This window comes from Nicotiana tomentosiformis, chromosome 5 (genome assembly GCF_000390325.3).
Source record: "Nicotiana tomentosiformis chromosome 5, ASM39032v3, whole genome shotgun sequence".
Lineage (NCBI taxonomy): Eukaryota > Viridiplantae > Streptophyta > Magnoliopsida > Solanales > Solanaceae > Nicotiana > Nicotiana tomentosiformis.
In genome coordinates this window covers 107,072,335-107,216,513 of record NC_090816.1, presented here as the reverse complement: position 1 = coordinate 107,216,513, position 144,179 = coordinate 107,072,335, and the positions used below count along the sequence as shown (strand labels likewise).

General features: G+C 38.2%; 5 protein-coding genes and 1 long non-coding RNA gene across 14 annotated transcripts; 4 read left to right on the top strand and 2 right to left on the bottom strand.

Annotated features, from left to right (window-relative positions):
* The first annotated feature begins 31,681 nt into the window (after positions 1 to 31,681).
* On the top strand, positions 31,682 to 84,340 carry LOC104098806 (uncharacterized). 5 transcript variants are annotated; one of them, XM_070175198.1, is made up of 6 exons: positions 31,682 to 32,073; positions 32,938 to 33,872; positions 34,320 to 34,625; positions 35,257 to 35,457; positions 35,543 to 35,694; positions 35,785 to 36,780. In XM_070175198.1, the coding sequence occupies exons 2-6, from the start codon at positions 32,978 to 32,980 to the stop codon at positions 36,199 to 36,201; spliced, it is 1,971 nt and encodes a 656-aa protein (XP_070031299.1). In that variant the 5' UTR covers positions 31,682 to 32,073; positions 32,938 to 32,977; the 3' UTR covers positions 36,202 to 36,780. The 5 variants fall into 5 exon arrangements, with proteins under 5 accessions (XP_070031299.1, XP_070031298.1, XP_009603923.1 ...); XM_070175197.1 differs by having other exon boundaries at positions 32,938 to 34,087; positions 34,238 to 34,625; XM_009605628.4 differs by having other exon boundaries at positions 32,938 to 34,625.
* On the top strand, positions 43,111 to 43,806 carry LOC138892955 (uncharacterized). The gene has a single exon (XM_070176716.1). It carries the CDS (start codon positions 43,111 to 43,113, stop codon positions 43,804 to 43,806), a length of 696 nt encoding a protein of 231 aa, XP_070032817.1.
* A 1,125-nt stretch (positions 84,341 to 85,465) lies between the features above and the next one.
* Positions 85,466 to 93,316, top strand: LOC104098807 (uncharacterized). Of its 3 annotated transcripts, none has more exons than XR_686835.4 (8): positions 85,466 to 86,070; positions 88,140 to 88,387; positions 88,575 to 88,730; positions 88,840 to 88,996; positions 89,584 to 89,726; positions 89,821 to 89,856; positions 90,183 to 91,006; positions 91,996 to 93,316. XR_686835.4 is itself a non-coding variant. In XM_009605634.4 (7 exons), exons 1-7 carry the CDS (start codon positions 85,995 to 85,997, stop codon positions 90,909 to 90,911), a joined length of 1,545 nt encoding a protein of 514 aa, XP_009603929.1. In that variant the 5' UTR covers positions 85,466 to 85,994; the 3' UTR covers positions 90,912 to 91,242. The 3 variants fall into 3 exon arrangements, 1 of the variants encoding a protein (XP_009603929.1); XR_686836.4 differs by lacking the exon at positions 91,996 to 93,316 and adding an exon at positions 91,146 to 91,242; XM_009605634.4 differs by lacking the exon at positions 91,996 to 93,316 and having other exon boundaries at positions 90,183 to 91,242.
* Positions 93,317 to 93,875: 559 nt separating this feature from the next.
* LOC104098808 (short-chain dehydrogenase ptmH-like) lies at positions 93,876 to 100,797 on the bottom strand. The gene is made up of 3 exons (XM_009605637.4): positions 100,345 to 100,797; positions 97,291 to 97,450; positions 93,876 to 94,388 (listed from the first exon to the last, which is right to left on the bottom strand). The coding sequence occupies exons 1-3, from the start codon at positions 100,676 to 100,678 to the stop codon at positions 94,052 to 94,054; spliced, it is 831 nt and encodes a 276-aa protein (XP_009603932.1). The 5' UTR covers positions 100,679 to 100,797; the 3' UTR covers positions 93,876 to 94,051.
* A 30,572-nt stretch (positions 100,798 to 131,369) lies between these two features.
* Positions 131,370 to 132,621, top strand: LOC138891605 (uncharacterized). Its single transcript, XR_011407978.1, has 2 exons — positions 131,370 to 131,938; positions 131,999 to 132,621. It is a non-coding gene; the product is annotated as an uncharacterized lncRNA (long non-coding RNA).
* LOC104098809 (uncharacterized) lies at positions 131,690 to 140,861 on the bottom strand. 3 transcript variants are annotated; one of them, XM_009605638.4, is made up of 4 exons: positions 140,648 to 140,861; positions 136,935 to 137,194; positions 132,908 to 133,153; positions 131,690 to 132,420 (listed from the first exon to the last, which is right to left on the bottom strand). In XM_009605638.4, exons 2-4 carry the CDS (start codon positions 137,163 to 137,165, stop codon positions 132,166 to 132,168), a joined length of 732 nt encoding a protein of 243 aa, XP_009603933.1. In that variant the 5' UTR covers positions 137,166 to 137,194; positions 140,648 to 140,861; the 3' UTR covers positions 131,690 to 132,165. The 3 variants fall into 3 exon arrangements, with proteins under 3 accessions (XP_009603933.1, XP_009603934.1, XP_009603935.1); XM_009605639.4 differs by lacking the exon at positions 140,648 to 140,861 and adding an exon at positions 137,485 to 137,624 and having other exon boundaries at positions 131,919 to 132,420; XM_009605640.4 differs by lacking the exon at positions 140,648 to 140,861 and adding an exon at positions 133,401 to 133,585 and having other exon boundaries at positions 131,919 to 132,420; positions 136,935 to 137,073.
* Between the last annotated feature and the right edge of the window lie 3,318 nt (positions 140,862 to 144,179).

Sequence of the window (144,179 nt, the reverse complement as noted above, 5' to 3'; positions counted from 1 at the left end):
GGAAGGACTATTATGAGGAGCTTATCAAGAAGGTGAAGGCTAAATTGCATTCATGGAAAGGAAAACTGCTATCATTTGGAGGAAAGGCAACCCTCATCTCTAGTGTGTTGCAAAGTATGCCAGTTCACATGTTATCAGTCCTTGATCTACCAAACAACATCCTGGGGCATCTATATAAGACTTTTGCTAGGTTCTTTTGGAGCACAAAGGAAGAAGGGAGAAGCAGACACTAGGCTTCATGGCAAAATCTTTGCCTTCCTAAAGAGGAAGGGGGAATAGGTTTTAGGTCCTTAAATGATGTCTCAAGGGCACTGTTTGCTAAACTATGGTGGAGGTTTAGGACCATAAAATCTTTGTGGTCTAATTTCATATGGAATAAGTATTGCAAGAAGGAGCCACCAACTGTGGTGCATTTTAGGAGAGGGTCTCATGTTTGGAGACAAATGTTGAATGCTAGGGAAGAAGTAGAACATGAGATCGTATGGGAATTGAAGAGTGGAACAACTAATATTTGGCATGAAAATTGGACTGGATTGGGTGCACTTTATCATGTATTGCCTGAAGACTTTCCAATCAATGAAGGTCTTCAGGAGGTGGCAGAACTGCGGTAAGGGGAAACATGGGATGATCAGCTGCTAGATCAAATTTTCAATGAGGAAATTGTAGAACATATAAGGCTAAATGTGCAGTATGAAGGTAGTGAAGGATATTGGGATAAGCCATACTGGATGCCAACTCCTTCAGGCAAGTTCAGTGTTAGCAGTGCTTGGCAAATATTAAGGCATAGGGCAGATCCTAATCAGGAATTCAAGTTAATGTGGATTAAAGGTTTGCCATTCAAGATATCCTTCTTCTTGTGGAGATTGTGGAGGCAGAAAATAGCCATCGATGACATATGGAGGAGGCAAGGGCAAATAGTGATGTCTAGGTGTTGGTGTTGTCAGCAGCCCCAAGAGGAATCCATTGAGCATATATTTGTCACAAGTCCTACTGCCTCTAAGGTATGGAACTTGTTCATGGGGGCTGCTGGAATTTCTGTGCAATTGATTCAATTGAAGCAGATTATAAGGCATTGGTGGTATGCTCAGTGTTGCCCGAAATTAAAGCCATTATTTCAAGCAGTACCAGTTATCATCACTTGGGAGCTATGGAAGAGAAGAAATGCAGGTAAACATGGTGGTTCAATGTCCACAAATAGGGTGATTCATGAGATAAATAGGACATTGCATCAACTGGGAAGGGTGAGGTATGCTTGGATCAATAATATTCCATTGATATGGACAGACATGATTCAATACTTTGAAGGATATAAACCTATATTGATCACTACAAGAGTAACATGGCAGCTTTCTTGTCATGGTTGGTACAAATGTAATACTGATGGAGCTTCAAAGGGCAATTCGGGACCTAGCTCCCTAGGCTTTTATGTGAGGGATGATGAAGGTGATGTGGTGTATGCTAGGGCAGTAGACCTGGGAGTTACAACTAATATGGTGGCTGAAGCTAAGGCTATTCTTCAATGGTTGGAATATTGTGTGGAGCATGATTTTCATCCTCTCATACTGGAGACTGATTCATTGGTGATGAAGAAGGCGATAGAAGGGGAATGGGATCCTCCTTGGGTAATTGCACAGGATGTGAAGAAAATTATAGAGATGAAGGACAACTTCAATGTGATCTTTCAGTATGTGTTCAGAGAAGGCAACTCAGTGGCAGATTTTATAGCTAACATTGTGTTCTCTTTTGCAGGTACATCTGAGTTTCATTCATTCTCTGAACTGCCTAGTGCATGGAGGAGGTTGATCAATCTAGACAAATATCAATCACCTAACCTTAGGATTAGGATAGCAAAGAGAAGAACCCCAGACTGATGGCTTTACAAGATTGGACTCTGAACAAACTAATATGGCCAAATGCTAAGGAAGATGATGAACCTATCATATGGTATTTTTGGAGATAGTTGAATCATTTTTCAGTTTTGAATGATGTCTACATTAAAGGTTCTAGTAGGGAAGGATCTGAGCTTACAAGATCACAAAAAGGAACATGCTGGCCTTTGCCTTGCAAAGTCTTCTTAAAGCCAGATCATTCCTGGCTTTTGCCTTGTAAAGCCAGCCTAAAGCCAGCTCATACCTGGCTTTTGCCTTGTAAAGCCTGGCTAAAGCCAGCTCATGCCTGGCTTTTGCCTTGTAAAGCCGGCCTAAAGCCAGCTCAAGCCTGGCTTTTGCCTTGCAAAGCCTGCCTAAAGCCAGGCTCCTCTTCTACACATTAATCTTGATGAATGAGCACATGATTAATACTTGAACAAAATCAGTCCACTGCATATGGAGATCATATAGTAGCGACACTTGGAGAACGATGCGGACTTCAACTCTGTGGTGGAGATGTTTGGAATTCATTTTAGCCTATGGACAATATACCCTGGCGCCTGGTGAGAGCTTGATAGGTGTTGCTTGGTATTTGCCAATGCCAATTGGATTCACATACACTAATAGGAGAAGGAAGCATTCAACTTATCATGTTGTAATAGTTAGTTCATTAGATTTTAGCTTTTCTATCTTTTTTAATAGCTAGTAGCTTCATGCAACTTCTACTTTGGTTTGGACATCTTGTAAGCATTGGACCCAATTTTGGGATTTTATTTATATATTAGCCATTAAAAAAAATTGTTTTGAAAGTTGTCCCACGTCATCAGTACCCTGCTCCATGGGGAAACCTTCCAACATATCAAATGCAACAGTTGGTAACATCTGCCATGTGTTGCTATTATTTATTGCTTTCATGGTGGTTGATGTATCTGTTGGTTCTATACTTGTGTTGGCTATTTGATCTTTAATTCTGAAGGCTGGATTTGCTTTTGGGTTGATCTCAGCTTGTTGTACTTCATCACTGCAGAGTTGTGTAGCACTTCCTGTGGATTTAAGTAATTCCCCAATATTCTGTGAAGGCACTTCCTGGCCAGAGTGATTTAGGGTAACATTTAGGTCTCGCTTTTGTGTTCCAAAGCTCCTTTGAACCCAGGTTGTTATGGTTTCCTTTGGGGATGTCCCTTTGAACCCAGGCTACTGTAAATTCTGCCTTGTTTCATTGTTGTTTACTTCAGCTGTGGCTTGTATTTTGTTGGCAGGCTCTATTATTATGTTGGAACTTGTATCTTCAAGGGGAGTAGCTCCAGAATCAATAACCTATTTTTTGGACTGTTTGTTTTTGTTTTGCAATTCTTGCTGAAGTTGGGGCTGATCTTGACCTTTGCTTATTTCTCTTACTTGTGAACTACTAAGTGCAGGAGATTGAATTTCAGCAACAAGAACAGTGGAATGAAATTATTTTATGGTATTATCTTCAGAGTTATCAATCTCAGTAGGAGAAGGATCCACCTCCTTCGGAATAACTACCTGAGTAACCTTAGTTGTATCCTTAGGACCCAATTTTCCACCATTAACTACTTGAGCATTGATTTTAGGGTTTGAAATGGGATCTTTTACCGGTTCCAGGGCAACTGGTTCATCTGTTTGAAGCTGTATAACTGGTGATTTTTCTGCTTTGGACACATGTTTATCTATCACTTGTTCTGCTGGTTGTTTGAATTTATGTTGCTTGCTCAATTGCTTCACACCCCTAAAATTTCTTTTCTTTTGAGTTTTCCACTGGTCTTTGGGATGGTTATCCCTGAGTTGTTGCCTTGTGGTTTAATCCTTGCTATTGTTCCTCTATTTGGTGTTGCCCTCCCTAATTCTCTTTAGAACTCTGATTGGTCTGGAGTTCAATGTGCTGATGTTGGTGATGTTGTGGGCCAGGAGTACGTGTAGCTCTGGTTGCAGTTTGACTGGCATTGTTGTGTAATGAATCTGCAGCAGATTTCCTTTTCCCTTCCTCATCTCTTTTCTTGATGGAACAGTAGTAATCTTCATGTCCCAAATGTCTGCAGTGACAACAGTAAGGGGTAAGGTCTTCATACACAACTTGCAACCATTGGCCATCCCCATTGACATCCTGATCATTATCAAAGTCAAGCCACACATGGTAAGGCCTTGTTTGTGTTAAGTCTACATGTATCCTTACTTTGGCTACACTTCCCCTGGTCTTTTGCATTGAAGCAAGGTCAGAGTGCAAAACCTCACCAATTGTGATAGTAAAACTGATAAAATCTCCCTGTAGTAGCAATGCCATGGCAGCTCTGGGATGACTATCCAAACAGGGACAATAGGAGTATCCTCATTAGATTGAAGTTGGGTGTCCAAGCCTGTAAATCCACTCTTAGTCCCTGAATATACATCAATTTTTTGTCCAGACAGTGATGTGATCATACTCGTTGTCAAGGTCAATGTAAATTATTCTAGCATTAAAATGAGTTATCTTAACTTTGTTTTAGTGGATTTTAACTTGCTGTCTCATTTTGTGCATTTTTCATCTGTAGAGAAAGCTATAGAAACTCGAAATATTATATACAACCTGCAAAGGCCTCTAAATTGGGGGAAGCTACTTGTTATTGAATTTGTTGATACCCAATAAGTGAAAGATAAGGTCGAGGCACCACCTCAATCTCCCTTAACTCATGCAACTTCTGTAAGCACACTCCCTACTTCTGCTGCCCCACCTTCTGTTAGGCTCCAACCATCACCAAGGCAACAGATGCAAAATAAGCAGCTTCAACCTCATCCATCTCTCCCACCTCTGCCACCATTGTCTAATCCGCTAATATCAAGGAAGCTCCCAACAACAAGGGAGCAACATCCTCTACCAGCACCACCTCCACTTCCTGAAAAACTTGACCCTCCAGTTGTCACTATGGATGATCTTTTTAGGAAGACAAAGGCAACACCTCATATTTAGTATTTGCCTTTGTCTGATGAACAAGTTGCAGAAAAGTTGAAGGCACAAGGGAAGAGTATCAAGCAATAGAATTTGGCTTTTTTATCCTAAGCTCCTCTTGGATTTCTCATGGATCAGTCTTACACTGTAAGATAATGGTAAGAGAGTATCATATTATTGCATCTTTGCAGGTCTGCAGGTCTTGTGCGTTGGAAGGTGTGGTTTGGTTGCTAGAGGAAACTGGTTCGATGACAGTTTTTTCTTTTCAAAGTGTTACCTTGGTCTAAATGATAAGTAACCGAGATAGCTTTCCCCCATGGCAAGGAAATTCTGCTAAAGCTCATTGCGTTTCTCCACCATATAAGATCCCCAATTTTGGGGAGCTTTGAATTTTGCATCTGTTATTTGGTGGAATGAAAAACCTTGTGGATTTGTCTCCATAACTGTAATCATGTGTAGTTTAGAGCAAAAGCTTGATTTTGGGGTGTACCTTTTGCGAGAATAAAATCCTTTAATCCAATATAGTTTGCTCTCATGTAATTATTTCAAGATAATTCTTTAAAGTAATGTGACACTGTAACGACCCGACCGGTTATTTTGCTTTCTAGATCCTCGTTCCCCTAATTAAGACTCCCCGTATGTGCTTGTATCTTAGTTTTCTAGCTTACTTTTTGTCATTGGGAAGCATGCCATCCTGCAAGTAGGTAATAATACAATTGCGCCAGTCCCAAGTTAAACTTACAGATTTTACCTTGATTTGGTCTAGTGACAAGTTGAGGAGATGGACTACGCTTTTATCCCCAGTCGTGATGCTTCTGGTGGCGGCGGCTAACTTGGCGAGGCCAATTGCTATGATGTTCTGAGCTCGCGGGATTTGGTCTAGCTGGTATTCGTCGAAATTGGGTAGCAACTTACAGATCTCGGCTTGATGTTTTTGAAACCTTTGTTCTTTGAATCCCTGTAACTTGGTTGACCACGAGTTGAGAATCACAGCGGAGTTTCAGCCACTTCGCCTCATATTTGAGGGCTAGCCTCAACCCAGCGATTACGGCCTCGTACTCGACCTCGTTGTTAGTCATGGGCATCTTATGGACTGGTAAATTATTTCACTGGTAGGGACCTCGAGTACGAGTCCCAGCCCGCGGTCGTCCAACAAATGTCATAGATTTTCGGTCAGGTCGACCCAGCGATTCCCTGATCAATCTATGACATTTGTTGGTCGACCAGTCAATCTTTGGACTTTCTTCTTAGTAGTCAACTGCTCAGGTATCCCATCAATAGCCTTGAATTGATCAGGGTTGACCTCAATTCCTTGTTGTGATACTAAAAACCCCAAAAACTTTCCCGAGGCTACGCCAAATACGCACTTCTCGAGGTTTAGTTTCATCTCGTACTGCCTTAGTATGTCAAAGGCTTCCTTCAGGTGGTCGATGTGGTCTTCTGACCTTATGGATTTAACCATCATGTCGTCGATATATACCTCCATGGTTTTGTCGAGTTGATCTTTGAACATATTTGTGACCAGCCTCTGATAAGTGACCCCTGTGTTCTTTGGCCCAAACGGCATGACTCTATAACAATATGTTCCCCTGTGAGTGATGGACGTGGTTTTCTCTTGGTCCTCTTTTTCCACGAGTATCTAGTTATAGCCCGAGTACACGTCTAGGAAACTTAGCAGCTCGTGCTCGTCCATTGCATTAATAAGCTGGTCGATATGTGGCAACGAGAATGAATCTTTCGGGCACGCTTTGTTTAGTTCTGTGAAGTCCACACACATCCTCCATTTCCTATTTTTCTTTTTGACCATTACCCCGTTGGCTATTCATTTAGGGTACTTCGACTCCCTGATGAAGCTGTTTGCTAATAACTTTTCAACCTCCTCATGGACTACTTCATTGATGGTGGGGTTGAACTTTCGTCTGACTTGCCTTATCGAGAATGAAAGGGGTTGATGTTCACTTTATGTGTGGCGTTCTCTTTGGGAATGCCTGGCATATCTGCATGGTTGAAAGCGAATAAATCTACGTTAATTATTAAGAATTAAATAAATTTACCTGGTTCTTGGAGTTTGCAGCCGATGCAGGACTTTTTGCCGGGGTCGCAGCGGTCTAATTGAATAGGGTCGAGGTCCTCTATAGTTTATTCTGCGGCTTCAATTGTTTCAGGGTCCATAATGACGTCCCTAACTACTTATTGTGGCGACCTTGACCCTGCTGATTGTTATGCATCTTTTTCCTTGTCTTTCTTTTATTGAGTTGTCGTGCTATCCATGGCGATGCGGTAGCATTCCAGGGATGTGCGTTGTTCTCCTTGTATGCTGAATATTCCCCAAGGTGTTGGGAACTTGAACACTTGGTATATGCTGGAGGGGACGGCTCTCATAGGAAGTATCCATAGTCGCCCTACTATGGCGTTGTATGCGGTGGCTTGGTCAATGATGTGGAACATTGTCTCCAGAGCTACCCCATCGTCGAGGACGGGGAGATTAATTTCTCCTGAAGTCCGTTCAACTGCATTGCTAAAACCGTTTAGTGTGATGCAACGTGGCACTATCTTATCCTCGAGTCTCATCTGGGCGAGGACTCAGGGATGGATGATGCACGCTCCACTTCTATCATCTACCATGATAAGTTTAATATCAGTATCTGAAATTTGTAAAGTAATGACAAGGGCATCATTGTGAGGGAAAGTCAAACTGTCGGCGTCTAACTCGTCGAAAATGATACTTTCTTTGAGTCCGTCATACCGTTCGTGGGTGAACAATCTTTAGATCTTATAGGTGGCAGTGAACTTAACACCATTGTTGGAGGCATTATAGATGTCACCAATAATCATATTGATGGTACGAGCTGGTGAGGGGGGCTTCGGCGGGCCTTGACATTCTCGACCCCTGCCGAAGGTGTTACTTCCTTTGTCGCTCAGCAGCTCTTTGAGGTGCCCTTGCTGCAACATGTTCACTATCTCTTGCCTTAGGGCGATGCAATCTTCTATTTTGTGTCCGCGTTCCTAGTGGAATTCGCAGAGGGCGTCGGATTTCCTAGTACTCGTCGGACCTCATCTTTGGCGGCCACTTGACCTTTGTTCCAAGCTTCTCTAGGGCGTAGACTATCTCTGTAGGTGAAACACAAAAATTGTGAGCAGATAACAAGGGGGGATACCTCTCTCGTTTATGTGAGTCCCCGTCCTCGGCCTAGACAGGCCAGTATCATCATAGCGAAAGGCAAGATGGGCAGGGGCCCTAACGTAAGGCTGATGTCGTTCCCTGTTTGGCTGTGAGATCGGGTGATCCCTCCTCGTGTTATCCCTTCACTCTTTCCTAGGTTCAGTTTGTACCAAGATGAGTCATCGAGTTAGTCTGTTGAGGTCGTCATCATCTGCTCGGACTTTGGCGCTATAAGCATTATGGATTTCATCCCAAGTGGTTGGAGGGTACTTCATCAATCGGCTCAGCAGCTTTCTGGTCGCTCTTGAACCCTCTCTGCTCAACCCATTCTGAAAGGTTGTGACTGTCATCCATTCGGACACATTTGGTAAGATCATCCTTGCCCTCTTTAATCGGGTGAGGAAGTCCCTCTCATAGGGATTGCTTGATGGCGAAGATGTCGTTTACTCTTGTTTCGGCTTTCTTGGCCCCGACATGTGCCGTCACGAACTTGTCGGCTATTTTTTGAACTTTTCTATGGAACGGGCTGGTAGCTGTGAATACCATGTTAGTGCCCCTCCAGTGAGGGTTTCGCCGAATTTCTTCAGCAAAATAGAGGACACATGTTCCTTGGTGAGGTTGTTGCCCTTTACAACGGTGACTTAATGAGTCATGTGGTCTTCGGGATCAGTTGTCCCGTCGTATATTCTGAGATACGGTGGCATTTTGAAAGTTTTTGGTATGGCATGTGGGGTCACCTTCTCGCTATATAGTTATTCTACGAATCTACCGGCGTCCCCTTTCGGTAGTAGCTTAGGGGCGTCTGGTATCTTGTCGACTCATTCTTGGTGTTCTTTCATTTGGTCTTTGAGCATTTTGTTCTCATTCTCCATTTCTTCCATTCTTTTCAAAATAGCGGCGAGGACGTCGTCACTTGCACTGTCAATAACACTGTAAGTTATACCTGGAGTTGGAATGTCTGGTTGGTCGCCCTGTTCATCTCCTCGTTATACCGTGTGGGCTCTCGTCGTTTCTATAATCATGGATGAAGATTGTTTGTTGTGCACGCTTACTAGGGTATCAGTTAGCCATGCTTCGAGGAGCTTTTTCATGGCAGGTGGCGTCCCTTCTCCTATAGACGTGGAATCCCCTTTCCCATTTGGTTTCGTGGTGCTACAATGAGGGGGAGGTGACCTTTCGCGCTTGGGGAAGGCAGTAGGTGTCACATCATCTCCCAGTGTTTCATAGCTCTCGTTGATAGCGTTCATGAGGTTACTGGGGTCATCACCTGTCGCCCTAGTTCCGTTTCTTTGGTTGCCTGCCATGAAAATGTCTACACGTGTGGAGAGTAGAAAAACGTTATGGCTCGTTAGGTTAGCAAATCGCGTGAGTTGTAGATCTAATGAAAACTAAAAGATTAGCTAAGAAAATCCCCACAGATGGAGCCAAACTGTTTGACCCAAAATTTAGACCTTTAAACAATTAGATTTTTCAATAGACTAGAGTTAATCTTAGCCAATATTAATATCCAAAAGATGTATTAATCATTTTTGGGAGAAGATAGTACGAGTATAATCTACGTAGCAATATCCGGTGACACTACTATTATATTCAATGATCCAAAAATGAAGGAGGTACCATTAAATAATAATAAATAGCAATTAATGATATTTAAGTAAAGAAAAGCATGTGAGTCACCCGGGTGAGATTCTTTAGTATTCTTTCTGATAATGATTGATGAACCTTTAAATATTCGGATTCCTCTTGGATCGTGGGGAAAAAGTTAGACAAGAATCTCAAGAAAAAGGTATATTTTGTATGTGTGTAATAAAGCAAAATTTTTCAGAGAGTGTCAATGTGTTGTCTTACAAATGAGTATTCAATGTCCCCTGTAACTATGTCTCTTTCTATTTATAAGGGAAAATGTACCAAAAAATTCTCATAGTACAGAGAATATCCACTGGAATATTCTCTTTAGAGTCTTATCCTAAAACTAGCTATTATTACTCTGTTTAAGATGAGTGCTCGTCCTTGACCTTGATCTATGTTGACTCTCCGACCCCGCCCTTCATCTCTTGTGAGACCACTTCGACCTTGAGCATGCCTTTTGTCGAAGTCATACTGGTGATACGTGGCAGTCCTTGAATGCCCTCTTAATGCTGATATGGTTTAATCATAACAAAGATAATTTTTGGCCCATACAATAGTTTTGAATTATTTCACTACTAGTATATCACGTCCGCGTTTCGCGCGTTTGAGAAAATAATAATAAAAATATTTTTAAATAATTTATGAAATAATTTTAATTAAAAAAATAGTAGATTTTTACTTTGAATAAAATGTCCTATTACATAAGATGGAGTAACAGTTTCTTTTTCCTCTTGACAAAAAGTTACTACCAATAATCAAACTTCTGCAACAAAAAATGCTTAAGAGCCATCTTCAAGATACAATCTGACCTTCAATCCAAGTCTAATCCCTTGTACTACTTGATAATGGCTCTTTCGCAATTTTTGTTCAAATTGCATCTCAAAGATTCTAAGCAAAAGTATAAGTTCCTAACAATAAAAAGCTACAAAAAAGTGAAGTTACTAAGACGTATGAAATAAAGCTATAACTTCCTATAAAGAAGATCGAAGTTATATCTAATCTTTGAACCTTCCCTCAGGGCCGGCTGAGGGGTGAAGCAACTAAAGCATTTGCTTTAGGCCTCACCCTTTTGGGGCCCCAAATTTTACCCATAGTAGACTTAGTTGAATTTGTATTAGGTATTTTATGTACAAAAGGGTACAATTCTTTATTTAAAAAATGATGTAACATTTTAATTGTGATTGTTTTTATCGTTTCAGCAAAAAACTGGCGATGTAAATCTTACCCTAAACCCTTTACGTGTAAATAAATTGAGGAATGGGTTTGCATGAGTATAATTATTTTCTCTTTACCTTTTCTCAATAGAAAATATGTTAGTACATTTTATAATCTCTTTCTTCGCTTTTCTAAATAGTCAATATCCTTTTATACCTTTCTCATCAGAACGTGTAATACATCATTTTTAATCAACTTCTTGAATCATATTTTATTATTTTAATTGTCTAGTTTTTCTCTATAGTTTGTGTTTTTGATATTTGTAATTCAGAAATATTTATTTCCCTTTTAATTAGTTATTGCAATTTAAATATATCGACTAAAAAATAATTGCATTCCTAGAAACATATATGATTTTAGCAATAAATGAATATTAGTACAAAATTAAGAGATCTATTAGTACAAGGAACGAATTCAACTGAGAAAGATTTTTCAAAGAATAAATTCTTCGTAACCTGGCTAATGAACTGATGATGATAAATGGATTGGCTATATTATCAATTAGAAAATTACTACAAGAAAAAGATTATAAAAAATTATTTACAACTTTACATCTCAAAATGCTAAAAACGTAGACTTCAAACAAAAATAAATAAATATTTTTTTAAAATAAGGCATCTCATTAAATTTCGGATTTAGGCCACCAAACCTATTGAGCCGCCGTGCCTTCCCTTCCATAGATGAATGGAATAAAACGGTAGAGAACAATGAGAAAAATAGAAGATCATGCAAATAAAGACTCAAAAAGATTCACGCTAGCAGGGAAGCGACTGGATACTCTAGCAAAGTGAAATCAACGCCAACTGAATTACGACTAAAATTTTCTATGAATTTATAAATAAAGTTTAATAGTACGAAAATGATTAGGTGGATAGTTAAAAATACCCCTATATAAATTTGTTAAATTTTAATCTGTTTTTGTCTCCTTGTAATTTTCTTTCTAAAAAGTTCAAAGATAATTCTCACAAAATAACCAAAGGTGAAATTCATGAAAATGATCAAGATGAACAAAATATATTAGAAAACAGAGAATAAACTAATGCAGCGCTATAATAGGTTACTGTAGAAAACTTCTAGAAGATGTAATAGACTCTTCTTATTTAATCTTACTGGATAATCTTTTGAATTGATCAGAGGATACAATAGTCTTCACGTAATTAAACACAATACTTTCACTGTCTAGACAATTTTGCTGCCATGAAAATTAAAACAAATTCACACGAAAAAATTTCATGATTTAATCATATTGAAAATTTTCATTTTTTTTTTTGTTTTAATAAAGGATACAGATGAAGATATTACGATAAAGAAATTACCCCAACCCTTCAAGCTGTCTTCGTTTCCCAACTCAAAAACAGAAACCAAAACTGGCCAACGTCATTTCTCGTCCCTTCCTTTTTTATTTTGGTAACAATTTCTCGTCATTTTCTTTACTCGCCTTCTGTTTATTATTTTTAACATCGAAGAGAGGAAATCTCCAATTCAAGTGCCTTAATTTAAACCTTCTTTATTTGCATTCAGTTTAATGCTCAAAACTGACCCTGAGAATTGGAACGGTTGAATTACAATTGAAGTGACTTTTGACTTTTATAAAATGGCACATAAATGGGAAAACGGTTGAATTGGAATTGAAGTGACGTATCGGTCTTTAAAAAAACAGCACATAAATAGTTAAAAGTAGGAAATACACCTAAATTTTGAGAAAAAAGATAAATAAATTTCTTGGCCAAAAGAGATGTCACATCACCTTCTCATGTGGCCTCCTTTTATACTCTCTCCGTTCACTTTTACTTGGCACATTTTGACTTTTCACACCCATTAAAAAATAATAAATGAAATATATAATTTACCATGATACTCATATTAATTGATGCATATTTTATTGGATTTGAGAAAATAATTTGAAATGAGTAATAAATATTGTAGGTATAACAGGAAAAAAAAATTGTCTCTCTTAATATGCGTAAAGTGACAAGTAAAAATAAAAAAATATTTTTAGTATACATGCTAAGTAAAAGTGAACGGAAGGAATATATAGATATAGATTTCTGGAGACTAATAACTCCATATTAAAGACAACAGTGTTATATTTATGGTTTGTAATGTTAAGGAGTTTAAAATCAACTTAGATTTTATCTCTAGAATATCAGGTTGGCTAAATTTATTGTTGGATCACATCTAAAACATTTCCGTGGATTATGTACCTGGCACTATTCAAATACACGTGTAAAATCCATTAATACATCCTTCATTACTTTACAATAGGGATCTAGATGGGAGCCACATGTCCACTAAAATATTTAAAGGCTAAGATTAATTAAAATATTCTTCTTCCTCCTATGCTGCAATTAAAAATAATAAAAAGAACTACATAGTATAGTTACTCCCAAAATTAATAATCCGTAATATATATATAACCAATGTATATTTTTGTATATTTGGGTAGCAAATGTGAGTAGTTTTGGCGGTCAAGCAAATATGTATTTGCCTAAAAATAATAGGTTGTCAGCATTGCGAATTGGTTACCATGAAATTTTTACGAAAGGCAAAAGTGCACGGATACCCAATATTAATACCATTGCTTAACCTACACCCAATTCTTAAAATTGTTTAACTTATACCAATTTTTAATAAGTAATTAACATTTAGACTAAAATACCTTTAAAGTGGGAATTTGGGTATAAACTTCCGACAAATCCATACAGTGAAACTCCATGGGAGCACAATTTTGACATTACCAATTCATAACAACATAAAATAAAACAAAAAATGTACAAGCGAAGAGAAGGAAATCTACATATATTAACAATAAAAGCAATGTGTGAGCTTCTTCGTTTTCAACTGAAAAAGCTGTCATGTTTTGAACCGATTCACTAATTTATCATGATCACACAAAAGCCATGGTTATTTGTGTACGTCCGCTGCTTTATTCAAACCAAAAAATTATGTGAAAAAATATGCATCTAATAGTGTGATTGCAGGTATGAACTTAAGATATACTAGTATGAACTTCAGAAATTTGAGCATGAACTTCAAACATTTGACTATGAACATCAGACATTTGGGTCTGAAGTTAGGCTTGACCAATGGCGTAGCCTCCCTATGCCCACGGTGGTCATCAAGCGCACACCCTTCGCCAAAAAAATATATTCTTTATTATATAGGGTAAAATCGGTTCATATTAAATACTCGTATAATAGAGCGACATGTAGAACCAGAGATAGGGGGAAAGTGAGACAAGTGGAAACCAAGACCGGGGGCAGTAGCTTCGGTTAACACCGGAAAAGCCGTCGAATGGAAGATTGCTAATGAAGACAAACGAGTGAATGCCACCCGGTAGAATTCAATGAAGAATATTCTGCAATATTAAATACACAGTCTCTTATAAAGAATTATTGCATTCATAGCCTGTTGTTATACATTCTTCAATGGCCTCTATAATTGTCATTTAAGAGGGGCTTGATCCTAGGACCATGTTCCTTAGGTGCAACTATAAATATTGATTTCAATAACCATTGTAAGGGTACGAATTTTCTGACAAACTTATGCTACACATTATTCTAAGCTCAATAACACTTTATTTCTTGTTTATTGGTATTACTATTGCTTATGGAAGCTCTGCTCCCGGAACCAAACTATCTGTTATCTTATCTCGATTTCAACGCTAAGTCTTGTATTTTTATTTAATTTATTTATTATTTTGGGATCAAATCGATTAACTTGTCTATAAACCACGTATAAATTCAATTGTACCGTTTTACGGGTAAATAGTTTGGCGCCCACCGTGGAGCTTAGACAATTGCGTAATTGGGTTGATCCTTGCATATATTACTAAATTGTTTAAATTCTTTATTTCTTAGCGAAAAATTATTTAAAAAAATGGCAGATAACGATGTCAACTTCACTCACAACGTTGAGGACCAAGGAAATCAGCCTAAATACGAAGATTCGATCGGCGATACCCGCAACAAGGAGGACATAGGCCACACCGATCCATGGCGGACAGTATCCACGGCACTTTCGAGGGGCAACTCCTGATGATACTGAAGATGAGCACGTTGTGGAAACAATGAGAATCTTAAGAGAGCAACAAAGGGTTATTATGGGTCATCTCTCACGACAAAATCAGGTCATGACGGAGTTGAAGCAAGTTTTGCCGGGTGCTTCCAACAACACTAATGGAAGAGGTCTAGTTCCTCCCGGTACTCCCGCAAACCAAATAGCACAAAGGATTGATAACAACACCATGAGGGGTGAGGTCGGCTTCGATAGGGCCGTGGGGAACAGTAACAGATCCAGTAATACAATGAGAATGATCCCTTTAAAACCGAACTCGTGCGATTTATGAGGGAAATAAACGCCCAAATGGATCAAACCCCGGGCGCACCGCCGATGTTGAAAGGACCGGACTCAAAGAAGTACACCCAGTTGCCGTTCAAACCAAGCGCGACACCAGAGATGATCTCGAAGCAGTTCAAAATGCCAGACGTGCCAAAATATGATGGGACTTCAGATCCTCAGGAGTACATCACCACCTATACAACGTCGGTGAAATAAAATGACTTGGCGCCGCACGAGATTGAATCAGTCTTGTTAAAGAAGTTCGAGGAGACCCTCACGAAAGGAGCCCTGACATGGTACTCACTTTTGCCTGAGCACTCAATAGATTCCTTTGAGATGCTCGCAGATTCTTTTATCAAGGCCCATGTCGGGGCCAAGAAGGTACATGCCTGAAAGGCCGACATATTCAGAATTACAAAAGGAGAATCCGAATTGCTGCGGGAGTTCGTGACCAGGTTTAAAAAGGAGAGTTTGTTGCTACCGGCTGTGCTGGACGAATGGGCAGCTGAGGCATTTACCAAAGGGCTGAATCCGAGGAGTTCTGACGCTTTCCAGAAATTGAAAGAAAGTTTTCTCGAGTTCCAAGTGACAATATGAGCAGACGTCCATAACCGCTACGAATCGAAGATAAGAATAGAAGATGACCAGGTCGGTTTCCCGGTATCAACCAAGTGTCGGGATCGAGGAAAGAATAAGGAAAAATTGAAGGATGATCTCGACGCAGATCGATGGTCTTCTAGAGGTCAGTTTTTACCGTACGAAAAGGCTGAAGGATGTGGCAGATGTTTCCGGTCGACGGATAGATTCGCTATTGATAGGAGAGTTGATCGCGACCGGAATAACAGATCATTGCAGGATAAAGAGGTATCGGCCTCCCGAGACTCCACCTACCCCAGGATGTCCGAATATAATTTCAACATCAACGTGGTGGAATTGTTATCGACAATGAGAAACATGAAAGAAGCTCGATTCCCGAGGTTGATAAGATCTAACCCCAGCCAGAGGGACACCAATCTATGGCGCGAGTATCACGGGACTAACAGCCATCGGACAGGGGACTGCCGTCATTTGTACGAGGAGGTAGCGATATCGCTGAAAAACAGCCATCTCAGAGAATTCCTAAGCGGCCGGGCTAAGAATAACTACATCTACAACCATGATAACGTGAAACCCTCAAAAGTAGGAGAAGATCCCCTTCGTCTAACAATCAACATGATTTTCGAGAGGAACGAGATTAATGGCGTAAAATTTTCGGCAGCGAAAAAGACAAAGGTATCGGTGACCCATAGCAAGAGACTCTAGGAAGTCGCCAAAGACGACATCACCTTCATGGAGGAAGACGCGGATGGACTCCTACTACGGCACAACGATGCCCTAGCAATTTCTCTTAATGTTTTAGATTTTAAAATTAAACGTGTTTTGGTGGGCCTAGGAAGTTCATCTAATATTATCCGATGGAGAGTGCTGGAACAAGCCAAGCTGACCGGAAGTATCGTTCCGGAACTAAAGCTCCTCGTCGGGTTCAATTTAGCAAGCGTGACAACCCGAGGGGAGATTCTGCTGTCTACGAATGCCGAAGGGGTAATGAAGACGACCCTTTTTGAAGTAGTAGATGGCGATATGGGCTACAATATTATTCTTCGGAGACCATGGCTACACGAGATGAAGGTTGTGCCGTCAACATACCATAAACCTTTGAAATTCCCAACTTTGGAGGGAATTAAACAGATAAGAGGAGATCAACCGACTGCAAGGAGAGGAACGTGATCTTAGTTTCCATTAGTAAAGGGAACGAGCATGCGGCATAGCAATTACAGGAATTGTCGCCTGCTCCCGAGCTGAACGAAGTCAACAAGGGGAGGAGTCATCGGGATCCTATCAAGTACCAGAAGAAACATACGCAACCAAATCCACAGTAGAAAAAGCTCGAGCAAGTCGCATTGTTCAAAAAGTTCTTGGAGAAGAAGTTCCACTTAGGGACAGGATTAAACCCCGAGCTCAGGTCAGGGTTTATAAAATTTCTTAAATTTAATGTTGACTATTTTGCATGGTCGCATGCGGATATGACAGGTATCCCACCAGAGGTGGCCGTGCATAAGTTAAGCCTGGATCATAACATCCCTCCGGTAAGGCAGAAGAAGCGCCATATTGCCGAGGTCAGAAACAAATTTGTCGAAGAAGAGGTAACTTGATTGCTTGATATCGGTACAATCAAGGAGGTAAAGTATCCTGATTGGCTAGCTAACGTAGTAGTAGTTCTAAAAAAGAATAATAAATTTCATATGTGTGTAGATTATAATGATCTGAATAAGGCGTGCCCAAAAGAGTTATTCCCACTGCCAAACATTGATCAAATGATTGATGCGATGGCTGGGCACGAGTTGATGAGTTTCCTCGATGCCTATTCCGGGTAAAACCAAATCAAAATGAACCCGGAGGATCAGGAAAAAACTTTGTTCATAACGAACTTTGGTACATATTGCTATAATGTGATGCCTTTCGGGCTTAAGAACGCCAGAACCACTTATCAGAGGCTCGTGAAAAAAATGTTTGAAAAGCAAATAGGGAAAACAATGGAAGTTTATATGGATGATATGCTGGTTAAGTCTTTGAATGCAGGTGATCATCTTAAACACCTCTAAGAAACCTTTGGCATCCTAAGAAAGCACAACATCAAGCTTAACCCCGAGAAATGTGCATTTAGAGTCAGCTCCGGTAAGTTCTTAGGGTTTGTGGTGTCACAAGGGGGATCGAAGTCAATCTCGATAAAATTAAAGCCGTCGAAGACATTTCCGACTAGTTGTCGAATGTGAAAGAGGTTTAGAGGTTAACAAGAAGACTGCTGCTTTGAGTAGGTTCATTTCCCAGTCTTTATAAAAGTGCCATCACTTTTTCTCACTTATGAAGAAGAAGAACAACTTCGGATGGATTCCGGAATGCCAGCATGCTCTAAAAGATTTGAAAAGGTATTTATCGCGCCCTCCATTATTATCGAAATTAGAGGAAGGCGAACAATTGCCAATTTACTAAGCGGTCTCGGAGGTAGCGTTAAGTGCCGTTTTAGTCCGTGAAGATGAAGGTATGAAATCTCCTATTTATTCTGTTAGTAAAATTTTAACGGAAGTGGAAACTCGCTACCCACACCTCCAAAAATTGGCCCTAGATCTTGTAGTCGCCGCTCGAAAGCATATGCCTTATTTCCAATGTCACCCGATAACCATGGTGACAACCTTTCCCCTGCGGAGTATCCTTCACAAACCTGAACTTTCAAGTCGACTGGCCAAGCGGGCAGTCAAAATGAGTGAATTTGACATAGAGTATAAAACTAGGATTGCGATCAAGTCATAAGTTTTGGGTGACTTTATGGCCGATTTCAGTCCTGGACTGCTGCTCTGGCCACCAAAGAAGCGGTGATGATGTCTAAATCGACATCGGGAGTCTGGACCTTATTCACGGACGGAGCTTCCAACGTGAAAGGGCCCGGTCTAGGTGTAGTATTAATCATGCCTTCGGGAGAAACCCTGAGGCAGGCCGTAAGAATTGTTCCCTTGACTAACAATAAAGCAGATTATGAGGCCTTGATTATAGGACTCGAGTTGACCGGGGGACTGGACTCCGAGGTCATAGAAATCAAATGTGATTCCCAACTGGTAGTAAATCAGGTACACGAAATCTTCGACGCCAAAGAGAAACGCATGCAACAATATGTAGTGAAAGTCCAGGCTCTGCTTGCACGGTTCAGGGAATAGTCAATAACCTATAATCCAAGGGAGGAAAACACGGAAGCAGAAGCACTGGCCAATCTGGGCTCATCCACGGAAATGAAAGAATCAGACTCTAAAACGGTTGTGCAGCTTATGCATTCGGTATTGGATGTGGACGGCTATTATGAAGTAAACACGACCAATTTGGTCTGGTACTGGGGTAATGAGATCATTGATTATCTCGAGCACGGAAAATTACCCGAAGATCCCAAGGCATCCCGAGCGCTGCGCACTAAAGCAGCTCGATACAGATTCAGGGGAGGTCAATTGTATAGAAAATCTTTCCAAGGCCCATTGGCCCGATGTTTAGGAGCCTCCGAAGCTAATTACGTCGTGAGAGAAGTTCACAAAGGAATATGTAGAAATCACTCGGCGCGGATTCCTTAGTATTAAAGCTAATTAAGGCAGGCTACTACTAGCCCCAGATGGAACAAGACGTTAAGACTTATGTTCAGAATTGCGATAAGCGTCAACACCACGCACAGTTGGTGCATCAAGCGGCAGAGATATTGCACTCGGTTTTGTCGCCCTGGTTATTCATGAAATGGGGGATGGACATAGCTGGTCCGCTGCCGCCGGCTCCCGGTAAGGTAAGATTTTGGTTAATTTTAACTAACTACTTTTCTAAGCGGGTTGAAGAAGGTTCTTACCAGAAAATAGGCGAGCGCAAAGTAGTCGATTTCCTGTGGGAGAACATAATTTGCAGGTTCGGGATACCAAAAGAGATAGCTTGCGACAACGGGTCACAATTTATAGGCGCAAAAGTCACAAAATTCCTTGAAGACTTGAAAATCAAAATAATCACATCATCGCCATACCACCTGAGCGCAAATGGTCAAGCGGAATCAACAAACAAGGTGATAATTCAAAATCTCAAAGAGAGATTAGAAGCAGCCAAAGGCAAATGGCCCGAAGAGCTACCGGGAGTGCTATAGGCATACCGAACAATGGCCAAATCAAGCACGGGGGAAACACATTTCTCTCTCGTATACGGAGTAAAAGCCCTGATCCCAGTAGAAGTGGGAGAACCTACCATGAGATATTTTCGGGCGAACAAAGAAGCAAACAACGAAGCATTATTGGTCGGATTAGAGTTGCTAGACGAACGTAGGGACTTGACGCATATAAGGATGACAACCCAAAAACAAAAGAATGGAAAGATATTACAATTGAAGAGCCAATCTCTGTTATTTCAAAGTGGGAGACTTGATTTTAAGGAAAGTGGCTCAAAATACCCGAGAGCTTAATGCAGGAAAGATGGGTCCAACGTGGGAAGGCCCCTACCGGGTTTCAGCTGTCACCGAAAAAGGATCATACAAATTGAAAAATCAAGACGGACTAAAATTTTCGAGCAACTGGAATGTGGAACACCTCAAAAGATACTATTGTTGATGAGCACCGCCTATATGGAAAGTATGTGTTGCACTCTTTTTCCCTTCGTCCAGTTTTTGTCCCAATTGGGTTTGTCTGGCAAGGTTTTTAACGAGGCAGTAACGGAAAGCATACTAGGGAAAAAGCATCGTTAGCACAAATAAGACCTTTAAACAATAAGGCATGGAAGCAATGAGCTACTACGGGACTGTTAAATAGTCTTTTGCTCGATAGCAAAGTTCCTACCAGGAAATAAAGCTTGCTATCGGGCCGAAGGTTACTCGACCGTTCATGGGTGCAAGTCATTGGGGGTGGTTAGGTAATCTTTGGCTCTATAGCAAAGTTCCTAACGGAAAGTGAATCTTGCTTTCAGGCCAAAGATTATCCAACCATTCACTGGTGGGATCCTCAAAGGAGCAAGACTTCTAGTGTTAAAATTCTCATTCTTCGCATTCGAACACTGAGGGGAATGATATAAGAATACGGCAATATGACTGCCACATAAACCGGTACTATGAAATCCGGGAACAAAGATACATCATCGGGACCAGGGACTGCGCGGCCAGCCCCGTAGAAACAAGTTGTACAAATTAGCCACAAGTAATGGCAATTTATTTTTCAGCACAACGAATGCTTATATATTTTTCAAAATGGAAGGAATAAAGTAAAGTCCTTTTATTTTTATCTTGTTTCTTGTCCGAATGATGAATTAATTTTATCATTTGAAAGTTAATCAAGTACTTCAAAATACTAGTGCCAGAATGAACAGGAGACGTCCTCTTCAAGAGCACCATAAATATAAGAGGGCCCTCTCTTATAAAACCCTCACAGTAAAGGGTTGGTTCCGGAAGAATTCATGTCTGGGATCCAAATACTATCGGGAATAACACACCTGAAACCTTGCATAACTCGACGCAAAGAGAAATATTTGCGTAATACTAAAATGAAAAAGCACTTTTATATAGCAACCGTGCCAAGTAGCACAAGTACAAAAGTATGAAGTGGAAAACAAAAAGGAAAGAAAGAAAAAAGCTAAACTACTGCATCCCCAGAACCCGGGGGAGGAGAAGCATCTGCGCCCCCGGGAGAAGTAGGTGGATCTGCCGCCAGCTCAAGATTTTAACCTTCATCATCATTCCCTTCAAGTTCCTCCTCAGTTCCCAAGAACTCGGAACCGGAAGAGTCAGTCGCATCAGGGTGGACCGAGAGACCCTTCGGGCAGTTGACTCCAGCTCACGGTGCTTGGCAATCTCGGCGTCAAAGTCAATGATGCCCGCTTTGGCCTCTTCCAAGGTTTTTCTCCTTATGTTATACACAGAATATATTTTTCAACAATGAGGGAAGCCGCTCGGTGCTGAAGCTCTTCCTTAAGATGGTCAACCTCGATCGAAAGTTATAGCGGCCTGAAGGCTGACGTCAAGGTCACGGATAGTGGAGTTATAAACTTTATTATGCTCCATGACCTTCCTACACTTCTATTCCATCCGGGAATGCTTCTCCTCAGCAGCAACAGTCTCTTCAACTTTGGAGTTCAAGGTTGCCTCCAAATTATTTTGTCTTTCAGTAGAGGTAGTCTCACGATCGGTAGCAACAAGAACAACATTTTGGACATTGGTCCACTTTGCCTTGGCCTCTTGAAATTGTACCCTTACCTTTGCGGCCTCTTGGCTGAGGGTCACCACCTTTTGCTCACTCTGCTGCAACCGAGCCTCCAACTCAACGGCCTCGACAACTTGTGCTTCTAGTGTAGGGAGGCCAGCGGTAATTTGATCCCGCTCATCCAACAGTTGATCCCGCTCGGAAGTGAGTTTCTTGTTATCGAGGATCAACTTTTGAAGGCCATCGGAAGCAAGAAAGTTAGTTGCAAAATCAAAAGTTCAAATCAAAAATCCTGTCATAACAAAGTTAGAAGAAACTGCATAGGGAACAAATATCATACCGATGTTGAGTTGTGCATGACATTGTTTTTTATATACTCCCCCCAAGAGAGAATGTATTTTATTCTTATCTTTCTCTGAAACAAGAGGCTTCAGGTAATTAGCAAGTTCCACCGGTCGGGATAGGAGATGGCACCCGGTAAAGACCGAGAGGGAAACTCCCCTCCTCCTATGGACTGGTGACTAGGGAAGAAGGACATCCTCCTCTCGGGTATCAGCGGCCGGTAGAGATGATGTAACAGTTGCTGGTGGAGAAGGCATAATTGGCGAAGAAGGAGACGGAGCTGATGGCATTATAGGTTGAGAAGCACCTGCGACAGAAGTAGTGCTAGTTATTGGTTGCTCGTCAACCGAAGACGGAAAAGGCCCGGTACGCAGTCTCACAACACCGGGAGCAGCGACCAGGGCCCGGAAGTGAGAGTTAGAATCTTCTACTGTATCACACTCTCCCAGAGCGCCTGGACATCATCCTCGGTTGGCGTAACTAGCTCAGTAGATTAAGCATTATGTTGAGCTGATGAAGGTCGTCGTCTTCTATGTATAGAAGCCCATCATCACTAGCTCCCCCATCATCATCGATCACCATGGTGTTTGCGGCTGACTCATCACCTTTTTATTTTTACCCTTGTCCGTAGAGGAACGTCACCTTTTTTGTTACTTGTTCTCCGGTCAGAAACTCCAAGAGGAAGCACCTAAACCGAAAGCAGGTCCGACGACACCCGTTTGGGTGAAGGCCTCCTACAGCAACCTCGTCGCATCTGCGAGATCAGCCAAAACGTCCTCCTTAGGGACGATAACAAAACCCTGTGGAAGACCTGAATTCAACAAAAGAAAAAGTTAGCTAGTTTTCTTATATATGAGATAAAAACAAGATAAGTTCAAGAATCAACTTACTATGATTTTGGGCCTTCCACCCGTATTTAAGGGGAAATTCTTTCCACCGGTGGGTCTCAAGCGTAGTAACATCCAAAATCTTCTAGACCCACTAGTCCAAGTCTTCAACCCTTGGTGGTGTCCACCGAGTTGCTGAAATAATATGAAGAGAAGGATCGATAATAACATGGAACAACTTTTAATCAGAAAAAAAAAGACAGACGTTGAACTTACATTTACGATTATGTGACTCAGGAAAAGATGTAGTTGTGGCCGGGATGATATCCATGTTGGCAACTACAACGAACCGCTCCATCCATCCATGGCCGTTGTCGTTATCCATGCTAGTGAGCAAAGCATGGTGACCATGTTTGCTAAAGTTTATCATTCCCTCACGGAAAATCTTGAGGGAATAAAGGTTCATCATTCAAACCAGGGAGAGCTCTTCCCCCGTCTCCTGGCATAGCCTCCAAATGTAAGCTACCGTCCGCCACACAAAAGGGCTCACCTGTGCCAAGCATACTTGATAACGGAAGCAAAGCTCCAAAATTACGGAGTCAAGGTGAAGGGGTACATGTAAACGTACGTAAAACCCTTCTTGGGGAAGGTTACCCGCTCCGCAAGATCGGGAGTGATGCTGTTCAAATCATGGAACCCACAATCTTCCTTCACAACAGGAATGCTAGGAGGACGGATGAAAGAAGGGAATACACCAACAACCCATATGGGGGAGTTAGTAGAAGGAAATTTCTCCTCAAAATCCTTGGTTTTATTGAGCTTTATGGGGATAATGGTGCTCACCGTAGGAGGTGCAGCATCATCAATGCTTTCCTTATTCTTTGAAGAGCTAGAGTTCTTGGAAGAAGAGGCCATATTTAATAGAAGAAAGCAAAGGTTTCTCTCAAAAAGAAGGTTAAAGATATTTGAAAGCAAGAGAGAGTTGAGTAAGAAAAGTTGAGAGAGTTCAAAAAATTATGAAGTGTAAAAGGAGAAGAATGAAGAGTATAAGTAAAGGAATAGACAGCTAAAATTGTGGCCATGATTACCTCGAGAACCGGCAAAAGTATTGCTAAACCATGGGATGACGCGTGTTCGGAGTATTAAATGTGGAGAGACGTGCGTCTAATCAAGCGTCAAAAACCTTTTCAGAGGGAGTCAGAAAATTTCTCGCCAAGAAAGGTATATTCACCAACTTCCCGATGACACAAGGATGTGCCATAGGAAGTAGGGGGACTATCTGTATAGGGTAAAATCGGTTCATATAAAATACTCGTATAATAGAGCGACACATGAAATCAGAGATAGGTGGAAAGCGAGACAGATGAAAACCAAGACTGGGGGCAGCAGCTTCGGTTAACACCGGAGTGCCCCCCAAGGGAAGACTGCTAATGAAGACAAACGAGTGCCTACCACCCTATAATGACTCGGCCAGTTGTTTTGCTTTTTAGATCCTCGTTCCCCTAATTAAGACTCCCCGTATGTGTTGTTACTGTTTTATGACTTACGGGGATGGTTAGTTCGGGTTTGGAAGGGTTCGGGTTAAAATCGGAACACTTAGTTCCTTAATATTGGCTTAAAATGGTTAAGTTTGACTTGAGTCAATATTTTGAGTAAACTACCTCGGAATCGGGATTTGATGGTCCCAATAGGTTCGTATGATGATTTTGGACTTGGGCGTATATTCGGATTGGGTTTTGGATGACCCGGGCGCATTTCGGCACTTAATATTAAAAGTTCACGCATTAAAGGTTTTCAAGTTCTTTAAATTTGGTTTGAGGTAGTATTTGGTGCTATCAAGGTTCGATTTAAATTTGTGACTTGCACGCAAAATTTGGCATCATTCCGAGTTGATTTGATAGGAATAGGACGCGCGGAAGTGTTTCTAGAAGTTTTTGAGTTTCATAATTTGATTCATGCGTTTTGGCGTCCGATTCATATTTCTAGATGTTATTTTGGTGTTTCGAGTGTGCGAGCGGGTCCGTATTATATTGCTGGATGTGTGAGTGTAATTGGACGGGGTCCCAGGGGGCCCTGATGCAAAACGGATAGGAATCAGACTCAAAATTTGACTTGGGGGAGCTGTTGGTGCTCTAGTTTTGGTGCGTTCGCACCTGCAAGGTTTTGGCCGCAGGTGCGACCATGCAGAAGCGGCCCATCGACCGTAGAAGCAGCCTAGAGCAGGATGTCCAGTGGATGCAGAAGCAGAGGCCTTATCGCACCTGCGAGCTCGCAGGTGCGAGGAAAATGGTCGCAGGTGTGGGCTAGGCCAATGAGGCCTGGATTCGCAGGTGCGGGCGACCTACCACAGGCGCGTGTGCGCAGATGCGGACCAACTCCTCAAAAGTGAAAGCGCAGGCGTGCATTCTTCTATGCAAAAGCAGACTTGGCCAAGCTGGGCGAGGACCGCACATGCGATGGAGTTTTTCGCAGGTGCGGCGTCGCAGGTGCGCCCCAGAATCCGCATAAGCGAAAATCGCTGGGGCAGTGAGGTTCATTTAATGTCGGGACTTAGGCTATTTTGGTTCATTTCTTTCACTTCTTGGACGATTTTAGAGATATTTGAAGAGGGGTTTTTACCTAGCACTTTGAGGTCAGTAATCTCTATATAAGATGAGTTTAATACATGCTTTTGGGGTAGAATCTTAACACATAAATTGTAGAATTTGTGCGTTTAGTTGAAAAATCTAGGTTTTGATAAAAATGGGATTTGACCACGAAAATGATTATAGAATTGGGTAAAAATTTTATATTTGAGTTTGTGAGGTTATGGATAACATTTATCTTTAAAAATTTTCGGAATCCGGGCACATGGGCCCGGGGGTGAATTTTAAGAATCTTCCAATTTAGGTCGAGTAATTACTCTAATAGCTAAATTATGAACTTGTAAGCGTGTATTGATTGATTTAAATTAAAATTTGGCTAGCTTCGGATTGTTCGGCACCAAGTTGAGACTTTAGAGTGAATTTGTGGGCCGAAAGGTGAGTTTTGAGATGAGGTAAGTCTCTTGTATAACCTTGTAAGAGGGAACTCATCCTCTTAGGTGTATCTTGTTGTGTATTACTTGTGTGGGGAGCTATATACGCACTACGTGACGAGAGTCCGTGCGTATCTATATTCCATGATATGTCCGGGTAGTCTTAGATCCACATCATGCCTTAATTGTACCATTGTGTTTATTATGCATATTGATTGTTTTGAATAGAGCTGAGGCTAGGGATTTTTAAGTTGCAAATTTTAAATTTAGATTTTTTTTTTGGAAGAATTGAGGAAATACATAATAACTCTAAGAAATCCATGTCCTCTCGCGTCGCAAGTACTTTTGCGAGCGAGGTAAACTTCTCTACTCTCATGGGAGTGGGTCGTTCGCCTTGCCAGTATAATAGATGCATCTATGGTTCGTGCCGTTCGACCCTCGGTAGTGCACACAATATTTGGATAGGGTCGTACGATCTCGGCATAAATCGTGCGTGATAATACTCGGAGCCCGATTACACTTGATATTATTTTATGGCTTGAGAGGTTATAATTTATTTAATGACCGAAATTGATTTGGAACTAGTAAGTGTTAGTTGGAGACTTTGGAATTTACTATCAGTTAAAGAATCATTTATTCACTGCTTGCTATTATGTTATTATTATTATTCACATATTCCATGCCTATTTAGAATTTCTGTATTTTATTTGCTGTCTCATAGTAAGTGTTGATATCGACCCCTCATTACTACTTCTTCGAGTTTAGACTGGATACTTACTGGATACATGTTGTTTATGTACTCATGCTACACTTATGTACTAATCGTGCAAGATCTGAGGCAGGTGCATCTGGTGTCCATTCAGGCACGCACCCCATTATCCTGAGGCTTAGTGGTGAGATGTTCTCTGAGTCTGTTCTGCAGCACTCACAGTCTCTCTCTTTTGTATTTACTTTTTGTCTATCTCACTTTCAGACAATAGCTTAGGTGTTTTGTATATTCTATTAGTTTCTCATACACTCGTGACACCGGGTCTTGAGAACATGTTAGTAGACACTTTATCACTTTTGAGTATTTATTTCATCATATTTGCTCTTTTATTAGTTTACGCTTTACTTTATTAAATTTTTCACTTTTTATTTACTTAATAAATAAAAATCAACTACTTTGAAATTATTAAAAGGAATAAATATATGGCTAGTTCACCGTTTGCTTGCCTAGCGACGACGTTGGCCGCCATCACGGCCTATAGAAGGAATTGGGTCGTGACACACCCGGTAGCATTCAATGAAGAATATTCTGCAATATTAAATACACAGTTTGTTATAGAGAATTATGGCATTCATAGCGTGATGTTACACATTATTTAATATCCCCCATAATTGTCATTTAAGAGGGGTTTGATCCTAGGACCATGTTCCCTAGGTGCAACTATAAATAGCGATTTCAACAACCATTGTAAGGACATGAATTTTCTCACAAATTTATGCTACACATTATTCTAAACTCAATAACACTTCATTTCTTGTTTATTGGTATTACTATTGCATACGGAAGCTCTGCTCCCCGAATCAAGTTATCTACTATCTTATCTCAATTTTAACGCTAAGTCTTGTATTTTTATTTAATTTATTTATCATTTTGGGATCAAATCGATTCGTTTGTCTATAAACTACCATAAATTCAACTGTACTGCTTTATGGGTAAATATTTATATAAGTTAAATACTACTTTATATGGTTATATATATATTACATTTTGAACATCCTTAACACAGTTGAATGAGTCAGTTAAATGATTCAGGGTGTTCAAAGTGATGTGTTGTTCACGCATTCAAAATTCTTCCCATTTTATTTGCCAAGAGTAAACGAAAACCACCATGTCTGGTCTATTTGGTTCTTTTTCAATCTAAAACGTTTTCAAATAAAATAACTCTTAAAACTTGTTAAATAACTAACCTTAAAAGTAAATTTTTTAACTATAAGTTATTTCTTACATAAAATTTATAATTTAAAAGTTAAACTCTATAAAAATTTCATCAACAAAAGCTCTCTACAAACTACAAATCCTCTCAACTCTCTCTTTCCTTTGTTTCATGCTTATTTTTATTAGTAAAATTTCTAATGTTGTCTTTTTCTTATTTTAATTTTAATTTTTAAAATTATAGTTCTATTTTTTTTTTTTTATTGTTTAGCCAAATATTGCGTAGTTTGATCTAAAAATTTTGGTACACTATTCATCGACAAAAAAAAAATTATTGACTTATTTAAAGTTTGAACACCCTTGACGGAATTTCTGGCTATGCCATTAGGCTTGACATTACCCAACTTCAGACCCATATATCTGAAGTACTACTGCTATATGTCCAATATTTTTTCATGGATGAAATTAAATTTATCTCATATGCTAAGTCCAACAGACACCGTGATAATATTATCTTTGAAAAAATAAAGAGAAATTTTCAGAATCCACTATTGTTTAGTGGATATTAACTTCCTATAGCTACCATATATATAATTACTTCCTATAGCTACTATTTATTTGTTACGCGACTGTATTCGTTGTATTCGTGTTACTATATTCATGAATACAATAGCGAAATTCGCCTAAAAAATAGGGGAGTCCAGTTGTGTGACTGTATTCGCTGTATTTGTGCTACTATATTCATGAATACAGTAGCAGAATTCGCCTAAAAAATAGGGGAGTCCAGCTGTTTAATAACGGAAAGAGGATCAATTAGCGTGCATCACTCCTAATTTAACTCAACAAAATTAATTCTAAATAAATTTCGCTGCTACGCGACTGTATTCATTGTATTCGAGCTACTGCATTCATGAATACAATAGCATAATTCGCCCAAAAAATAAGGGGGTCCAGTTGTACGACTGTATTCGTTGTATTCGCGCTACTGTATTCATGAATACAGTAGCATAATTCGCCTAAAAATTAGGGGAGTCCAGCTGTTTAATAATAGAAAGAGGATCAATTAGCGTGTATCACTCCAAATTTTACTCAACAAAATCAATTCTATATAAATTTTGTTGCTATTGTGCTATATTCCATGTATTCGCGCGACTGTATTTATAAATATAATGAGGTAATCAAGAAATAAGGGTGTATACTGTTCTATTCAATTCGATTGCATACATTATATTCAATTCACAAATATTCATTATTCACTATTATACATTGTATTCAATTCATCGTATTCAATTCGACTGTATTCAAACAGCAAAAAATCACAAAACACAGTGATATTCGATTGTATTAAAAAAATACAAACTTTCTAAATACATAAATACAGGTAAAAAAAGAATATATTTCTACAAAAATATAATGTATTTGTATCATTGTATGTGACTAAAATAGCAAGGAAGAGAAGAAAGTTCGCCGGAGATGGTATTTTCCGGCCAAGCAAAATACTGTACATATTGTATTAAAATAAAAAATGGAGACGAGCAAAAATTCGGCCCTCAAATCATCTCCGACGTAGCCATGGCCAGATCTGTTCACCTAAGAGGATGAGCCAATAATGGATGATGACGCTGACGATTCTGACGACGATCACAATAACAACGATGATTCTGGCGCCTACTGTTCGCCTACTCCCTTTTCACTTCAGATCTACTCTTTTCGCTTAAGAAAGTCCACATAGCAACCAAAAATGGCTGCTACGATGACTGCCTTGATGGAAAAGGGAGAGAGATTTGAAGGTAAAGAGAGTGAATTGAGAATCTTATTGATAGAGAGAGAAGGAAGAGAGAGACAAAGATTATAATTGGTGTATTTCACTCTTCAATTGTAGGGTATAAAATAAATACCTATTTGATATAAAATAGAAAAGGTAGCTATAAGTAGAAAAGGTAGCTATAAGTAATAATATTTTGAAATTATTTTGGTTTATAATAAATAGGGTGTAATAGGTTGCTATATGAGGTAAAATTTAACCAACAATTAAGAATGCTAACTACTACCTTAATCTCAAAGAGTATACATAACTTAGTCTAATGATAAAATCAACAATATCAGAGTTAATGCATCGAAGATGAGCAGCTCTGCAGGTGATTCAACTCAGACGATACTCATGGGCCATGGCAGCACAACTGAAGAAGACGAAGAAGGAGAAAGCAAAGTGCTCCATTCATAAGTTATAACTAGAAAAAATTCAACATGCCTAGTCTCTCTCACGTTCTTCTCCCACTTTATTGCAATTACGTTAAATGGATTAACATAAGGAAAAAAATAAAATTTCATCTCAGAGAAATTATTGATAGGCCGAAGATCACTATTTAGACAAACATAAATTATAAGCGAATGTGATTGCACAAAGATAGGTAACAATTATGTTTGGCCAAACTTACTTTGAAGGGAGAAGGGCAAGAAAATCTTTTGAGATCCACTTTATCCATAAAATGGCCAACTGTGCACAGAATTAATAAAACATGGGATACATTAAAGGGATCATTACACAAATAGTCGGTTGGATTTATTGTTTATTTTTTTCTAACTAGTGTACATAATTTTTTTTTTAAAATTACGAAAGAAGAGAAATTAATGGCCCAAGAGTGGTGAGTCCATTGATTAAAAGGCCCATCTAACAATAATCTATCTATATATTATTAAAGGAGAGGAAAAATCACTTTCCTTAAGCCAAATGGCATGATAGAAAAATCTACGTGACATAAGTGGTTAATAATTAAATATTGGCTTTTGTTTTTGAATTTAAATATCTATAAAATAATAAAATAAAATATTTTATAATAAAAAATGAAAATTAAAAAAAATGTCCATTCAAATTGGAGAGTAGTTTCAAGTTGGAGTTTTTAAATTATTTTAAAATAAAAAACTAAAATTAAAAAAATTAAAAACTACCAATTCAATATTTCTTTGCTTTTATTAATAATTTTCGTTTTTTTTTAAAAATAAAAAGTTTATTTATTCAAAAAATATTATTGAGAATAATATAATAAAACATAAAATAAAAAATATATATCTTCTATTATAAAGTAGCATACAAAAATTTAAATAAATTAATATGCTAATAAAAATTTCTATTAACAATGTAATAATACTAAATATTAGATAATATAATAAAAAATACAAAAAAAAGGTTATTCATGCCTGTATAAGTCTCTTTAATTTAATTGAGATTTTATTCATTAAAACTCAGAAAATATTATTAGAACAATAAGATAAAATTTAAAATAAAAAAATATTTCAAGAGTAATAAAATATATATCTTCTATTATATTATAAAAATAAAGTAGTACACAAAAATATTAAACAAAATAATATGCTAATAATTTTTTTTTATTAACAATGCAATAATACTAAAATTGGATAATATAATAAAGAAAAATAGAAAAACAAAAAGTTATTCGATGCCTATATATGTCTGTTTAATTTAATAAAAATTTTATTATTGAGTATATCATATTGACAAATAAGATGACAATTGAAATTTATTAAAACAATAAGATTTATTATGTTCAAACAAGCCGATCACAATTTAATTTAATTAGTATTTTTTGACTACTAGTTTGGTAAAAATGTAAGGGTAATATAGGAATCTTAGACCGTCGATCTCAATCTTCTTCTGCCCTCACTCGTCAGTCGTCACACACAATCTCTCTCTCCGTTCTTCTTCGCGGTACACTCGTAACAATAACCCTAAAAAAGAAAAATCACTTATTTTCATCAACATTTTTCAATCCCCAAACACCTAATCTCTAATTCAGATCCTCACTGTTTTTCAACAGAAAATTGAATTGACGTCACCGCCCTTAGAAAAGTTTCCCTTAACCCCTTTTTTGTTTCAAATTTTTCCTTTTAATAATTGTTTTGATTTTGTTTTTCTTTAAAGTTCTTCATTTGTTGTTTTGTTTCTCAATTTCGATGTTTCTAATCTGATGAAGCTCGGTTTTATGTGTTTACGGTGTAACTAGGGTTTTGATACTCATAAAAGTGATTCAAGCCTCTGAGCCCTAATTTACAAGGTTAGTCTTTCTTTCAAATTTGTTTAGCAAAAGACTATCCATTTCCTTTTTTTAATTGTGTTTATTTCTAAGGTTATTTATGTTTAATTGATGCATTTACCTATAAGTATCACCGCATTGTATTTATTCAAAAAGGTTATATCATTGGCAGGAGTAATTTTCACTGATATATATTGGATTATTATGCTTAATTAATTGATGCATTTTCCTGTAAGTATCACCACATTGTATTATGAAAACAAAGTATCACCCATGTTGTATTATAGGCAGAAGTGATATTCACTCTCATAATATATGGAGGATTCATAATAGCGGACCTCAGCTAATTTAGGATTGACTCATTTTTGTTTAAAAAAGATTTTTCACAGAACTGTGTATTTTTAGACTCCAAAATAGATCTGATTCTCTAAGGAGGTAGGAGGCTTTATGGTCACTGTTCTTGTCATAGAGGCATTTCATTTTCATAGTGGAATTTGGTTGGTTTTTGTCTTTTCTTAAAATATACTCTTGCTTCCTTTATCTAGGTATCCCACATTCTGTAAAAACTTCATTGTTTTCTACATTTGCATTTGTCCTATGTGGAAAATGAGCTGGGGTAGAAAAATTGTTGGCCTATATATATATATATATCCTTTTAGAGTTAGGTTTGCATTAGTTTTCTGCTGCTGATTTCTCTCTTGCAGACTCAGGTCTTACTTTGCTATAGTTTAAGATGGTCTCTGCAGTCTAATGAGCCTACTTGACATTACAGTATCTGTTAGTTTCAGATTCCAAAATGTTGATGTCTTTTTCTAGTTTTGAGTGCTCTTACATACACATTTGGACATGTTTGCCTTCTTGTTGACTTCTTGATGGTTCGATCAGGTACCATTTTTGGATAAAACTAATATTTGGAAGAAACAGGATGTCGTCACCGTATCCCATTATTGATAATCCGCCAATTGATCAGTTGAAGGTCACAGAGCTGAAAGAAGAGCTTAAGAGACGTAATCTGCCCATTAAGGGGTTGAAGCAAGAGTTGGTAAGGCGATTAGCTGAAGCAATCCTCGAAGAACAGGATGCTGCTCATTCTAAGTCTGAGAACGATAGTGATTCCACGCCTGTGCCAGAGAAAGAAATGGCTGAACCCGTTGATTCTGAGAATTCCAAGGATGATTTTGATGCTGGCAATATCACAGATAAGAAAGCGGATGAGAAAATGAGCGAGGTTGATGCAGCTGAAAACAGAGTGCAATCGGATGAAGGGAAATTCTCAATTGAGGAGCCGGTTGGTGGTGCTATTTCTACTATGGTTGAAAAGGATCCGATAGACCAATTTGGTGATGCGAAAAGCAGTGCTCCAACCGAAGAGGACCAGATAGCTGAAGTTAGTGTTGTGCAAACCAGTGAACATGTCAGTGTGAGTGTAGAGTCTGTCACAGCTTTAAGTGGACAGGACTCGCTAAAATATGAAACCCAGAATGAGAGTGGAGATTTAAAAGAGCAGTTGGAGAATCCCATTTCAAATTCTTCACTAGTGGAGGAAAAGGTCAGTTCATCCATTCTGGAAAGTCAGGTATCTGAGGTCAGCCCTGTTTTAGGGTTCCAAGTAAAATCTGATTTTGTTTCAACTGATGTCTCAATTAGTGAAAAAACAGAACTGAAGGATAATGTAATAGCTAATGATGTCAAGTTAGAATTAGATATTAAACCTGAGATGGTGCAGCTATTGTCGAGCAGTGATGTCCCTGATGATGCAAAATTGCATCCTATGGATGTAGAAGAACCACATGACAAGAAAGTATCTACAGAAGAACCAGGCAAGGAAAACGAGAAATATCCTGAAGTTAGTGTTGTGCAAACCAGTGATCCTGTCAGTGTGAGTGTAGAGTCTGCCACAGCTTTAAGTGGACAAGACTCGCAAAAATATGAAATCCAGAATGAGAGCGGGGATCTAAAAGAGCAGCGGGAGAATCACATTTCAAATTCTTCACTGGATGAGGCAAAGATCAGTTCATCCAATCTGGAAACTCAGGTATCTGAGCTCAGCCCTATTTTAGGGTTTCGAGTAAAATCTGATTCTGTTTCCACTGATATCTCAATTGATGAAAAAATAGAACTGAAGGATAACGTAATTGCTAATGATGTCAAGTTAGAATTAGATGTTAAACCTGAGATGGTGCAGCTATTGTCGAGCAGTGATGTCCCTGATGATGCAAAATTGCATCCTATGGATGTAGAAAAACCAGTATCTACAGAAGAACCAGGCAACGAAAACGATAAATATGTTGATATAATGAAGACGGATGGCAATGGGGATTCTGCAGAGAAGTTGCAATTAGACCGAAGTCCTGGTGAGGATTCCATGGAGGAGGATGTTTCAGACGGTAAATTAGCTGATTCTAAGTTGGACTCAGTGAAAGAAACAGATGGAAAGAAAGAAATTGAAATGGACACGAATAGGGAGGTAGGATTTGTTGCTTCTGTGGATGATGCTAGGTCAGCTGCCCATATAGATACCAATGTTGAAGACGATAGTCCCACTGTGCTGTCTATGAAAAGAAAACTTCATGGTAAGTTGACCTCAATAGTTCTTTTTGCTATTTTTTACTACTCTGTTATGGCTTTACAATTTTCTTTTTGTGGATTCTGATTGCTAAAGCGTCACAAGAATCTTATTTGCTCTAATTTTATTGGCTATTAGCGGATACTTCAAAGTAGAAAGAATAATGAGTACAGAGATTGGAGAAGCATTCCCTGTAGGCTTTATGCATATCCCGGTCGCTCCTTTTTCAAGGAACACTTCTGTATTTACATTTCATTCCTCTCATGTCTTCTGACAGTGCAATTATTATGACTTTACAATTTATTTATTTTTGATTCTGATTGCTAAAGTGTCACAAGAATCTTATTAGCCGTAAATTGTAATTTTACTGGCTATTAGCAGATTCTTAGAGTGTAAAAGATGAGTACAGAGATTGGAGAAACATTCCCTGTAGGCTTTATGCATATACAAGTCTTTCCTTTTTCAAGGAACACTTCTGTATTCACATTTCATTCCTCCCAATGTCTTCTGACAGTGCAGTTCTGATTAAGCACTTTGCTATTTAATGGGAATCAAATAAATGGCACTTATTGCTTATATCATTGCTCTGGAAATTTCTTAGATCTGCCCCCAATCTTATCTTCTATGTATTGCTGTAGATCAAGGAACAGCAGCTGGGAGCAATGATATTGTAAAGAGGCAGCGTAGATGGAATTCAGAAGATCTTAAAATTCCTGAGAACAAGAAAGGTGATGCTGTGGCCTCAACTACCCCCAAGGATTTTTTCCAGCCCTCTTTCAGACGTAGTTTCTCTAGATCTGATTCAATGGCCAAGGAGGAACCACCAAAAGAACGTGTGGGTGAGTTGCCACTTCTTTGATGGTGAAATGAGTATACTCTGGATGTATATGGGTATGAATAATGTAATTGTGTTGATTGTAACAGTTCCCCCATCATCAAAAGTGCCTACTAATTCTCTCTTGATCGGAAATTTTCTGCGGCCTTTCACCTTGAAAGCGGTGCAAGAGCTACTTAGCAAGACGGGTACTGTGACAAATTTCTGGATGGACGCTATTAAAACCCACTGCTTTGTTTCTGTAAGCACTCTTATCTTTGTTGGTTTTCTCTCTGCCTCCTACGACACATTTGTCTTGGTGAATTTTAAGTTGCTGTCGAATTTTGTGCAGTTTTCATCTGTAGAAGAAGCTATAGAAACTCGAAATGCTATATACAATCTGCAATGGCCTCCGCATGTAGGAAAGCTACTTGTTGCTGAGTTTGTTGATCCCCAGGGAGTGAAAGATAAGGTTGAAGCACCACCTCAATCTCCTTCAACTCATGCAACTCCTGTGACCACAATCTCGGCTGCGGCCGTGCCTTCTGCCCAGCGCCAACCATCCCCAAGGCAACAGATGCAGAACAGGCAGCTTCAACCTGAGAAACTTCCACCACCTCCACTTCCTGAGAAACTCGACCCTCCAATTGTCACTCTGGATGATCTCTTTAAAAAGACAAAGGCAACACCTCGCATTTACTATTTGCCCTTGTCTGATGACCAAGTTGCAGAAAAGTTGAAGGCACAAGGGAAGATTATCAAGCAGTAGAATTAGGCTATAATTTATCCTAATCTCATCTTTGGTTTCTCATGGGTCAGTCTTACACTGTAAGAGAATGGTAAGAGTATCATATTATTGCATCTTTGCAGGTCTGCAGGTCTTGTATGTAGCAAGCTCTGGTTTGGTCACTGGAGAAGCTGGTTCGATGACAGTTGTCTTTTGCAAGTGTTACCTTGCCTCCGTGATAGCTTTTCGTGCAAGGACATTCTTATAAAAAGCTCATTGTGTTTCTTCACCGAATCAGATCCCCAGTTCTTGCGACCTTAGAATTTTTGCATCTGTTGTCTGGTCGAATGAAAAACCTTGCGGAGTTATCTCTGGAACTATAATTACTGTTGTAGTTTAGAGCAGAACCTTGGTTTCTGGGGTGTACTTTGTTAGAGTGCAGTCCTTTTGATATAATTTGCTCAGATGTTCCTTTTGATATAATTTGCTCAGATGTTGATGAGGATTCTTCTTGCTATTCACTGCCTAGGAGTCTGATTGACTCTATTTGTGTACTTGTTATCAAACATGACGGACTTTCTATTGGTGGGCAGTAAAACAATCAACCTGAGTTTGGTTTTAGTGGACTGAACTATTATTAGAGTCTATTACTGTACTAATATCAGTTATGAATATGCTATGGGGCGTTTCAGTCTAAAAAAATAAATAAATATAGGAATTTTTACTTTCCTATACACTAATTGAAACTTTATTACCATCCTACTTAAGTTTCAATTTAATTACATCCTATATACAATTTACCAATTATATACACTTTAGGAATTAAATGAGTATCCCTTTATATTAGGAATCAATTATTTCTCATCCTTATTCTCTCCCCCTTTTGTGCTCGCTCTCTCTCAATCCCTAATTCCAGTAATGTAGAGCAAAGGGAAAGAGAGCAGTAATAATTCCATGCTTATTGCACAATTGGTGTTCAAATTCCGGTAATGTTGTACAATTGGTGTTCAAATTGAAATTGTTAATAATAATTTTTTAAGGTGTTTGACTCTCCACCATTGACAACCATTAAAAAGCTTTGAAGCTTTAAATTCGAATTTGGGTTTTCAAAAATCATTATTTGTTTGAATTGGGTGTTGCAAACAATTGAAAATATTGTTTGGAGTTTATATCTCAATTTTGAGGGTGTTTTGGTGAAGATTACACTTGATTTTGGCTGAATTTCAGATAGAAGAAGAAGACATGACATACATTATACTTACGAAATTGTAGTAAAGTTGTAGTAAAATTGTAGGTAAATTGTATTCTGTTGTTTATATATATATTTTTATTTAAATATTGTATGAAAGTTAAACAATATTGTATAAAATTTGTATAAAAATTGTATTTAAGTTGTATGATATTGTAGTTGTATATAACTGGGTAGAAATAATGTATGAAAGTTGTAGATAAGTTGTATAATATATAATTAGTTGTATGAAATTTATTTTTACTATGTATAAATCAAATACAAAATATACAAAAGACATATTGTATAAAATTTGTATAAAAATTATATTTAAGTTGTATGATATTGTAGTTATATTTAACTGTGTAGAAATAATGTATGAAAGTTGTAGATAAGTTGTAGATATGTTGTAAATAAGTGTATACTGTATATTTAGTTGTATGAAATTTATTTTTAGCATGTATGAAAGTTATTGATAAGTTATAAATAAGTTGTATATTATATAATTAGTTGTATAAAATTTATTTTTAGTTTATATGATGCTGTAGATGTATCAAATTTGTATTAAAGTTTTACGAAATTTATTTTTTTAATTTATATGTTGTTGTACCATACAAATTTATCATCTCTCTGTTCCAATTTGTTGTACTCTAAAAACAAAGACAAACTTGTTAGACAGTTTCCGTGCATGTTGAGTAACTCATACAGTCTGAGAGTCCTAGTCTTGCGTTCCAATCTATTTACTGGAAGTATTGAGTGTGATCCAACATGAAATAGCTGGAAAAATCTCCAGATCATAGATATAGCTTCCAACAACTTCACTTGTATGTTGAATGCAGAATGCTTTCCAAATTGGAGAGGAGCGATGATCAGAGATGATTACATAGAGTCACGACGCCACATCCATCTTAGGTTCCTCCAATTTTAATTGATTATCACACGCCCCTGATTACACATGTGTAACCCTCCCCAATATTAGAATGCACGCATATATCAAGAGTGATAAGTTATCCAAGCAGCAAAGTAATATGATATGCAATTCTGGGAAAAAAAAACATATGAAGGAATATACACAATCAAACAAATTAAAAAGAGAAAGTGATTATGAGAATGGCTAGCAAGCGATACGCACCTAAATCAAAGAAGAAGGTGAAGATTGCAGAGAAGAGACCACCGATGAAAGTAGAAAAATAAGGAAAGAGAAAAGGAGAAAAAAAATAAAAAGAGTGTAACTAAATCCTTTGATTGAAAGCACTAATAATGGATTGAGAGCCTTTTAAGGTGGAATATATATATATTGTAGATAAAACTTGTTTAGGTCAGGTAATTAACTAAACGTGGACATTTTTGATAATAAAATTTCAAATAGTGTATATGAACGAAAAAATCTCTTAAATATATGCTATGCAGCTGTGGGCTTCTTTTTATTATTTTTTGTAGAAGAAAAGAAGAGAGCATTATCAACAGTTAGACACCACAAGTTCACACACACAAACTTGTGCAAGAAGCTTCATCATACTATTCTAATACTCTACCATTTAGGATGTGTTTGGTATGAATGGAAAATGATATTTTCTAATTTTTCCTTGTTTGTGGCTTAATTATAATATTTTTCTTATGAACTCATTTCCTTCGGATGGAGGAAAAGAGGAGGGAAAATATTTTCTAATACTCTCTTTCAACCTTCCCCACGCCAACTCTCCTCCCAATCCACACCATTGCCACCTCGGTTTCCAGGCTCCCACCGCCACCCTCATCCCCTTGCCCTCACCCCTTTTGTCTCCTATAATATTTGCCTAGATTATATATATATATATATATTTTAAAATATTTTTGCTAAGCAACTAAATACCATAAAATAAGTAAGAAAATTACTTATTTTTTAAGAAATATTTTCCATGGACAACATTTTCCTTTATACCAAACACACCCTTAGAGTGATTATAAAACAAGAGTAATTTGTGCTTCCATGACTAATGTGATCTAAGAACGTATATTTACTAGTATAATAACTAAAAATTGGCATCCGCAGCGAAGTATCAATCTTGCTGCTTTTTCTAGTGAAGAATAATCACCAATATTTGAGAATAACATACTCACTATTACTCATATTACCTAGCTAAACGGAGTTGGAATTTCTCCATCTAGTTTAATCTATATAGCAAATTTTTGACAAGTTACATTAGTTGATCATACTTCTTTGCATATTTTTTTTTCACCAATAAACATTTCCAATTTTACACCAACTAGCTTCAGTAAACATTTGTATAAATAATTCAAGTAATCTTATAAAACATCAGTACCAAGGGCGCTCAACTATATATGAGACATATCAATAACTTTTTCCCCTCACGGCTAGGGGTAAGGGTGTCAATGGTTCGATTCGGCTGATTATTATAAGAAATTTATATTATACTATTTTAGTTACTTAATTGAGTATAACCTAAATTAGACTTTTTAAAATCGTCACAATCATCTCAATTTCTCTTCGGGTATTAGTACAATTTAGTTAATTTTCGGTACTTTATTTTTAGAACTTTGTGTAAGAGTAATGATGTGTGGCTATAATTCCATAGTTTCGTACATTATGTGCCTTGCATTTTACATGCTTTAATGATAAATTGTACTTTATTTGCGCATAATGGGGTCTATTTTATGTGTAGGTAAATTGAAGATGAAAGTAGAGCAAAAGGGATACTTAAACGTTGAAAGTGTGCTCGAGAACAGTGAAAAGGAGAGACCTGACAAGGCCATCCAAAGGCCAGGCTGGACCAGGCTTTAGCCTGGCGAGGCCAGCCTAACGCCAGGCTGGACCAGGCTTTAGCCTGGCGAGGGAGGCCAGCCTAAGGCCAGGCTGGACCAGGCTTTAGCCTGGCGAGGCCAGCCAAATTCCAGGCGTTAGGCTGGCGACGCCAGGCCTAACGCCAGGTCCAATCCGAGTTTTGAAGACTTAATTCGTTCCGGGTTTGACTAGGACTCGGCTCACACGTTTAGGGTTTCTTCTACACATATAAATAGACCAAAAATACCACTTGGAAGAACGTTTTGTTTTCAGCAGCCAAGGAACTTGGGCAGCCAGAGGCAAGAAGAGCTGGTGGAATCAACTCTTGGGAGTTAGAATCATCATTTCTACATCTTTTCATCTTTACTCTATATTTTAATTATGCAAAATATTTGGGATATTGTTACTATGAGTATGAGTATCTAAATTCCTAATCTAGGGTTTTGATGGAACCTATTGAAGGATGATTTTCTTGTTACGTTAATATAGATTTGCCGTAGTATTTTCTCTATTTGTTCAACTATATTATTTTTGTAGTTGATTGAAGGGCTCTCGATTAGCTGTGCCTATTTAGTATGTATTACTCATGAGAGAGTGTATATTTAGGTAGTTGTTGAACAACATCACTCCTAAACGTATATGAGGGATCAATACGGAGGTTTAAAGGTGGGTTTAGGGATAACGAAATCTTGATGCGATCTGAGTGAGCTATACTTAATGCCAGCTAGCGTAATTCGGGAGAATATGCCTAGTAAATTGTGATAATTACTCGGGAGAGAGTTACGACAGTTAGAGTGCTCATGGTCGATAGAGAAGACTTAGGCAAATTTGTAGAAAATGTAGCGGAAAAGATTCCAACAATAAGGGAAATCACAACCTTAGATCATTCCAATTCTTATTTACAACCCGTTCATAGTGAGTTGTTAATTATTACATTTTCATTACGTAATATTTAGTTAATAAAACCCAATCTGTTACTTAAATATTTCTGAAGATTGATTGTGTGAATTTGTGCGAGTCTAGTAGCTGTGTTTGATAGGTTAATTCCTTGTGGGATTCGACTCCGGACTTATTAGTTGGAATATATTTACAACGACCGCTTAGTCCTTTTTATAAGGCATAATTGGGCATGATCAAATTTTGGCATCGTTGCCGGGGAATTAACGGTATTAATTGCAGCTAAAAAAAGTGCTAGAATTCTTAGTGTAGTCAATTTTCTCCATTATAAACCAAATATATTGAAATTTTAACATTTGTAGTCTTGGGTGTTACAGGTGCATGCCTAGGAATTACTCAAGAACTGGTGAATTGCTTGAAACGATATCAGATCCTGAGAAAGTTTTCAAGGCACTAAATCATGAAAACAAGAGAAGCAAACAACAACGAAACTCGAGAGAACAAATTGAACCAAACATGGGTGACGGAATAGAAAATCCAATAAACAACAGAAACAATGAGAATGAACCAAACATTCGGGGTGTGGTGCCTCTTGTACCAGAAACAACATTATATGATTGGGCACATCCCACCATCGATAATCTGACAACCGCAATTACAGTCCCTCAGATATAAGCAGAATCATTCCAAATCACAAATAACATGATACATTTGTTGCAGAACAAGGGACTGTTCTCAGGGTCACACATTGAAGATCCTCAGCAGCTCCTGAAGTATTTTCTGTCAATATGTTTAACGCAAAGGCAACCTAACGTAACACCGGATGCAATAAAGCTTTTGTTGTTCCCATTCTCGATGACAGGAGAAGCTCAGACTTGGCTTAATTCACTCCCCATAAATTCCATCACTACTTGGGAGGAATTAGTCAAGCAATTTTTGAACAGATTCTACCCACCATATAAAATTGCCCAACAGATTGATGATATATTGAGCTACAGGCAGAGACCAACAGAATCACTACATGAAATGTGGGAGAGGTTCAAGGGCATGCTGGTTAAGTGTCCACATCATGGTATTCCAGATCAGATGTTGGGACAGAGATTCTACATGGGACTGGCTGACAGCTTAAAGGCCAATGTTGATGCTTCAGCAGGTGGAGCATTTTTGAGATGTAGACTGGCTGACAGCTTAAAGGCCAATGTTGATGCTTCAGCAGGTGGAGCATTTTTGAGTAAAACATTCGCAGAATGCAAGATCCTACTTGATAAGATGGCACAAAACTCATGATGGATGACTAGAGCCTCCACAATCACTCCGGTAGTTCACTCAGTGGCGTTGGACCCAAACAACTCCATAGATGAGAATGTGGCACTCTAATGACACAAATGAGTATCCTCACCAAAAAGATTGATGAATTAGGTCAGAAGCAGCAGGTTCACATAGTTGACACAACTAATGGGGGCTTATGTACACCATGCATTAACCAACCATATGTTTGCTCGTGGAGGGCGGAAGGTGACAACTAGCGATATCATGAAGATATGAATTATGTAGCCAACTATGGGGGACATAGGCAAGGTGGTCTGAATTGGGATCAACATAATCAACAATATAGACCAACGCAGCAGCAGTACAATAACAACAACAATTCTGGAGCTATGCGACCAATGGGTCAAGTTGCGCCTTACCCAAGGCAACATGGCTACATCCAGCAAAATCAGCAGCTGACTTATCAACAACCTCAATAACAACAGATTATAAGACCAGATGATGGGTTTACTAAACTTGAGGGAATGTTGGACAGCAACAACAGAATGCTGCAACAATTGATTGGGTCCACAGGAAAATGCAACAGAGGGTAGACTCGCATGAATCAGCGATAAAGGGTATTGAGATTCAATTAGGACAGATTTCTATGGCCCTAAACAATCGTCCCCAAGGAACGTTACCTGTAGATACACAAGTCAATCCAAAAGAATAGGGCCCGAAACAGCTTATGGAAGTGAGTCTACGAAATGGTAGAGACCTAGATCTGGAGTAAAAGATGGCTCACGAAAGCCGGCCTACTGAAACACTTGTGCCTGTCCCCATTGAGATAGATGACTTAACATGGTTGACAGAGGTGACAGTACAACATGCACCAACCGAAACAAGCAAAGAAAAAGAAGTCGCGAAGGAAACTGAGTCTGAGCAAGAGAAGGCAGCAGAAACAGTGCCAGAGCAGGTTCAAAATCAAACCACATTAAAGAAGCGGCCTCCAGCACCTTTCCCCCAAAGATTGGCCAAATGTAAAAAAGATGGGCAATATAAGAAATTCTTGGAGATGTTGAAGCAAATTCAGGTAAACATTCCATTGATTGATGCCTTAAAGGAAATGCCTGGTTATGCAAAAATGATGAAGGACTTGATGTCTCGTAAGTTTGACTTTCAAGACTTGGCCACAATTATACTAACTCAGATATGTAGTGTTGTTGTGACAAGACCCATAGCTGAGAAGTTATCTGATCCAGGGAGTTTCACAATCCCATGCACTATAGGCAACTATGCATTTGCTAAGGCACTCTGTGATTTGGGGGCAAGCATAAACTTGATGCCCTTGACTATCTACAAAAGGTTAGGCATTGGAAGAGATAGACCCACGTCTATGCTGTTACAGCTGGCTGATCGGACAGTGAAGAGGCCCTCTGGTATCCTTGATGATATATTAGTACAGGTGGGGAAGTTTGTTTTCCCAGCATAGTTTTTCATTTTAGACTGCCGGGTTGACGAGGAGATTCCCATAATTTTGGGAAGGCCATTCTTGGTCACTGGGAGAGCCCTAATTGACTGTGAAACTGGAGAGCTAAAGATGAGATTAAATAATGAAGAGATAACATTTATGCAGAAATCTATGCGGCGACCCAGTGAGTTTGCTAATTGCTCTCTGATAGAAGCTATGGATGTGATCTTGGAGGAGGAAGATGAGACTCTGAATGCAAAAGACCCTCTAGCAGCATGCCTCATGAACTTAGAAGAAATGAATGGTGAAAACTTGGCAGAGTGGGTTTTGGCTCTTGAAGGGCGAGGGTACTGGAAAAGAGAGCTGGTGTTCGAGCCCTTACACTTAGAAGAAAGAAAAACACCTCCAGCTAAGCCGTCAATTGAAGAGCCACCATAGTTGGAACTAAAATCGTTACCTTCTCACCTCAGGTACACTTTCTTGGGACCTAAATCCACTTTACCTGTTATTATGTCATCCAGTTTGTTAGATGTGCGGGCAGAACAACTTTTGCAGGTGTTAATGGAATGCAAGACTGCAATTGGTTGGACCATTGCAGATATTATGGGGATCAGCCCAACATTTTGTATGCATAAGATTCTATTAGAAGATGGGCACAAACCTTCCAGAGAACATCAAAAAAGGCTAAACCCCAACATGAAAGAAGTGGTGAAGAAAGAAGTGATCAAGTGGTTAGATGTGGGAATCATCTTCCCAATCTCTGACAGTAACTGGGTTAGCCCAGTTCAGTGTGTGCCAAAGAGGGGTGGAATGACTGTAGTGCCCAATGATAATAATGAGTTGATCTCAACTCGTACAGTTACGGGTTGGCGAATTTGTATGGATTATCGAAAACTGAACACAGCTACCCGGAAAGACCATTTTCCTTTACCATTCATTGACCAAATGTTGGATAGACTGGCAGAGAGGTCTCACTTCTGCTTTTTGGATGGGTATTCGGGGTACAATCAAATTTCCATAGCCCCTGAGGATAGAGAAAAGACATCATTCACTTGCCCATATGGCATCTTTGCCTTTAGGAGAATGCCGTTTGGCCTATGCAATGCACCGGCCACCTTTCAGAGGTGTATGTTAGACATTTTCACTGACATGGTTGAAGATATTATGGAAGTCTTTATGGATGATTTCTCTGTGGTAGGGGATTCGTTCGAAGACTGTCTGCACAATTTAAGAAGAGTGTTGAAAAGGTGTGTGGAGACAAATTTAGTGCTGAACTGGGAGAAGTGCCATTTTATGGTACAAGAAGGCATAGTGCTGGGGCATCGAGTGTCCAGTAAGGGTATTGAGGTTGACCATGCTAAGGTTGAGGTGATTGAGAAGTTGCCACCGCCCACTTTAGTTAAGGCAGCAAGAAGTTTCCTCGGTAACGCCGGGTTCTACAGGCGATTTATAAAGGATTTCTCTAAAATTGCTAACTCCTTGAAAAGGATCATTCTTTTGTGTTCTCTAATGACTGCAGGTTAGCATTTGCGGAGCTGAAAAGGAGACTAGTGATTGCACCAATCATCGTCTCACCCAACTGGGAGCAACCATTTGAGCTCATGTGTGATGCGAGTGACTATGCTATAGGAGCAGTCTTGGGGCAGCGGAAGGACAAACTGGTACACCCAATTTACTATGCAAGCAAAATGCTAAGTGGTGAACAACTCAATTATACCGTGACTGAGAAAGAGATGTTGGCTGCGCTGTTTGCATTCGACAAATTCAGGTCTTATTTGATTGGTTCAAAAGTGATTGTTTATACTGACCATGCAGCACTTAGGTACCTGATAGCAAAGAAGGGGTCAAAGCCACGCTTGATCCGTTAGGTTCTTTTGCTACAAGAATTTGATTTGGAGATCCGCGATAGAAAAGGGGCAGAGAACCAAGTGGCAGACCACCTTTCAAGGTTGGAGGGAGCTAAAAAGAAAGTCGAGGTAGAAGATATAACTAAGACATTCCCATATGAACAATTGCTAGCAGTGACATTGGAGGAAGCGCCATGGTATGAATACATTGCAAACTACCTGGCAAGCGGTATTGTCCCCTATGATCTTTCCTCTGTTCAAAAGAAAAAGTTCTTTCGTTACTGTCACATGTATTATTGGGATGAGCCTTACATGTTCAGGATTTGTGTTGATATCATGATCCGGAGATGTATCCCCGAGATAGACCAATCTTCTGTTTTGCAGGCTTGTCATGCATCACCATATGGTGGCCACTTCGAAGGAGTAAGGATCGCCGCGAAAGTGCTGGAATCGGGTTTATACTGGCCGATAGTGTTCAAAGATGCACACTTATGGGTGAAAGGTTGTGACGAATGCCAAAGAACTGGGAATATTTCCCGCCAACATGAGATACCTATGAACCCAATTCAAGAGGTAGAAGTGTTTGACGTGTGGGGAATCGATTTCATGGGGCCTTTCATAAGCTCATATAGTAACAAATACATACTCGTAGCTGTAGACTACGTGTCGAAATGGGTGGAGGCTGCAGCGCTCCCGACAAAATGATGCTAAGGGGGTAATTGGTGTTTTGAGAAAGAACATATTCACCCGATTTGGCACTCCAAGGGCGATAATTAGTGACGGAGGCACTCACTTCTGCAATCGAGCCTTCACAAAGTTATTAGAAAAGTATGGTGTACGTCACAAAGTTGCCACCCCATATCATCCACAAACGAGTGGGAAAGTAGAAGTGTCGAACAGAGAGATAAAGAGTGTTTTGACAAAGACTGTGAATGCTACAAGAACGGATTGGGCAAGAAAGTTAGATGATGCACTCTGGGCCTATCGTACCGCTTTCAAAACTCCGATTGGTATGACGCCATATAAATTGGTATTTGGGAAGGCATGTTACCTACCAGTGGAGTTGGAATATAGAGCTTTATGGGCACTGCGACAGTTGAATCTTGATATAGAAGTTACGGGCACAAGTAGAGTCACAGAGCTGCACGAGCTTGATGAATTTTGTTACCACGCTTTTGAGAGCACAAGATTATACAAGGAGAGAATAAAAATAATGCACGATAAAAATATTCTTGAGCGGAGTTTTAAACTCGGAGATAAGGTATTGCTATACAACTCGAGGTTGAGGTTATTCTCGGGTAAGTTAAAGTCAAGATGGTCGGGACCATTTAGTGTGGTGGAGATTCACCCCACCGGAGCCATAGAGATTGCTGCATCAAATGACTCTCGCACGTTTAGAGTCAATGGGCACAGGTTAAAACATTATTTGGGCATGGAAGATGCGAAGGTAGTGTTGGTGACTCATTTGCTTAAGCCACCAAGGTTAAGCGAGCCTTAAGTGCAATTATCTGCGTCGTGCCACGACGTTAAATCAGGCGCTTGTTGGGAGGCAAACCAATTCGTAGTTGAATTTTAGTGTAGTTAGAATTTTTCCTTTTTTGTTGTTGTTGTTGTTGTTGTTGTTGTTGTTGTTGTTGTTGTTGTTGTTTTGTTTTTAGGTACTAACAAGTTTGCAGGCGAGTTGGGCAAGTCGAACAGGGTTTCAGCATCACCTGACACACCAGGCGTTGGGGCTGGCGACGCCTGGCTAACGCCAGGTATTGCTTGGCCTTAGGCTGGCGACGCCTGGCTAACGCCAGAGTCTACTTGGCCTTAGGCTGGCGACGCCTGGCTAACGCCAGGGTCTGCTTGGCCTTAGGCTGGCGACGCCGGGCTAACGCCAGGTACTAGGCTAGGCGACTCTAGGTAAGTTATTTCGGCCCAGTTTAAGTTATTTTAGTCGAACCTCCTCACATTACACACCCTAAACACTGAACATAATACAAACAACCCTAACCTCACTTAAACCAAAAACACATCAAGCTTTAGGAAAGAAATTCACAAGCACACACATCTTCTCATCATCGTTGCTCTCAACCAAACACACTGCATGAATTGCCCTCACCCACAAACACTCAACAACACATTGCCATAGTGGTCTCCCCCATCCCATTGAAGTCAAGTTTAATCTTGCTATTCTTTCACACTAATCAGAAATTCTCAGGCAGCTTCCTCCTCTCAAAAGCTTCAAAGGTATGATTTAGTCTCTTTCCTTAGTAATTTCGAGAGAGGTACAAGTATACAATTACACACAAAAATTAGTGGTTGTTCTTCATTGTGGTATTGAGTTTGTGTGCCCCAACCCCATGAAACCTCATAGGAATGGTGCTGCGATTATGACAACATGTGGTAGTACGGAACCCCCAAGCCGATTTGGGAGGATGAGGAAATCCCTCATGTCCATAAGAAATTCCATGGCGCTAATGCATGTTAAGTGTTTGATATAATGCCTCAATGGCATTCCTTGTCCCCATTGGAGCCCGAGTCTCCGGGATTAATAGACTAGTGTTATGACGTCATACACCGCGATAAAATCTTAAGTGTGGGGTGGCTCGCGGGTAGCCCATGTATTGTTCTTTGATTCTAATATTAAGAAAAGATGAGGTGAAGTCAGAGTAACCTCGGAAAGTCGGGAAAAATTATGTGTGTAGTGTGTAATGCAGTTTTATCTGACTACTGCTTATTTGTGTAGGAATAACGATTCCTCCCAGAAAAGACACAGGCAAAGCCAAGGCTACTTCCACTGTGCCGGCTAAAGTAAAGGCGACCTTAGCACCTCCCCCAAAGAAGAGAAAATGGGGGGGGGGGGAGCTACCTCCAATCTAAGTGGAGTACAAGATGTGGCAACTATAGCAGCTATGCGTCAACAACCACAAGGCCAACGGGAGTTTGGTATCAACAGCATACCACCACATACTAAGGATTGGTACATGCGTTGTAGGCCTAAACATGTACACCCGGAAGCAGCTATCAATGAACGCAGCTTGAAAGTAAAGTATCAGGCAACTTGGAGGGGCATTCAGGATATGGGGTTGAGCTATGTATTCAAGAACACAGGGAACATTAATCTCAACTTAGTCCGAAAATTCTATGCAGGGTTTGATTTGCAGAGTACTGAACAGTTGGTGCCGATTCGTGGGCGATTGATAGATTTTTCACCCACGGCCATATGTAACTTTTTAGGTGCTCCGGATGTTCCTGTGGAGCCATTGGACCACTTCATTCGCCGGCCTACATATAGAGAGTTGAGACACATGCTTTGTAGTGCCGATTCTACGGCAACATGGGTCCGGGATAAGATAACTAATCGGCACAAGAGGTTTCCCAAGAAGAAGGTGAGGGCGAAGGCTCAAGTGTGGCTTAAATTGATAAATGCACGACTCCTACAGTGCAATCATGACACACTCATTAGCCGTGAGAGGACCTGTGTACTCTACTTCCTCATGACGGGTCAAAGGGTAAATGCGGGTCATCTGATCCGCTACCAGATGTCTGTAGTCAAAATGAGTAAAAAGATAGATCGAATGCCATTTGCCAATTTTCTAACTCAGTACTTAAGACACGAGGAGGTTGAGGAGGAGCCAGAGTTTGACCACACCATTGATCAGCCCCTACGACAAATGGACATCACTAGCCTCCGACTGAAAGAAGAGACTGCCATGACATCGTTGACAAGTACCGAGCGCAACGCTCGGGATGATAGTCTTCTAGCCTATCTCTATGGGATGATGGATTTGCAGCTAAGGATAGGAGGTTGACAGGCCACATCTGAGGAGAGGACTGAATTGGAGCACCGGTACCCGCTCAATGCTAATGCCCGGAAGCTGGTTGGGTTAGGAGATGGATACAGACTCCCCAATGATGAGGATATCAACACACCGGAGAAGTATAAAGCTGAGCCAGAGCAATCAAATGGTGAGGGAGATGTTGATGATGATGAGGAGGACGAACATGATGAGGAATGGAGAGCATCAGAGGATGAAGACGTTGCTTGATCAGGGAGTTTCTTTACACCCTCCTCATTTTTCATGTTTTGTCATTTTGTGCATTCACCGAGGACAATGCATGATCTAAGTGTTGGGTGGGGACTTGTACATGGTTAATTTTAGTCATTTAGTTATTTAGTGTTAATTGTTTTAGTGCCGTTATTAAAAAAAAAAAAGTTGGACTCATCCCGACGATGGATCTCCCAGACAGTTTTCTTGAGGGAAGTAAGTCAAAAGAAAATACCATAAAGATTTTTCGTGTGCAGGTATTGTAGTAATTCCCCCTTGGTTTTTCTTTGGGCCGCGGTTTTTTTCTAGGGGCTTTTAGTTGAACCGGGCGTAGTTAGTTCTAATTTTTAGGAGTAGGAACCACGAAGCTATGCATTTAATTGTAGCAATATCTCTTAGCTTTGTTATGCCTTGAGAATAGTTAGTACTATGGTTGTGACGCTTAGGCTCGATTTTTGACTCTCGCATAAGTACCTATATTCGTAGATTCCTAATTTTGCTTAACTGCTTTGACTGGAGTGTCACGATGAAACCAATCCTGAGTGAGTTATGTGCCATGCGTGTGTGAGTTTTGTATGTATTCTGTGCATTGCATTTGATGTCTAGAACTTTCCTTGTGTGTGTGCAAAGCGAAATAGTAGTCTTGTTCAGTCTGAGAAGTGATATAGGCATTTCTTTGTTAAGCCAGATATATATAGTTTACCCACCTAAAAGTTATGTAACGTAGTTAACCCCTTTGAGCCTGTAATCCTGTTTCTTTGGAAACCACACTACAAGCCTTACCCAGTTGTTTGAATTAATCATCTATTTGAACCTTTTCACCTCTAATGAGCACTGGAATTATTATGAACTTTGTAAAAGTTAAAGTGTGGGGTGGTTGGTTTGGTTTTTGAGTGGAACTAATGAAATAAGGAGAAAGGTGAACTGTTTTGAAAAAGTAAGAGCCGCTTGAACTGAAAAAGAAAGAAAAAGAAAAAAAATAGTTGTATTGCTGGGAAAAAGAATATTCTTTGTTAAGTGGCGACTCTTAATGTAATTATGTGTAAAGAAATATGGGGCAATATAAATTGAAGTGAAGGTGGAATGTTTGGTTTGGCACAAGTATGGTATGTGTGTTAAAGTATATGTATTAAAGTGCTTAAAGGAGGTGTAGTCACTCATATCCAAATGTATCATACCCGACCCGCAGCCTACATTACAACCAATGAAAGTCCTACTTGATCTTAGACTGAATGAACTCGATTAGTAGAGTATTACACTACGGGCAAGCCTATGGTGCATCATTTGTGGCATATGAATGTTATTTCTGAGAGCGAGTGAATTTTGTCTATCTTGAGTTCCTATGTTCTTAAAATTCAGTGTGTGGAACTAAGCTCTTTGATTGGGTGAGGGCACATGATTCGTAAAGGAAAGGTAATGTTGTTGACATCCATGTCACAGTAAGTAAGTGAATTGTGAATAAGGCATGGTATTTGTGAGTCAAATCTTGAGGCGAGGATGTCACACTTGTGTGCTTAAACTATTTTAAAAATTCTTGGTGTAATGAGTTAGGAGAATTGCTTTAAAAGGTCATATCTATAAGTGTAGTTTGATTGTTCGAGGACGAGAAATGTTTAAGTGTGGGGTATTGATGTGTGGCTATAATTCCATAGTTTCGTACATTATGTGCCTTGCATTTTACATGCTTTAATGATAAATTACACTTTATTTGCGCATAATGGAGTTTATTTTATGTGTAGGTGAATTGGAGATGAAAGTAGAGTAGAAGGGTTACTTAAACGTTGAAAGTATGCTCGAGAACAGTGAAAAGGAGAGACCTGGCGAGGCCAGCCAAAGGCCAGGCTGGACCAGGCTTTAGCCTGGCGAGGCCAGCCTAAGGCCAGGATGAACCAGGCTTTAGCCTGGCAAGGCCAGCCAAATTCCAGGCATTAGGCTGGCGACGCCAGGCCTAACGCCAGGTCCAATCCGAGTTTTGAAGACTTAATTCGTTCCGGGTTTGACTAGGACTCGGCCCAAACGTTTAGGGTTTCTTCTACACATATAAATAGACCTAAAACACCACTTGGAAGAACGTTTTTTTTTCAGCAGCCAAGGGACTTGGACAAGCAGAGGCAAGAAGAACTGGTGGAATCAACTCTTGGGAGTTAGAATCTTCATTTCTACATCTTTTCATCTTTATTCTGTATTTTAATTATGCAAAATATTTGGGATATTGTTACTATGAGTAGGAGTATCTAAATTCCTAATCTAGGGTTTTGATGGAACCTATTGAAGGATGATTTTCTTGTTACGTTAATATAGATTTGCCGTAGTATTTTCTCTATTTGTTCAACTATATTATTTTTGTAGTTGATTGAAGGGCTCTCGATTAGCTGTGCCTATTTAGTATGTATTACTCATGAGAGAGTGTATATTTAGGTAGTTGTTGAACAACATCACTCCTAAACGTATATGAGGGATCAATACGGAGGTTTAAAGGTGGGTTTAGGGATAACGAAATCTTGATGCGATCTGAGTGAGCTATACTTAATGCCAGCTAGCGTAATTCGGGAGAATATGCCTAGTAAATTGTGATAATTACTCGGGAGAGAGTTACGACAGTTAGAGTGCTCATGGTCGATAGAGAAGACTTAGGCAAATTTGTAGAAAATGTAGCGGAAAAGATTCCAACAATAAGGGAAATCACAACCTTAGATCATTCCAATTCTTATTTACAACCCGTTCATAGTGAGTTGTTAATTATTACATTTTCATTACGTAATATTTAGTTAATAAAACCCAATCTGTTACTTAAATATTTCTGAAGATTGATTGTGTGAATTTGTGCTAGTCTAGTAGATGTGTTTGATAGGTTAATTCTTTGTGGGGTTCGACTCCGGACTTATTAGCCGGAATATATTTACAACGACCGCTTAGTCCTTTTTATAAGGCATAGTTGGGCGTGATCAAGTAACACTATTATTAGAGTATAGATTAAGAGTACCATATGTTTGACACAGACTCTGCATTCCATACTCATTCTTTACCAAGAACAAATATTTTTCTATCTTAGAGCAATTACTTATAACAGAAATTTTGCAGCCAAAAGACAAAGTCTTAAAAACAAAACATTAAAATCACCAGAATTTTCGAAAGTATATGGACTTAATATTTGATTCAAAATATTGTAATGTAAGTAAATAAAGAGAAAATTAACATACTTTAGTGACTTGCTGCTAAAAATAGCTGTAATAATGGTTTAGAGTGTATAGGATAAAATTAGTTTACATTAAATGATCGAATGGAAACGTGACATGTGGAACCGAAGACAAGCAAAAAGTAAATTGTGTAGTAATTAGTACCGGGAACAATAACTGTGATTGACATCGGGTTGACCCCGAAGGGAATATGATCAACGTGAGCAGAATCAAATGCTTGTCATCGGTCAGCTGCCCATAAAGATACCAATATTAAAGACAATAGTCCCATTGTGTAGTCTATGAAAAAAAAAAGCTTATGGTAAGTTGTTTGTAACAGATATGGAGTTGTTTTGTCATGTTAATTTTCCCATTTACTAGTTTTACCTCTAGGAGTCTTAATTGGAATTTATTGTTTCATGATCAACCCTTATTTCCTATTTGACTCTTGTGTGCCTTTACTGAAGTTGTTGTCTCTTCGATTTCCATGATATCCTTTCCTAATTGCTTATCCTTAATTGAAATTATTATTATCTCTTCTGTAATTGTCTATCCTTATTTGAGGTTATGATTATCTTTTCTGTTGCTTATCCTTAATTGAATTGGCTGCATCTCTTTGTAATTGCTCAACCCTAAATGAAGTTTAGTTATCCTTTGTCGTAGGTGCCTCATCCTTATTTAGAATAACTTGTTACATAGTATTTATCCCTTATTGAGCCATTCTTATTGAGGCTAGTATTACCTATTGTGTTTATTCTTTCTGAGCTCGTTCTACCGCTTCTTTGTGATCCAAAGCACTTGAGTTGATTTACTTCTCGCATTCTCGTGTTGTTGTTGTTGTACTCAGTTTGTTGAGCCGAGGGCTATGCGTGGTTGTGGTATTGACACTGTTTAGATGAAATGTTGTGGAATATGATCACATGTTATGAAAGTCATTCTATTATGATGTTGTGTTTTTGGCCCGTGATATTATTAGGAGGTTTTGTTCGGGTGTTTGCACGAGGTTTCTGCCATGATAAGGTTACTATTGATACATGCACATACGGCGTGACAAGGCAAGCTATATATATATGGGTTTGCACATATGGCGAGACAAAGTGGGAACACTATTATGTGCGTGCGGCGAGATAAAGCAGGCATTTTACTTTATTATTGTGTACATGGCGAGACAAGGTGGGATATGTCAGGGTTTGATTTGTGATAACTTATGATGGCCTAGGGGCAGTGTTATTGTTGTTATTTGTGAAGTGGTGTGTCTACCCTGTGTGAGTTATACCGTGTACATTTCGTGGTAATTTCTTCTTATGTGCTATTCATTCTCTCTACTCTTACTTGTTGACTTGAGTTATGGTAGAATACTTGCACAAGTATACGCATACTTTATCACTGTATCGATTTAAGAAGAGGAACACTGATGCTACCGATCATTTGTATGTACTCCGTCTACTTGTCTTATATGTGAGATTGGTTCTATTGGCACGTGTGTCGTCCGCGCGGTTATCAGTTGTAATGAGGGCACAAGATGCCAAGTGATTATTGGTACTAAAGCGGTTATTCTTATCAAGTTGCTACTTATCTTTTCTTTATTTGTTTTTCACCGGATTTAAACTGTGTCCAACTTACTCTATTGTGTTATTACTTGTGGTGTCTCGCTCCTAATTGTTGCTTCTAATTCCTATTGTAAGCACCGTATTATTGTTGTTATTATGCGTAATTCTGTAGAGATAATGTACTATGTTAGTTTTATACCTATACTTGTTCAGGTTATCTAGTCTAATAGGTGTATTGACTGTCCCTCGTCACTACTCTACTGAGGTTAGTCTTGATAGTTATTGGGTACCGTTGTGGTGTACTCATACTACACTTCTGCATATTTTTGTGCAGATCAAGGTAATTCGGAGTCAGTCGATCACTAGCCATCTGTATGGATCTTGCTGTGGAGACTCAAGGAAAACCTGTTGTTGCGTTCACAAGCCTCAGAGTCACCTTCGATTTTTGTTCTTGCATGGCTTATCTCTATTTTGAACAGTTGTATTTAATGGTTTTGTAGCAAACTCAGTAGAGCTTATGACTTGTACTACCGGTTTTGAAAATTGTAAGTTGAGTAATAAGGTTTTATTTCCTAATTATTAATTGTTGGTCAAATTCTTATGTAGACTCAGTAAGTGTTAGGCTTACCTAGTCTTAGAAACTAGGTTCCGTCACGACATCATACAGAGGAAATTTTGGTCTTGACAAGTTGGTATCAGAGCTCTAGGTTCATAGGTGCTACGAGTCATAAGCGAGTTTTGTAAAGTCTTGCGGATCGGTACGGAGATGAATGTACTTATCTTTGAGAGGCTACAAAACTATTAGGACAGTTTCACTTCTTCATTGCCTATCGTGCGAGTTTATTGATCCCGAATTTTGAGTTTTTATCATTCTATTCTCTCACAGATGGTAAGGACACGAGCTATAGTTACTGATGACGCTACCCCCGAAGCAGGTGTCGCTAAGGATAGAGGCTGGCCAAGGAGGAGCACGTGCTACAGCTAGAGCACTTGTCAGAGCAGCAGTTGAGAAGCCACCAGTAGCTCATGTTGGGATACGGGCACCGGAGGCTCTTGTTGTTGCCCCCGGACTTCAGGAGACCTTAGCACAGTTCCTGAGCATGTTTGGTACATTGGCTCAGGCGGGTTGATTTCGGTTGCACCAACTACTTCACAGATCGGGGGAGGGACTCAGACTCCCGTCGCCCGTACTCCAGAGCAGCGAGTCCACATTGGTCAGGTTCCACGTGTCATGGCGACTCAGCCTATGGTCCCAGTTCAACCCATGGTTATGGTCGCAACATCTGAGGAAGAACAGCTTAGACTTGCAAGGTTCAAGAACTATAACCCTCCTACTTTTAGAGGTTTAGCTTCAGAGGGTGAACAAGGTTTTCTAGAGGAGTGTCACCGCATTATCCGTACTATGGGTATTGTGGAGATGAGTGGGGTTGCTTTTACTACGTTCCAGCTTAAAGGATAGGCATATTAGTGGTGGCGAGCATATGAGTTGGGTAGCCCGGCCGATGCAGCTTCACTTTTATAGGTTCAGTTTTCATAGATGTTCCTGAGAGAGTTTGTTCCTCAGACCCTTCGGAATGCATGGCGCGCGGAGTTTGAGCAGTTGTGCCAGGGCACTATGTCCATGTCATAGTATGTTGTTAGATTTAGTGATTTGTCCAGACATGCACCTGCTTTGGTCTCTACAATTAGAGAGCGAGTCTGTAGATTCATTGAAGGGCTCAGACATGATATCCGGTTCAGCATGGCACGGGAGTTGGAGTCAGATGCTCCATTTTAGTAGGTAGTAGAGATTGCCCGCTGATTTGAGGGCATGTGGGACCAGGAGAGAGAGGACAGGCGGGACTAGGAGAGAGAGAGAGAGAGAGGAAAGGCGAGGCCAGGAGAGAGAACAGGCGGGGTCAAGAGAGAGAGGACAGGGAGGCTAAGAGGTCTCGTAGACCGGAGAGATCTACTGGTCCTTATTTTGGAGGCAGGGTACGGCATGGTAGAGGCTTTGTGGGTCATCCAGTTCAGTTTGCACTTTAGGTTTCGCACGGTATTTCAGGTGCCCATGTGTCCCAGAGTACCCGTACAGCATAGTTTCTTCAACCATGTCATCAGAGAGGTTGCTTTGAGTGTGGAGATACCAGCCACATGGTGAGAGATTGTCTACACTCCGACAAATGTGTCACAATGAAGTATTCAGGATATGAGTTTGATTCCGGCTGTTGTTATCCCTGCACCGTCAGCTTGGGTTACAGGTCAGGCGAGTAGAGGGCACCCAAGAAGGGGAGGCCCGACCCATTGATGTGTTTCCTATAGTAGGCTTGAGGATGCTACACCAGATGATATCGTACATGTATAGTTTCGATTTGTTATAGAGGAGCATCATTCGTACTTTGTTTTGGTTCTGCTTATCGGGATGGGTCCTCTTATTTTGCTTCACATGTGAGTGAGTTTTGTGATTTAGTACTCTACTTATGTGTCTGTCCCTGTTGGGAGATTCTATAGTAGTAGCATGTGTCTACCGTTTTGTTTTTATTCATTATTGAGAGTTATGAGATTTTGAGTGACTTTATGTTCCTCATTTTGGTAGTTTTGATGTGATCTCTAGGTGATGGGTTACGATTTGTGATTTAGATGCTCTACCAATGTGAGAGTTCAGTATATGTTGTGATTTTATCTGTGGAATTGAATTAATTGAAGGTTTCGGATGGTGAGATGTGTATGCTACCTGCGATTCAGAGCTGAGGATAGGATCCTCGCATCTTTATATGATTTGATACGTCTGAACCGGGCTGCGGGCCGTAGTAGAGTTATATCAGGATGAGATCCTTGTGATTTGTTCATATACCTTGATTCTTCCTTGTTAAATTTATTCGTAATATGGTACTAATAGGGAGATGTGCCTGTCGGGCTTGTTTGATAGTTCTCTCGTGTGTTTCTCTTTGCATATTCAAACATATTTGTGTTGTGCTTATTGGGTTTTAGCTTGTGAGGGGTGTGACTAGGAGGCGTTAGATATAATTTGTTGATTCGGGTGAATAGTCGTGAGGTCTTCATGTTTATTGAATCGTTGTTAGTGTTGTGAAGGTTTGAAACGGGGTTTTAACGGATGTGAAGCTAATGGTCGGTGCTGGATTTGATTATGGACAGTTGATTGGCTAGGGTTATTTTTAAGGGAATATGTGTGATGTGTTACGTCGTGTGGTTGTGCCCTGTAGGCGTAGGCATAAGTTGTCGCAACTGGTTGAGGTTGGTACTGTGTATTGATGCAGGAATCAGGTCTTTTGGGAATGATGGGATGGTGAGAAATTTGGTTCTAAGGCTTATTGGTGTTGGCGGAAGGAACAAATGTCAGTTGAGATGGCGTCACCGGGCCTATGTTGATTTTGGGTGACGTGGGATCACCCGTGAGTGTATGTAGGATTAATACATTCAGTGATTGGATGACTTCTAGATGATTCTTGGCACGTTCGAGGACGAACGTTTGTTTAAGAGGGGGAGAATGTAATGACCCGACCGTTCATTTCGAGTATTAGCGCTCTGTTCAGTGGCTTAAGGTTTTGAGCACCTCCATATTATGTGTTATGGCATGTATGCATTGTCGAGTTTGGACTTCAGATGATTCTGGATTTGATGTGGTAGAAGGATTCGTGTTTTAGAATATTAAGCAGCAAGAGTTGACCGGAATTTGACTTTTTTGTAGACAACTCCGGAATGGAATTTTTATGATTCCAATAGTTTCGTATGGTGATTTGGACTTAGGCGTGTGTCCGGATTTGGATTTGGAGGTCTGTAGGGTAATTTGAAGCATTTCGGCAACAAATTGAAAAGTTGAGGTTGTTGGAATGTTGAGGGGTTTGACCGAGAGTTGACTTTGATGATATTGGGTTCGGAATGCAATTCCGAGAGTTGGAATAGCTCTATTATGTCATTTGGATCTTGCATGCAAATTTTGACGTCGTTCCGGTTTGATTTGATGTGTTTCGGCATGAGTTTTAAAAGTTGGAATATTCGAATTTTCATAAGTTCGATTCATGGTGCGATCCATAGTTCCGACGTTGTTTGTTGTGATTTGAGACCTCGAGGGGGTCCGTATTATGTTACGGGACTGGTTGGTATATTTTTACGGGGTCCCGAGTGGCTCGGGTGAGTTTCAGACGAGATTCAGACCGTTTAGAGCATGTTGAATGAACCTGGTTCTGGGAAGAACCTGGTGCAATCGCACCTGCGAAATTTTGACCGCATGTGCTTGCGGTATTCTGGTCGCTTCTGCAACAATGGCAATGGCCATGTCTTGCCACTTCTGCGGACATTTTCACGCAGGCGCGATGCCTCTTCTGCGGCTAGAAGATCGCACGTGCGATGGGCCTCGCTTCTGCGGCTTCATTTACGCTTCTGCGCAGTTACAAATGCGACGTAAAGTTTTGCAAGTGTGGTCCTTTGCCGGGCTGCCTTTCATCGCAAATGCGAGATTTATCTCGCAATTGCTAGAGCGCAGATGCGCTTCCTTGTCCGCAAATGCGGAAGTCCTGGGCATAATCATATAAGTCGAGGGTTTGGCCATGTTCTTAATATTTTGAGTTGTAGACCTCGGATTTGGGAGCTTTTTCGTGGGTATTTCAAGCAACTCATTGGGGTAAGTGTTCTCTACCTGAATCTTGTTATATTTCATTAATACATTGCTATTTTCATCAGTTAATTAGTGAATTAAGTTGGAAATTTGGGAAAAATTTGTAAAATCTTTCAAAATGTAAAATGATGATTTGAAGGACGAATTCAGGTAAAAAATTGATAATTTTGGTATGGTTGAACTCGATATCGAATGGGTGAATCGATTTTTGTAATTCTGGTCGGGTTTTAAGACGCGGGCCTGGGTTGACTCTTTGGAGCGATTTTTCAATTCTTAGCCAACTAAGATCACTATTTCATTATTTAAATTAGTTTCATATAGTTATAATTATAGTATTAAATTGTTTTGGCTAGATTCAAGTCGTTCGAAGTTGGAAATTGAGGAAAGTCCTACTAATTGATTGATTGAGCGTGTTTGAGGTAAGTATTTTGCTTAACTTTGTGTGGAGGAAACTACCCCTTAGGTATTGAGTCTTTGGTGCAAATTGTGTCATGTGAAGTCTGTGTACACTAGGTGACGAGTACGTGCCGGGCTTATTTGTGGAAAGTTGGCCTTTTAGGGCTCTTAGGTTCTTATGTTCATAAGATTTGAAGATTTTTTGTTATGTTAAGTTCCCCATTTACTAGTTTTACCTCTACGGGTCTTAATTGAAATTAATTACTTCATGCTCAACCCTTATTTCCTATTTGACTCTTGTATGTCTTAACTGAAGTTGTTGTCTCTTCGATTTCTATGATATCCTTTCCTAATTGCTTATCCTTAATTGAAATTATTATTATCTCTTCGTAATTGCTCAACCCTAAATGAAGTTTAGTTATCCTTTGTCGTAGTTGCCTCATCCTTATTTAGAATAATTGGTTACATAGTATTTCTCCCTTGTTGAGCCATTCTTATTAAGGCTAGTATTCCATAGTGTGTTTATTCTTTATGAGCTCGTTCTACCGCTTCTTTGTGATCCAAATCTCTTGAGTTGATTTACTTGTCGCATTCTCGTGTTGTTATTGTTGTTGTTGTTGTACTTAGTTTGTTGAGCCGAGGGCTATGCGCGGTTGTGGTATTGACACTATTTAGATGAAATGTTGTGGAATATGGGCACATGTTGTGAAAGTCATTCTATTATGATGTTGTGTTTTTGGAATGTGATATTGTTGGAGTTTTTGTTCAGGTGTTTGCACGAGGTTTCTGTCATGTTGTTATTACTATTGATATATGTACATGCGGCGTGACAAGGCGGGCTATATATATATGGGTTTGCGCATGTGGCGAGATAAGGTGGGAACATTATTATGCGCGTGCGGCGAGACAAGGCGGGCATTTACTTTATTATTGCGCATGTGGCGAGACAAGGTGGGCTATGTCGGGGATTGATTTGTGATGACTTGTGATGGCCTGGGGATAGTGTTATTGTTATTATTTGTGAAGTGGTGTGTCTACCCTGTGTGAGTTATACCGTGTAAATTTCGTGGTAATCGCTTCTTATGTGCCATTCATTGTCTCTACTCTTACTTGTTGACTTGAGTTATGGTAGAACACTTGCACAAGCATACACGTACTTTATCATTGTATCGGTTTAAGAAGAGGAACACTGATACTACCGATCATTTGTACGTACTTCGTCTACTTGTCTTACATGTGAGATTGGTTCTATTGGCACGTGTGTCGTCCACGCGGTTATCAGTTGTAATGAGGGCACAAGATGCCAAGTGATTATTGGTGCTAAAGCTGTTATTCTTATCAAGTTGCTACTTGTCTTTTCTTTATTTGTTTTTCACCGGATTTAAACTGTGTCCAACTTACTCTATTATGTTATTACTTGTGGTGTCTCGCTCCTAATTGTTTCTTCTAATTCCTATTGTAAGCACCGCATTATTGTTGTTATTATGCGTAGTTCTGTAGAGATAATGTACTATGTTAGTTCTATACCTATACTTGTTCAAGTTATCTAGTCCAGTAGGTGTCTTGACTGTCCCTCGTCACTACTCCACTGAGATTAGTCTTGATACTTACTGGGTACCACTGTGGTGTACTCATACTAAACTTCTGCACATTTTTGTGCAGATCCAGGTAATTCGGAGTCAGTCGATCGCTAGCTAGTTGTACGGATCTTGTTGTGGAGACTCAAGGAAAACTTGTTGTTGTGTTCATAGGCCTCGGCGTCACCTTCAGTTTTTGTACTTGCACTATTTATCTCTATTTTGAACAATTGTATTTAAAAGTTTTGTAGCAAACTCAATAGAGCTTATGACTTTTACGACCGATTTTGGGAATTGTAAGTTGTGTAATAAGGTTCTATTTCCTAATTATTAATTGTTGGTCAAATTCTTCTATAGACTCACTAAGTGTTAGGCTTACCTAGTCTTAGAGACTAGGTGTCGTCACGACATCCTAGTCGTGATAGCAGTATTTATGCACTTGATGAACAGTGTACTCTAGCCCTATCTTGACTCATTCATCATTGTGTTTATTGACGACATCTTGGTGTACTCCCGGAGCCGAGAGGATCATGAGCAGCACCTGAGGACCGTGCTCTAAACCTCGAGTGAAATGAAGTTGTATGCAAATTTTTTAAAGTATGAATTCTGGCTTGATTCAGTGTCGTTTTGGGGTCATGTAGTGTCGAGTGAGGGGATCAATGTAGATACAAAGAAGATTGAAGCAGTGCAGAGTTATCCCAAACCGTCTTGAGCTACTGAGATCCAGAGGTTTCTTGGTTTGACAGGGTATTACCTTCGATTCGTAGAGGGTTTCTAATCTATTGCTAAATATATGACCCGATTAACCCAGAAGGGTGCTCCGTTCAAGTGGACCGATGAGTGTGAGGAGAGCTTTCAAAAGCTCAAGACTACTTTGACTGCAGCCCCAGTGTTGGTGTTGCCTACGGGTTCGGGGTCTTACACTTTGTACGGTGATGCGTTGTGTGTTGGCCTCGGCACGGTGTTGATGCAAGACGGTAGGGTGATTGCCTACGCGTCTAGACAACTGAATGTGCATGAGAAGAACTATTTTGTCCACGACCTTGAGTTAGCAGCTATTGTTCATACCTTGAAGATTTGGCAGCACTATTTTTATGGTGTCCCTTGTGAGGTCTATACCGACCACCGGCGTATACAACATTTGTTCAAACAGAAAGATCTTAACTTGCATCAGCGAAGATGGTTAGAGTTGCTTAAGGACTATGATATCACCATTCTATATCATCCCGGGAAAGCCAATGTGGTGGTCGATGCCTTGAGTCAAAAGGCAAAAATCTTGGGCGGTTTAGCAAATCTACCGGCATCGGAGAGGCTATTAGCATTAGATGTTCAGGCCTTGGCCAACCAGTTTGTTAGATTGGATATTTTGGAGCCGAGTCAAATTTTGGATTGTGTGGTTTCTAGGTCTTCCCTATATGATCGTATCAGAGAGCGTCAGTATGACGACCCCCATTTGTTTGTCCTCAAAGACACGGTTCATCAGGACGATGACAAGGAGGTCACTACTGGAGATACTGTGTGTTACGGATGCAGGGCAGGCTATGTGTTCCCAATGTAGATGGTTTGCGTGAGTTGATTCTTCGGGAGGCCCACAGTTAACTGTACTCCATTCATCCGGGTGCCACTAAGATGTATCAGGACTTGAGGCAGCACTACTGGTGGATGAGGATGAAGAAAGACATAGTGGAGTATATAGCTAGGAGTAGTGGAGTATGTAGCTCAGAGCCTAAATTGTTTGTAGGTGAAGTATGAGGATCAGCAGCCAGGTGGATTGCTTCAGAGGCTAGAGATTGGAAATGGGAACGGGTTATTATGGATTTTGTTGTTGGGCTCCCACAGACTCTGAGGAGGTTTGATGTAGTATGGGTGATTGTGGATAGGTTGATCAAGTCAGCTCATTTCATTCCAGTGGTGACTACTTATTCTTCAGAGCAGCTCGCTCACGTTTATATTCGCGAGATTGTCCAACTTCATAGCGTGCCGGTATCCATCATCTCTGACCAGGGTACGCAATTTACATCGCGATTCTGGAGGGACGTACAATGTGAGTTAGGCATGTAGGTTGATTCGAGTACAACATTTCACCCTCAGACAGACGGACATCACGAGAGCACTCTTCATATATTGGAGGATATGCTTCGTGCATGTGTGATGGAGTTTGGGGGTTCATGGGATCATTACTTGCTGCTTATGGAGTTTGCCTACAACAACAATTACCAGTCGAGCATTCAGATGGCTCCGTGTGAGGCCTTGTACGGGAGGCGGTATCGATCTCCGGTGGGTTGGTTTGAGCCGGATGAGGCTAGACTATTGGGTACATACTTGGTTCAGGATGATTTGGAAAAGGTTAAATTGATTCAAGATCGACTTCGTATAGCCCAATCTAGACAGAAGATTATGCGGACCGGAAGGTTTGCGACGTTGCATTCATGGTTGGGGAGCGGGTCTTGCTCCAGGTTTTGCCCATAAAGGGTGTTATGAGGTTCGGGAAAAAGGGCAAGTTGAGCCATAGGTATATCGATCTTTTCAGATTCTCGATCGATCGATCGGATCGGAGAGGTGGACTACAAGCTTTCACTGCCACCTAGTCTAGCTGCAGTTCATCCAGTATTCTATGTTTCTATGCTATGGAAGTATCACGACAATCCGTCTCATGTGTTAGACTTTAGATTAGTCCAGTTGGAAGGATTTGTCTTATATTGAGGAGCTGGTGGCCATTTTGGATAGGCGGGTCCGAAAGTTGAGGTCTAAGAACACTGCTTCACTGAAGGTCCAGTGGAGGGGTCAGCCAGTCGAGGAGGCAACTTGGGAGACTGAGCATGATATGCGTAGACGTTATCCTTATCTTTTCATTACTTCAGGTATGCCTCTATACTCGTTCGAGGACGAACGCTTGTTTTAAGAGGGGGAGGATGTCACGACCCGGCCGATCGTTTTGAGCATTTCAGCCCAAATCCCCTATTTATTGCCTCATATATGTTATATTGTGGTTATGTAACTTGCTGAGGTGTTTGATTTTGGTTTCGGTTGAGTTTCGGAGTGAAATGGGCCACATAGTCCCTAAGTTGGAGTCTAAAGTTGATAGAGTTGATCGTAGTTTGACTTTTGTGAAGATGACTCCAGAATGGAGTTTTGACGATTTCAGTAGCTCCTTATGGTAATTTTAGACTTATGAGCGTGTTCGAATGTTGACTTGGAGGTCCATAGGTCATTTCGGCGTGAATTGGCGAAAGTTAGAAAATTGAAGGTTTGGAATATTGGAAAGTTTGACCGAGAGTTGGCTTTATTGATACCAGGGTCAGATTTTAATTCCGAAAGTTGAAATAGGTATGTCATGTCATTTATGACTTATTTGAAAAATTTGAAGTCAATCTGAGTTATTTTGGTATGAATCAGCATTAGTTTTGAAATTCGAAAGTTTATAAGTTCATTAGGCTTGAATCGATGTGCGATTCGTGGTTCTAGTGTTCTTTGATGTGATTTGATGTTTCGAGCGTGTTCGTATGATGTTTTAGTACTTGTTGGTATATTTGGTTGAGGTCACGGGGACCTCGGGTGTAATTCAGATCATGTTCGGCGCATTTCGGAACCTTGAAGACTGCTGAATCTTTTTGTCACGCCCCAACCTGCGGAGATGTGGGCCGCGTGGCTGGCACCCGGTGCCGTACTGGCCCGAGCGAACCACTCTGTAACTCATTTTTTTTCTTCTGCAACTATCATGGGCCAACATGGACACGACTCATAATGTATAACTATAAGTGGGCAAATGTTGTATCAGCGAACCATCGTACTTAAAACGTGAATACATATGGGCCGTCAAGGCCTCTGACATACTGTACATGATGAACCTGTGTCTACAAATCCTCTAAGAGTATTTGACATCAAAACATGGTCGGGACATGGACCCGGCCTGCCCATAAGTCTGTAACAAAACTCTAACACGATGATCTACAGACTCGGCTGCACTCTGAATAAAGTGGAGTTTTACTGATCCTTCGCTAAATGCTAACCTCGTCTACTATAAGGGCTAGTCAAACTGATTATCTATACCTGCAGGCATGAGTGCAACGTCCACAACAAAAGGGCAACAGTACGAATAATGTACCGAGTATGTAAGACATGTAAATCAGTATATAAAGGACATGAAAGAAGCATGGAATAAATGACTCAACCTGTAAGTCTGGATAGCTCTGTAAATCATGAAATATTTATAATGTCATGCATATGCGTATAAATGTCATATCATGTATATGTATATGCGTACATAACATCATCAAGTCTCTGATGGCATCCCATCATATCATCTCGGCCTCTGTGGGCAAAATTATCCACGTATACCAACTGATCAGGTGGTGGTGCGTATATAACGCCGTAACCTTTCTTCATACCCCATATATATATATATATATATATATATATATATATATATAATATATATGCGTATATAACGCCATCTGGTCATGGGCCAATGTACATATATAAATAAATGCAATGCATGAGAAGTAAGTCAATAAGATCTCTCGGAATATCATAAAATTATTATGCCTTCAATTAATATCATGAAATAAACTTTATTAACTTACGTATTTTCTGAGACCCATGAACAGACGATATAATAATAAGACACATAGGAAATCAAGAACATAGGCACCCCTAGTGCTTCTATGAATAGAGACATTTATGAAAGTTATGTGTTTGCTCGTTTTATTTATATCGTGTGGATCATGCCAAAAGAAAAGAAGGATATCCTGAACATACCTAGTCTTAACCCACTGGCTCAAGAGCTCAACTCGTATCCACTTCACGATCTATGCAATAACAAGAATAATACTATTGTCAACCATACGAACAATTCTCTTAATCGCATAACGGAAGGTAACCTATACTACAATGAAATGGACATGATTTCTCCGGTTATTATCATTACCTAAATCCTACCATAGTCAAGGTAATACGACAACACAACTAGCAACTCTCACAACAAGTTTTACAACCCAAACTATGATACAACGAGCGGCAAGCTCGACTACGATTATCAAACATACTTCTCCAATATTTCTTTCCTTCAAAACATATATCAACGATAACTACAACTATATATCCAAGTTACTCCAATGATTTACAGCCACAACACAACTTCGAACATTACCGAATAGCCAACACAATAACAACAATGTCAAAATATGATTTTTCGCTATTAATTCCATAATTCTCATTCCACAATTTATTCATGACCTAGATGGATTTAAATATATCATGGAGAGGAAAATTCTTACCTTATTTGCCAAGAAATACTCTTATTCCACCTTACTTCACATTGAAGAAAACCCGGATTAACCAATAAGCCAAAACTAAATAACGAGATCGAGGTGGTGCGCAAAACTCATATATTGTCTTTGAGAAAGATTACACTCTTCTTCCATAAATTTCCAATTCACGTTGCTGCTACTACAATATAAATTCGTATTGATGATATATCCCTTGTGATGTAGTACTGCTGCTATGTATAATTTCCAAAGATGAAAGGTTGCTTCAAAGTTTTCTACTACTCGTGAAAATGAAGGAACCAAACTAGTTGTTGCCTAGTTTTATTTATGAAACACCATATTTAGCTAAAGTGATAAGGGGATCATATTTGCTGCAATTCTTTCTCATAAGAAGTGTCCAAAGAGAGTGTTTATATCACTATATCACCAACTTCTTCCAAATGTCCGCTCATAAATCTTATAAAGAATATTAGTCATATGTTACATATTGTCATGGCCCAACGTAGACATGCCAATATCATATTTATTCTAAAATAACGTATCCTCGAGGTGTTGGCATGAATTCCCCAAATGAAAGAATTAATCATTAACCAAAAAGATGTTGAACGTTGTTAATTCATTCTCCGCACAAAATGAAGTGTAAATATTATAAGTAGCTTTTGCCAAAATGAAAGCAAATGGACATTTAATGCTTGGATCATGCCAAGAGAAGAAAGGATTAGCCTTGACATACCTCAAATCCAACTTTGGATGACTTCGTGTTGCTGCTATAAATGGAAAGAGAATGCTATTGCTATGTTGGAGAGGAAACAGTGTTGCTACTATATCTCAAATCATAAAATATTGAGTTGAATAGAAGAAGATCAAATTAAAAGGTGATGCCTCCATAAACTCGGGTTTATACTACCTAATACTAAGTACTGCATATGCATCCCTTAAGCCTTCCATCTCCTAAAGTGAAATAAGATACATACATACATACATATATATACATACATACATACATACATATTATATATATATATATATATATATATATATATATATATATATATATATATATATATATATATATATGTCACTTCCTCCTTCTTACACGTGGGATCCTCCCCCGTCCACTCTTTCCTTAATTGATGACACATGGTCATCTAATAAAATATATCAATAATATATATTAGATGATAATCCCTCTTATATGCACTCACATGGTTATTTGACTCCTCTAATAATTTTATTAATATAATAATATATGGATGTCTAATTGAATAGACACTATCACGTGAACTACCATGGATAATATCAAGAAACCTTAGAGATCTCGTCCTCATCTTAAAGTATTATTATTAAAATATTAAAATATTAATAAATCATGGTACCATAAAATCAATACATACACTATTATTTCATTAAAATATCCATGTAAAAAATACATATATTTTATCAACTTCTAATTTTGCTAATCTCGTGTAAAGAGTTCAAATTTTCGTACGCTTAATTCTTAAAATGGTAAAAACATAACCTTCTTTTCTTGTGAGAAAATAACTTCTATCTTTACAATAAAGAAAATTCCATAAATTTTCTCATATTATGTGTATAATTTAAAGCATATTCGGAAGTAGTAATATTAATAACTATATAAAATTATATTTTTCAAACATTTTACAAAAAATGTTTCACTAAAAAATAAATACCATATCAAAATGTATCTAACAGTATCAAGGTTGTTAAATTTATGGGGTCTTACAATAACATAGTCACAAATCCTCTATAACATCATGAATGGCCTTAATCCCTTGAAATATTACGTTAGTAAGGTCTGTATCTCCATTCATGTTTTGAGCAAGTATCTTACTTAAATGAAAAGTTAAGAAAGTCATCTAAATTTATTAAGTAGTAACTTTACTTATACATGCGCCAATCATAGGTTATCCTTTTTAGTAAGATGTCAACACACCTTTTTAAGTACACATGTAACTTTTATAGACAAAATAGGTGTCCCCTCCACCTTGTGCATTCATGTCTCCATCCCTTGGCTGGACCTATTCCTAACCCATGTGAATCATGTCCACATAGTAATTATTCACTAATTAATCTATTAATCTTCCACTAAAATTCAATATTTAACCAATTAGCCATATAATTAATTTCTAGGTCTCATTTCACTTAAATACTAATATACTTCATGTATTTTACTATAATATATTTTACTATTATGGTCATATGGTATATTGTATAGCACTGATCCATAAATACGGGGTATTATAGCTAGGACCATATTTTATTCTAAAATGTCAAACATCAACGAAACTCGCTTTCTTTGATTTGTTTACCCTCTGACCTTCATGACACTTACTTATCACTTGTTATAAATAGCATAAATACTTATAACCTCAAAAATAGTCTTGTCCTTGAACTTTTGTCGATTATCTTACGACAAACAGCACGTACAAAAGTACGTGATGTAACACTTCTAGTGCAGGTTTCCTTGTAGGCGATCGCGAGTGGAGGTTCATGATCGCAAAGAGTTGTTTGGCGACTGGTGAAATTTGTTCTATGCGATCGCGAGACGGTTTATTCGATCGCGAAGTGTGCTAAGTTTGTTCATCGCGAACACGTTGGGTAGATCGCGTTTGCGTATAAGGAAGGCGAGGCTAGGGGCTGAGGCAGGCTTGTGCTACACGTTCGCGTGGCCTTGGACGCGGTCACGTAGGGGAGGTAGCTTATTCATCGTGTTCACGGTAGATTTCACGTGATTGCGAAGTGCACTTATTCGAGCTGGGGAGAATTACTCTATGTGATCGCGAGTCTTTGTCCGCGATAGAAGGCGAGTGGGCAGCAGAATTTAAGTTTCAAAACGTGGGTTTCATCTCATTTTTCATAATTTGGACCTAGAGAGCTCGGTGTGAGGTGATATTTCGAGGATTTTTCAAAAATATTGTTGGGGTAAGTGATTCTAAATCGGATTAGATATATTTCATGAATCTATTATTATTTTTATCATCTAATTAGTGATTTGAGTTGAAAATTTGGGGGGGAATTGTGAAAACTTCCTAGACTAAATTTTGGGGTTTTGAAAGATGATTTGAGGTCGAATTTGAGTAATTCTTGTATGGTTGGACTCGTTATCAAATGGTGTTCGGATTTTGTAATTTTGGTCGGGTTCCGAGACACAGGCTTGGGTTGACTTTTTATTTCTTTGCAAAGATCATAACTTTATGATTCGAAATAGTTTCCTATAATTTATATTTATGGTATAAAGTTTTTTTGGTAGATTCGAGCCGTTCGGAGTTGGATAAACGAAAGAAAGGCCTACTAGTGGATTGAGTTAGTGTGTTTTGAGGTAAGGGGGGGAATTTCCTAGGGGAGGGGAATTTCCCTTAGGATTGGTGTTGTTTGTGATAACTGTGGTGTGTGAAAGTCGTGTACGCAAGGTGACGAGTGTGTGCACGGGCTAAATATTGAAATTTATCGATTTTAGCTATGTAGATTCCTTTTATGCCTTAATTGAGTTACCTTAACATGTTATAATCATCATTTCTAGGCTATCTTCACATGCTTTACTTGTCTCATCTCCCACTTGTTAATTGCCCTACATGTTTAGTTGAAGTTGTTGTTGTTTCCTCTATTCCTTATTCATTATTTAACCGTGAATTCTTTACTTGAAGTTGTTATTCTTGGAATATCTCGTTGATGAAACTGGTATTGAGTTATAAAGGTTGTGATTCACATTGAGGCAAAGTGTTAAGTTGTGAAATACTATTCTGTTGAGTTATTCACTTTCGGTTGTTATTGTTGAGACTCTTGTGCATATTGTGGTTGAGCCATGAACTCTTTATTGTAAAAATACTGTTATTGTTGCTTTCTTTGGCAAGTTGTGATATTGGCACTTAAGGTGCAATTTGTGATACATTGCGATATTGATATGCATGCGGTAGTATACGATTTTGGGGTTAAAACGCATGCGGTGAGATAAGGTGGGCTTGATACGCGTGGCTAGTAGGGGAACTACTAGAAGCCACGCGGTGTGATAAGGTGAGCTAAAATACGGGAAGCTATTTCGGAAAAATAATTTTCAATACTAAATGCAAGGCTCCCATAGTTATATAAGGAAAGATTGTGGATTACTTTTGTGATTTGAGACTACGAGGCGGTACCTCGGTAGTGACTCTTGTTGGTACTTCTCTATTACGTCACTTGTGTTTGGTTGTTTTGTTTCCTTGACTTACTATTTCTTATTTTCTTCAGTGATGAATTATTTGCCTTGATTCATTGTAGTTATTTTGGCATATTCCTTACTTGTTTCATTTCTATTATCATTATTATTTTACCGTTAAATTATTCATCATGTTTCTTATTTATTCCAGTAGGGCCATGACCTGACCTCGTCATTACTCTACCGAGGTTATGCTTGGCACTTCCTGGGTACCGTTGTGGTGTACTCATACTACGCTTCTGCACAACATTTTGTGCAGATCCAGGTACCTCCTTCCAGTCCAGGCATCAGTGAGTTGAGTTCGTATTTGGAGACTTCAAGGTACACCTGTCGGCGTCGGCAGGCCTCGGAGCAATGGCAGACCTAGAATTTTGTGCAAACGGGTTCAATCTTAGAAGTACATAACTTTAGTCGTAAAATAATAGTTGTCAAGTGTGTTCAAATAAAATATTTATACAAAATTTATGCAGCTTTAATCCTAATTTATACATATACACAGTATTATTTTTTGATGAAGCGGGTTCAGTTGAACCCGTTTGCTACCACATGTATCCGTCACTGCCTCGGAGTCACCCTCTATCTATTTCTATATCTTCCTTCTTTTATTAGATACAATTGTATAGGGATGATTACGACACCGTTGTAGAGCTTGTGACTCGATATCACCAGGTTTTGGGAAAAATTATATATGCTGAGCTGTGGAGTTTTCCTTATTAATTTTTTTGAGTATTTGTTAATTCAGTTATATTTCACATGTTTGTTAGGCTTACCTAATCTTAGAAACTAGGTGTCATCACGACATCCTACGGAGGAAAATTTGGGTCGTGACAGGTGGGATTGTAAATAATAACTTTTACAGTAGAGTAACACACTTCTAATAATAGTTCAGTTCACCAAATCAGACTTAAGGTTGTTATCAAAATATAAAGTCAGTCTCCTTTTACAAGTCAGTGAAACAGTCTAGGAGACAAATAGAGGCAATCAGATGCCTGGGTAGGGAAGAGCAAGAAGAACCCATGCATAGCATAGCAAATTAATTTGGTATTCATTGTACTATAATGTTCTGGATGTTTTCTTTAGCACTTCTTTTTCAATTGGGAAAAACAACCAAGTAATGGTTGATCTTTTGTTTACTTCACTTGCTCCAACCAATATGTTAACTTAGTGAGTAGTCTATGCAATCAGTAAAGAATTTCCATGCAAATAGCATTAGACAACTAAATAAATTGATCAAAATTTATTCGCGATCCGTCCAACTTATTTGTGATTTGATTTGAAATACCTAAAGAATCTTGATTTTTTTTGGTTGTTTTAACACTTAACCAATTGCTAGAAAACTTATAAGCTTCGGTATTTGTCGATTAACTTACAAAATAATCTAAAAGCAAAAGGAAAAAGGTGTGGGAACGTAGTGCCAGAAATTGAAGCTCTGATTAAGATGTATAATACTCATTTCATTCTTTTATAAGCTATAAAATGATTTGCGAAAATTTAATTAAAAAGGTGCTTAAAATGGAGGAGGCATTAATATGCATTTTAGAATTCTAGGATGTATAGTCTTGAATTATTTTACTATTTCTGGGAGATTAATAACTCCATATTAAAGACAACAGTGTTATATTTATGGTTCGTAATATTAAAGAGTTTAACATCAACTTAGATTTTATCTCTATAATATCAGGTTGCCTAAATTTATTGCTAGATCACATCTAAAATATTTCTATCGATTATGTATCTGGCACTATTCAAATACTCGTATAAAATCTATTAATACATCCTTTATTACTTTTCAATAGGAAGCTAGACTGGAGCCACATGTCCACTAAAATATTTAAAGGCTAAGATTAATTAAAATATTCTTCTTCCTCCTGTGCTGCAGTTAAAAATAATAAAAAAATTACATAGTATAGTTGCTCCCAAAAATAATAATCAGTAATATATATATATATATATATATATATATATATATATATATATATATATATAATTAATGTATATTTTTTATATATTTTGGTTGTATATTTGAGTAGCAAATGTAATTATTTTTTGCCGATCGAGCAAATATGTAATTTGACTAAAAATAATAGCGTTGTCAGCATTGCGAATTGGTTCCCATGAAATTTTTACGAAAGGCAAAAGTGCACGGATACCCAATATTAATACCATTGTTTAACCTACACCCAGTTCTTAAAAATTGTTTACCTTATACCAATTTTTAATAAGTAATTAATATTTAGACAGAATATCTGGAGTGCAAGTTCAGTGACGCGAGGGGGAGTAAATTTGGACGTCAAACTTGACTCACAAGTCATTTCGAAGAGGGGAAATTTCAAGTATCTTGGGTCACTTATCCAGGGAATGAGGAGATTGACGAGGATGTCACACATCGTATTGGGGTGGGTTGGATAAAATGAAGGTTAACGTCTGGAGTCTTGTGTGACAAAAAGGTGCCACCGAAACTTAAGGGCAAGTTTTATCGAACGGTAGTTAGACCGGCCATGTTATATGGGGTTTGGTGTTGGCTAGTCAAGAATTCTCATATCCAGAAGATGAAAGTATCAGAGATAAGGATGCTGAGATGGATGTGTGGGCACACTAGACTGGATAAGATTAGGAATGAAGATATTCGGGAGAAGGTGGGCGTGACTCCCATAGACGACAAGATGCGGGAAGCGAGACTTAGATGGTTCGGGCACGTGCGGAGGAGAAGCCAAGATGCCTCGGTTAGGAGGTGTGAGCAGTTGGCTTTGACGGGTATGAGAAGAGGTAGATGGAGGCCTAAGAAGTATTTGGGTGAGGTGATCAGGCAGGACATGACGCGACTTCAGATTTTCGAGGACATGACTCTAGATAGGAAGGTGTCGAGGTCGAGCATTAGGTTTAGGGTTAGGAGGGAGTCGAGCGTTTTTCTTCCTTCGTATTGGGGGTGGGGCTAGCCTGTTAGAGTGTTGTCTTTGGGTTTCTGGTGGTGTAATTAAGTTTGTATCCGCACTTTTTTTTCCTTTCATAGTATGGTGGCTCTATTACTTATTGTTGTTATTACTTTTTCATCCATTTTCTGTTTCCTACGATACTTATATTATCTTTCTGATTTTTATTGTTGTCACATATTTTATTGTCTATTTTCGTCGTCTTGAGTTGAGGGTCTCTCGTAAATAGCATATCTATCCTTTCGGGATATAGGTAAGGTCTGGGTGCATTCTATCCTTCCCAAAACTCACTTATGGGATTGTTATTGTTGTTGTAATTAACATTTAGACTAAAATACCCTTAGGCCTTAAGTGGGTATAAATTCCGACAAATCCATACAGTGAAACTCCACGGGAGCACAATTTTGACATTACCAATTCATAACAACATAAAATAAAACAAAAAATGTACAAGCGAAGAGAAGGAAACCTACATATATTAACTATAAAAGCAATGTGTGAGCAGAAAGCTTCTTCGTTTTTCAATTGGAAAAGCTATGTCATGTTTTGAACCGATTCACTAATTTATCATGATCACACAAAGGCCATGGTCAGTGTATATGACCACTACTTTATTCAAACCAAAAAATTATGGGAAAAATATGCATCTAATAGTCTAAGGTATGAACTTCAGATTTTTTGTATAAACTTAGAAATTTGTTATTTGAACTTCGGATATTTTGGTATGAACTTAAGTAAACTTAAGACATTTTGGTATTTGAACTTCAGAAATTTGAGTATGAACTTCCAAAATTTGACTATGAATTTTAGACGTTTGGGTCTAAAGTTAAGCTTGACCGGTGGCATAGCCACCCTATGCTCAGGGTGGTCAAGCGTACTCCATTCGCCGAAAAAGTATACTCTTTATATAAGTTAAATACTACTTTATATGGTTATATATATATATATATATATATATATATATATATATATATATATATATATATATATACATTTTGAACACCCTTAACATAGTTGAGTGAGGCAGTCAAATGATTCAGGGTATGTTGTTCACGGGTTCAAAGTTCTGCCCATTTTATATGCCAAAACTAAACGGAGACCACCATGGGTGGTCTATTTGATTTTTGTTCAATCTAAAAAAATTTCTAATAAAATAAATCTTAAAACTTGTTAAACAACTAATCTTATAAGGAATTTTTTTTAACTATAAGTTATTTCGTACATAAATTTTATAATTTAAAAGTTAAACTCTACAAAAATTCATCAACAAAAGCTCTCCACAAACTACAAATCCTCTCAACTCTCTCTTTCCTTTGGTTTTATGCTTACTTTTATTAGTAAAGTTTCTAATGTTGTCTTTTTATTATTTTAATTTTGATTTATAAAATTATAGTTCTATTTTTTTTTTTAATTGTTTGGCCAAATGTTGCTTAAGATCTAAAATTTGGTACACTATTCATTGGCAAAAATAATTATTGACTTGTTTAAAGTTTGAACACCCTTGACGGAATTTCTGGCTACGCCATTGGGTTTTACAATATCCAACTTCAGACCCATGTGTCTGAAGATACCACTGCTATATGTCCAATATTTTTTTCATGACTGAAATTAAATTTATCTCATATGACGAGTCCAACAGACACCGTGACAATATTATCTTTGAAAAAATAAACCAACAATTAAGAGTGCTAACTACTACCTTAATCCCAAAGAGTATACATAACTTTGTCCAATGATGAAATCAACAGTATCAGAGATAATTTATCGAAGATGAGCAGCTCTGCGGCTGATTCAACTCAGGTGATACTCATGGCAGCACAACTAAAGACGATGATGAAGGAAAAAGCAAAGTGCTCCATTTCATATGTTATGACTAGCAAAATTCAACATGCCTAGTCTTTCTCACGTTCTTCTCTCACTTTATTGTAGCTAAATTCATGGTACTGCGTTAAACGAATTAACATAGTAAAAAAAAATAAAATTCTATCTCAGAGAATCTATTGACAGGCCGAAGATCACTATTTAGATGAACAAAAATTATAAACGAATGTGACTCCACAAAGATAGGTAACAATTAGGTTTGGCCAAACTTACTTCGAAGGGAGATGGACAAGAAAGTCTTTTGAGATCCATTTTATCCATAATATGGCCATATGTGCACAAAATTAATAAGAACTAGGGATACATTAAAGGGATCACATTTAGAAGATTTAACATAAATGGAGGACTGGATTTATTATTTATTTTTTCTAGTCGGTATACATAATTTATACACTTATCATATATATATATATATATATATATATATATATATATATATATATATATATATATATATATATATATATATTGGCTTGATAAAATGGCACTAGGTGACAACACATAACATGAATTGATAATTTTTTAGCCTTATATTAGGTTTGGCAAAAATAGCCCCAAACAATTGGCATTATATAGCTAAATCCTAAAAAAAAGTACTCTTTTTTATATTCTCTCTCAAACAATTGGCCTCAAACCGTCTGCTTCCCCCCATTCGCTGCTTACTTCTCTTCTTGTTCACTACTTCCCCTTTTCCCCCTCCCCGGCCCCCTTTTCTTTCCTTGTATTTCTTCTTCTATCTCTTCTCTTTCGATCTCATAGTTTAGCAAAAATTCTTGCAAATTATGCAAAAAAAATCAGTGGGATGAAAATGTAAGGTTGATCTCACATTAGAGAAAATTAAAAGTAAAAACTAAGAGAGAAAAAATACATTTCAACTTTATTTTTCTTCTCTCTTCTTTTTTTGGTTGGATTGAATGAGTGTGTGTGATTGAAATTGGTTGAAAAATACATAAACAAAGCTATATACAAAAATTGAGCAAGATTAGAAGTGATTTAGATTGGTTTCAGGTAAAAAAATCAGACCTAATATCCAACTGCGACACGTGTATATCACGTTGTGTATCGTGTACATCAGTGTATATCACACACAGATTTTTAAGGACGTCAGTGTATATCACTTTGTATATCATGTATACAACACAATATTTTTATGGACTCCCATGTATATCACATTGTATCTCGTATATATAATACAAAGTTTCATGGATATACATAGATACACATGGTATACATGAGATAACACTGATGTACATAGCGATATACATGGGATACAATAGGAGATACACACGTGGAGTCATCTTGAACTTGAGTTTTCAATCTTAAATGTGTTATACAAAGAAGGAAAATAAAATTTTAATATACTCTTTTTGATATACACATTATTATTATGTTATACATTGTGATATATAAATAATATAATTATTATTGTGTTATATATATCTGGATATACAAATAAAAAACTAAAAAAATAATTAAAAAATATTTGGGAGTTTTTTCGGATACCAACGAAGGAAATTGAACCTAATTTATAGGATGATGATTGTTATGAGAGAAGAGAGAGAAGATTTTAAATATTTTTTGCTATTTTTAAGGAAAATAATTTTAATGGAGTTTATTTTTAGGATGATGGTTGAATCAATAGAAGATAGAGAATAACTTTAGGCTACTATATGCCAAATACTAAAATTTTAGTATTTTTTTATGTCAATAGTTGGACATAGTTGTGATGCATGCCAAATCCCAAGTGGCTTCCGGAGGAAATTTTTACGAAACAAGAGAAATTAATGGCCTAAGAGTGGCGAGTCCATTGATGAAAAAGCCCATCTAGCAGTAATTTTGGTTAAAAAGTAAGGGTAATATAGGAATCATAGACTGTCGATCTCAATCTTCTTCTGCCGTCCACTCGTCAGTCGTCACACGCAATCTTTCTCTCCGTTCTTCTTCGCGGTACACTCGTAACAATAACCCTAAACAAGAAAAATCACTTCTTTTCATCAACAATTTCCAATCCCAAACACCTAATCTCTAATTTAGATCCTCACTGTTTCAACAGGAAATTGAATTGACGTCACCGCCCTTAGAAAAGTTTCCCGTAGCCCCTTTTTGGTTTCAAATATTCCTTTTAGTAATTGTTTTGATTTTGTTTTTCTTTTAAAGTTTCTTCATTTGTTGTTTTGTTTCTGAATTTTCGATGTTTCTAATCTGATGATGCTCGGTTTTATGTGTTTACGGTGTAACTAGGGTTTTGATACTCATAAAAGTGATACAAGCCTCTGAGCCCTAATTTACAAGGTTAGTTTTTTTTCTTTTTTAATTGTTTAGCAGTAGACTATGAATTCCCATTTCATTTTTTTTTTAATTGTGCTTCCTTGCAAGGTTTATTTATGTTTAATTGATGCATTTACCTATAAGTATCACCACATTGTATTTACAACAACAACATACCCAGTATTATACCACACCGTGGGGTATGGGGAGGGTAGTGTGTACGCAGACCTTACCCCTACCCGGTGTTATCAAAGGCGAAAAGCGCAAAAAAGCTCTAAGGTCTGTTGAGGCTTTAAGCGCAAATAAAGGGTGGGATTTAATGAAAAAAGGCGCAACTGGAGAAAAAGTAAAAGTATGTATATGTAAGCATGAAAAATAAATATATGGACAAAGAAATTGAAAAAAGATTACGATAAAGTGAAATATCAATTATTTAGTGTCGCCTTTTCAGGATTACACTCATTGGCAAGGAAAAGCATGCCTTAGAACCTTTATGCAACACTGAAGCGTCCACAAAGCGAGGTGAAGCGCTCAATATATTTTGAGCCTCGCTTCAGGGCTTAAGCGCGCCTTTGACAACACTGCCCCTACCTTGTGAGGATAGAGAGGTTGTTTCCAATAGACCCTCAGCTCAGGAAAGCATAAGCACCACATTAAAGAAAATATAGACAAGGAACAATACCAAAAAGCCATATAAAAGCAGAATAAAAATAACAAGACAGTAAGGTGATCAACAATGAAAGAAAACAACGGTTAGGCAACATAAAAACCTACTACCAACAGAAAGCGAGACTGTGTGCCAATACTTCTATTATGAACTCTCTAGACTACCTACTCTACTACCCTAATCCTTGACCTCCATACCTTTCTATCAAGGGTCATGTCCTCGGTCGGCTAAAGTTGTGCTATGTCTTGCCGAATCACCTCTCCCCACCTCTTCTTTGGCCTACCTCTACCTCTCCGTAGGCCCTCCAATGTCAACCTCTCACACCTCCTCGCCAGGGCGTTTGTGCTCCTCCTCTTCACATGACCAAACAATCTAAGTCGCGCTTCCTCAATCTTGTCCTCAATAGGAGCCACACCCACCTTGTCGCGAATAACCTCATTTCTGATCCTATCTAACCTGGTGTGCCCGCACATCCATCTCAACATCCTCATATCTGCTACCTTCTTCTGGACATGAGCTATCTTGACTGGCTAACACTTAGCCCCATACAACATCGTTGGTCTGACCACCACTATGTAGAACTTACCCTTAAGTTTCGGTGGTATCTTCTTATCACACAAAACACCTGAAGCGAGTCTCTATTTCATACATCCCGCCCCAATACGATGTGTGACATCTTCACCAATCTCCCCATCCCCTGAATAATAAACCCAAGGTACTTAAAACTCCCTCTCCTAGGGATGACCTGCGAGTCCAGCCTCACCTCCCCTTCCCCTCCTTCAGTCTCGCCACTGAACTTACACTCCAAGTATTCTGTCTTGGTCTTGCTCAACTTGAAACCTTTAGATTCCAGGGTCTGCCTCCATACCTCTAATTGCGCGTTCACATCGTCTCGCGTCTTGTCAATGAATACAATATCATCTGCAAATAGCATGCACCACGACACCTCCCCTTGGATGTGACGCGTCAGTACGTCCATCACCAGAGCAAACAAAAAAGGGTTGAGTGCCGACCCCTGATGCAACCCCATCATAACCAGAAAATGGTCCGAGTCCCCACCCACCGTCCTCACTCGGGTCTTTGCTCCATCATACATGTCCTTGATCAACCTAACGTAGGCAACATGTACACCTCTAGCCTCCAAACATTTCCACAAAATCTCCCTCGGAACTTTATCGTACGCCTTTTTTAAGTCGATAAACACCATATGCAAGTTCTTTCTCTCCCTATACTGCTCCATCAATGTCCTAACAAGGTGGATGACTTCCGTAGTCGAACGCCCCGACATAAATCCAAACTGGTTCTCGGAAATAGATACACTCCTCCTCACCCTTAGTTCTACCACTCTCCCAGACTTTCATAGTATGGCTAAGCAGCTTGATACCCCGATAGTTATTGCAATTTTGGATATCACCCTTGTTCTTGTATACAGGAACTATCGTGCTCCACCTCCACTCTTCAGGCATCTTCTTCGTTCTAAAAATGGCATTAAATAACCTAGTGAGACATTCCAAGTCTGCCTTGCCCGCACTCTTCCAAAACTCCACGGGGATATCACCACATTGTATTTATTGAAAAAATTTATATCAGTGGCAGAAGTAATTTTCTCTCTTTTATATTGGATTATTATGCTTAGTTGATACATTTACCTGTGAGTATCACCACATTGTATTTGTGAAAAAACAGTGTTACCCATGTTGTATTATAGGCAGAAGTAATATTCACTCTCATAATATATGGAGGATTCATAGTAGCGGACCTCAGCTAATTTAGGATTGATTCATTTTTGTTTAAAAAAGAACTTTCATGGAACTGATATTTTTAGAATCCTTGATAAATCTGTTTCTCTAAGGAGGGGGCAGGCTTTATGTTTACTTTTCTCGTCATAAAGGCGTTTTGTTTTCATATTGGAGAGTGGTTGGTTTTTGACCTTCTCTTAATATATCCTCTTGCTTCCTTCTTTATCTTAAGCATGCCACGTTCCGAATAAGCTTCATTGTTTTCTGCATTTGTCGTATGTGAGAAATGAGCTGGGGTAGAAAAGTTATTGGCCTATGTATATCCTTTTAGAGCTAAGGTTTGCATTATTTTCTGCTGCTGATTTCTCTCTTTTAGTAGACCTTAGGCCTTACGTTGCTGTAGTGTAAGATGGTCTCTGCAGTCTAATGAGCCTACTTAATCATTACAGTATCTGTTAGTTTCAGACTCCAAAATGTTGATGTGTTCTACTTTTTGAGTGCTCTTACATTTACATTTGGATGTGTTTTCCTTCTCGTTGACTTCTTGATGGTTTGACCAGGTACCATTTTTGAATAAACCTAATATCTGGAAGAAACAGAATGTCGTCGCCGTATCCCATTATTGATAATCGACCAATTGATCAGTTGAAGGTTACAGAGCTAAGAGAAGAGCTTAAGAGACGTAAGCTACCCATAAAGGGGTTGAAGCAAGAGTTGGTAAGGCGATTAGCTGAAGCAATCCTCCAAGAGCAGGATGCTGATCATTCTAAGTCTGAGAATGGTGGTGATTCCACGCCCGGGCCAGACGAAGAAATGGCTGAGTCCGTTGATGCAGATAATCCTAATGATAATTTTGATGCTGATAATACGACAGATAAGAAAGCGGATGAGAAAATGAGCGAGATCGATGCAGCTGAAAACAGAGTGCAATTGGATGAAGGGAATTTCTCAATTGAGGAGCCGGTTGGTGGTGCTATTTCTACTATGGTTGAAAAGGATCTGGTAGCCCAAATTGCTGATGCGGAAACCAGTGCTCCGACCAAAGAGGACCAGATAGCTGAAGTTAGTGTTGTGCAAACCAGTGAACCTGTCAGTGTGAGTGTAGTGTCTGCTACAGCTTTAAGTGGACAAGGCTCGCAAAAATATGAAACCAAGAATGAGAGTGGGGATTTAAAAGAGCAGCTGGAGAATCCCATTTCAAATTCTTTACTAGTGGAGGAAAATGTCAGTTCATCCATTCTGGAAAGTCAGGTATCTGAGATCAGCCCTGTTTTAGGGTTCCAAGTAAACTCTGATTTTGTTTCCACTGATGTCTCAATTGATGGAAAAACAGAACTGAAGGATAATGTAATAGCTAATGATTTCAAATTAGAATTAGATGTTAAACCTGAGATGGTGAAGCTATTCTCGAGCAGTGATGTCCCTGATGATGCAAAATCGCATACTATGGATGTTGAGGAACCACATGACAAGAAAATGTCTACAGAAGAACCAGGCAACGAAAATGATAAATATCCTGAAGTTAGTGTTGTGCAAACCAGTGATCCTGTCGATGTGAGTGTAGAGTCTGTCACAGCTTTAAGTGGACAAGACTCACAAAAATATGAAATCCAGAATGAGAGTGAGGATATAAAAGCGCAGCTGGAGAATCACATTTCAAATTCTTCAGTGGATGAGGCAAATGTCAGTTCATCCGATCTGGAAACTCAGGTATCTGAGCTCAGCCCTGTTTTAGGGTTTCAAGTAAAATCTGATTCTGTTTCCGCTGATGTCTCAATTGATGAAAAAATAGAACTGATGGATAACGTAATCGCTCATGATGTCAAAATAGAATTAGATGTTAAACCTGATAGTGTGCAGCTATCATCAAGCAGTGTTGACCCTGGTGATGGAAAATCACAACCTATGGATGTTGAAGAGCCACATGACAAGAAAGTATCTGTAGAAGAACCAGGCAACGAAAACGATAAATATGTTGATCTAATGAAGACTGATGGCAATGGGGATTCTGCAGAGAAGTTGCAATTAGACCGGAGTCCTGGTGATGATTCCACTGAGGAGGATGTTTCAGAGGGTAAATTAGCTGATTCTAAGTTGGACTCGGTGAAAAAAATAGATGGAAAGAAAGAAATTGAAGTGAACACAAGTAGGGAGGTAGGATCTGTTGCTTCTGTGGATGATGCTAGGTCAGTTGCCCATATAGATACCAATGTTGTAGACGATGGTCCCATTGTGCAGTCTATGAAAAGAAAACCTCATGGTAATTTTTCTGCAAGAATTCGTTTCGCTATGCTTTACCACTTTGTTATGGCTTTACAGTTTTCTTTTTGTGGATTCTGATTGCTAAAGTGCCACAAGAATCTTATTTGCTCTAATTTTACTGGCTATTAGCGGATACTTAAGAGTGGAAAGAATGAGTACAGAGATTGGAGAAGCATTCCCTGTAGGCTTTATGCATATTGCAGTCGCTCCTTTTTCAAGGAACACCTCTGTATTCACTATTTTCTTTTTTTGGATTCTGGTTGCTAAAGTGTCACAAGAATCTTATTAGCTGTAATTTTACTGACTATTAGCAGATACTTAGAGTGTAAAGAATGAGTACAGAGATTGGAGAAACATTCGCTGTAGGCTTTATGCATATACCAGTTGCTCCTTTTTCAAGGAACACACATGTATTCACATTTCATTCCTCCTAATGTCTTCTGACAATGCAGTTCCGATTAAGTGCCATTTGCTATTTTATGGGAATCAAATAAATGACACTTATTGTTTACATCATTGCTCTAAAAATTTCTTAGATCTGCCCCCAATCTTATCTTCTATGTAATGCTGTAGATCAAGGAACAGCAGCTGGGAGCAATGATATTGTAAAGAGGCAGCGTAAATGGAATTCAGAAGATCTTAAAGTTCCTGAGAACAAGAAAGGTGATGCTGTGGCCTCAACTACCCCCAAGGATTTTTTCCAGCCCACTTTCAGACGCAGTTTCTCTAGATCTGATTCAGTGGCCAAGGAGGAACCACCAAAAGAACGTGTGGGTGAGTTGCCACTTATTGATGGTGAAATGAGTATATTCTGGATGTATATGGTGGATAATGTTATTATGTTGGTTGTAACAGTTCCTCCATCATCGAAAGTGCCTACTAATTCTCTCTTGATCGAGAATTTTCTGCGGCCTTTCACCTTGAAAGCGGTGCAAGAGCTACTTAGCAAGACGGGTACTGTGACAAATTTCTGGATGGACGCTATTAAGACCCACTGCTTTGTTTCTGTAAGCACTTTATTTTTTAGGTTCTCTCTCTTCCTCCTACATGTTTGTCTTGGTGAATTTTAACTTGCTGTCGAATTTTGTGCAGTTTTCATCTGTAGAAGAAGCTATAGAAACTCGAAATGCTGTATACAATCTGCAATGGCCTCCACATGGAGGAAAGCTACTTGTTGCTGAGTTTGTTGATCCCCAGGGAGTGAAAGATAAGGTTGAAGCACCACCTCAATCTCCTTCAACTCATGCAACTCCTGTGAACACAATCCCGGCTGCGGCCCCACCTTCTGCCCAGCCCCAACCATCACCAAGGCAACAGATGCAGAACAAGCAACTTCAACCGGAGAAACTTCCACCACCTCCACTTCCTGAGAAACTCGACCCTCCAATTGTCACTCTGGATGATCTCTTTAGAAAGACAAAGGCAACACCTCGCATTTACTATTTGCCTTTGTCTGATGAACAAGTTGCAGAAAAATTGAAGGCACAAGGGAAGATTATCAAGCAGTAGAATTAGGCTATAATTTATCCTAAGCTCATCTTCGGTTTCTCATGGATCAGTCTTACACTAAGATAATGGTAAGAGAGTATCATATTATTGCATCTTTGCAGGTCTGCAGGTCTTGCACGTAGGAAGCTCTGGTTTGGTTGCTGGAGAAGCTAGTTCGATGACAGTTGTCTTTTGCAAGTGTTGCCTTGGCTCCGTGATAGCTTTTCGTGCAAGGACATTCTTATAAAGCTCATTGTGTTTCTTCACCGAATCAGATCCCCAGTTCTTGCGAGCTTAGAATATTTGCATCTGTTGTCTCGTCGAATGGGAAACTTGCGGAGTTATCTCTGGAATTATAATTACTGTTGTAGTTTAGAGCAGAACCTTGGTTTCTGGGGTGTACTTTGTTAGAGTGCGGAGTTATCTCTGGAATTATAATTACTGTTGTAGTTTAGAGCAGAACCTTGGTTTCTGGGGTGTACTTTGTTAGAGTGCAGTCCTTTTGATATAATTTTGCTCAGATGTTGACGAGGATTCTTTTTGCTATTCACTACCTAGGCATCTGATTGCCTCTATTTGTCTACTTGTTATCAAACATGACTTCTATTGGTAGTCAGTAAAACAATCAACGTGAGTTTGGTTTTAGCGGACTGAACTATTATTAGAGTCTCTTACTGTACGAATATGCTAATGAATATGCTATGGGGCTTATCAATCTGAAAAAAATATGCAGCTAGGGGCTTTTATTGAATTTATTTTTTGTAAAAGAAAAGAAGTGACCGTTATAAAGCTCCTGTATCAATTCAAGTAATCTTATAAATTATAGGTGCCAACTATATGAGATGATTTTCATAAAACATATCAATAACTTTTTCCCCTCACGGCTAGGGGTAGGGGTTTAAAAAATTTATACCATACTATTTTAGTTACTTAATCAGTATAACCTAAAGTAGACTTATTGAAATTGTCACAAATATCAGTTTCTCGTCGTTATTGATACGATTCAGTTAATTTTCGGTATTACTAGAGTATAAATAAATTAAGAGTACTAAATGTTCGTTGAGTACTAATTTCACTACAAGAACTTGTATATATGCAATGCTCAACCAAGATTTTGATTTACGAGTAAAGGCAAGAATACAGACTATGCACTCCATACTCATTCTTTACCAAGAACCAATATTTTTCTATCTTAGAGTAATAACTCAACTACTTATAACCGAAATTTTGCAGTTCAAAAGACAAAATCTAAAAAAAAAAAAACATTTAACATCACCAGATTTTTTGAAAGAATACGAACATAGTATTTGACTCAAAAGATTGTGATATAAGTGGGGGAAAAAAAGAAGAAAATTAACACACTTCAGTGACTTGCTGTTTAATATACAACGTATATTTACACATATAAATTTAATCGGATCTCTTTTGATATCTTCTCAATTTATTTTAAAAAGTATAAAATTCTATCAAAATTATTCAATATGGTTATAGATTTATATCGTACCCTATGATTTTACTAAATAACCTTATATTTAGTTCGACAAGGTTTTGGTTTGATAATTTGATTGATCTTTAAAAAACCATTAAAACCTTACTCACGGCTAAACAAAAAAGAAAAAAAGAGAAGAAAATTCTTTAAAACCAAAAAACAAATATCAAAAAAATGAAAATAAAAATAAACGGTAAGTCAGTTAACCTAGCAGTAGTACGGTATAACAGGAAACCATATTTTCTACTGCACTCTCAATTAAAAAAAAGGTAGAACAATATATGATTGATGAAACCCAGAAATGAAAAATAAAATAAAAATAAAATAGGCGCAGAAATAAGAATCTCCCTTGTGCGAGTAACTCTCTTCCCTCCCTCTTTTCTTCTTACGTTCCATTCTTTCACTCTGTTGCACTTACCCCAAACAAACCCTCCTTTGGGTTTTCTTTAGTCTTTCCTTTTTGTGGGGTTTGCCTAATTCAAAATCCTTGCTATCCCCCTTCAAACACCATTTTTTTTTTGCTTAATCTTGTGATTTGCCAATCTTGATTTGTCTTTCGTTAGAAAAGAGTTTGGAAATTTTATTGGTTTTGGGGTAGTTTCTAGGGTTTTCTTCACTTTTTAAATGCAATTTACCAAGATTTGTTGTCAGTTTCTTCTCAGCATTTGCTCAATTGGATGGTTTTATCATAACCCATTTTGATTTCTTGGCTAATGATTGCAACTTTGTTTAAATTCTTGGTTTAAAGATTGCAACTTTGTTCAAATTCTTAGCTTAAAAATTGGAACTTTGTAGTGGTGAAGAGGGAAGATGAATAGTGTTTTTAATGAGCAGATACTTGCAGACAAGCTTTCGAAGCTCAACAGCACTCAGCAGTGCATTGAAAGTATGCTTCTTTATCTTTTTTATATGTATTTCTGTTTTATATTTTTTAACTTGTCTATTCTTTACCTCATTAATGGATATTGTTGGAACTCAATATCGGGTGTGCCTTTTAGATCTTGGTAGTTCTTTTCTTGTGAATTGACTAAATTGAGTACTTGTGAATTGACTAAATTGAGTAAGAACTTGTACCTCCACTTCTCTTGAATGAATCTGATAAGTTCTTTTAGAGGTTCATTCGGAAGGTTTAATGGCGATAGATGGGGTCTAACTTTTACTATTTAATATTTTTTGATTTAGTAACCTTATGGTGTTGATTTCTGTATTTACTTGTATCTGTACATTGAACTAGGTTGAAATGGTAGTCCTTTCCCAAATTGATTGTCCTATTTTCTTATTGAGTCAACTTGGCCAGTTTTTGGAGTTAGATTGGATTTAGGTGACTTTTTTTTTTCAGAAATAAAAAGCATGCCTAAAACGATAAGGAAAGTACTACAATTTGCGATATTTAGTTTCAAAACGATGAAAAGATATTTTAAAATGTTAGTCAAATATTATTTAGTTTAACTCTCAAGAAGTAAAATAAATAACCATTTTAGTATAGAGGACATAATTTTTAGGAAAAAAAGAAAAAAGAAGAAGGGTGAAGATGGAAAAATCTTGCCGTCTGATCTGGAAAGAAGTAGTGCTAGCGCTGCTTAGATACATCCTTGCATTTGCCATTGTCCATTGAGGTCAGTGAGTAGTTTTACTAAACTGACAGCGTGTGCTTCAATTGCTTCAATCTTGCTGAGTTTTTGCTTTCACTTGTGTTTTCTCTGAATAAGGTCCACATTCCGATCATTAAACAAAGTATTGCTATGGAGAAACTTGTGTTTGTCGTTTGTTGATATACTTTCGAAGTGTTGCTTCTCGGGAATCTTCGTTTGATTACATAGCATATGAGTGACTATTAATTTAGAATTGTTGAGGTGTGCGCAAGTTGACTCGGACACTACCGTATTCAAAAAAAAAAAAAGAAAAGAAGAGAGTGGAGATTATCCTTATTGACTGTCCCTTTTTTGGTCATTATAATTCTTTCATAAAGTCATAACCCTTAGACCTTCCTTTTGGAAGTTTAATTGGTCATCTAGGTGCATCCTCTGTATACATACTTCCAAGTCCTTATGTGTACTTTATTATTTTGGCATTTGTATGGTTAAGTTATCTCATTCCGTCTCTTCGGGAGGTTTTCGGTGTATTTCTTAACTCTTAGCGGTAACTAGTTGACGTTTTGTACCAACTCTCACCTTACCTTTATAAAAAATACAAATAACAACAACAAAAAATACAAATAAAAAAATCAAAAAAAAAAAAGGAAAAAAAATTCATACCACTCCATCTGGGTGGGAATAAGATTGCATTTCTCCTAGAGGTCCATAAGTAGATTAAAGTAGAAAGTTGAGTCTTCTGACCTACTTAACTTACAAGAAAGCAGCTAGTTTGTAGTAATTCTGTCCATACGGATGATTCCTATATCATAAAACATACTCCCTCCGTTTCAATTTATGTGAACCCATTTGACTGGGCACGGAGTTTAAGAAAAGAGAGAAGACTTTTGAACTTGTGGTGTAAAATGAGGCACATATATGTTGTGTGGTTATAAATCATTGCATAAATTGTTTCCAAATAAGGAAAGAGGTCATTCTTTTTGGCATAGACTAAAAAGGAAATAGGTTCACATAAATTGAAACGGAGGGAGTATATGCCATTGTTATAAGGTGTCTTTTTAGGGTTGGCATATGGAGTACTTCAAGCTTCTCAATTGCAATTTGAACACTTCTGCTGTCAATATGTGCAATGCTAGACTAGAAAATTGAACAAAAAGGGATTTCTGATGTCATTTACCTTGCATCAAGAAAACATTAGTTGCATATTGGCTGTGAGTTTTTTAAACCATTAAATGGGGTGATACTTGGAAATATCCTATTGCTTCTCCATTTGGTACTTATCCTTTCTCTGTCTTTTCTGTTTCGTCCAAACTCATATTCGTTTCCCTTTAAGTAACATCGTTTATCTTGGTTTTCTATGCAGCATTGTCCCATTGGTGTATCTTCCACCGAGATAAAGCAGAGCTAGTTGTTACAACATGGGGTAAACAGTTCCACAGTTCCGAAGTGGCTCAAAAAGTCCCTCTACTATACCTGGCAAATGACATCCTACAAAACAGCAAGCGTAAAGGAAATGAGTTTGTTACCGAGTTTTGGAAGGTTCTTCCTTCAGCACTAAAGGAGATGGTCGAAAAAGGAGATGACCATGGAAAGAATGTAGTTTCCAGATTGGTATGCTTCCTTCCCTTTTGCTTCTGAACTTTTGGCCTCGATAACCCTAACTTGTGAACGAACATGGCACAAATCAAAAGGCAAATATGCAGCTTATTTTAGCTCTTTTTTTCAGTACCTGATCAACTTGTTGCTCGAAATTTATTGAGATATAGTAGTTTGATTGTCTTACTTAAATGGTTTGTAGGTTAATATTTGGGAAGAAAGGAGAGTTTTTGGATCTCGAACGCAGAGCTTAAAGGATATAATGCTTGGAGAACAGCTGCCACCACCATTAGAGTTTGGAAGAAAGCGAAGTCGTTCTGTCAGAATAGTTAAAAGGGACTCGCGGTCCATAAAAACGGTGACATGCTCCTCATAAGGCACTTTTGTTTATGTCCACTGATTGCTTAACGTCTGTATCTTGCTTATTTTACTATTACATCTTGTTCTTACCATTGCTTTGTAACCAGAAATTGACCGTTGGAGGAACAGCTGAAAAAATAGTGTCAGCATTTCACTTGGTAATCAGCGAACATTCTACTGAAGACGAAGAAATGAACAGATGCAAGTCTGCTGTCCACCATGTTAGAAAGATGGAAAAGGATGTTGAGATGGTCCTTACAAAAGGTATAATCTGGTTCTCTATTGGACTGCAAAGCTAACATGTCTGCACTGAATTGCTCTATTATGTTGATAATAACCTGTTGCCATTGCTACTTTGAATTTTGTAAACATCAATATGGAAAAAAATGATGATGAAGATATACTGAAGGCCATGATTTGGCGGAGTGAAATGCAATAATTGAAAGAAAAATAGTCATATCAATCTGAGTGTAAAAATATCATTTTTTTTTCATAACTTCCCCAGAAAAAGGATTAAGATTATGTCGTGTTTGAGGTATGGGAGTAATGTGGAGATTCCATGTTCGAACTACAACGACAACACTTGGTCTGCATCCATCTGCCCCAGCTGTGTGGACATGATACCATAGAAACCTGTACTTGCTGGCTGTATAGGCTGCCTGGTGGATAAGTCGAGCTGCACGCAAGTTGGCCTAAACACCACCGAGAATAAAAAACAGGAATAAAGTTACAGGGGGCTGAGACCTTAACAGAGTGATAGATTAGACATCTCTTTACAATCTTTTTCCTTTTCCCAAAAAGTTGTTACTTTTAAATTATCTATGGGAATTGAGTCATATTTTCTTGTGCAGCAAAAGATCCAAAGAGGAAAACCTTATCCAAAGAACTGGAGGAGGAAGAAAATATTTTGAAACAGTGTATTGAGAAACTTAAAGTTGTTGAGGCAAACAGATTGACTCTTGTTTCACAGTTAAAAGAAGCACTAAATGAACAGGTAAGTGATAAATCCATTTGGTTTAGTCTTAGTGTTCTTGACAAATTTTCATGCTGTACTTATCGTCCAACTCATTGCTTCTTAATTTTGTCAGGAATCTGAACTAGAGAATGTTCGGACTCAGATACAGGTTTTTATCTCATTTTCAATTTTAAGCTTATCAATTTATTTTTCTTACACTGTGGTTAGTTGTTTGCTTTATCATTATCCTTTTTTGTTTGTTTTGGGGGGGGGGGGGGGGGGGATTGTTGGATGGTGGAAAAAGAGAAGTGGAGTGAAGAAAGACTTCAATATGTAATTGCGGTGAGAGGGAAAGGGAGGTGTATTGCTTCTTGAGCGCCTTCCCAATAATTGGAAATAGGGCAAGTGTGTATTTAGCTTTCTAAATGATTAAGTGGCGTGATTTCTTAGTCAAAGCACTGAGATTATGAGTAACTTTATCTATTGGATTTTCAGGTGGCAGAAGCACAGGCGGGGGAAGCCAGCAACATGCGGAAGCATCTTGATGATGAAGATTATGTGGCAGACTCAAAGCCTTTGGCTATAACATCTCAATCAAATGACACTTCTCCAAAAGCAGGACAAACGAACAAGAAGACAGCTGCAGCAATCGCAGCTGAGGTAGCTGACAAACTTACAGCTTCTAGCTCCTCTCAGTATATCATGTCATCTGTCCTCTCTTCATTTGCTGCAGAGGCGGCAAAAACTGCCGGGCTGTCAAAAACTTCATCGCTTCCAGCCACCAACAATTCTATTTCACATCCAGAAAAGTCTCTATCAGATTCAAATGTTTTAATGCCAGCACAGCCACTTAATCCTCCGCCTTATCAGTCAATGTTGGTTCCTCATCCCACAGTGCATAGTCAAATGCCAAATTCTCAGGGTCAATATCATTCACTTCCCAATCCAACACCCCAGCAGTATTTACAGCCATCGGCAGGAATGGTGAGCCCTTACGGTTATGGGATTCCCGCCTTGCCGTCTGTACCACCTCCTCCAGCACCTCCATCGTATATGACTTCAATGGTGCCTTTAACACAGCAACAATTGTCAATGGTGCAGCAGCAGCAGTCTTTAGCACAACAGCAACAAGTACCATTACCTCAACAAGCTCTACCTCCTAATTTCCGTCCTTTGCAACCTCCTGGGATGGTATACTATGCTCAACCGCATCATTCACAATGAGGAACTCTTCGTTTGACTGTCAAAGATCGTATAAGAAACAACAAATTTCAGGACACTAAGTGTTATATGCTGGAGAAGAGCGGCTGATAGTGCAGGTAATAGATTACCATTAGTGCTTAATTTTCCATCTTCAAGTCTGTTTAGAAATCTGTGATGGTTAGTGTCTTTATCCAGTGTTGTCATAGTTGTTCCTTTGCAATTTTTTCCCCCTCATTTTCTGTTTTTCCTTTTCAGCATACATGTAACACTAACATGACGGCTAAGAGGCTGCTGACAATTTTGTATTACTAGTTAAACATGATAAAAGGACTTGGCTGGCTTTTTTCTCTTCTCACATAAACTTGGTAAAAGAAATAACCAGCTATCTCCATTACACATCTGTTTTCGGTGCTTAACTCTAAGCCAAAAAATAAACAAATAATTATTGAAAAGAAAAGTCAGTGTCAGTTATCAAATGGTAAGACTAATCAATTGCGGAAAACAAAGATTTTAATCTGGGGAGATCAATACTGGCCAAGGGAAAACAGATAGAAGAATTGCAGGATCTTTGCACTTGTCAAGAGGCCTGTTGGACCGCCCCCCCCCCCCCCCCCCAAAAAAAAAAACCCACCCACCCACACACACACACACATAATCCTGACAAAGGGATTGGACATGAAACAAATTTGTAATAGGGTGCTTTCATTTGTTATGTCAATTTTGTAGTGCATTTAAAGAATCCATAGAAATGCACATGTCACACCCCTGTTTCATCAAGAAAAGGTAAAGAGTTTATGTAAAATCAGAACTTGGTTATAACATGTTTTGATTATTAAAATAAGAGTTGGGAAGTGGAAGAAGGTATTCGGACATCTGATTTTGTTTTGAAAGTAAGAAAACAGTACTATGTTGAATTGGAACTGACTGGTGCTGAAGTCTGCTGGAGGACTTGATCACCATGCATAAATAAAAATACCTCTCCTATATATTTACTTATTAAGTAAAGAAGTATACATATCTTCATATCAAAGATAAGATTGTGTGATTTGGGCAAGCATGCCATACATTTATTTGGGCAAGAATTTACATTTCTTATTGCTTTCAGCCTTTCACAAGGGGTTACACAAGCATCATTCCAGAATGAAGAGAAGGTCATTGCGCGTAACTTAGAAACACCCTATCACTCTACCTGCACAAGGTAGGGGTAAGGGTGCGTACATACTACCCTCCCCAGACCCCCACTTGTGCGATTATACGGGGTATGTTGTTGTTGTTAGAAACGCCCCATCACAATTCTTGCCATAAATTGTTCAAGGAGTAGCAGGGAGTTTGTACTACAAACAACATCAAGGATTCGTTCTCTTTCCATAAGAACTATGAGGTCTTTGGTTCAACTCCCAGCGGAGACAAAAGAAAACTAGGTGATTTCTTCCTATCTCTTGAGCTTAAATAAAGTGAGGGTTCATATAGCCGATCCCAACTTGTTTGGGACTGTGGCGTGGTTGTTGTTGATTTCTTCCCATCTGCCGAAGTGTTGGTGGATAGAGTTTTCCGATACCTGTGCTGCTGGGAGGTTGTAGGTATACGGTGGAATTAGTCGATGCGCATGCAAGCTGGTCCAGACGTCACCCTCATAAAAAAAGAAGCAGCAGGTAGCACAAGATTGCCATTATGGTTGAGAAATGACCAGTAGAAAACCAGGCTGGTGGACTCTTCTTTAGAAACTTTTGTATTGGCATGGATTTCAGTTCTGGCATTGACTAGTGCTGTGGTGCATATATGAGGTGCAGATAATAGAATTTTAATGGAAAACTTGAGATACTTTAAAAGTTCAGCAAATTTGGATAACACATGAAAGAACATTTTACAGACCTTAAGGAATCAGTTAATGCATGAGGAGCAGTTCTTGAAGCAGTAGAAGCACTTTAATGGTCCTGGCCCTGGGGCATAATACTTTCCATATCTTTTTCTCTGGACTAACACTTTCAAAGGAGGCATAAACACAAAGAAGTCAGGGCACTGAAAACAGAAACACTCAATTGCGAAGAAAACTCCTATGGTTCCCAAAATAATAATTTTCTCGACGCATAAGCATTATTTAGATGGCCTTGTAGATTGTAATTTCTCAGATATAAAGTTTTAGGGAAAAAAGAAAAAGAGCAAGGAGCTGGCAAGCAAATTTCAAGAGGAAATGCGACTCTGAAAACTATATGTGGGTAGTATTAATTTTTACGTTTATGTTTATCTTAATTTGATATGAAGACGGTTCTTTTATGCCGTAATTCATATCTATAGTGGAACTAAAGAATATTTACATATGTATTCAGGATGAAAAAACCCCAAGCGATAAGTAGAATTGACATGTATAAGTTATAACATAGTTCTTAGGAAAAAGGCCATTTTTTCACTCCCCTAATTCTTAGTTTATCAATTTGGTTTCAAAGTTCTAGCCATATTTTAAAGGAAAAATGACATTGTATAGCCGCTCTCAAAATAATAGTCGATTTTTTTTTTTTTTTTTGTATATATACACATTTCTGTACGTTATATACAAAAAAAAATATACAAATTTTATATATTTTTGCGGTTATTGGATTGTAAATAGTTTCGGCCGCGAGCTAAAAGTGAACTTTGTCCTATTTTAAAGTTGTTCATTTTAGTTCGTTTTATCTTATTTAAATTTTTTTTTTCCAAATTTTTTCTTCATGAAATTCGGAAGGAAATGAGTTTCCAATACTTTTCAAAGATTAGATCTTTTGCAATATTTCTTGGAACAAAACAGAAGTGTATAAAAGATTGAACCTAAAGAATATCTTAGCCAGGATATGCCAGTTAAGGCCTTTTTCTTGGTTCAGGAACCTAAACTAGGGACAATTCTACTTCTACACACTACATTATAGACAGTTTGAGGTAAAACCTGTTTAATCATGGTAAAAACTTGTTTAATCATCACGAATCCGACAACAAAATAAGAGCCAATTCCAATAGAAGCAAACGCGATTTCACGTTATTTTTCATTTCTTTCACCATCCAGTGAGAACACGGTATTTCATTTATGTAAATATTTATCTAAATAACCAAGAAAATAATTTGCTGATCAGATACAAAAACCAGACCTGAGCAAAGTTAAAAATCGACAATAAGAATCTAAGAATGCTGTATCAACACTTCATTCGTTTCCTGAGAATGAAATCTTTGATAAAAAGTGGAAGGTGGTACATGATTGCAGCAATAGTAGAAAAATGGCCAGTAGAAAACCAAGCTGGAGGTTTCTCCTTTAGCACGGCGTTCACCGTCCTCTTTGCAAATTCTTCTGCAGGAGTTGATCTTGGTCCTTGTGAGAAATGTGCTCGTGCCCGGATTGCTTCTTCAAATTTCTTGTATAACTTCCACTCTGGCATTCTACTGTAATTGGCAATTGCAGAGTTTCCAATGTTTGACGTCACAGCTCCAGGGACAACAGCGATGACATCAATGCCAAATGGCCGAAGTTCTAGTCTACATACAGCGCATAGTAGAGCAATAAGGACCACAACATAAACACAAGCATATGCTATTCCAAGGAGGGAACAAGAAAATAAATTTGTTGAAAGAACTAATCCGTGCTGAGGACTTGGATATTGGAGTAAACCAGCTAATAACAAGCATTGCTTAAAATAGAACTCAATCTGTCTGTCAGCTCCGGTATCAGGAACTAATTTCAGAATTATATTACCATCCAACTATAGGTGAGATAATAATAGTAAATTGAAGAAATGATGTAAGTGTATCCGCCAAGAGGATAGCTCCTCTTTTTTATAGGATAAAAATGCAATCTTTATAACTTTGGAGAAAATTTTGGGTCTCTTCATACTAAACAAAATTATTCTCCCACAACCTAGAATAAGTAACAACAACAAAAAATCCAGTGAGATCCCACAAAGTGGGGTATGGGGAGGGTAGAGTGTACGCAAACCTTACCCCTACCTTATGAAGGTAGAGAGTATGTTTCCGATAGACAACCTAGAACAAGTAAAAACGGGAATATTTTGGTGAATGAATGAATCATAACTCACCCACTAGTATCCCACTATGACCTGCTTGGACTCGGGTACATAAGCCAGCTACATCTCTTTGTCAAATGCTAGAAAAGTTGACATCTAAGTTGAGCTATTATTCTAGTCTTACCTGCTGGGACTTAAGTATACAAGTCGGCAAGGTCTTACTGGTAAAGGCTATTCAAGTTGACATCCTTAATATTGAGCTATACCACCTTATTTTATCTGATATCTCCTTCTGTTTAATCTTCTTTTTCCTTTTCCATTGCACCCTCATAAAATCCAGAATCAGAGTGGGATGGTATGGATGTGGTTAAGGAATTCTCACCCTGCAAACTTCTTTAAGCATCTCTCGCACTCATCAACACCCTCCCATTATATGGATGGACTTTGCACCTCCATGGAGTTACTTTACCAACTCAGCATCTTTTCTAAGATTTGCATCAACTTTCAATGTCGCCCAATATTTCCCATAAACTCAAAGATGGACTATCTGAGAGAGAGGATACCTAGACAACTAAAAAGATAGAGAAGGAGTTGGCTGTCGGAGATGGTAGAAGACAGCCAAATGGATGAGAGAGAAGGCGTCCAGGTCCTTTTTGAGAATAACCAAAAGTAATCCTATCTTTGTTCCCAACTTGAATGTCCTGTTTGACTTGGCATTTTCATTAAGAAGAGTTAAAAAAGGAGAAACATGTTTCTAGTTAGAAAGTGGTAAAATGTGAGGTCAGGTATTGCTAACTCTACTATTAATTTTTCAAATTTGAAATAGCTTAAAGAACTGGGTTTTTTAAAAGAACTGTAAAATGTGGACTCATAATGTTTTAGAAACTTCACTTTTAGGACGGTGCGCAAAGGGGAAAAATGACATACAATCTGGAGGGTGCCAAATTTCAGTTTTTGATCAGCTACGATAACATTTTTCATATTTCTTTTCATAAGCAACCTGTTCAATTATGATAATTTAGGATCTGGATACAATAGCATCACTCCGCGTACAACCATGAAAGGGTCATTTTCTTGGCTATCACCTAGGAACTATCTCCACCAAGCAAGGACTACTTAACATAAAATATATGTAAACCTTAGAAACACAAAGAATGCAAATACAAGTCCATAACAATGTCCAGTGTTATTAAAGGAGAAAAGCGCAAAAATGCTAGAGTCTATCGGGCTTTATATGAAAAGGGTGAAAAGGCAGAAAAAAATACAAAAATATATATGTAATTCGAGAAAATGTTAGAAGTGAGGATTCATATAACTGACCCAACTTGTTTGGGATTGAGGCTTCGAGAGTAATAACTAAAAGCACCAATATAAGTTATATAGACAAAACATTATAAAAAATCTTTATTGTTTAATGTCGCCTCTTTAGGATAAGCCTATTTTGCACCTAGCTTCGGGGCTTAAGCGTGCTTTACGCGAGCTTTTGACAACACTTTAGGCTGAAGATTTAGGAGTAAAATAAGCTTTCCAACATGAATATCACTACTCAGAAAAAATTTAACAATACTGTGAACTATGCAGCAGCTTACTTATATGTTATAACAATCAAGGTGCACAACCTGATTTGACCAGGTAACTGGTAGTAAAGGGCAGAACTATATCTCCATGTGATGCTATCAGCCTACAACACTATCTCAGTGTCTGATTTAGTCTCAAATAGGGTACTAACCAGTTAACAGACTGAACCTTGGCTTCCTATTTTCAGCCATGACTTTTGCAACCTGGCCAACAATGTGTTCTTCAGAACTACTCCATGCAAGGCAGCCCGGTGCACTAAGCTCCCGCTATGTGCGGGGTCCGGGGAAGGGCCGGACCACAAGGGTCTATTGTACGCAGCCTTACCCTGCATTTTTGCAAAAGACTGTTTCCACAGCTCGAACCCGTGACCTACTATTCACATTGCAACAACTTTATCAGTTACGCCAAGGCTCCCCTTCTTCGGAACTACTCCATAAGAAGCGAAAAAGATACTTATGAAGTCAAAAAGTTTGATCATAGGAGGAAAACAATGGCGGAAAAGTAATTTCGTTTAAAGCTGAGGTTTGAATAGGTGATGCCTCATCCGATGCAAAGGTAACTATGCGAGAAGGTGAACATGTCCAGAGAAATTTATCTGGTTTCCAGTAAATCTTAAGTATGGAGTTTGAGTCTTTAATCATAGGAGGAGAACAGAGTAAAAAACCGTAATGTGGTTCAAGGAAGAGAAAATCAACTACTTAATGACAATCTAATAAAAATAAAGCACCCAAAAACTAAAGATAGAATAAGATAACAAAGTTTAAGAGCCTGTAATAAAATTTATCAGTTTTTGCTTGGCTGCAATCCAAAACAAAGTTGGCTATAGCATACAAGCATACCTCAAGGTATCAGTAAATGAGTGTACAGCAGCTTTGGATGCACTATAAGCACCTGACCATGGTCCTGGAGCCAGAGCAATGCAACTTCCAACATTTACAATTTTCCCTTTCTTCCTAGATGCCATGTGAGGAACAACAGATTGAATTAACCTTATGGGACCTATAGAATATAAAAAATGTCATATACCCAGAAAAAAGGAGAAAAAGAGATTTCTGCCAGGACTTAGAAAAAATATAAAAGAAAGCTAAGAGAAGAAAGAATTAAAAAATGAGGTAAATAATCATTTATTCCAAATTTGACAAAGTAAAAAAGGCAGCCTGGTGAACTGAGCTCCCATTATGTGCGGGGTTTGGGGAAGGGCTAGACCTTGCATTTCTGCATACCCACACGATGACAACTTTTACCATCGCGCCAAAGCTTCCCTTCCAAATCTGACAAACTACAGATGGAAACTATTTATTTGGAAGAAATGGATATACTATGATTTTTGTTATCCGGACCAAGAGGTGTGGGATGTGAACATGGAAATGTCATTGATGATGCTAATAGTCATGCAAGTTGAGAACATTAGTTTACATAAACTAAGGTGACCATATAAACACCTACCGTTACGTGTATATACTTCCACAGTCTTTCTATTTTTCCTAGCATAATTTGATTTATTACTGCTATATTAGATTGAAAGGAAAACATTTCCCTTTAGGAAGTTCCAACAATGTGTCAATCTCCCAACAGAACAGAATTCTAACATGAACAACACTATGCATTCCGACCTTCAATCCCCAACAACCGTGCCAAGTCAAGAAGAATGTCAAATGTGGGGCGAATGGAACATTATTTCCAACCTAGCTGATAAAGTGTGTAGAAGATTATCATGGAGTTCCTAAAAGGACTCACTGCTTAATGTCATGCCAAGAGATTCCATGTTTACTTAATGCCTGGATATTAGAAGCAAGGAAATTGTCAGGAGTAAAAGGTACAATACTGAAAAGCTAGAACAAACACTAGCAACAAGATGATGTTGTTAATATCATACTGTGAAAATATAGAAGAATATACACTTAAGATGATGATGTTAATATCATACCGTGAAGATATAGAAGAACTTAGCAAAGAGGCAAAGCAAAAAGTGAGCCACTCAAGTACTAAGCACACTAGAACCAAATGGTTGAGGATAAATTTATTTCTGAAAATTCAAATATGTAGGATGGAAAGAATATGACATTTCAAAATGCAATGTTAAAGTATATTAGACTCAAATATAGTTTAGAGGACTCCACTTATATGCCTATTAGGATATCAGTCATCAGTGGTGTATATGAGATATTAGCAGCAGATTTTACATTGCGCTGCTTCTCATTCGCCTTATTCTTTTTGTTCTTGTCGATGACCCCACAAGGTTCTAAAGTTTGAATTTGGTTAATTCCAAAGTCATTTCCCATTTTCCTTGCAAATTAGTAAACTGATAATGCTTTGATAAAAATAAAAACAGAATCCAGTCAATCAATTTGGAAAATGACAGTTAACCTCTCTTTCTTACACAATATTCTTGCCTTAAATAGAGAGCTTTGGAGTTGCAATAAATAGTAGTATTGTACAACAGATTAGGTGAAAAAATCTAAGAAAGCCTATACACATTTCCAAATCTAAGTAGGTTAAACAATGTTTAAGCAATTAGTTAAACTGAATTATTTCAATTTTTGTTAAGTTACATCATCCTCACTGCTCCTCTTGGATTCATTTTCAGCGTGAGAGACATATAAGCCAATAGTTCACTGAAGTCACAGTACCTTCGTCAGTTCAAATATCCTCAGTATACTGATGGTTAAACAAGTACACAAATCAGCATAACAAATAAGTGCACATAGGCTAAAACAGATAGATCAAGTACTAGCTCTGCTAATAAATATATACTCAATCAGATTACGAAATTAAGCTTCCAAAAGTGATTCTTTGAAATAGGATAGATAGGTTGCCAACCAACCAACCTACCATGGACCCGGCACCCTTAATTATTTGTCATTGATATTTCACTGTGGTCCCGATCAATCCAGTAGGACCAAGAGCTCAGCACACCTATGGACGCCCACCAACCTATTGAGCTAATCAACTATGAGGATATAAGCTAGTTGCTTTTACCTCAACCTTATTGAAATTAACAAATTCTCCCTTGCTTGTAGAAAGAAAACTATTAACCTGATATAATCATTATCATCATGCCCCCCCCCCCCCCCCCGAGAAGAAAAAGAAAAGGGAAAAACCGTTATTTCCCTTTGGGATCAAGTACTCAAGGAAAGAGTTGGTAAAATCTGAATGATATGACATAAACCAGAAGGCTCAATATGTCTACTGCTTCAAATAAGGTAAAGTTGGAAATACCAAGATTCAGTTTTCGTTCCAAATCTATTCTAAATTTTATCAGAGTCCCCATCATTTAAGATTATCAAATCACCAATCAAGAACTTCAATAATCCAATTACCAACATGATACTTCTTTTCTAGCAAGAGAATTCAAACTCTGAACACTTATTAGAAGGTTTCCAAGAAAATTAGCACATTTTACACACACTGAGTTCAACTGAAATAATAACAAACAGTGGAAGTACAATTTTAAATTAGCAGGCTTTAAACAAGTCAAATCATATTTGTACAAACAATTCAAGTGGAAATATAATACTTCAATGTTACAAATGGTTGTCATGTTTGCTTCTCAATAATCGACCAAGTAATCACTCACTAAAAGTTACTCCTTCCGTTCCAATTTATGTGGTGGTGTTTGCTGCGCACATAGTTTAAGAAATAAAGACTTTTGAAACTTGTGATCTAAAACAAGTAGAAGATACTTGTGTGACTATAGATCATCTCACTAAGGTTAAAATAGAAAGCTTAACTTGAATAGTTTCTGAATACGGAATCTTTTTGGACAAACTAAAAGGGAAAGTATGATGGAGAGTACAGCTTATATGATACTACTAACATGAATTTGTTAAATATCTGAACGTTGTTTTAACATAACAATTCAAATAAGTAGAGTTATGTATAATGATGCATACCGAAAACATTGGTGTTGAAGGTATGTTGAATAGAAGATAAAGGGACTTCAGCAAGAGGGCCAACACACTGTACACCAGCATTGTTAACAAGAACATCAATGCGCCCAAACTTTTCAAGAACATTAGTGAGGACACGTGTCACACTTTGATCAGACAAAACATCGAGTTCTTGAAGAAAGAATCGCGGATCATCTTCGAAATCGGACATGGATGTCAGAGACCGAGCTGTGGCTACAACAAAGCAATTCTTGGATGCAAAAGCTCGAGCTAACTCATGGCCTATTCCGCCATTTGAACAACCTGTTATCAGAACTACTTCCTTAGTTTCTTCCATTAGAGAGAATTTGCAGAGACTGTAAAAAAGTTTTGAGGGGATTTTGTAAGTGAAGGAGATTCGATGAGTGCTATAAGAGAATGTACAGAGTTTGGCAGTTAGGCTTTAATGCCTATTGATGACTTCCTGGAGATTTCTGTTTTATTTTTTGGGTTAATAACACTTTTGATTCATCAGTTATTAATAGTTTTAATCCTCGTGATATGCATATGTAATTTTGAAATGTGCACTTTTAGAGCCTTTTTGGCTGCCCAAAAATTACTTATTTTAAAAGTGTTTTTGTTTAAAAATACTTTTTAAAAAGATATTTTTGTAAAATAGCAATTTGTGCATTTGAATAGTACCTTTTGCAAGCACATTAAGTTTGATCAATCTTTTCAAAAAAGTACTTTAAGTATCAAATTACCAAAAAAGAAAGCAAATGTTCAGTTATCAACTAGTATATTTAAAAAAGAGAAATGAATTTAAATATTTATTATAAAGGAATTGAATTACATTATAAAACATAAAATATAAATATAAATTAAAGAATTTTAATTAATATAAAATATAGTTATTCCAAAGCAATCACATTGAATATCTGATATTACTTATTATTTATATGATAATTTAAATATATCAAATGCATCATCCAATATAAATTAAAAATCTACTCTTATGAGACTATTCCAAAGAGGAATAGGAAAAAGAGAACAAAAATATAATTTAAAATAAAAAAGAGAAGAAAGGTATGGTAGAAATATAAAGGAAAAGGTTTAATTAATGAGAGATAATTTCAAAAATATAAATTTATTGTAAGCTTATTTTTGTCCTAAACAAATTAATTTTCTGCTTCTGCTTCTTCGAAGAAGCTAGAATTTGTAGCTTTTCCCCAAAAATAGAAAAACTGCTTCTGCTGGTGCTCAAAAGCACTTTTTTCATATTGGCCAAATACCTTAAATTTTTAAAAAGGTATTTTTTTTGACAAAAAAAGAAGTATTTTTAGCCTTCCAGAAGCTTGGCCAAACAAGCTCTTAAAGGTAGTATATATATTTAAAGATAGTATAGCTCTTAGTATGGCTCATATATTACATATTTATTACATAAAGGGATAAAAAGCATACATTTTAATTATTGAAGGTTAAGTGAGCCGAGTCACATATCACAAAAACTAAAACTAAATTTTGCCAATATCTAATGGGCCAAAAGTGCCAGAATTTTCATAAAGCACTAAAGTTTAGAGCCTAATAACTATAGTTTGCCTAATTACTATTCCTAGGTACTGTCCAATTGTTACTAGCTTGTATGACTTGCATTCAAACGCGCAACAGATGCAACATATATCAACTATAACCAAGGCGAAATACAAGAATGTATACAAAGGATACAACCTGTATCGACTGTATTTGTTCGCGCAACAAATACAACTAAGGCGAGATATAGAAAATACAAAAAAATAAAATGCTCTTGTTGAGAGTCGAACTCAAGAACCACTACCTAAGCAGACCCTCTAACCAACTTAACTACGAGAGCTTGTTGCTCTCTTGTTTCAATTCAAAACAATTAATCTCTTATTTTATGAATTTGCTATAAAATTTAAATATAGTTATGGATGATAAATTTGCTTAAAGTATAACTACGAATGATAAATATAGTATAAATGTTTGATGTGTCGCGTAATTTTCCCTTTCCCCCCTCCCCCCATCTCTCTCTCTTTTAATATATATAGGTAAAAATTTACAACACCAAACGAATGAATGCAATACACCATTTTTTCATATACAAACTTATCATTTAATTACGTGATGTATATTTTTACTTTATCTGTTAATCGTTAAGTTAAAAGATGTTCTTATGGTTTGGAGTAACCACCGAGCACATGTAAGTATATATAATATTTACACTAGTTTGCTGCAATCTACAAATACATATGTTTGATAAATTATAACGACCCGACCAGTCGTTTTGAGAGTTGCAGCCTCGTTTCCCCCATTTACTGCTCATTTTATGATTTACAATTGCTATGTGACTTGCCGGGTTAGTTGGTTCGGGTCCGGAGAGGTTTCAGAATGAGTTAAGACACTAAGTCTCAAGGTTGGAAGTTTAAATTGAAAAGGGTGACCGGATATTGATTTATGTGTAAACGACTCCGAAATGGAGTTTTGACGGTTCCGTTAGCTCCGTTGGGTGATTTTGGACTTAGAAGCGCATACGGATTATGATTTGGAGGTCTGTAGTTGAATTAGGCTTGAAATGGCAAAAATTAAAAATTTTTAAATTTGACCAAGAGTGGACTTTGTGGTTACGAGTCTCAGAATAGGGTTCCGGGAGTTGGAATAGGTCCGTGGTGTCATTTGTAACTTGTGTGCAAAATTTGAGGTCAATCGGACGTGATTTGATAGATTTCGACATCCTTTGTTGGAGTTGGAATTCCTTAGTTTCATTAGGCTTGAATTGGGGTGCGAATCGTGTTTTGATATTGTTTGATGTGATTTGAGGGATCGACTAGGTTCGTATCGTATTTTAGGACTTGTTGGTGTATTTGATTGAGGTCCCGGAGGTTTCGAGTGGAGTTCGGATGGTTAACAGATCAAGATTTGGAGTTTGAAAGATTGCTGAAGCTGGGATTCTTCTGGTGCAATCGCACCTGCGGAGCTTTGGTCGCAGGTATGAGCTGGGAAGCGCATGTGCGAACTGGAAAGGATGGGCCAGTGGTCGCAGATGCGAAGAGCATGTCGTAGAAGCGGAGTCGCTCCTATGGAAAGGTGGTCACAGAAGCGGAGAGTGAGAGAGGTTTAAAGGGGTCAGGTGTTTCCGCAAAAGCGGACATGTGAGCGCAGAAGCGCTTCCGCAGGTGCGGAGTCTGAGAGCTTAAGTGAGCTCCATAGATGCGGAGGTTCCGCAAAAGCGGAATTTTGGGCCGCGGGTGCGAAAGCACTGGGCAGTGTTTAAATTCGAGGGTTTCCGAGATTTTCACCATTTTGGACATTTCAAGCTCGGGATTAGGCGATTTTTGAGAGGATTTTCGAGGGGTTTCTTGAGGTAAGTCACTTGTGGTTAAATTTACTCAATAATTATGTTTCCCCATTGATTTTTTCCACCTAGATTGTGTGGTTTTGAGGTGTACTTTTGGAGTTTGAGCTAGGGATTTGGAGAGTTTAAATTGGGGATTTAGGGGTTGATTTGGTGTTGGATTTTGGTAAATTTGGTATGGTTAGACTCGTGGTTGAATGTGCTTCCAAATTTTGTGACTTTTATCGGATTTCGAAACGTGGGCTTGGGGGTCAACTTTAGAGTGACTTTTTGAGTTTTGATTAAATGCTTAGTATTTTCTTATGGAATTGATTCCTTTAGCTCGTGTTGATTGTATCGAACTGTTTGTGGCTAGATTCGAGGCATTTGGAGGCCGTTTCGTGAGGCAAGGGCTTGTCGGAGTAGGGATTTGCATAACTTGAGGTAAGTAACACTTCTAAACTTGGTTATGTGAGTATAAATCCCTGAATTAAAGGTTATATGCTTGGTATGGAGGTGACACACATGCTAAGTGATGGACGTGTGGCTGTGCACCATAGAAATTATGACTTAATTGTTCCCGTGGAGTTGCATAATCAAATAATCATGTCAATACCCACATATCCCTCATGTGTTAGAGAAATTGAGCTAAAACTTATGTTAAAATCATGCTTAGGCCATGTGCCGATATTTTTGGGACCCATAGAGGTCGTATTACTGTTGAATTACTTGTTTAAAATTACAATTGTGAACTCAGTCACATCTATCATTTGCATATCATATCTCAATCTCTATTACCATCCATTGATACATCATATCATCATGACAAGCTGATTTTGATGACATTGTGAGCCGAGAGACTGGAGAGATTAATGACTGAGTGAGGCCGAGAGCCTGGTTGTGAGTGATAATTAAGGGATAAGGCTGCATGCCGCAATATATTTTTAATTATTTATGCCTGGACCTGGCTTATTATAGCACTTGAGCTGAAGGAGCCCATCCGGAGTATGCACTCCCATAGTGAGCGCAATGGATATTATATTTGGGATGAGGTTCCCTGGGCATGGAGTTGCCCTATATATTTACATTTAGGATTGAGTTCCCTGGGCAAGGAGTTGCCCTATACATTTATATTGAGGATGGATCTTCCCTGGGATAGACCTTTCCCGTACTGTATTGAGTGATTGAGTACTCTAAGCGTGTGAGTACACGAGGCTTCCATTGTAGTGTACCACATACAACATGTATAGTGGCATGTAGATATAGAAATGTCATATCCCTCATATCATTCAAAGTTGATCTATTTCACTTGTATTGAGTTTTTTTATCTGTTGAACTTGAAAACATGCCTATCTTTCTGTACTGTTAATTCTATCTGTACCTGCTGAGCTCGTTCTATTTTCAGTCCAATAGTTAGTCTTGTTACTTACTGAGTTAGTTGTACTCACATTACACCCTGCACTTCCTGTGCAGATCCAGGTGTTACCGGATATAGTGGGTGTTGATTATCTGAGCAACTTGATCATTCGGAGATTTCGAGGTAGCTACTCGGCGTTCGCAGACCTTGACTCTCCCTCCCTTTCTTTCAGCTTTATGTATTTAGTTTCAGTTTTTCATAGACATTATTTTCAGACTCGAGTTGTATAGACGCTCAGGTACTCAGTGACACCCTGGTTTTGGGAACTATCGTATTGAGTTTTGACTTTCTATCCAGTTTATGAAAGCTTTAATTATTTAAACCTGTGTTATTTCATTTTTCACTTAAAAGTGTTGGAAATATTTTGAGGTGTCGGCTTGCCTAGTACCACGTTAGGCGTCATCATGACAGGCTAAGTTTTGGGCCGTTACATAAATATGGCAACCAAGATTCAAAGCACTTTTCTGAATATTGTAAAGATTCAAACTTAGGATCTAAGTTTTACTTTATGCCTTGGTTAAATTTGGTATCGTCTCTTTTAATCGATGAAAGTGGATTAGATCTAATCAAATTTTTTATTTTTTATTTTTATTTACAATATTTTGAAGGGGAACCTTGGCGTAACTGGTAAAGTTGCTGCCATGTGACCAAGAGGTCACGGGTACGAGCCGTGGAAATAGCCTCTTGTAGAAATGCAGGATAAGGTTGTGTACAATAGACCCTTGTGGTCCGCCCCTTTCCCAGATCCTGCGTATAGCGGCAACTTAGTGCACCGGGCTTCCCTTTTATTTGCAATATTTGGATGTCAATCAGAACTTCATTCTTTCTTTATTTGAAACTTTCTAGGTTTAGATTTTTAGATAACTTGATATGGAGTAACTATTTTGTATATAGCTTATGGTACTAAAAGATTGTAATGTCTAATTGATATTGTATACAGGTGAAATCGAGTTCATGATGCATCCTAACCTCCGACAAAATAAGCTAGACTCGAGACATGGCAACAAGGGACCGAAATCGAGCCAAAGTCCCACCGGGACAGAACCCGGGGGTATGATGCTTGCCTTTGAGAATATCGAGGCCATGGTCCCGGAATCGGTCTTATCCTCGATCGACTTCGAAGGACATTGTCGGAAAATCCAGCATAGCCAACAAAAGACCAAAATATCCGTAACCGGTCGAATATTACTGTGGGGATCTCGTCACGTATCGGTGAGGAACCGACAATCAGTGAATCAGAAGATTTTTTACCTTTCATAGAGTTTTACCTAAAATAAGACTCCCATACTATATAAAGGGGGTCTGATAATTCATGAAGGATATGGTAACACACACTCACAAGAAATTATATTATTATTTTCTTTGTCTCCAGCTCTCATTCTTTTTCGTCTGTACCGGTCTCAGTGAGCTCGGTTCGAGAGTGACTATTTCATTAAGGGTAAAACTATCTATCTCGTGTGGTTTGAATTTGTTTTGTCTTTGTTTATTCAATATCAACTTAATTTATCGTTTTGTATCAAATTAATCAGCGTATCCTTAAAATTACTTTTAAATTTAATTGTTATTCGATTTTGAGGGTAAACAGTTTAGCACCCACCGTAGGGCGAAGGATGATATCGGCAATTTGATACAAATTCCCGTAACACACCCTATTTTATGCTTGTTCTTTGAAGTGTCTTTGATTCCAAGTTAAAATCGAAATGTCAAACCCCCAGTCTGCCTCTCTAAACATGGATGCGGAGTCCGGCCACCATGGCGAGAACAACAATGTATCACCCGATAACGAGGTGCCCCCAATCAATCTTAGCGGAGTTACGGTCGCGAACCCTATCGACATCAGTTCGCATGTGGCCATCAACACAAATTTGCTTACCGATCCCGAGAACAACATACATAGGGAAGTCCGATCAATTTCCCAGAATACGCACAACGGTGAAAATGATGGGATCAACTTGCGGGTGATCTTCGAAATGTTACAGGCTCAACAGGCAGCGATAGCCCAGTTGCAGAACCAAAGTCGAGCGCCGAGCAGGGTTGAGCCCGAGCCTTCCCGAAAAGTCACCCGCAGAAATGAACAGATCACGGAGAGGCCGAAAGAAAATGAATCGGGGACTAACCTTGAGATCATAAAAATGCTCGAGGAATTGACAAAACGGATAGAATCTTGGGAGAAGAAAATCGAAGCTAATGACAAAAGGTGAAAACCTACAATTCCAGGGTCGACGAAATCCTAGGAGCACCTCCGATATTGAAGGACCTGGATTCCAAGAAATTTATTAAAAAACCTTTTTCCTTCGAGCGCAACGCTGAAGCCAATCCCAAAGAAGTTCCGCATGCCCGAGATTCCCAAGTACAATGGAACGACCGACCCAAATGAGCATGTGACTTCCTACACATGCGCCATCAAAGGGAACGACTTGGAGGATGACGAGATCGAGTCTGTCCTGCTGAAAAATTTCGGGGAAACTCTGTCCAAGGGAGCTATGATATGGTATCACAATCTACCTTCTAATTCTATTGACTCGTTTGCTGTGCTTGCAAATTCCTTCGTAAAAGCACACGTCGGGGCTATCAAGGTCTAAACCAGGAAGTCAGACCTTTTCAAATTGAAGCAGAGGGATAATGAGATGCTTAGGGAATTCGTGTCCCGGTTTCAAATAAAATGGATGGACTTGCCTCCAGTCATAAACGATTGGGCTGTTCAAGCATTCACCTAAGGACTCAATGCTCAGAGCTCGTTGGCTTCACAACAGTTGAAACAAAATCTGGTGGAGTACCCGGCCGTCACTTTGGCTGATGTGCATAATCGATATCAATCAAAAATCAGGGTCGAAGATGATCAACTCGGGGACCCTTCCGGGTCCGTTTATCCCATCAGAACAGTTGACAGAGTCTGGTGAGGCATTGATCGTGAACTAATAACGAATAAGGATTGATACCAACTATACAATGGAGACTGAAGGGGTAGCCGATCTGGGCGAAACCCCTTGAAAAGTGAAAAAAGAGGTGATCGAGGTAAAAACAACCGGGGAATCATTAGCAAAAATAGTTTTGACAGGCCCATCAGGCCGAAAGAAACACCAAGGCTATCGGAGTGCAATTATTACGTCGTCGCCGCCGCCATTGTAGCTGCCATTGGACGTATCAAAGACACCAAATGGCCTCTTCCCCTACAGTGTGATCCAGCCCAAAGGGATCCTAACTTAATGTGCAAATATCATGTCACTCACGGTCACAGGACAGAAGATTACCGACAATTAAGAGAGGGAGGTAGCCCGACTATTCAATAACGGGTATCTCCGAGAGTTCCTCAGCGATCGAGCCAATAATCACTTTAGGAACATGATCATCGGTGGGGTCGACATTCCCCGGGGGCCGATGCTGAAGCGCACCAAAGTATCTATCATAAGGGAAAAACGGACTCGGGATTATATGCCGGAGGGAACCTTGTCCTTCAACGACGAAGACGCTGAGGGCATCGTGCAGCCCCACAACGATGCACTAGTAATATCAATACTTGTGAGTAAATCTCGAGTTAAGCGTGTGTTAATTGATCCAGGTAGCTCGGCCAACATCATCAGATCGAGGGTCGTAGAACAGCTCGGCCTACAAGATCAGATTGTGCCTGCGGTCCGAGTCCTAAACAGGTTCAACATGGCATGTAAGACCACTAAAGGGGAGATAACATTACCAGTGAACACCGCCGGGACAATTCAGGAAACAAGGTTCTATGTGATCGAAGGGGACATGAGGTGCAATGCTTTGTTTGGGAGACCATGGATTCACAACATGAGGACGGTACCCTCGACTCTGTACCATGTGTTGAAGTTCCTGATGCCGGAAGGAATAAAAACAATTTACGGAGAACAACCAGCCACAAAAGAGATGTTCGCTGTTGATGAGGTGGTCCCAATATCCACACTTTTGATATCGAATGAGCTAGGTCCGGTCACCAAGAGAGAAACCAAATAGAAACTACTGGCACCGACTCTATCCCAACCGGAGAAGTAGGAGATGGATGAGAATGAAAACTACGGGGTTCCTAGGACTTTCATAACTCCCGACGATTTCGACGCTACCAGATCAACGGTTGAGGAACTGGAGCAAGTCGTATTGATCGAACACTTGCCCGATAGAAAGATATACTTGGGCACAGGATTGAATCCCTTAGGAAAAAACTCATTCAATTTCTTTTAGTTAACGAAGATTGTTTCGCTTGGTCCCACCTTGATATGATAGGGATCCCGCCAGAAATAACAACTCACAGGCTAAGCTTGGACCCAAAGTTTCACCCTATCAAGTAGAAGAGGAGACCCCAGTCCAAGGTCAAACATGCTTTCATCAAGGACGAGGTATCTAAACTCCTTAAAATAGGGTCCATTCGGGAGGTTAAATACCCGGACTGGTTAGCAAACATAGTAGTAGTCCCCAAAAAGAGGAACAAATTAAGAATGTGTGTGGACTATAAAGACTTGAATAAATCATGTCCCAAGGACTCTTTCCCTTTCCTTAACATCGATCGCATGATCGATGCAATGACCGGCCACGAGATCCTCAATTTTCTCGATAATTATTTCGGGTACAACCAAATTCGGATGGACCCGGGTGATCATGAAAAAACTTCCTTCATCACCGAGTACAGTACCTACTGCTATAACGTGATGTCGTTCGGACTAAAAAAATATCGGCGCCACTTACCAACCCCTACTAAATCGGATGTTCGAAGAACAGATAGGAAAATCAATGGAGGTTTACATTGATGATATGTTGGTTAAGCCCCTGCGAGCAGAGGACTATTTGAAACATTTGCAGAAAACCTTCAGCATATTGAAGAAATACAATATGAAGCTAGACCCGGAGAAATGTGCATTCGGAGTCGGGTCCCGTAAATTCCTCGGATTCATGGTATCCAATCGGAGAATCGAGATCAACCCAGATAAGATCAAGGCCATCGAAGATATTACCATTGTGGACAACGTGAAGGCCGTACAAAGGTTAACTGGACGCATAGCAGCCTTGGGATGATTTATTTCGAGGTCATCTGACAAGAGCCACCATTTCTTCTCACTGTTGAAGAAAAATAATAACTTCTCATAGACCCCGAAGTGACAACAAGCCTTGGAGGAGCTCAAGCGATATTTATCGAGCCCACCGCTGCTTTACACGCCGAAGACAGATGAACAACTATACCTATACTTGGCAGTATCGGAGATAGTGGTAAGTGGAGCCCTGGTACGCAAAGAGAAAGGTTCGTAATTTCCAATTTACTATGTTAGCATGACTCTTGGCGCGACCAAAACTAGGTACTCTTATGTAGAAAAGCTGGCGCTCGCTTTGCTAAGCGCCTGTAGGAAACTAAAACCGTACTTTCAATGTCATCCCATATGTGTCGTAACCACTTACCCATTGAGGAATGTAATGCATAAACCCGATCTCTCAGGACGGTTGGCCAAATGGGCCATAGAGATCAGTGGATATGACATCGAATATCTGCCTTAGACGACCATTAAGTCTCAAATTTTGGCAGACTTTGTGGCCGACTTTACATCGGCCCTAATACCCAAGGTTGAAAGAGAGTTATTATTGAACTCGGGGACTTCTTCGGAAATCTGGACCCTCTTTACGGATGACGCCTCAAAAGCAAAAGGGGTCCGGACTTGGAATTGTCTTGAAACCACCCGCAGGTAATATAGTTAGACAATCTATTAGGATTGTAAAATTAACTAACAATGAGGCCGAGTATGAGGCCATAATTGCAGGTCTCGAACTGGCCAAAACCTTGGGGGAAGAGGTGATTGAAGCTAAGTGTGACTCCCTCCTTGTGGTGAACTAAGTTAATGGGACGTTCAAAGTCAGAGAGGAACGAATGCAAAGATACCTGGATAAACTGCAGGTAATGTTATATCGGTTCAAGGAGTGGACTCTACAACATGTGCCTCGGGATCAAAACAGCGAGGTCGATGCCCTTGCTAACTTCGGATTGTTGGTCGATGACGATGAGTTCAACTCGGGGGTGATCGTACAACTCATGAGATAGGTAGTGGAAGAAGGTCACACCGAGATAAACTCAACAAGCCTAACTTGGGACTGGATAAACAAATATATAGAATATTTGAAGACCGGAAAACTACCTTCGGACCCTAAGGAATCAATGACTATGCGTACGAAGGCGGCCCGGTTTAGCATGTCCGAAGACGGTACATTATTCTGGAGAACATATGATGTCCCACTGGTAATATGTCTAGGACCCAGAGACACCGAGTATGTTCTGAGGGAAATCCACGAAGGCACCTGCGGAAATCATTCGGGCGCCGAATCACTAGTTTATAAAATAATCAGAGCCGATTACTATTGGATCGACATGGAAAAGGACGCGAAGGAGTTCATACGAAAATGCGACAGATGTCAAAGGCATGCTACGATGATTCATCAGCCCGGGGAGCTGCTACATTCGGTCTTGTTGCCCTGGCCGTTCATAAAATGAGGGATGGACATCGTCGGCCCCCTTCCTTGGGCACCCAGTAAGGCTCAATTTATATTATTTATGACTGACTATTTTTTTAAATGGGTGGAAGCCCAGGAGTTTGAGAAAGTCAGGGAGAAGGAAGTCACTGATTTTATCTGGGACCACATAATATGTCGGTTCGAAATGCCGGCCGAGATCGTATGTGACAATGGAAAGCAGTTCATCGACAGCAAAGTAAGCAAGTTTCTCGAAGATCATAAGATCAAAAGAATCCTGTCAACACTCTATCACCCTAGTGGGAATGGACAAGCTGAGTCCACGAACAAAACCATACTCCAAAACCTCAGAATGAGATTGACCGACTCCAAAGGAAAATGGAAAGAAATCTTGCCCGAGGTCCTATGGGCTTACCGTACGACCTCAAAGTCCAGTACCGAGGCCACCTAGTTCTCGTTGGTTTATGACACCGAAGCTCTAACACCGATCAAAGTCGGAGAACCAAGTCTCAGGTTCCGATATGCAACCGAATAATTAAACAACGAGACCATGAATATGAACCTAGAACTGTTGGATGAAAGGCGCGAAGCCGCCCTCGTCCAAATAGCCTCCCAAAAACAACGGATATAGAGGTATTACAATCGAAGATCCAACCTTTGACACTTCAATGTCGGGGACTTAGTGTTGAGGAAGGTCACATTAAGCACCCGGAACCCGAACGAAGGGAAGCTGGGGACGAACTGGTAAGGTCAGTATCAAATTATCGAGATCACCGAAAAGGGGTCGTACAAACTCGGAGCAATGAAAGGTGAGTGACTACCGAACAACTGGAACATAACTCACTTGAAACGATATTACTGCTGAGGTACGACCCCGTTTACTTCTTTTATTTATTTATGTTATGGACTAACACTTGCTGGTAACCGTCAAATAACAATACAATATTTTAGGTCTGAAAGCACGCATTGCACTCTTTTTTCCTTGAACCGGTTTTGTCCCAAATGGGTTTTCCGGCAAGGTTTTTAACGAGGAAAAAATGGATCATGCTAACTTAGAATCGAAGATCGGTTGTCAACAGTATCCGAGGCTTCTCTATGATCGACCTCGAACACTGGGGGCATCACCTTCAGATAACGATTATGGCAAGGAAGGAAACTTTGTGCTCGAATAGTCTAGGCTCGATCGATAGGATTTACTGTAAGGGCCAAACAGTCAAATGAACCATGTTCACATAGACTGCCCGAGCCTTGACACAAAGCTTGAACACATATGTCACTTTGTATACTATGCACAAAATTGAAAGGAAGTTTCTACCTTGCGGATAAATATTTTGCCCCTTGAAAATTTTTCTTTCTTACATTTGATCCCCTAAAGGCATGGAGCTCAAGGGACACCTCACTCGGGGACTATTGTCCAAGGCAGATTTGGATAGCCCGGGATAATAAAGCCCGGGGTCACAAAGCTTATTTGGCAGTTCCCGAACTTTAAAGGCTACGACCACTCCCATTCGGGAACGATTATCTCGGTTAAGCCCGATGACTCGGGGTAACAAGCCCACTGGGCAACACCCAAACTAGAAAGGCTACGACTATCTTAAAATGGCTCGGAGACGTCCGAGACCCATAACAAAAAAAAAGGCTTTCAAAATTTCTAAACTGGTTCAAAAGGCTACCCTCGATGAGCTGTAATCTAAAAGATTCTAAGTACTTTGGGGAAAGCTTCCAGTCATACCGAGCCCCCCCATGAGTTTTAAACAAAATAATATCGAACCTCCGAACAAGACCTAATTACTACGTGCTAAGGCATTCAATATATTTACAATCACAAGGAAAAAAGTGAAAGGAAACGAGCTTAAAAACTGTCGAAGGGAAAAAGAGCCTTATATATATATATATATATATATATATATATATATATGAAAATATCTTCACAAAGGCCAAACGATCTTGACAAAAAAAAGTACAAAAGTATATATATATATATATATATATATATATATATATATATATATATATATATATATATGAAAATATCTTTACAAAGGCCAAACGATCTTGACAAAAAAAAGTACAAAAGTACAAAACTAGAAAAAATCTACAATGTACTTAAACGGCTTGGTCTCCACTGGAGCCCTCCTCTTCGCCGAGACCACTGAAGTCTTCTCCCCCCAGGATCCGTTCGAACCCTCAGAGTATTCTTCATCCTCGGGATACACCAACTTCTTGGCCTCGGCTTTGAGCCCCTCAGCATTTTCAACCTCGGCCGACAAATCAAAACACCGAGCATGAACTTCTTCGAGGGAATCCCTTCGGTATTGCCACTTCACATACTCGACAATATCTTTTAGGCAGTCTTGGGTTACCTCGGCATCAGCTTTATACTAGGCCACCATATCGTCGGCATCGGCTTTGGTCACTTCAACCACCGACATGGCCGCTTTAAGCTCCTTGGCAAGGGTCTCTCGATCAGAAACGATCGAGCTTAGCTGATACTGGAGCTCCTCAATCTTTTGGGACCGTGCCTTAGCCTTCTCCCTCGTCGCTCGAAGTTGGACCTTTGCCGAGGTCAACTGCACCCGGGCAGTCTTCTTTTCCGAGGCCAGGCAGTCCATCCTGCCTCTCCACTCTTCGGCCTCGACCTTGACTGCATCCATCTCGGCTTAGAGCTGGTCGAGTCGATCAATCTTCTGTTGAACCTACAGGTTCCGACCATTAGACACCGTGTCTAACTCATCGTCACTAACTTCAAAATTTTTACTGGTTCAACCAGGTCGGCATGTTCTTTTCGAGCCGCTTCCAACTCAGCTCGAAGGCTCTTATCCTTTCCTTCATGCTGCTTCTGAGAAGTTTGTACGTGTCTCTCTTCTCAGTAAGCTCTCTGACTTCTACTTCGAATTGGTTCAGCTCATCCCAGTACCGGAGGAAAGTTTCATGGTGAAGCACTGAGGCCTACAAATACGAAGAAAAATATTAGGATTATCAATGAATTAATTCAAGTATTAAAGGAGAAATTGAAATCATCGAGAGTTATCTAAAGTTACCCAGTTCAGCACCTGTTGTTCTTCGTTGAATAGGAATGGCGCGTCAACCTCGTTCATTTTGGCATGGTCCTCTTCGGTCACTTGGGCATCCTCCGGAATGGTAATGACTATGGACTGCTTTCGATCAGGATCCACACTCGGGGCAAGGAACCGACTGACCAATTTCATGCTCGAGTTAGGACCGCCTGCCCCCGAGGTCGGAATCTTCCTCGGTACCTCTATGTTACCCAATACGATGACGTCTTCCGTGGCGGTTGAATCCACGCCATCAAAAAAGCAGCGGAGGGGGTCGTCCACTCCGTGGGCCCCCTCATTGAGGTCTTTCACCGTTTGGGCCTCATTGGACATGGACTCGGTGAACGAGGGTGACTTGGTGATGTCTATCTCACCAAGTGCCTCCTTCGGGGCACTGCCCGCATCCCGGGAAGCCTAGGCCCCTGTCTCCTTATCGACCTCCCTGGCTTGAGGTATGTCTTCCCCACAGAACTCTGGTTTGGAGCCCCCCTTCTTTTCAAGTTGTGATGGCTCGCGGGCCACTAGAACAAACGGTTCTTCTTCTTCTGATTCGTCCCTCAGCCGATAGAGCGAATCCAAAGCTGGTGCTTAGGTGCTGGTTTTTTCTCTTGACTTGTGCACCGACCTTCTCCCTGTTTTATTCTTCTCTGAGCTTTGGGAATTCGGAGACCTCTTCGTCTTCTTCTCTTCGGCTTGTTTCGGAACAGGGGAAGCGACAGGAAAATCCTTGCCACCAACTGAAGGCCTCAGCTCAACATCCTTGGATAAACCTGCAAAAATAGGTAAAGGGAGTAAGTACTTAAGGTAGAAAGGAGAATCCTAATACTACCTACTCGGGAAAGAAGTCTCACCATGAGAACGGGCCTACCAATGGCCCTTCGAGAGTGTACGCCATGAGCATTCGGAGTAGGGCATCTGTGACACGAACCCTCGACCCACTTCTGGAGTTGAGGGACAACATTTGGAACCCGAGCGACGTCTGTACCACCACAAAGCACCGATAAGGAAAAAATAAGTAAGTATGAAATTAACATTCAAAAGAAAGTTATACTTACATGATGTATTCACCTTCTCGGTGAATGGCCTGCACTCAGCTGGGATCAAGTCTGAAGTCTTCACTCGGACAAAACGGCCTTGCCAGCCCCGATCTCGATCATCATCAATACTTGAGAACAGGGCTTTACTGGTCTGACGCACAAGCTTTATCAGTCCCCTCCAGAAGATTCGGGGACTGTATAAGCGAAGAAGATGGTCAATGGTGAACGAGCACCCATCAATTTTGTTCACAAAGAACCGAAGGAGGATCACAATCCTCCAAAGTGAAGGATGAATCTGACCGAGGCATATCTCATATCTCTTACAGAAATCTATGATGACCGGGTCCACCGGGCCCAGTGTAAAGGGATAAGCGTAAACACTTAAGTATCCCTCGACATAGGTGGTAATGGCCTCATCGGGGTCGGGGACTACTATGTCTTTATCGACCTAGTTTCAACCTTTTTGGACCGTAGGGAGGACCTCTTCGGTGATCGAGCAGATGTATCTTGAGACCTTCTCACACTGGACCTGTACTGAGGAAGGCTTTTAGACCTTGAAATCAACGTTGACCGAGCATCCCCCGGGGATGAACATTTTCAAAGGGGGTTCAAGTACTGGTTCGTCGACGGCCACGCACGGAGCGGTCTCCATAGCTGGCCGCGAAGAAGAAGGAATTTCTTTTTGGGGAACAGTTTTGGAAGTATTTGCCATTTCTTTAGAGAATGAAAATGGAGGAAAATCTGAGAAAGGAGAAGAAAGAAAGGAAGTTGAAGGATTAGATTTTTTTGCTTGAGAATGAAGATGGGTAAAATTTCTTGCCAAGGACTTCGAATAATCGAGGTAAGAGTGCTAAGGAGTATTGAAATCTTAAAGGTACGAGGGTAAAAGGTTTGGATGTAAAGTTAAAATGAACAAAGGATGGGTAGTTATAGTAGTTTAGCGACGTTTCACATCCAGGGATGGCTGACCGGCGACTGACATGCATTTAATGCCATTATGACTTGAGTGACGAGATGTTTTAGTTGATTTGTCATTTTTGTCACGATGTATAGAAGTAAGAATCGGAAGCTCATGTCGTTTATCGTTGTTTACTCTCCAAAAAATGAGGGGACTATCTGTATACGTGTGAAATCGAGCTCATGGTGCATCCTAATCTCTGACAAAATATGCTAGGCTCAAGACATAGCAACAAGGGATCGAAATCAAGCCAAAGTCCCACCAAGCCAGGGCCAGGGGGCATGGCGCATGCCTTCGAGATTATCGAGGCCATGGTCCCGAAGTCGATCTTAGCCTCGATCGACTTCAAAAGACATTGTCGGACAATACAACATAGCCAACAGAAGGCTGAAATATCCGTAACTGGCCGATTATTACGGCGGGAATCTCGGCACATATCGATCAGGAACCGACAATCAGTGAATCAGAAGATTTTTTTACCTTTCATAGAGTTGTACCTAAAATAGGAGTACCCTACTATATAAAGGGGCTCTATTAATTCATGAAGGACATGGTACACGCACTCAAAAGCAATTATATTATTATTTTCTTTGTCTCCAGCTTTTGTTCTTTTTTGTCTGTACCGGTCTCAACGAGGATGGTTCGAGAGTGGCTATTTCATTAAGGCTGAAATTATCCAATTTGTGTGGTTTGAATTTATTATGTCTTTGTTTATTCAATAGCAACTTAATTTATCGCTTTGTATCAAATTAATCCGCGTATCCTTAAAACCACTTACAAATTTAATTATTATCCAATTTTGAGGGTAAACAAATATACACACATTTGTATATGGATTGAATTTTCTCAAAGGATATCTCTTTTCTGGATAGTTGATTCAGAATAGGGTCTCAACTTTTACTAAGTTAAGATTATAAAATAGACGAAATATTTGTTGTCATTACATTTGGATTAGAAAATGAACAAACATGCACTTCATTTTTTCCAAGCTTTGATCGGATTTCGTTCTTTTGTATTGTTATTGCATTGCGTCTTTGAAAATAAACTTCAATGTTACATTGATCATTTAAGTATTACAGAGTCAGTAGGATGGAGCTCTCTCGAAAAACTCTCTCTATACAAGGCGATATTCTTCTACAGTAAAATTACAGTGCCTTCATGGCCTTAGATCAACCATTAGGTGGTGGTATTCCTCTAGACTTGTTTCAAAAGAGACCCATTAACACAACCACTAAACCCAATTGGTTTCAGCTGAAAATTCTAAACGACCTGCTTCAGATTTACAAATAGGTGAAAGGTGCACTGTAGCGGATAATCGTCTGGAATCGTCGAACTATGCGCAGATCTTTACTGGGCCAAATCGACAAACGCAACATACTGGAGTTTATTCTCCACTTCAAATGCTACCTCCCAATCCAGTCAAAGAGCTCTCAACCGTGGGAATTGAGACTTCCATCCCTTCCCAAATTGGTCGTGATCACACAGCTAATGGAGATGACGGCAAAGACATCCACACAAATACAACTCAATGGGAAATGGCTTCTGCACATCTAGATAACATCTCTCAGCAAGCAACTCAACTCTTTATTGACCCAATTTCCACAACAATCAACAAAGCATCCTCTGCAATTCCTTCCACCCTGGCTTCTTGCCAAAATACTTCAACCAGTTCTACCATTACATTTGGGATCCAATTGGCTGGAAAAAAAATCCAATACAGGATGATACAAGTCACCAAGATGTCCAACTCCAAGCACAAGCTGAGAAAAATGGTGCTCGACCAAGTGATGCCCTTGATGCTGTGCAACTGAATTACCAGCCTGTTCCTACTCCTTCACTTGGCCAAAGACCAATCGAGAAGCTATCTATTTACATGGAGAAGGTATCTCAACCACCCCCCTACACATCAACTTCAGCCAATTCTTACATCTCTAAATTTACCAGCATCAGGGAATGTCTCTGCAGCTCCTTTATGTAACTTGGTTCATACAACAACTACTATGTTACCTAGGACTGCAAATGATCACTCACATCCCCAACTCATTCACATACCAACACCCTCTACCTTTCCTAAAGTATCTGCTAATTTTGATAAATTTCATGCCACTAACCAGCACTAGAACACCCACAATCGTATCTTACCTCCCAAAGAATCTACTCCTCAAGCAAAAGATTACAGGCAACCCACACCTTTACCACCATCACACACAAATCCTACAAATGCAACCACTTTTGCTCACTCAGAACACCCCAACACTACTAAATCACCTACAAATGTTAGCCAAAATACCCAGCTTCAGACCATTAAAACAGCTGCCCTACCAAATACAAAAGAAAACAAATCCCAACCACATAAAATACCCTCCTATCCTACACCACCACCTCCCAATATTACACAGTCCCTACCTACCAAACTACGAGCAAGGCAGGCTGGAGAGATTGCCCCAATAGAATTCACAGCTCCCAGAATAACTACCAAGCAGGTCTAGCCAGCTGTTATCTTCACTCGAAAGGATTACATGATCACTCTTGCAAACAGGTGCCAATATACAATTGTAGGCAAGTTTCTAAATACAATGCCTAGAATGGAACAGATTAGGAGCAGTTTTATTGTCCAAACTGAACTCCAATATGCTCGAATTTGAGCGGTCTCAGCTTCCTCTCTCACTTGGACTTGAGCGGCTTCAGCATCGGCCCGGTAGACGACCATGATTGCATCTACCTCGACCCTTGACTTTTCGGCTTCAGATTTGGCCTTGGTAAATTCGGAAGCCAACCGAGCCTCGAGCTCTTCTATTTTCCTTTCTTGAGTCAAGCTCTTCTCCTTCATACCTTGAAGCTGACTTTCGACTGATGATAATTTGGCTCGAGCAGTCTCTTTTTCTGTAGCAAAGCGGTCCATACCCTCTTTGCACCCTAAGGACTCCGCCTTTATCGAATCTACCTCCTCGCGGAACTGTTCGATCCTCTCGATCTTCTGCTGCAGCAGTGAGATTGAAATATTAGCCACTGTTCCCGAATCGAGCCCATGAGCTTTTAAGATTTTCATTACCTACTCGATCAGGTCGGTCTGATCTTTGTGAGTCGTGGCCAACTCGGCTCGGAGGTCCTTGATCTGTTCTTCTTTTTGCTTGCCGAGAAGGTTGAGGGCATTCCTCTCATCGGCAAGCCTTTGAATGTCGGCCTCGTACCGACTTATCTCGGCTCGAGACCGAGAAAATACTTCTCGATGAAGCGCTGAGGCCTATGCCGAAAGGAGAAAAGAAGTTAGAAAGAGAAAAATGAACACAAAGGTAATACCAACAAGGGGAGTTAAGGCTTACGCTATTTAGAGTTTGATGCGCTTCATTGAAAAGGCTTGATGCCTCACCCCAGTCCTTCCTCGAGACTTCCAAGTCACTCATGCCGGTAGCATCTTCGGCCCCAGTAAAGTAATCGCAGAAGGGATCCTCCCTTCCATGGGCTCCTTTGATGGAAAGGGTCTTCAAGGCCCGAGCCTCTTGAATCATCTTCTCAGAAAACGAGGGGAGCAGCGGGAGCCTCCAATTTCTATTGCCCCGAGTGGAACACTCAGGGCGTTCTCCTCATCTCGAGAGGCCTCGACAACCATACCCATTGTTAGTTTAGTGTGGTGGGAAGCATCTTCGATCCTCGATGACTCGGGGACTTCGCCCAAGTCTTTTCCCGAGACCTCCTCATTTTAAGACGGAGTCTCTACAGCCTTCACCGATTCAGTGGCCTTTGGGGCCTCGGTGCTCATTCTCGCTCAGGCCACCAGACCGGAGTCGTCTTCTTCTTCTTCGTCGTCCTCCTCCTGTAGATGCCGAACAGACTCTTCAGTCAGGAGGATGATGTTCTTCATCGGCTTACGAGCCGCCTTCTTCTGGGGTTCTAGATCCTCGGAGGGTGAGGTCTTTTTCCTCTTTTTTTCATTCGCCAATTTCGATGCCGGGATCGAAGTATCCTCCTCATCAGTTAGGGGCCTCATAACAGCATCTTTGCCAAGGCCTATATGAAAAGAAATTAAGTGAGACATGCCTTGACAGAACCATCAAAGACCTGGAAAAGGGGCTTACCGTGAGTTTTGACCTCCCATCGGTCCTTTGATAAATCGCTCCATGAGCGCTCAGAGTACGTAGAAGTCAAGGCCAGGTCCCGAGCCCAGCTCTTGAGGTTAGGAATTGCACCGGGCATCCAAGCAACCGCTACATCACGAAAAGGGATTTCGATAAGAAGAAGCATATGGACAAAAAATAAATAAGAACTAACAGTGGGATTGTACTTACGCTTCATATTCCATTTCTCAGGAAATGGCATCTTCTCGGTCGGGATTAGGTCGTAAGTCCTCACTCGAATGAACCGGCCCATCCAGCCTTGGTCATTGTCCTCATCTATGCTCGAGAACAACACTTTGGTGGCCCAGCGTTGGAGTTTTATCAACCCGCCTTGATAGAGGTAGGGGTTGTATAACCTGATGAGGTGATCGAGGGTGAAAGGCATCCCCTCGATTTTGCTCACGAAGAATCATAGCAGAATGACAATTCGCTAAAAAGAAGAATGGATATGGCCTAGGGTTATTTGATACTGACGACAAAAATCAATGACGACGGGGTCGAAGGGGCCCAGCGTGAAAGGGTAAGTGTAAATACTTAAAAACCCTTCCACATGGGTGGTAATGTCTTCTTTTGGGGTCGAAATCACCACTTCTTTGCCCTTCCAATTGCAGTCTTTCTTTACCTGCTTAGGGTACCCTTCGGTTATCGAGCATATATACCTCGACACTGGCTCACATCGACCAGGAATCGACGAGACTTTATCAATCTTGAAGTCAGAAGTGAGAACACATACCCCGAGTATACACTCTTTAGGTCATGGCTCCACCGGTGTTTTGTCGCCGGCCGGCCGCGATGAAGAAGCGTTTTTCCTTTGAGGAACAGTTTTTGATATTTTTGTCATTTTTGTATGGATTTGAAGTTAAAAATAGATGGAGATAATAAGATTTGGTATTTTGAGAAGATGGTAACGGTGAAAATCATAGATTCGCAGAAGAAGAAGTTAGAAGGTATAAAAAGCTTTGGAGATTAGAAATCTGAAAGTAAAAGTTTGAAATGGTGGAGAGATGGGCTATTTATAAATTTCACAATGACGGTTTAATATTTGCGGTGGATGACCATCGACTGACACGTATTTAATGCCTTGGTAACTGTACAGACGGGACGTTTCAGTCATTTCTGTCGCTTACGTCACAAGGATGACATCATGACAGGTCGAGGTAGAAAATCGAAGGCTCACCCGATTTTACTGTTTAACCGAGACCGGGAGTTTGCATCGAAGGATGGTCTCGTAACAGAATAGGCTATATCACGAGGATAAGGTACCGAACTCAAAACCGAGGTACCTATCAAGATCAAAGCTTGTAGCGATTGAAGCCAAATGAGATAGACATCGAGCAAGATCGAAGATAGCATAAAAACAGAAAGGCAAGATATATGTGGCTGACCGAGGATCATGGCGTAAATCTCGGTGACTGGTCGAGGATCATGGCGTGAATCTCAGAACGGATCAAATCAGAAATGGTTAATTAGCTAATCATGAGGTTTCTTTATGTAATTAGAATTATACCATAAATGGAACTGCTCTACTATATAAAGGGGGTTCTAATCATTTGTAAGACGCATTTTTGACAGACTCAAAAGGCAATATAATTCTCTTTATTGTTCTCACCATTGTTATTCAGCTTGTTATACTTTCATAGTTCTTGTATCAACCAGTTCAAGGGTGTCCAAACTCAAGGGCTGAGTTTTATTCTAACATTGGTTTGCTTTACTTTATTGTTAATTTCTATTACTCATCCTCACATTTATCAATTGGTATTAGGTGAAATCATGTGTCCTTAGAGCCATATTATAAGTTTAATTGTTATCTAATTTTAAGGGTAAATATTATGATATTAAACTAATTACTATATATTTTTATCAGGCCTTTAATTAAGAAAATTTAATTGTGGGACCAACCATTGACACAAAATAAATGACAACTAGGTCCGTCACATTGGAATCTTACCCCATTCGAAGGTCCGAATTATCCTATGATATGAAATTGCTTAATTTTTGTAGGGAAATGACACCTCAAAAAATAACAACAATACTGAAATAATATTACTTGTTAGCAGAATTACACGAATTGGCTTGAATCGTGCTAGGCGTTGTCCTGAGAAACTATTTCATCAATGTGAAATATTTCCCCAGGATTAAACAAGCCTACCTCTATTTATTTAGAAGATACAGAAATCAGCAAAATTAAATAATACCAGCAAGTTTGGAATGATGAAATAAACACAGGTTATAAAAGAAATTGGAACACACAAAAAGTTAGACGTAATTTAGAATGAGAGGGCTTGTAGTGATGATTACTAATCATTAGCAATCATGAGAGAACAAAATATTTGTTGGTGTATCTTCGGATGGTATAAGAAGTGGGTATTTATAGTTGTAAGAATTGTGTAAGAAAATAACAAGTGTTTATCTACTTGTCAAAAACTTTCCATACAAAGAGATATTTGGTAGGGGCTCTATACACTTGTCCATAGCATCAAGGAGATCGAGCCACATAACTATTTATGTAGTCACTTGTCCACAAAAATATTGAAATGCTACCACAGTCCCCCACTATTTCAATTGTTTTGTACAAATAAAAGTAATGGATAGAAGAGTAAAACTTGTTGGATTTGTATGGTCTAAATGTAATAGGTTTGGTGTCTTCTGGACTATGAACCAAACTTATACCAATAAAAATTTAACTTACAGAATTACTGGTAAAATATAATATTTCTATGAACCAATAATTCTTATTATAAGTCAGAGATTTTATCAATCACATTTCGACCCTCATAATTTTGTTGTTCAACGCGGTTTTGCGCCCAATAAGCCATGCGTGTGCCTGATTATTCATGAGAGCTCTAGAGACTAGGCCAAAATCTCATGGGAGCGACCCACTCCACTCTCATATAGGTAAATTCATCAAGTGTATACTGCTTTTAAATACACCATCCATAAGGAATATGAATTCATTAAGAGTTATAGCTCAGGCTCTCAATTAGTAGCAGTCAAGCACTCTCTTTTAGTGCTTCAGTGTCAATATTGACTTGTTATTACCCATATGAACCTATTTCATGGGATCTCCAATCACATAGGTTGGGTTACCATCTCTATTGACAATATGTCGGCCTTAAACCCATCTCTTTTGAGGTTTGAAGAATTAATTTTCTTCTCATAGGTTTAGTGAGAGGATCGGCCAAATTAACTTCTGACTTCACATAATCAATGGAAACTATTCCATCTCTCAACAGCTGTTTTATTACATCATGTCTCAATTTCGTGTGTCTACTTTTACAATTATAAGAATTATTTTTTGCTATAGCTATTGTCGCTTAGTAATCATAATGTATAGACACAGGAAGCAATACATCCTTTATTAAAGGGATATTAGCTAAGAAGTTTCTTAGCCACTTAGCCTCAGAGCCAGCTACCTTAAGAGTTACAAACTCTGATTCCATAGTCGATCTAGCTATGATCATCTGTTTAGTTAATTTTCACGATATTGCACCGCCACCAAGGGTGAATACATAGCCACTAGTGGATTTGGTCTAATATGAATCAGAGATCCAGTTTGCATCATTGTACTCTTCTAAAATAGAAGGAAATCCACTATATAGGATAGCATAATTCATGGTTCCTCTCAAATAATTCATTGGTCTAACTAATGCAGACCAATGCTCTCTATTGGGATTATGAGTATATCTACTCAGTCTACACATAGCATAGGCTATATTCGGCCTTGTAAAATTTATTAAATGCATCAGACTCCTAATAATCTGAGTATATATAGACTGAGCAACTGGGTCACCATTATTCTTTTTCAACTAAGAGTTAGTGTCAAAAGGAGTGCTTACAGGTATGATATTAAAATATTCAAACTTCTTTAGAAGTCTCTCAACATAATGTTCTTGTGATAACATTATGACATCTTCACTCCTTATAACTTTAACTCCCAATATTATATTTACTTCACCCAGATCTTTCATATCAAAATTCGCAATTAGAAATAATTTAGTACTTTACACAATATTTAAACGAGTACCAAATATAAGTATGTCATCAACATATAGAAATATTATCACATAATCATTGTCTACCACTTCAGTATAAAGAAAAAAATTATCTCTCAGTAAGACTTGTTCCAATTTCTCATACAACAGTTTATGAGTTTGTTTAAGGCCATAAAGAGATTTAATTAATTTACAAACTTTATTTTCTTTTCCAGGAATAACACAGCATTCACCCTTCAGGTTGAACCATATAAATTTCTTCTTCTAAATCACCATTTAGAAAAAGCAGTTTTGACATCCATTTGGTGGATAAAAAGCTTATGAATTGAAGCTAAGGCAATTAAAACTCGAATAGAAGAAATTCTAGTCACTGGTGCAAATGTATAAAAATAATCTATATTTTATTTTTTAGAAAATCCTTTTGCTACTAACCGAGCTTTATATTTATCTAAAGATCCATCGGGATTAAATTTCTTTTTGAAAATTCATTTACAACCAATAAGTTTTGCACCAGGAGGTAAATCAGTTAAAATCCATGTATATTTTTTATAATAGAATCAATTTTAATTTTTATTGCCTCTTTCCAATAATTAGCTTCTAAAGAAGATATAGCTTCAAAATAATTTGATGATTCATTATCGACAAGAAAAGTTTGAAAATCATTTCCATAAGAAAACTATTCTTTCCTAGGCCTTTTGCTCCTTCTCGGTTCCTCATTAGAGGTAATTTTATTATTTATTTCAACATGTGTATGAAAACTTTTATCAAACAGTGGATAAATATATTCAAAGAACTCAGCATTCTTTGTCTCAATTATAGTATTGCAATCAAGCACATCACTTTTTAAAATAAAAAAATCTAGCACTATGTTCAACATATCCAATAAACATGCAATCAGCAGTTTTAGAACGTATTTTTCTCCTTTTAGGTTCAGGAAAAAGAACTTTAGCAAGGCATCCCCGCACTTTTAAATATTCCAAGTTAGGTTTATAACTCTTCCACAATTCATACGGAGTTTTGCTAGTTCTTCTATGTGGTATTTTATTTTGTAAGTGACATGTAGATAAAATGGCTTCACCTTACAAATTGTCAGATGCATTTGAACTGACTAGCATATAGTTCATTATCTCTTTCAATGTTCTATTTTTTTCTTTCAGTTACTCTATTTGACTCAGGTGAATAAGGCGGAGTTACTTCATGAATAATTCTATTCTTTTCACAAAAATCATTTAAAGATAAATATTCTCTGCTTCTATCAGATCTAATTCTCTTGATTTTTCTACTAAGTTGATTTTCAACCTCAGTTTTATAAGAAATAAAAGCATTAAAAGAATCATCTTTATTTCTAAGCAAATACAAATTAGTATATCTAGAAAATCATTAATAAAAGTCACATAATATCTTTTACCACCTCTAGTCATAATTTGCTTTAAACCGCCTAAATCAGTGTGAATCAAGGATAACAATTCAGTTTCTCTATTTACAGAAAAACAAGTCTTTCTAGAACTTTTAGCTTCAGCACATATTTCACACTTGTCAATATTATTTGAGTTTAAATCAAATATTAATCCTAGTGACTGCATTTTTCATATGTATGCGATATTAACATGTCCTAATCTAGCATGCCATAAAGAAATAGACTCAACCATGTAAGCAGAAGAAGATGTATTTTCATGTCTAGTATCAGAAATATTAAGCACAAATAAATCGTGATTACAATATCCATTGCCCACAAAAATATTATATTTGGTCAGTACTACCTCATCATTTTCAAAGAAAACCTTCACTCCAATCTTTCCTAATAATCCCACAGAAATCAAATTGGTTTGGATATTAGGTACTTGCAACACATTACTCAATGCTAGAGTTTTACCAGATGTGAGTTTGAGAAGAATTTTTCATTTTCCACGAACGCGAGTTGTCCTTGAGTCACCAAGATAAATAGTTTCTTCTCCTTCCTCAATTTGGGTGTAAGACAAAAATTCATTTTTGTTTGCACAAATGTGCATAGTAGCACCAAAGTCTATCACCCAATCTCTCACATTGGTCACATTATTTATTTGAAAAATGACCGCAATAACTATATTATCCGCTTTAGTCAAATTTAATTTTGACTTAGCGAGATTATCATAACTCTTCTCTTGCATTGAAGTGCATTTTTCCGAAGATTTTTATATTAGCATTAAAGATGTAACTATGTCTATTCACATACCTGTATTTTGACATTAGTGTCTGCCAAAGTTGTGGATGCAATAACGTATTTGCAACACCATGGATATCTGGCAGGACAGTTAGAACAGTAGCAGCGGAGACAACACAAAAATTGGTAGCACCATCAAAAATTTCCATAGTAGTATTACTTGCCGTAGTTTCTTAGATTGTAGGGAAATGACACCCGAAAAATAACAACAATACTGCAATAATATTATTTGTGAGCAGAATTACACGAATTGGCTTGAGTCGTGCTGGGCACTGGCCTAAGAAACTATTTTAGCAATGTGAAATATTTTCTCAGGATTAAACAAGCTTACCTCTATTTATTTAGAAGACACACGAATCAGCAAAATTAAATAATACCAGCAAGTTTGGAATGATGAAATAAACATAGGTTATAAAAGAAATTGGAACACACAAAAAACTAGGCTTAATTGAGAATGAGAAGGCTTGTAGTGATGATTACTAATTATTAGCAATCACGAGAGAACAAAATATTTGTTGGTGTGTCTTCGGATGGTATAGGAAGTGGGTATTTATAGTTGTAAGAATTGTGTAAGAAAATGACAAGTGTTCATCTACTTGTCAAAAACTTTTTATACAAAGAAACATTTGGCGGGGACTCTATACACTTGGCCATAGCATCAAGGAGATCAAGCCACATAACTATTTGTGTAGCCACTTGTCCACAAAAATATTGAAATACTACCACAATTTTGTCATGGCCTTTTGTCATCTATTAGATTTTTGGTTCATTCTCCATTTATATCCTTGTTATTAGCAAAATATCTTGTATTTATCTGTTATTAATGTAGCTTCAACTAAAATGGGTAAACTCCACGATTTCAAATTTATTCATCAACTTTCGATTATAGTTTAAATTAATCTTAAAGTAGGAGATTTGTTGGAAATTATGGCAAAAAACAAGACTTTTTTACCCAACAACGAAAATAATATTAAAACAAAAGTTTAACACAAGGCAAAGTTGCTCAATCTATGATGCATAGGGTGACGCTTTCCCCGTTGAATGAAATATCTTTATTGAGAATATCTAATCACCCATAATATATCATAATCAGAAGTTACAAAAAGATACCATACAACCCTTTGATCCAACACCTGATGGATCATTACAGAAATTCCAACCTTTTCATCCCATGAGCAAAATTTCATTTTTTGCAGCAAGACACAATGTGGTGATATATAAAATCTTTCAAGACGAGAGGCGACATCAAAATTATCGTACTATATTATAAGTGTGAAGCATTTAGTGTGAAATTGAAATACCAAAATAACCTTATAAAATTAAGTAACAATAATACTCTTCAAAAATAAATAAGTTATTTCTTCATGAACTTTAAACCAGAATTTTCATTTATACTAATGTACAAAAACGTTCCATAATAAATACTCCTAAATCCTAATAGGGCAGTTGCATTCATGCCATTTTCATATTCTTCTAACTTTTTTACTTATTTCTTTCATTTATATGTTATGTATTAATAACGCACAAAATCACTACATATATTCTATTAAATCTATATTTTTCTCACACTGAGCAGTAATTGTTTTTCTTACTATCAATGAATTGAGAATACTTGAACGACTATATTTAAAGTGTATATATATATATATATATATATATATATATATATATATATATATAATGAGCAAAATTACGAAGGTAGAGATTCAAGTAGAGTACAAAAGGAGATGACTAGAATCACTGAGGCTGGATATGAAAAGCTCTTGAATGAGGCAAAAAAGAAGGCGGACCTATACTAATTAGTATAAATATTTTAATAAAAATATTGTAATTAGTGTGTAATGAGTTGCGCAAAAATTAAAGAAAAAAAGTGCAAGCTCAAACCAATGGCGAGCCTATTCAAAAGATATTTATTTTCATTGCAAGGCACAATCATACTGAAAATTTGCTATCAACTTAATTTTAAAAGTAACATTCGAACAACTTCAATTATGTAGCTTCTTATAATATATCAAGTATTTAACTTGATAGTAATTGCTTTTTTTTTAATATGCGAACCACACATAAATGCCGGCTATGATTACAAATGTTTCATGTAAAAATTCTGCCTTCTTTTTAAGAAATTGTTGGCTCCGCCTTTTTACAGCCGTACACATATCAAGGATATAATTGTATTATGTGTGTCAGATGTTGTTAGTGTAATATTTTTTGCACTCCTTGAAAAATATACACCCTATTATATCACGATAAATATAATATCTTTTCGTTTACAAACTTAATTTTTAATAATCAGAAAAGAATTGACAAACACAAAAGACGTGAGAATAATATTACAATATATATGTGATAAGTAACATGAAATTTGAAGAATGAATTTACAAGCTCTCTAGTGGAAGATGAAAGAAACAAACTAAAATGTGCTTCTAAGATAATAAATAAGAAAATTTATAACCTTCAATACTATTAGTGTGGAAGATGAAAAAAACGAAACTGAAATGTCAAAACAGTACTAACTAATAATTAAGAAAATTTATAGTAGCTAAGAAGCCGCTTTTTCCCCTATGGACAAACTCGTTAGTTAGTTTTTAAAAGGTATGATTTCACTAAATTAACTTTAGATAAGTAGGGCATTTTGGTCATTCAGTGTTTGAAGGATATTTAAGTGCAATAAATCTAAAAGTTTTCATGCTTATAATATACTCTCTCTGTTTCAATTTATGTGAACTCATTTGACCGGTCACGGAATTTAAGAAAAGATAGAAGACTTTTGAACTTGTGTAAAATGAGGCACATATAATTTGTGTGGTCATAAATCATTACATAAAGGTAAATTGGGCACGGACTAAAAAGTAAATCGGTTCACATAAATTTAAACGGAGGAGGTAGTATGATATGATGATTATTTACTTTTTCGGGCAAGATTGTTTTTGGTTGAAATGGAAAAAAAAAAAATCTTTTCTTTATAAGTAAAAAGAGGAAAGTTCTCGATAGTTCAAAAGAACTCAACATAATTAGTTAATGGGAAATTACGTTAAAATTTGACCTTTTATGGAACATATATACATCAAGAACATTGTATATAAGAAAGTATCAAGCAAAATACGATTATATTACATGTTTGCATAACTTAATCATTTCGGTGTTCAACAACTAAGTCGGTAAAATATGCTTACTATTCATCAGTTTGAGCTTGCATTTTTTCCCTTTAAAATTCATGTTACTCATTACAAACATATTTAATATTATTTATATTTAGAAGTTTATATTAATTGACATGAAATACACGCGCTGCAGAAACTAGTAAAGAAATAAATGCAAATAATTATTGCGCGAAAAGTTTCTTTAATAATATAGGAGGCATAACTTGATCTTGTTAAATGAAAATCAATTATGAGCTAAAATTTATTTTTCCCCCGCCTATAACCGCCACCAAATCATGATCATAAAATTGAGATTTAATCAAGTCAAAGAAATTACATTATAGTTGAAATATGAGATAATGTTGGAGCTTAATCTTCCTATATGTTAAGCCAGCACTTTATACAAACCAATTCTTTTTTTCTTTTAATTCCCTTATAATTGATACTAGTATTTTGTAACTGGAAAAGCAGGCAATTTTTACCAGCAGAATAAGACGAACTAATTATTCAGAGGAACTATAAACACGGGTCTCCCAATCCTATTTGCAGCAAAATAAGAGATAAATGATCTCTGAATTATACACGAACCCGAAAAGAGTGCATAATTCGGAAGATTAAAATGGCATTTGTTCATGCGTTGAGACAAACTGGAATCTCTTCCATGTCCTCACAAAGAATATGGCATAAAAAACTCCCCTTTAAGGTATCCTTGTAACCTTCTTCATGATGAGGCTTTTGAGAGGAGATTACCAACTGATGAAGTGATAAGAAGGTTCGGCATTCAAGGCCCTTCTAAATGCTATTGTTGTAGAGATGCACAAGAAGAATATATTGCTCACATATTTTTCTCAAGCTGGAAAGCTCAATATGTATGGAAACATTTCAGTCAGCATAGGTATTATTATGTCAAGCAACTTAAAACAGACATTGATGAAATGGTAGTTCATAAAGCCTTTGAAAGAGGCGCACAGTTTTGTTCTCCAATGTGTTCCTTCAATTATCTGTCGGGAGTTGTGGAAACAAAGGTGTGCAGCTAAATATGAAGGTTCATATGCTTATGTACAATGCTTGCTAGATCAAGTGCAATCACTGATAATCATGCTTTTCTTAAAGTTCACTACAAGGGAATCAAATGGCAAAACAACTGGGCTGGGCTGGAATTTGCAAGTTCCTAGAAGGTTTTAAACCTCCAATGAAAGCTCTCAAGGTGATGTAGTCACTTCCTCCTTCAGGTAGACTGAAACTTAACACGGATGGGAGTAGTAATGTTATGAAAAGAGTGTCCGGTATTGGGGGTATTGTTAGGTATAGCAGTGGAAAGCTTGCCATGGCATATGCCAAGGCTCTTCACTTCTGCCCTAACAATACAGCTGAAACACAAGCTGCACTTTTTGGAATTGAGTGGATTGCCTTCAATAGAATTCACAATGTAATTCTAGAAATGGACTCTTTATTGATTGTTAATATGCTTAATTGATCTTCTTCACCTTTCTCGGAGATTCATGATGATATTCTAAAGATGAAAAAGATTATTCAAAGTCATCGAATTGAAGTTTAGCACTGCTATAGAGAAGGAAATTCAGTAGGGGTATATCAAATGGATATGAGACAAATGCCTTTATTTAGATTCAGGAGATCAAAAATGAAGAACCTGCGGCTAGATTGTTTGTATATATCCTGTGTTTGTACATTTTTTGTAAGCTCAAAAGTCATAGCAACACATGTACATGGAAGACTCACTTCCTACAATCATAGTAGTACTAACATAGCTGGCCATTTTTTATGTTAAGTGATATTGGATTGGGCATGTCCAGTCCTTTTTACTTCACAGAGGAACATAGGCATTTGGTTGCTTTTGTTGTATGTTTCTCATTTTGGTTATTAATCTACAGGTAGGGGTCGCATTTGGTTGCTTTTGTTGTATGTTTCTCATTTTGGTTATTAATCTACAGGTAGGGGTCTGTCTAACCCCCCGCCAAAATGGTGGTCTTTACAAACAAACAAAAAATGGCATTTGTGATTACAGCAGGTTTTTCTAGTCTTCTTTCTCTCTTACTAAAGAAAACTGTTTAAACTATTGCAAAACTTGAGAGATGGAAAAGGTTGAACCGCTTTGCTTTCAGTAATAAGAACTCGATTCTAACCTCCTGAGAATGCTCCTATACTTTGCAGGGCTATCATACCAAGTAGTTGTATTAATAATTTCACTTTCCAACCAATATGGATCTTCTTTCTTCTCAGTCAGGCTTCTGAAGTAGCTTTCCCACCGTGCGATTGTTCTCCCTAGACGAATACTCTTTTGCCTTAGAAAGATAAACTTGAGAATGTCCTTTGTGAACACATTGATCTCCTCGCCTTCAATTATGTAGATGTACTGAAATGAAGTACAACTTAACAGTCAAGAGTAAGCAAATTACACGTAACAGTTAACAACTTGTTTCATGTGCTATTACGACAACAAGCAGACACTTGTGCTTGGTTTGAAACCCTTTCAAAACATTTTCTTTATTTGAAGCCCTCCACTCCCATCAGATGAGAAATTGGGCGGAAGATCTATCAAAGGCTAAACATAGAATACATGATTATCATTGGCTGTTTCTCTTTATTCAGTAGGTCAAGCTACAACTCTAACTGGTCCATGACTCACCAGAAAGGGTTTAGACAAAAAGGTATTTAGTAAAGTTAGAATAAGTTTTGGATAAGGCAACAACATAACAAATCACTAGCTAAGTTAACCTGCAAGGATTGCCTTTTTAGGGTAACACCATCTAAAGGAATATAAATAGTGAGCTCCAGAAGTATACATATATCTGTGCACAAAATATCGATGAGGGTGAGGGGGAGGGGGAGGGGGCAATTACCAAAAATATGAAGCCCATAGTTGCCAAGACTGCTTGTACTAGCTCATCCAAGATCCCTGGAATACCTTCATCTGGCTCACCAGAACCGTCACTGCCTCCTCCACCACCACCACCTGGGCGATCTCCACCCCCATCCCCTCCTTCATAATATTCTTGTTTTCTTATCTGTTGCTTCAATAAATCCTCAACTGACGGTTCCTTCTTCAAATTTCCCATGGTTTTCTCAAGAGCTTTCCAAGGAGAAGCCTGATCAGATAGTAGTGCCAAGTGAGGTGTTATCTTCTCATATAACAAACATCCATAAGCTTATTTTGCTCAACTCATGATTTTCAACAGAATGTTAGGAGCTACTTTATACTCATTTTTTATGCAGTTTTATGGGAAAGAAAACCAGCTTACGATGCATATGCTGTGCGTTCAAGGAGAAAAGAGACATCTATTGTTAGTTTTTCTTTTTTCAACAACCGTGGTGTCCGGGCCAGCGTGAACACACCTCGACTAATTCCACGGGATACCAGATAACTATGTTCACCAAGGCTTGGACATATGGCACAAAATCACATAGTGTTTTTGCCTCCGCTGGGATTTGAACCTTTCTCACCCACTTCATTGACCACTAGGCCACACCCTTAGGTGCATCTGTTGTTAGCTTTAAAAATGCAGCACAATATATTTATTCTGCATGGATGAAAGACGAGCTGAAACAAATTCACACAAGATTGTAACAAGAAACAGATTTCTTTTGAAAAATAAGGAGAAGAAAAAATGTGAGACGGTCAAATGGGAAGCAAATTATATATGCTCACTGAGCAAATTCAAACGCCCAAATTAAACAAAATAAGAGGAAAAAATAGACTAAACCTTAAAAGATAACTTTATAAGAAATGTTAAAGTTTTCATAAAGCAACTAAAACTAAGACACCACACCTGATAAGTTACGGGCACATGACATGCACAACATATTGGACACATAACCTAAACAACGTTGGGGTGCCAACTAGCATTCTGTACATGAAAGGTCGGATAGTCAGCAAAGTGTTGCCCACTCCTTAACCTACCTGATTTAGTGAGAGACAAGGAGTGGGCAATTGTAAGATACTACACTATGACATTACCGAGGAATAGGGAGAAAAAGAGTTGGGCAATTAAAAGGGTTGAAAGAGGCACTCTCTTCTTTCACCTTTCTCCTAAAAAATTTTTAACTGTCTTCAATGATTTTAGATTCCATGCCACGGAAAACAAAAGCAATAAAGATCAGAAATTAAGTAGAAATGAGAAGAAAATGACAATAACCACATAGTAAAGGATTATGTTTAGCAGATCTGGGAGTCACAACTGGCCAGTTGATGTTTCTTGATACACGCAAGGAAGTAGAGCCGTCAAAATGGGGTTGGCCCGTGAGGCCGGCCTAACCCAACCCGTAACTTGGGTAGGGGTGGGCTAAGGTTTTTTTAGCCAGTTTAGACTGAGGCTTCAAAGCACCACCACAATCAGCCCGTCCGCCCTTGAGGCTGAGCCGAGGCCAGCGTGTGAGGCCAAATAGAAATAATCAAATAATTAATATATTTCAAAGAAAAAGGTAAAAGGAAAATAGTAAAAGTTCTTAGAACCAAGGCTAAACGCAATCAGTAGCCTACAACTAATGCTACCTTATGCTTTTGTTTGTTTTTCTTTAAATGTGTTTCTTCCTGCACTTGAATTCCTAGATTTTGATTACACAGAAATTTGTAAGATAATTTAATGTGCCTACTCATCTCATCCTTTGAATCCTGTGTCAAAAAATATTCTATTCTTTCCGGTCTCACAAGCCTGGAATCTCTAGTTCCCAAAGGATAGCGGTTAGGTATTCTGGTCTTAGTCTATACACATGATAAAAATGCATATCGTTGCAATGTTGCAGAGTCAGTTTTAACATTTTTTTATATTTCATCTTCTTTATGTGATCTATGAAACAGTAGAAATGTGAGCCTTTCTTGATAGCCATAACAAAAAGGTAACCATAAATCCATGACAATCATCTTTTGAGAAACCTATACTCTCACGATGTCTCAACTATCAAAAAAGACCGGAAAAGGTGCATGTAGCAGCAGTGGTAATGATTATATTGGACATGTTTTATAACTTTTAAAAATAAATAAACTGAAGGTCCATTCTGGACCGCTGCCCGCTTAGGGCTGGACTGGCATTTTTAAGGCCCTTTCAAATGAAAGGCGGCCCATCTTAGTCCGTCAAAATTCATAGCACGTGAGGGCCTGGCCATTTTGCTAGCTCTACTAGGAAGCAACCAAGAAGCCTGACAATGGAACATGTTCTATAGTAAAACTGGTTAGTGGTCACATGCATGGAATATAAAGGCTGCCTATGCCTTCCTGAATGCAGGCTATCAAATTTGTAGAAAATCCTCAGAGTTCATAGACGACCCTCTTTTTTTCTCAGTCAAGACTCACGATAACTAAGATTCCAACTGAGGCCTATACTAAGATGCATGTAACAATGGCCTTGCAATTATCTTAGACCCATGGGCCATGATGGCATGATCAGACGGGTCCACACTACACAAGTATAAGGTATGTAAGAATATGCAAGAACACCTTGCACTTATCTTAGTTAACTTGATAGCTTTTACACCCAAATGATCCCAGAAAGTGGGTGGGTAGCCCGGCGCACGAAGCATCCCGTATTCACGCAGGATCTGGGAAAGTGCAAAGAAAATAAAGGGAAGCAAATATACGGGCAGAACCTACACGCCATCTCTTTCATCAGAGGCGGATCCATGATTAAAATTCTATGGGTTCAACTTTAAAGTTCTTATCATTAAACTCATTGTATTTTTCAATTTGGGTTCATATCTACTAGTTGTTGCAATTTTAGTAAATTTTTACGCATAAATTTATGTTCCGTATCGAAAGTTATGGGTTAAGTCGAACAATGCTAGATCCACCATTGTCTTTCATCTTGGGGTGGTATCCTGGAGGCGTATGCAACTTTGGGGCATCTCCTTCACTTTTTTTTGTGATAGGTAACTACGCAAGTACACGACTTTGGAGAATCTCAAAGTAAAACAAAAACCAAACAATATATAACCGTTCCTTAAGAACAAAATCGAAACCACTGTATCTAGTGGGAAACCTTTCTTCTGGTTGGATTAGTTTGTGGGTGGTTTAGACAATGTTACATAAATTAGAATATTTTAATTAACTAGTCAAATTTCCCTTGTCCTTATCAGCAGTTTAGAGTCGTTCGATGCTTGTGGAGGACCCACGAAGGAAATGTTCCCACTATGTCCCGCTATTAGCATCTGGCAACCCACACCCCCTCACCATCGAAGTTGTGTTCAAAAAAATTGGAACTTCTTTTTTGTGGTTTTTACAAATAAAATAAACCTAATCTTGTCTGTGTCAGCTTGCTCACATGGCATGTCCCAAGCCCAAATGAAAAATGAGGGTTCGGGTAGGGTGATAGTTTGAGTAAAACTAGTCAATTTATAATGAATCTACACAATCAACAGAAGAAAAACAAATCCACATAGGCAATACCAAATACTTATTGGTATTTGCTTAGTAATGTCTGTAAGCTTATATTACATCCAGTGTATGCTAGGGTTTTTTTAATCTTATTTGAGATTTTCTTACAAAAAACGTAGAGAACTCAGAATTCTAAGAATCTAGATTTTGGTATATTGGAATAAAATGAATCGGAGTGGAGAGAGATGGATAGTGAAGATTCATAAAGCTAACACTAACTAGCTTGAGATTGAGGCGCAGTTGTTTTCGTTTACAAATAAAACAAACCTAAAGCATTTCATAAGTTTGAAAATAACAAACTCGACCAGTAAAAGAAACCATCAATCTGTGGCGACTTGCTCTGGTTTATAAACCATCAATATGTGGCGACTTGCTTTGGTTTATTTTGGACAATTTGGGCAGTTTCATGGTTTCTTTGTTCGCCGCTAGTTATTCCTCCGAGTAAAGATATTAAAAGTAATCGACACACATGCAAAATGAACGATCATCCAAAAGAGTATTACCTCATTGTCATTGCTTGCCTTCCCCTTGCCACCAAATAAGCATACAGTTTTGCACAGCTGCGGTCTGTATACACCTACTTTCGCATTAAGGGAGATTTTCGGGAGTCTTGTGCCCAGATAAGTTGAAGATAATGTGCTCAGTTTTGAAGTCCTTTTTGGAGCAGTGAATGATGGAAAGGAGGCATTGAAATCGCAGGCAGGATGGCAACTGTTTATGCGAACGCAGCTCATCTCATCAAATAACCAGTCACTTACAAGACCTAATCACATTATTCAAACAGTAGTTTCAGCAAATCAATGTACATTTTTCCCCAACATTGAATGATTTAATAGAAGCAATGCTTTACGCCAAAAAAAAAACACTCTAAAACCTAATTCAATCTTATAAAAACTCTAAAACACTACTTTGAGTCCTGAGCTTGTCAAACCTTAACTTTTGAGGATTTTACCTACTTCGGCAAATTGTAGTTTTGAATTCAAATTTTTGTAATCACAATTTCAGAGCAAGAAGTAAAAGACTGAATCTAAAGGAGGAGAATATAGAGTTTACCGGAGAAATTGGACGCCGGCGGGAAAGTGAACAGAGATAGAACCAATGGAGTTAACTTCGACAATAGAGATAATAAGATAACGTGACGTTACTATCAGTGCAGCCTACCTACCTAAGAGGGTGTTTGGGTGGATTTTTGACTTATCAATTTGGTTTGGTATACATAAAAAAGGTTTTAAGTCAAAACATGCTCAAATTTATACTAGCAGATATAAGTATTTTGACTCTTTTTCCTTGCATTTTTTTGGACTAATTTGAACCTTTTTTCTACGAAAATTTTGATTTTGAGGTCTACTACAAGTATTATTTTGTTTATGACCAATACCTACAAGAAAGTAATAAATAATAAAAGAGATTTCTAAATAAAACACAAAAAATATACATAAGCTCATTTTCTTCTAATTGTAAATGCTTAGGAGATCATTTCTTACTTTTGGATATCCAAAATAGTCGATTACTTAAATTTTATATGTTTATCTACCTTAGGTGTGGTAAATAATCTTTTAGAAAGTAAAAGCACAATTACAGTAAATGAAGGATAAAATGGATATCAAGTTTGGCTTTGAGAAAAAAAAGATCACACGTGTCAGGGTCTCTGCTAAACATTATTTGTAGTAGACTTTTCACATGCTTTCCTAATAGATTCTTTATCATTGTTGTTTATATGTTCGCTAGTTTTTTGTCGATCTCATATGAAAAAATAATTTTATTAGGTCATTTCAAAAAATGATCTTTATTGATTGAGCTTTCTTAGGGGTGTCAATGGATATTTAAAAACCGACCGAACCGTACCGTACCGAACCAATTTTTAAGTTTCTTTTGATAAAACCGTAGGTTTTTATATAAATTTATAATCGTACCAATAATTAGGGTAGGTTTTTTATTTTATGAATATAAACCGAAAAAATACTGAACCGTACCGAATAAATATATTTATATATTATGTTTAAAAATAATAATGCATTATTTTTTCTTAGGCTTTCGAACTATGAAAACAGTTACAAACCAACAAGTAATTAAACTCAAAATCCTAATTCCCAAAACTTACTATGCTACTCCTATTGAAATTAAATTATTTCCAGCATATTCACTAGCAAGACACAAGGTATTTTAGCAATTATGAGTAACAAACTACAATTTATTGAATATGTTTCCTTTCGTATGATTCATATTTATTTTTTTCAATATTTAATCTATTCTTGAGTCTCAGCTTCGTTAATATCTTTCCACTCGTGTGATTTATATTTTTTTTTGTATTTGCTTAGTTTCTTTTACGCTACTGTAGAATAGTTGATGGATCTATACTTTAGTCATCTTTCATATTTAAAAATATCTAGAGAGTTTTGATAAGTCATATAAAAGTACGTATGTTATAGCAGTCTTCTTCTACAGGTGACTTTTACATGACATTAAAAAAAAATCCAAAAATTAACCGAACCGTACCGATACCGAAGAGAAACCAACATGGTCGGGACGGTTTCGAAAAGTCTAATTTTGGTTATACATAATAGAATAACCGAAAAATTGGTATGGTATAAATTTTATAAAATAACCTGCTGAACCGAACCATTGACACCCCTAAGCTTTCTTAGCATTAGTTAGAAAATCTTGAATCTTAATACGCCAAATCTTCAACGATTGTAAAACGTTATATATATATAGAGAGAAAGAGAGATACATTTTTTGGCACAATTAAGGGTATGAACAGGAGGACTTAAGACACAACTTTTTCCATTTTTCCCCCTTAATACTAGAATCGAGATCAAAATTTTCATCAAAATAAGTTTTCGCTTAACTTCAAAGATCGATGAAATTAAAGCTGAAAGCTATTTTCATAATATTCTGTCATTTGTAAAGTCTATTCTTAATGAATTGTGAATGGCGAGTTCACTAAAAATCAATAACTCCAAAAAATCAATTCAAAATTAACTTAACAGACTAATTTATTCTAGACACAATTTAGAATTAACTTTAGAAATCATAAAAAAATTTATTTTATTTGCTATTAAATAAAGATAAATTGAACCAAAACTAAGCCAAGTTGACAAAATCTATGCACACACAATGCGAGTATTTATAAATTTTGGGATTAAATAAATTTTATTATGTTTTAGTAATTATATTGACAATAGCTGTCGTGTTTAGGGGTGGGCGTTCGGTACTCCGGTTCGGTATTTAATAACTACGGTTCGGTACTTCGGTATTCGGTATATCAATTGTCCGTACCAAATAACGTACCAAAGTAGTTCGGTACGGTTCGGTATTTTCTTATTTGGTTCGGTACGGTTTCGGTATCATACCAAAGTCTTTCAAATCTCCCAAGAATCAAGATTATGCCTAACGTGAAACGTCTCTCCCTTGAGCTAAATCTTACTTCGATCAAGTTGTTCAAGCTTCTAAAATGTAGTAACAGCACTGTGTTGGGATATGATGCTATAATAAAAGAGGAATATGTAACTACAATTAATTAACTACATCAATGTAGTCACTAGTCTTCGAAAATGAGGGGAAGTCTTCGAAAAAGATAAGAAACTGGAAAGCTGTACAATAACAAATTAACAACACTGTGACGTTTTGTAGTATTTGGCTATTTGTACAGCTCTTTTACTTTGAGACCTCATTTCATAGACCACTTTTGCTTTGAGACCTCATTGTACAGCTCAAGAGCTGCTTTGAGACCTCATTTTTTCAGTTTCTGATTTTCTGTATCCTCTCAAGAAAAGCAGTTTCAGTGTTGATTCTGTTGAAACATAAAGAGCAACTAACAGTCCAACCAAATGCTTGGTTCGGTACACTGAAACAGTGCTGTTACTACATTAGAAAAGCAGCTCCTGAGAAGCTTGAACAGTGCTGTTACTACATTAGAAAAGCTTGAACAAACTTAATACCACATTACCAAAAACATAAAATAGTAAACTACAGCAGATCAACCAAACATGAAACACCTGCCAAACAACAGACTTAATTGAAAATATTCAAGATGTCTGGTCCATTAGAGAGAAAGACAGAAAGTAGCCTTATATTACTGCTTACTAAGGAAATCACTATCAAAATTTCAACACCTCAACTGCTGCTTACAACTTACAAGGGCGGTAAAATCACTATTAAAATTTCAAGAAAAAATAAAGAAGTTGAAGAATGAAGAAGGCGAGAAGCTGTAAACCTGTTGAAGATTGAACATTAAAGGTCAGTCGCCGATGAGAGAACTGAGAAGTCGTCGTCGACGAGGAGAGAAGTCGCCGTCGCCGAGGTCTCTGCCGCACAATCGGCGGTCGAAGGCTCGAACTCGAACTCACAGGTCACAGCGCGGGTCAACGTCAGAGAATTGAGGGAAATGTGAGAAGTTGAAAATCTTATCCAGCCCTAGGGATGCTAATTCCTAATTTTCTATTGTTAGCTTAAGTAGGGTTGGACTTGGGCCCAAGGGTTTGGGCTCAGCAGTATCTTCTTTATGTTAGGCTGCCCTGGACTATTTGGAAATTGGGATAAACTATTAAGCCTAATATTTCGGTATTTCGGTATACCGAAATATCAAAACCGTTCACAAAATTAACTGATTTGGAAATATATATTTTTAATATTTAACTTTAACAAATAAATTTGATTTAGATTATTATTTAAAAATCTATCTATAATTAAAAGGAGAAGAAAAAATATTCTCATTTCGTCAAGTGTCATCGTCAAAATATGCCACATGACACTTTAGGACAACCCTGTAAAAAAATAGAGGAGCAATAAAATTATTTAAAAAAAAAATTCCTTCACAAAATTAACTGATTTGGAAATATATTTTTTTAATCTTTTACTTTAACAAATAAATCTGATTTATATTATTATTTAAATATTAAAAGTTAAAAATTGACCATTTTAAAACATACGTTTTTTTACTCTTTAGCATTGAACCATAAAGTCCGAACTTGTTTTTTAAAGGAGCTTTATTTAATTCAAAATTTAAGATTTTTTTTAAATTATCTGATTTTAAAACATACATCTATCTATCTATAATTAAAAGGAAAAGAAAAATAATTCTCATTTCTCCAAGTGTCATCGTCAAAATATGCCACATGACACTTTAGGGCAACCCTCCAAAAAAAATAGGAGCTATAAAATTATTTAAAAAAAAAACTCCTTCACAAAATTAACTGATTTGGAAATATATTTTTTTAAATCTTTAACTTTAACAAATAAATCTAATTTAGATTGTTATTTGAAAAACTATCTATAAATTATAAGGAAAAGAAAAAACATTCTCATTTCGCCAAGTGTCATCGTCAAAATATGCCACATGACACTTTAGGGCAACCCTCCAAAATAATAGGAGCTATAAAATTATTTGAAAAAAAACTCCTTCACAAAATTAACTGATTTGGAAATATATTTTTTTTAAATCTTTTACTTTAACAAATAAATCTGATTTAGATTATTATTTAAAAATTAAAAGTTAAAAATCTATCTATAATTAAAAGGAGAAGAAAAAACATTCTCATTTCGCCAAGTGTCATCGTCAAAATATGCCACATGACACTTTAGGGCAACTCTCCAAAAGTTTAGGAGCTATAAAATTATTTGAAAAAAACTCCTTCACAAAATTAACTGATTTGGAAATATATTTTTTTAATCTTTTACTTTAGCAAATAAATCTGATTTAGATTATTATTTAAAAATTAAAAGTTAAAAATTGACCATTTTAAAACATACGTTCTTTTACCATTGAACCATAAAGACCGATTTTTTTTAAAAAAAAGAGCTTTATTTAATTCAAAATATTTTTTTTAAAATTAACTGATTTTAAAATATACATCTCTCTTCTCTCTTTAATTAAAAGGAAAAGAAAAAACATTCTCACTTCGCCAAGAGTCATCGTTAAAAAATGCCACATGACACTTTAGGGCAACCCTCCAAAAATATAGGAGCTATAAAATTATTTGAAAAAAAACTCCTTCACAAAATTAACTAATTTAGAAATATATATTTTTTATCTATCTATAATTAAAAGGAGAAGAAAAAATATTCTCATTTCACCAAGTGTCATCATCAAAGTATGCCACATGACACTTTAGGGCAAACCTCCAAAAAAATAGGAGCTATAAAATTATTTGAAAAAAAATTCCTTCACAAAATTAACTGATTTGGAAATATATATTTTTAATCTTTTACTTTAACAAATAAATCTGATTTAGATTATTATTTAAAAATTAAAAGTTAAAATTTGACCATTTAAAACATACATTTTTTACTCTTTAGCATTGAACCATAAAGACCGAACTTTTTTTTAAAAGAACTTTATTTAATTCAAAATTTAAGATTTTTTAAAAATTAACTGATTTTAAAATATACATCTCTCTTCTCTATATAGTTAAAAGGAAAAAAAAAACATTCTCATTTCGCCAAGTGTCATCGTCAAAATATGCCACATGACACTTTAAGGTAACCCTCCAAAAAAATAGGAGCTATAAAACTATTTGAAAAAAAACTCCTTCACAAAATTAACTGATTTGGAAATATATATTTTTTAATCTTTAACTTTAACAAATAAATCTGATTTAGATTATTATTTAAAAAACAAAAATTGACCATTTTAAAACATACGTTGTTTTTTTTGTTAAACTATCAAATTTTATTTAACCAAGGATAATATTTACATCCGCTAGCTCAATTGGACTCTAGAGCTAGACCCTATCCAATATCTATACAAAACTGATAAAAAAAACAGAATTGACCAAATATTTTTCTTCTAATAAGAGTACCTAGCTTTTGTTGTATACCTTTCAACTTAAACTAGCTAGGGAAACTATGTAGCCTTTCTAACTCTTTTGCCATTTGACTTCTGTCTGCCTTCGGATGTGCAAATCCAATACAATTTCTTTGATCCTCTTGTTGCAGATTGTCTTTTTTTCTTGAAATCTTATGTGGTTTATCTCAGCCCATGTGTGGTAGACCACTGCTGCAAATAGAAATACTAACATATCACCCCTGACTTTGCTGGTAGCCCTTTTTGTTATCCATTCTATCTCCTCATCCCAGCTTCCTATCTGATGTCTTTCTCCTATCCACTGCAGTAATGTAGCTCATATGATTTTGGAGTAATCACATTCAAACATCAAGTGTTCCCTTGTCTCCTCAATATTTTTTTTCACACAGTACACAGTCACTTATTACTGATATTCCCCATTTCTGTAGTCGATCAACTGTGGCTAATCTTCTATGTAATGCCAGCCAAAGAATGAAGTGATGTTTTGGCAATGCTTTGGATGTTATGATTAATCTTTTCCACGGACTATTCTGGTATTGAGGTCTTGTTGCAATGTAGAGCTTTTTAGTGCTGAATTTTCCTTGCTTGCAGTAGCTGTTCAGATCATCAGTGGGGCTCTTTTGACTGTACCAGTCCCTAGCATCAAATATCTTCCTAACAAGCCAACAAGCATGTTTAGGAGTACTCATAGTCCCAACACTTCTGTCTTTTATATAAAAGTTGTGGATCCATAGGGTATCATTCTTTGTAGTGATAGCCCACAGCAGCTTGCATAGGACAGCCTTATTCCAGGAGTAAATATCCAAAACATTAAACCCACCTGCTGACATTGGCATACAAATTGTATCCCAAGCTATCAAAGCCCTTCTAGATGGTTCACTCCTTCCTGACCATAGAAAAGTTCTACAGGTTGTGACAATTAATTTGATGATCTTCTCTGGCA

What these genes read in the sequence shown, in the direction of transcription:
- LOC138892955 (XM_070176716.1), top strand. Translation starts at nt 43,111, where the DNA reads ATGGCTCACGAAAGCCGGCCTACTGAAACACTTGTGCCTGTCCCCATT.
- LOC104098806 (XM_070175195.1), top strand. Translation starts at nt 80,546, where the DNA reads ATGTCGTCGCCGTATCCCATTATTGATAATCGACCAATTGATCAGTTG. An exon ending in ACCACCAAAAGAACGTGTGG is followed by an intron (nt 82,982 to 83,062) that starts GTGAGTTGCCAC and finishes TGGTTGTAACAG; the next exon opens with TTCCTCCATCATCGAAAGTG. An exon ending in AGACCCACTGCTTTGTTTCT is followed by an intron (nt 83,215 to 83,299) that starts GTAAGCACTTTA and finishes AATTTTGTGCAG; the next exon opens with TTTTCATCTGTAGAAGAAGC.
- LOC104098807 (XM_009605634.4), top strand. Translation starts at nt 85,995, where the DNA reads ATGAATAGTGTTTTTAATGAGCAGATACTTGCAGACAAGCTTTCGAAG. An exon ending in TGAGATGGTCCTTACAAAAG is followed by an intron (nt 88,997 to 89,583) that starts GTATAATCTGGT and finishes TTTCTTGTGCAG; the next exon opens with CAAAAGATCCAAAGAGGAAA. An exon ending in AAGAAGCACTAAATGAACAG is followed by an intron (nt 89,727 to 89,820) that starts GTAAGTGATAAA and finishes TAATTTTGTCAG; the next exon opens with GAATCTGAACTAGAGAATGT.
- LOC104098808 (XM_009605637.4), bottom strand. Translation starts at nt 100,678, where the DNA reads ATGGAAGAAACTAAGGAAGTAGTTCTGATAACAGGTTGTTCAAATGGC. An exon ending in CTTCAACACCAATGTTTTCG is followed by an intron (nt 97,451 to 100,344) that starts GTATGCATCATT and finishes TATATTCTATAG; the next exon opens with GTCCCATAAGGTTAATTCAA. An exon ending in TCATTTACTGATACCTTGAG is followed by an intron (nt 94,389 to 97,290) that starts GTATGCTTGTAT and finishes CGCTGTATGTAG; the next exon opens with ACTAGAACTTCGGCCATTTG.
- LOC104098809 (XM_009605638.4), bottom strand. Translation starts at nt 137,165, where the DNA reads ATGAGCTGCGTTCGCATAAACAGTTGCCATCCTGCCTGCGATTTCAAT. An exon ending in AGGCAAGCAATGACAATGAG is followed by an intron (nt 133,154 to 136,934) that starts GTAATACTCTTT and finishes CTATCTGATCAG; the next exon opens with GCTTCTCCTTGGAAAGCTCT. An exon ending in CTATGGGCTTCATATTTTTG is followed by an intron (nt 132,421 to 132,907) that starts GTAATTGCCCCC and finishes ACTTCATTTCAG; the next exon opens with TACATCTACATAATTGAAGG.